Consider the following 115,507-nt stretch of genomic DNA (forward strand, 5'->3'; position numbering starts at 1 on the left):
GGATGGGTAGAGGAGAGGATGGGTAGAGGGAGGATGGGTAGAGGAGGGGGTGGGTAGAGGAGGGGGTGGGTAGAGGAGAGGATGGGTAGAGGGAGGATGGGTAGAGGAGGGGATGGGTAGAGGAGGGGATGGGTAGAGGAGAGGATGGGTAGAGGAGGAGGTGGGTAGAGGAGGGGGTGGGTAGAGGAGAGGATGGGTAGAGGGAGGATGGGTAGAGGAGGGGATGGGTAGAGGAGGGCATGGGTAGAGGAGGGGATGGGTAGAGGGAGGATGGGTAGAGGAGGGGATGGGTAGAGGAGAGGATGGGTAGAGGGAGGATGGGTAGAGGAGAGGATGGGTAGAGGGAGGATGGGTAGAGGAGAGGATGGGTAGAGGGAGGATGGGTAGAGGAGGGGATGGGTAGAGGAGGGGATGGGTAGAGGGAGGATGGGTAGAGGGACGATGGGTAGAGGAGAGGATGGGTAGAGGAGAGGATGGGTAGAGGAGAGGATGGGTAGAGGGAGGATGGGTAGAGGAGAGGATGGGTAGAGGGAGGATGGTTAGAGGAGAGGATGGGTAGAGGAGAGGATGGGTAAAGGAGGGGATGGGTAGAGGAGAGGATGGGTAGAGGGAGGGGGTGGGTAGAGGAGAGGATGGGTAGAGGAGAGGATGGGTAGAGGAGGGGGTGGGTAGAGGGAGGATGGGTAGAGGGAGGATGGGTAGAGGAGAGGATGGGTAGAGGGAGGATGGGTAGAGGGAGGATGGGTAGAGGGAGGGGGTGGGTAGAGGGAGGGGGTGGGTAGAGGGAGGATGGTAGAGGAGAGGATGGGTAGAGGAGGGGATGGGTAGAGGGAGGATGGGTAGAGGAGAGGATGGGTAGAGGGAGGATGGTTAGAGGAGGGGGTGGGTAGAGGGAGGATGGGTAGAGGGAGGATGGGTAGAGGGAGGATGGGTAGAGGAGAGGATGGGTAGAGGGAGGGGGTGGGTAGAGGGAGGATGGGTAGAGGAGAGGATGGGTAGAGGAGGGGGTGGGTAGAGGGAGAATGGGTAGAGGGAGGATGGGTAGAGGAGAGGATGGGTAGAGGGAGGATGGGTAGAGGAGGGGGTGGGTAGAGGGAGGATGGGTAGAGGGAGGATGGGTAGAGGGAGGATGGGTAGAGGAGAGGATGGGTAGAGGAGAGGATGGGTAGAGGAGAGGATGGGTAGAGGAGAGGATGGGTAGAGGAGGGGATGGGTAGAGGGAGGATGGGTAGAGGAGAGGATGGGTAGAGGGAGGATGGGTAGAGGAGAGGATGGGTAGAGGAGAGGATGGGTAGAGGAGAGGATGGGTAGAGGAGAGGATGGGTAGAGGAGAGGATGGGTAGAGGAGGGGATGGGTAGAGGAGAGGATGGGTAGAGGGAGAGGATGGGTAGAGGGAGGGGGTGGGTAGAGGGAGGATGGGTAGAGGAGAGGATGGGTAGAGGGAGGATGGGTAGAGGAGAGGATGGTTAGAGGGAGGATGGGTAGAGGAGAGGATGGGTAGAGGGAGGATGGGTAGAGGCGAGGATGGGTAGAGGGAGGATGGGTAGAGGAGGGGGTGGGTAGAGGGAGGATAGGCAGAGGAGAGGATGGGTAGAGGGAGGATGGGTAGAGGAGGGGGTGGGTAGAGGGAGGATGGGTAGAGGAGGGGGTGGGTAGAGGGAGGATGGGTAGAGGGAGGATGGGTAGAGGAGGGGGTGGGTAGAGGGAGGGGATGGGTAGAGGGAGGGGATGGGTAGAGGGAGGATGGGTAGAGGAGAGGATGGGTAGAGGGAGAATGGTTAGAGGAGAGGATGGGTCGAGGAGAGGATGGGTAGCGGAGGGGATGGGTAGAGGAGAGGATGGGTAGAGGGAAGGATGGGTAGAGGAGGGGATGGGTAGAGGGAGGATGGGTAGAGGAGAGGATGGATAGACGAGAGGATGGGTAGAGGAGAGGATGGGCAGAGGGAGGATGGTTAGAGGAGAGGATGGGCAGAGGGAGGATGGGTAGAGGAGAGGATGGGTAGAGGAGAGGATGGGTAGAGGGAGGATGGGTAGAGGGAGGATGGGTAGAGGAGAGGATGGGTAGAGGAGGGGATGGGTAGAGGAGAGGATGGGTAGAGGAGAGGATGGGTAGAGGAGAGGATGGGTAGAGGGAGGATGGGTAGATGGGTAGAGGGAGGAGGGGAAGAGGAGAGGATGGGTAGAAGAGAGGATGGGTAGAGGGAGGATGGGTAGAGGAGGGGATAGGTAGAGGAGGGGATGGGTAGAGGGAGGATGGGTAGAGGGACGATGGGTAGAGGAGAGGATGGGTAGAAGAGAGGATGGGTAGAGGGAGGATGGGTAGAGGAGAGGATGGGTAGAGGGAGGATGGTTAGAGGAGAGGATGGGTAGAGGAGAGGATGGGTAGAGGAGGGGATGGGTAGAGGAGAGGATGGGAAGAGGGAGGATGGGTAGAAGAGAGGATGGGTAGAGGGAGGATGGGTAGAGGAGGGGATGGGTAGAGGAGAGGATGGGTAGAGGAGGACATGGGTAGAGTGCGGATGGGTAGAGGAGAGGATGGGTAAAGGAGAGGATGGGTAGAGGGAGGATGGGTAGAGGAGAGGATGGGTAGAGGGAGGATGGGTAGAGGGAGGATGGGTAGAGGAGAGGATGGGTAGAGGAGAGGATGGGTAGAGGGAGGGGGTGGGTAGAGGGAGGATGGGTAGAGGGAGGATGGGTAGAGGAGAGGATGGGTAGAGGAGGGGGTGGGTAGATGGAGGATGGGTAGAGGGAGGATGGCAGAGGAGGGGATGGGTAGAGGAGGGGTTTGGTAGAGGAGAGGATGGGTAAAGGAGAGGATGGGTAGAGGGAGTATGGGTAGAGGAGGGGGTGGGTAGAGGGAGGATGGGTAGAGGGAGGATGGGTATTGGACGGGGTGGGTAGAGGGAGGATGGGTAGAGGAAGGATGGGTAGAGGAGGGGGTGGGTAGAGGGAGGATGGGTAGAGGGAGGATGGTAGAGGAGAGGATGGGTAGAGGGCGGATGGTAGAGGAGGGGGTGGGTAGAGGGAGGATGGGTAGAGGGAGGATGGTAGAGGAGAGGATGGGTAGAGGGAGGATGGGTAGAGGAGGGGGTGGGTAGAGGGAGGATGGGTAGAGGAGGGGGTGGGTAGAGCGAGGGGGTGGGTAGAGGGAGGATGGGTAGAGGAGGGGGTGGGTAGAGGGAGTATGGGTAGAGGAGGGGGTGGGTAGATGGAGGATGGGTAGAGGGAGGATGGGTAGAGGACGGGGTGGGTAGAGGGAGGATGGGTAGAGGGAGGATGGGTAGAGGAGGGGGTGGGTAGAGGGAGGATGGGTAGAGGAGAGGATGGGTAGAGGAGAGGATTTGTAGAGGAGGGGATGGGTAGAGGGAGGATGGGTAGAGGAGAGGATGGGTAGAGGAGAGGATGGGTAGAGGAGAGGATGGGCAGAGGGAGGATGGGTAGAGGGAGGATGGTTAGAGGAGAGAATGGGTAGAGGAGGGGATGGGTAGAGGAGAGGATGGGTAGAGGAGAGGATGGTTAGAGGAGAGGATGGGTAGAGGAGAGGATGGGTAGAGGGAGGATGGGTAGATGGGTAGAGGGAGGAAGTGTAGAGGAGAGGATGGGTAGAGGAGGGGATGGGTAGAGGGAGGATGGGTAGAGGAGAGGATGGGTAGAGGAGAGGTTGGGTAGAGGAGGCGATGGGTAGAGGGAGGATGGTAGAGGAGGGGATGGGTAGAGGGAGGATGGTAGAGGAGGGGATGGTAGAGGGAGGATGGTAGAGGAGGGGATGGTAGAGGAGGGGAGTAGTGTCTGAGAGGTGTCTGTTTTGGAAATAGAACCACATCACAAATGAAATACAGGAGTGCTACTATTCAATTCAAATCATGTATTTCTCCCACAGGGCAGGACTGCAAATACGTCAAAATAACATTCAGTAACATAAACCAGCAGGAAGTTGTTTAGCAGAAAGGGGCTGCACACTGCAGTAATCTTTGTGGACGATGAATATGTTGAAATGAACCCCCCTGCAGTCCACTGAGACAGGACCAGACTGTGTACAGAATATAATCATGTACATTAAAGTGTTCCCCTACTTAGAGGACATTGTTGCTGATTGTCTATTGGCTGCTTGCTGCTGGTGAAAATGATAGTTTATGTGAAAAAGCCTTGTGTCCCATTTTACACTGACTGTGAGACTGAGCCATAACACCATAGAGAATCAGTGGTCAATTACATCGCTTTATAGCAGCAGTGATCTAACAGCTAGGTTACACACACACTTATAGAGGCTATCAGTGTTAGTGATTCACGTCCACTATCTAATGATTTTAACTGGGCGATCTCCATCTCGGAATGACCCGCTGTCTGGCTTCCACGCAGCTTTGGGTTTTTAGAAAAGAACTACAGAGATTCTATGTACTATTATGATCTTCTAGATGAGGAAGTACTGGTTGTTGTGATACAGTAGAGACCAGTATCTTCTTGTTGTGATACAGTAGAGACCAGTATCTTCTTGTTGTGATACAGTAGAGACCAGTATCTTCTTGTTGTGATACAGTAGAGACCAGTATCTTCTTGTTGTGATACAGTAGAGACCAGTATCTTCTTGTTGTGATACAGTAGAGACCAGTATCTTCTTGTTGTGATACAGTAGAGACCAGTACCTTCTTGATGAGGATGGTTGTTGTGATGTAGTAGAGACCAGTATCTTCTTGATGAGGATGGTTGTTGTGATACAGTAGAGACCAGTACCTTCTTGTTGAGGATGGTTGTTGTGATACAGTAGAGACCAGTATCTTCTTGTTGAGGATGGTTGTTGTGATGTAGTAGAGACCAGTATCTTCTTGTTGAGGATGGTTGTTGTGATACAGTAGAGACCAGTATCTTCTTGTTGTGATACAGTAGAGACCAGTATCTTCTTGTTGAGGATGGTTGTTGTGATGTAGTAGAGACCAGTACCTTCTTGATGAGGATGGTTGTTGTGATACAGTAGAGACCAGTATCCTCTTGATGACGATGGTTGTTGTGATGTAGTAGAGACCAGTACCTTCTTGTTGAGGATGGTTGTTGTGATACAGTAGAGACCAGTATCTTCTTGTTGTGATACAGTAGAGACCAGTATCTTCTTGATGAGGATGGTTGTTGTGATACAGTAGAGACCAGTATCTTCTTGATGACGATGGTTGTTGTGATACAGTAGAGACCAGTATCTTCTTGATGACGATGGTTGTTGTGATGTAGTAGAGACCAGTACCTTCTTGTTGAGGATGGTTGTTGTGATACAGTAGAGACCAGTATCTTCTTGTTGTGATACAGTAGAGACCAGTATCTTCTTGATGACGATGGTTGTTGTGATGTAGTAGAGACCAGTATCTTCTTGATGAGGATGGTTGTTGTGATGTAGTAGAGACCAGTATCTTCTTGATGACGATGGTTGTTGTGATGTAGTAGAGACCAGTATCTTCTTGTTGAGGATGGTTGTTGTGATACAGTAGAGACCAGTATCTTCTTGTTGTGATACAGTAGAGACCAGTATCTTCTTGATGACGATGGTTGTTGTGGTACAGTAGAGACCAGTACCTTCTTGTTGAGGATGGTTGTTGTGATACAGTAGAGACCAGTATCTTCTTGATGACGATGGTTGTTGTGATGTAGTAGAGACCAGTATCTTCTTGTTGAGGATGGTTGTTGTGGTACAGTAGAGACCAGTATCTTCTTGATGAGGATGGTTGTTGTGGTACAGTAGAGACCAGTATCTTCTTGTTGAGGATGGTTGTTGTGGTACAGTAGAGACCAGTATCTTCTTGATGAGGATGGTTGTTGTGATACAGTAGAGACCAGTATCTTCTTGATGAGGATGGTTGTTGTGATGTAGTAGAGACCAGTATCTTCTTGTTGAGGATGGTTGTTGTGGTACAGTAGAGACCAGTATCTTCTTGTTGAGGATGGTTGTTGTGATACAGTAGAGACCAGTGTTGGAAAGTAGTGAACTAAATTCACATCTTGGAAGTGTTTTCAGTAGTTCATTACATTGTCATGTTGTGGTGTAGATAACTACTGGAATTATAAAACTTTTCTTTACACAAATAAAATATGGGTGAAGTAGGCAAGAACGTCCTTTCTTTTTCGGCACCAGACCTGCCTAATTCACCAGACCTGCCTAATTCACCAGACCTGCCTGATTCACCAGACCTGCCTAATTCACCAGACCTGTGGGTCGTGGATGGGTATTCCAGCATGACAATGACCCAAAACACACGGCCAAGGAAACAAAGGAGTGGCTCAAGAAGAAGCACATTAAGGTCCTGGAGTGGCCTAGCCAGTCTCCAGACCTTAATCCCATAGAAAATCTGTGGAGGGAGCTGAAGGTTCGAGTTGCCAAACGTCAGCCTCGAAACCTTAATGACTTGGAGAAGATCTGCAAAGAGGAGTGGGCCAAATCCCTCCTGAGATGTGTGCCAACCTGGTGGCCAACTACAAGAAATGTCTGACCTCTGTGATTGCCAACAAGGGTTTTGCCACCAAGTACTAAGTAATGTTTTGCAGAGGGGTCAAATATGTATTTCCCTCATTAAAATGTAAATCATTTTATAACATTTTTGACATGCGTTTTTATGGATTTTTTTGTTGTTATTCTGTCTCTCACTGTTCAAATAAACCTACCATTAAAATTATAGACTGATAATTTCTTTGTCAGTTGGCAAACGTACAAAATCAGCAGGGGATCAAATACTTTTTTCCCCTCACTGTAGTTTATCTTCCCCACCACTGACAGAGACAGATATTTTTATTTTATTTGAACCTTTATTTAACTAGGCAAGTCAGTTAAGAACAAATTCTTATTTACCATGACGGCCTACACCGGCCAAACATCACATTCCTTCACCTCTCTGGTACAGAACTCTCCACTCCTATTCTCATCACAGTCCTTCACTTCTCTGGTACAGAACTCTCCACTCCCATTCACATCACAGTCCTTCACCTCTCTGGTACAGAACTCTCCACTCCCATCACAGTCCACCTCTCTGGTACAGAACTCTCCACTCCCATTCACATTACCTGAATAAAAGGCACAATGAGACTATGAGGCTAAGAGAGAGAGGGAGAGAGAGAGTCTGTTTTTGGAAATGTAAACATATGTTTGCCACACCAATAAAGCCCCAATGAATTGAGAGAGTGAGCAATAGCGAGAGATAGAGATGCCATAGTCTCCAGTCTCTCTTTCTCTCTCTCCCTCTCTCTCTCCCTCTTTATCCTCCCTCCCTCTCTATTGTAACTCCCCAGATGTAACACAGTCATCTACCTTCATTATTAACTCATGAATTAACTCTGCAAGGTGGCCAAATTAAGCCATCAAAGTTTGGGATTCAGGAAGTAATTAATAAAGACACAGGTGTGTCCCAAATGGAATCCTATTTTTTTTTTGACCAGAGCCCTATGGGGTAGTACGCTATAGAGCCCTATGGGTCCTGGGCCCGGTCAAAAGTAGTGCACTACCTAGGGAATAGGTTGCCATTTGGGACAAAGTCAGAGGCTCTGTTCATTAAAGAACTCTGGTGAAATCAATATTACATTTTCCCAGCCCGTAAGTTTCTCCATTTGTGTTCTTCAAATGAGCGAGAGAGAGAGAGAGACAAAGAGACAGAGACAGAGAGACAGAGAGAGAGAGAGAGAGAGAGAGAGAGACAGAGAGAGACAGAGACAGAGACAGAGACAAAGAGACAGAGAGAGAGAGACAGAGAGAAATTGCTCTGTGATTAGAATAGGTATCTTTTTGTTCATGACCTGTTGCCACCAGAAAAGGGCAAGTAGTGAAGAACAAACACCATTGTAAATACAACCCATATTTATGTTTATTTATTTTCCCTTTTGAACTTTAACCATTTGCACATAATATGACATTTGAAATGTCTTTATTCTTTTGGAACTTTTGTGAGTGTAATGTTTAATGTTCATTTTTATTATTTATTCCACTTTTGTTTATTATCTACAGTTGAAGTCGGAAGTTTACATACACCTTAGCCAAATCCATTTAAACTCATTTTTTCCCAACTTTAGGTCAGTTAGGATCACCACTTTATTTTAAGAATGTGAAATGTCAGAATAATAGTAGAAATTATTATTTCTTTCAGCTTTTATTTCTTTCATCACATTCCCAGTGGGTCAGAAGTTTACATACACTCAATTAGTATTTGGTAGCATTTCCTTTAAATTGTTTAACTTGGGTCAGACATTTCGGGTAGCCTTCCACAAGCTTCCCACAATAAGTTGGGTGAATTTTGGCCCATTCCTCCTGACAGAGCTGGTGTAACTGAGTCAGGTTTGTAGGCCTCCTTGCTTGCACACGCTTTTTCAGTTCTGCCCACAAATTTTCTATAGGATTGAGGTCAGGGCTTTGTGATGGCCACTCCAATACCTTGACTTTGTAGTCCTTAAGCCATTTTGCCACAAATTTGGAAGTATGCTTGAGATGTCCATTTGGAAAACCCATTTGCGACAAAGCTTTAACTTCCTGACTGATGTCTTGAGATGTTGCTTCCATATATCCACATAATGTTCCTGCCTCATAATGTCATCTATTTTGTGAAGTGCACCAGTCCCTCCTGTAGCAAAGCACCCCCACAACATGATGCTGCCACCCCCGTGCTTCACAGTTGGGATGGTGTTCTCCGGCTTGCAAGCCTCCCCCTTTTTCCTCCAAACATAACGATTGTCATTATGGCCAAACAGTTCTATTTTTGTTTCATCAGACGAGAGGACATTTCTCCAAAAGTACGATCTTTGTCCCCATGTGCAGTTGCAAACCGTAGTCTGGCATTTTTATGGCGGTTTTGGAGCAGTGGCTTCTTCCTTGCTGAGCGGCCTTTCAGGTTATGTCGATATAGGACTCGTTTTACTGTGGATATAGATACTTTTGTACCTGTTTCCTCCAGCATCTTCACAAGGTCCTTTGCTGTTGTTCTGGGATTGATTTGAACTTTTCGCACCAAAGTGCGTTCATCTCTAGGAGACACAGATGAATGTGGTACCTTCAGGCATTTGGAAATTGCTCCCAAGGATGAACCAGACTTGTGGAGGTCTACATTTCTTTTCTGAGGACTTGGCTGATTTCTTTTGATTTTCCCATGATGTCAAGTAAGAGGCACTGAGTTTGAAGGTAGGCCTTGAAATACATCCACAAGTACACCTCCAATTGACTCAAATGATGTCAATTAGCCTATCAGAAGATTCTAAAGCCATGACATCATTTTCTGGAATTTTCCAAGCTGTTTAAAGGCACAGTCAACTTAGTGTATGTAAACTTCTGACCCACTGGAATTGTGATACAGTGAATTATAAGTGAAATAATCTGTCTGTAAACAATTGTTGGAAAAATTACTTGTGTCATGCACAAAGTAGATGTCCTAACTGACTTGCCAAAACTATAGTTTGTTAACAAGAAATGTGTGGAGTGGTTGAAAAACGAGTTTTAATGACTCCAACCTAAGTGTATGTAAACTTCCGACTACAACTGTACTTCACTTGCTTTGGCAATGTTAACATATGTTTCCTATGCCAATAAAGCCCTTAAATTGAATTGAGAGAGAAAGCGAGAGAGAGAAATGAAGTATGTGTGTTTCTATATTTCTTCTTGCTTAATCAGAATCAGGTGTCTGGAAGCAGACTGTGTTGACACTGGCTAGTGTGATACAGTAAGCCAGTATGGACCCTACTCTCTCTTCTGGTATGTCCTCATTTACAAATAGTCAGCCTCTTTCTTCATTCATCTTTCCTCAATTCCTTGCATCCTCTCCTTTCCTCCTTCTCACAACTCATTGGAGAAGAGATGGGAGGAGGAGATAGAGGGGATGTAGGGATGCCACAGACTTCAATGCAACGTCTATTTCACGTCTGTGTGTGGCCAGTTCCCAGCCACCACCACCTACCATCACAATGGGATTTTAGTCTGAAAATACTTCCTAACACAGAGGTTTTAAAACCAGTTGGCAGAAAAGCTGAAAACCTGACAGATGGACCGACAACACTTTGAGGGATCTAAATTCTCTCATTTCACGCTTCAGCTTTTAATGATGAGAGTCAACAGAATTACATTAGTCACTGTAGAAACAACGGTGCAATCATTATCTTGTTGTTTCTTTCTCCCCCTCTCTCTCTCTCTCCCTCTCTCTCTCCCTCCCTGTCTCTTTCGTTCTTTCTCCCTCTCTTTAGAGAATGTGCAGCAACAGCTTGCAGAAACAGAACTAATGTGTTGCTGCTAACAACGAGGTGAAATTCTTCCCTTTAAGAAATAGCTCGTTCATCAAAGCCTCAGGCCCACTCTCAGGATTCCTCTGGGGAGCTAGTCGGAGTGTAGACACAAACACAAACACACAGTCTCTGTCGCTATACACACAGAGAGAGAGAGACGACAGGTGATTCAAAAGTGTCTTGTGTTTGTGTATCATCTATGTCTGCAACTGTTTTTAGTGCGAGGGGGAGAAATGTTTCTATGAATCCTTACATCTCTCATGGTGGGAGACCGGGGTTACCATCAGACATATTTCAAATAGCTTTTTTGTCAGCCTGCCAAAGTAAAAGGGCTGAGGGGGAAAACTCTTGACTACAAAGAGATATGAGTCTGTTGGGTTTTAGATTTAAATCTCTGGTGTTTTGGGAGAAAAGATAAAAGGAGATATTCTATCGATGCCCAGCAGTCGCTGTGGGGCGCATGTAAACAAATCATCTCTGAAATATAAATATGAAAGTGTAGTGTGTGAAGGCCTCGAAGCCTGAAAACCTTTCACTAATTGCCAAGAAGCACAACTTTTGTGGGCCTTAACTTTCTGTTACTCCTCTCTCCTCTTCATTCTCTTCTCTTCTCCTCTCCTATTTAGCTCATAAAATCATCCAACAGCTCAAATCAGAAGGATGTCTTAAGAATTGGTGACCTTTGCAAAGTGCTCTGGTGATTCCCTCTACACACAGTTCAGATTGTCTTTCTGCTCTACATACGGTTCAGATTGTCTTTCTGCTCTACATACGGTTCAGATTGTCTTTCTCCTCTACGTACGGTTCAGATTGTCTTTCGCCTCTATGTACAGTTCAGATTGTCTTTCTGCTCTACATACGGTTCAGATTGTCTTTCTCCTCTACGTACGGTTCAGATTGTCTTTCTCCTCTACGTACGGTTCAGATTGTCTTTCTCCTCTACGTACGGTTCAGATTGTCTTTCTCCTCTACGTACGGTTCAGATTGTCTTTCTGCTCTACATACGTTTCAGATTGTCTTTCTCCTCTACATACGGTTCAGATTGTCTTTCTCCTCTACGTACGGTTCAGATCATCTTTCTCCTCTACGTACGGTTCAGATCGTCTTTCTGCTCTACACACAGTTCAGATTGTCTTTCTGCTCTACGTACGGTTCAGATCGTCTTTCTGCTCTACACACAGTTCAGATTGTCTTTCTCCTCTACGTACGGTTCAGATTGTCTTTCTGCTCTACGTACGGTTCAGATTGTCTTTCTGCTCTACGTACGGTTCAGATTGTCTTTCTCCTCTACGTACGGTTCAGATTGTCTTTCTGCTCTACGTACGGTTCAGATCGTCTTTCTGCTCTACACACAGTTCAGATTGTCTTTCTCCTCTACGTACGGTTCAGATTGTCTTTCTGCTCTACGTACGGTTCAGATTGTCTTTCTGCTCTACGTACGGTTCAGATTGTCTTTCGCCTCTACGTACAGTTCAGATTGTCTTTCTGCTCTACATACGGTTCAGATTGTCTTTCTCCTCTACGTACGGTTCAGATTGTCTTTCTCCTCTACGTACGGTTCAGATTGTCTTTCTCCTCTACGTACGGTTCAGATTGTCTTTCTCCTCTACGTACGGTTCAGATTGTCTTTCTCCTCTACGTACGGTTCAGATTGTCTTTCTGCTCTACATACGTTTCAGATTGTCTTTCTCCTCTACATACGGTTCAGATTGTCTTTCTCCTCTACGTACGGTTCAGATCATCTTTCTCCTCTACGTACGGTTCAGATCGTCTTTCTGCTCTACACACAGTTCAGATTGTCTTTCTGCTCTACGTACGGTTCAGATCGTCTTTCTGCTCTACACACAGTTCAGATTGTCTTTCTCCTCTACGTACGGTTCAGATTGTCTTTCTGCTCTACGTACGGTTCAGATTGTCTTTCTGCTCTACGTACGGTTCAGATTGTCTTTCTCCTCTACGTACGGTTCAGATTGTCTTTCTGCTCTACGTACGGTTCAGATCGTCTTTCTGCTCTACACACAGTTCAGATTGTCTTTCTCCTCTACGTACGGTTCAGATTGTCTTTCTGCTCTACGTACGGTTCAGATTGTCTTTCTGCTCTACGTACGGTTCAGATTGTCTTTCGCCTCTACGTACAGTTCAGATTGTCTTTCTGCTCTACATACGGTTCAGATTGTCTTTCTCCTCTACGTACGGTTCAGATTGTCTTTCTCCTCTACGTACGGTTCAGATTGTCTTTCTCCTCTACGTACGGTTCAGATTGTCTTTCTCCTCTACGTACGGTTCAGATTGTCTTTCTGCTCTACGTACGTTTCAGATTGTCTTTCTCCTCTACATACGGTTCAGATTGTCTTTCTCGTCTACGTACGGTTCAGATCATCTTTCTCCTCTACGTACGGTTCAGATCGTCTTTCTGCTCTACACACAGTTCAGATTGTCTTTCTGCTCTACGTACGGTTCAGATCGTCTTTCTGCTCTACACACAGTTCAGATTGTCTTTCTCCTCTACGTACGGTTCAGATTGTCTTTCTGCTCTACGTACGGTTCAGATTGTCTTTCTGCTCTACGTACGGTTCAGATTGTCTTTCTCCTCTACGTACGGTTCAGATTGTCTTTCTCCTCTACGTACGGTTCAGATTGTCTTTCTCCTCTACACACGGTTCAGATTGTCTTTCTCCTCTACGTACGGTTCAGATTGTCTTTCTCCTCTACGTACGGTTCAGATTGTCTTTCTCCTCTACACACGGTTCAGATTGTCTTTCTCCTCTACACACGGTTCAGATTGTCTTTCTCCTCTACACACGGTTCAGATTGTCTTTCTCCTCTACACACGGTTCAGATTGGCTCACAAAGAAGGAGAGAAAGGTGAGAGAGAGAGGGGGAGGAGAGAGGGGAGAGAGGGGGGAGAGAGAGAGAGGGGAGAGAGTAGAGAGATAGTAGGGAGAGCATAAGTGAGATAATAGTCAATAAATAAAAATAGGGGAGGAGTAAGAAATAGATGAGAGGAACCAACAAGACAGAAAGGAAAAGGGGGAACAAAATACAGAAAGAGAATAAAAGAGAATAGAAAGAGATGCTGGAAGCCAAGTGTAATATCCCCTCTGGATCTCTCCAGTGTAAGCTGCTCTCTCATTGCTTGCAGGTGTAATAACATGGACTGATTCAGTGTGGGGGGGGGGGGGGGGGGGGGATTATGGAGCTTCGCAGAATGGATGTTTGCTAGACACCCTGCTAGACACGGGGAGGGAACAGCCTCCTTTACAGAGCAGATAAAGTCACCATGCTAGACACGGGGAGGGAACGGTCTCCTTTACAGAGCAGCTAGTCACCCTGCTAGGTACAGAGGGAGGGAACGGTCTCCTTTACAGAGCAGCTAGTCACCCTGCTAGACACGGGGAGGGAACAGTCTCCTTCACAGAGCAGCTAAAGTCACCCTGCTAGACACGGGGAGGGAACAGCCTCCTTTACAGAGCAGCTAAAGTCACCCTGCTAGACACGGGGAGGGAACAGCCTCCTTTACAGAGCAGCTAAAGTCACCCTGCTAGACACGGGGAGGGAACAGTCTCCTTCACAGAGCAGCTAAAGTCACCCTGCTAGACACGGGGAGGGAACAGTCTCCTTCACAGAGCAGCTCAAGTCACCCTGCTAGACACGGGGAGGGAACGGTCTCCTTTACAGAGCAGCTAAAGTCACCCTGCTAGACACGGGGAGGGAACAGTCTCCTTTACAGAGCAGCTAAAGTCACCCTGCTAGGCACGGGGAGGGAACATCTCCTTTACAGAGCAGCTAGTCACCCTGCTAGACACGGGGAGGGAACGGTCTCCTTTACAGAGCAGATAAAGTCACCCTGCTAGGTACGGGGAGGGAACGGTCTCCTTTACAGAGCAGATAGTCACCCTGCTAGGTACGGGGAGGGAACAGCCTCCTTTACAGAGCAGATAAAGTCACCCTGCTAGACACGGGGAGGGAACGGCCTCCTTTACAGAGCAGATAACGTCACCCTGCTAGGTACGGGGAGGGAACGGTCTCCTTTACAGAGCAGATAAAGTCACCCTGCTAGACACGGGGAGGGAACGGTCTCCTTTACACAGTAGATAACGTCACCCTGCTAGACACGGGGAGAAAACGGTCTCCTTTACAGAGCAGATAAAGTCACCCTGCTAGACACGGGGAGGGAACGTCTCCTTTACAGAGCACATGAAATCACCCTGCTAGACACGGGGAGGGAACGGCCTCCTTTACAGAGCAGATAAAGTCACCCTGCTAGGTACGGGGAGGGAACGGTCTCCTTTACAGAGCAGCTAGTCACCCTGCTAGACACGGGGAGGGAACGGTCTCCTTTACAGAGCAGATAGTCACCCTGCTAGGCACGGGGAGGGAACGGTCTCCTTTACAGAGCCGATAAAGTCACCCTGCTAGGCACGGGGAGGGAACGGTCTCCTTCACAGAGCAGCTAAAGTCACCCTGCTAGACACGGGGAGGGAACGGTCTCCTTTACAGAGCAGATAAAGTCACCCTGCTAGACACGGGGAGGGAACGGTCTCCTTTACAGAGCAGCTAGTCACCCTGCTAGGTACAGAGGGAGGGAACGGTCTCCTTTACAGAGCAGCTAAAGTCACCCTGCTAGGCACGGGGAGGGAACGGTCTCCTTTACAGAGCAGATAAAGTCACCCTGCTATGTACGGGGAGGGAACGGTCTCCTTTACAGAGCAGATAAAGTCACCCTGCTATGTACGGGGAGGGAACGTCTCCTTTACAGAGCAGATAACGTCACCCTGCTAGACACGGGGAGGGAACGTCTCCTTTACAGAGCAGATAACGTCACCCTGCTAGACACGGGGAGGGAACGGCCTCCTTTACAGAGCAGATAAAGTCACCCTGCTAGACACGGGGAGAAAACGGTCTCCTTTACAGAGCAGATAAAGTCACCCTGCTAGGCACGGGGACGGAACGGTCTCCTTTACAGAGCAGATAAAGTCACCCTGCTAGGCACGGGGAGGGAACGGTCTCCTTCACAGAGCAGCTAAAGTCACCCTGCTAGACACGGGGAGGGAACGGTCTCCTTTACAGAGCAGATAAAGTCACCCTGCTAGACACGGGGAGGGAACGGTCTCCTTTACAGAGCCGATAAAGTCACCCTGCTAGGCACGGGGAGGGAACGGTCTCCTTCACAGAGCAGCTAAAGTCACCCTGCTAGACACGGGGAGGGAACGGTCTCCTTTACAGAGCAGATAAAGTCACCCTGCTAGACACGGGGAGGGAACGGTCTCCTTTACAGAGCAGCTAGTCACCCTGCTAGGTACAGAGGGAGGGAACGGTCTCCTTTACAAAGCAGCTAAAGTCACCCTGCTAGGCACGGGGAGGGAACGGTCTCCTTTACAGAGCAGATAAAGTCACCCTGCTATGTACGGGGAGGGAACGGTCTCCTTTACAGAGCAGATAAAGTCACCCTGCTATGTACGGGGAGGGAACGTCTCCTTTACAGAGCAGATAACGTCACCCTGCTAGACACGGGGAGGGAACGTCTCCTTTACAGAGCAGATAACGTCACCCTGCTAGACACGGGGAGGGAACGGCCTCCTTTACAGAGCAGATAAAGTCACCCTGCTAGACACGGGGAGAAAACGGTCTCCTTTACAGAGCAAATAAAGTTACCCTGCTAGGCACGGGGAGGGAACGGTCTCCTTTACAGAGCAGATAAAGTCACCCTGCTAGGCACGGGGAGGGAACGGTCTCCTTCACAGAGCAGCTAAAGTCACCCTGCTAGACACGGGGAGGGAACGGTCTCCTTTACAGAGCAGATAAAGTCACCCTGCTAGACACGGGGAGGGAACGGTCTCCTTTACAGAGCAGATAAAGTCACCCTGCTAGGTACGGGGAGGGAACGGTCTCCTTTACAGAGCAGCTAGTCACCCTGCTAGGTACAGAGGGAGGGAATGGTCTCCTTTACAGAGCAGCTAAAGTCACCCTGCTAGGCACGGGGAGGGAACGGTCTCCTTTACAGAGCAGATAAAGTCACCCTGCTAGGTACAGAGGGAGGGAACGGTCTCCTTTACAGAGCAGCTAAAGTCACCCTGCTAAGTACGGGGAGGGAACGGTCTCCTTTACAGAGCAGATAATGTCACCCTGCTAGGCACGGGGAGGGAACGGTCTCCTTTACAGAGCAGCTAGTCACCCTGCTAGGTACAGAGGGAGGGAACGGTCTCCTTTACAGAGCAGATAATGTCACCCTGCTAGGCACGGGGAGGGGAGGAGGAGGACACCTGTGGCAGAGAATGAGAGTAGGAAAGGAGAGAGAGAGAAAGAGAGGAAGGAGAGAGAGAGAGAAGAAAGAGAGGAAGGAGAGAGAGAAAGAAAGAGAGGAAGGAGAGAGAAAGAAAGAGAGGAAGGAGAAAGAGAGAAAGAGAGGAAGGAGAAAGAGAGAAGAGAGGAAGGAGAGAGAGAAAGAGAGGAAGGAGAGAAAGAAAGAGAGGAGGAGAGAGTAAGAAAGAGAAGAAGGAGATAGTGAAAGAAAGAGAGGAAGGAGAGGGAGAGAAAGAGAGGAAGGAGAGAGAGAGAAAGAGAGGAAGGAGAGAGAGAAAGAGAGGAGGAGAGAGAGAGAAAGAAAGAGAGGAAGGAGAGAGAGAGAAAGAAAGAGAGGAAGGAGAGAGAGAGAAAGAGAGGAAGGAGAGAGAGAGAAAGAGAGGAAGGAGAGAGGGAGAAAGAGAGGAAGGAGAGAGGGAGAAAGAGAGGAAGGAGAGAGATAAAGAAAGAAAGGAGAGAGAGAGAGAGAAAGAAAGAGAGGAAGGAGAGAGAGAGAAAGAGAGGAAGGAGAGCGAGAGAGACAAGTAGAGGACCAGATCATTAGTTAGCGTAGCTTGTCAACATTCTTCAACATCACAGTCTCTCCAGTATGACTGGTAATCCTGAATGTATAGATTATTTTATTCCTGTGGATAACAAAAACCTGAGTTATAGATCACCTGGGACTTTCTCTCACCATCTCCTCAACTCATACACAACACCTTAACATACACACTGGTTCCCAGGTTCGTAAAACTCTCTCTCTCTAAGGAGACACCTTCAGCTTATACATAGCTCCTTAGCCCTCACTGTAGCGTCCATGTTCTTTAAAACTGAGAGAGATCATCCATCATACCATTCTATTATACCTGTAGGACCCACACAGTCACCAATTTACACTGCTTCCCAAATGGACCCATATTCCCTACGTAGTGCACTCCTTTAGAGCAGAGCGAGTTGTGCAATTTGGGACACATCCACTGTGTCCTAGTTTGTTGTATCCGGTTAATGTTTGCAGTAACTTTGGACTTGACAACGATGCTCCGGTCAAAGTTCAATGTACAGGAGAAAATCAGTTACAATATTCAGTGTTTCTTTTTGAAGTGCACAAAACTGAACTATCCCCTTTAAAAATCATGTCTCTGGGCTTTAGCTGGGTAATGATATTCCCTGTTATCAAGAGCTCGTTAAGAGGCTTGTTAGGCTCATTATGAACGCTCGTTAAGAGTACTCGTTATCACCGGCGGCTTGGTGAGTCAATGTGTTATCTCCTGAGTCCTGATAACCGACGGCACACACAGACAGACAAACTCACACAGTTCGACTGCAAGCTCATGAGGCACAAGACATTCACCAACAGCACAGGGGTCCTATTCCAAAACTGTACGTGCTGGTTGTAGACTGTAGAGAGGTGGTAATGTGGATGAGAGGATGGTTGTAGACTGTAGAGAGGTGGTAATGTGGATGAGAGGATGGTTGTAGACTGTAGAGAGGTGGTAATGTGGATGAGAGGATGGTTGTAGACTGTAGAGAGGTGGTAATGTGGATGAGAGGATGGTTGTAGACTGTAGAGAGGTGGTAATGTGGATGAGAGGATGGTTGTAGACTGTAGAGAGGTGGTAATGTGGATGAGAGGATGGTTGTAGACTGTAGAGAGGTGGTAATGTGGATGAGAGGATGGTTGTAGACTGTAGAGAGGAGGTAATGTGGATGAGAGGATGGTTGTAGACTGTAGAGAGGTGGTAATGTGGATGAGAAGATGGTTGTAGACTGTAGAGAGGTGGTAATGTGGATGAGAGGATGGTTGTAGACTTTAGAGAGGTGGTAATGTGGATGAGAGGATGGTTGTAGACTGTAGAGAGGTGGTAATGTGGATGAGAGGATGGTTGTAGACTGTAGAGAGGTGGTAATGTGGATGAGAGGATGGTTGTAGACTGTAGAGAGGTGGTAATGTGGATGAGAGGATGGTTGTAGACTGTAGAGAGGTGGTAATGTGGATGAGAGGATGGTTGTAGACTGTAGAGAGGTGGTAATGTGGATGAGAGGATGGTTGTAGACTGTAGAGAGGTGGTAATGTGGATGAGAGGATGGTTTGTAGACTGTAGAGAGGTGGTAATGTGGATGAGAGGATGGTTGTAGACTGTAGAGAGGTGGTAATGTGGATGAGAGGATGGTTGTAGACTGTAGAGAGGTGGTAATGTGGATGAGAGGATGGTTGTAGACTGTAGAGAGGTGGTAATGTGGATGAGAGGATGGTTGTAGACTGTAGAGAGGTGGTAATGTGGATGAGAGGATGGTTGTAGACTGTAGAGAGGTGGTAATGTGGATGAGAGGATGGTTGTAGACTGTAGAGAGGTGTTAATGTGGCTCAGTGGGTGAGAGGATGGTTGTAGACTGTAGAGGGGTGGTAATGTGGATGAGAGGATGGTTGTAGACTCTGTAGAGAGGTGGTAATGTGGATGAGAGGATGGTTGTAGACTGTAGAGAGGTGGTAATGTGGATGAGAGGATGGTTGTAGACTCTGTAGAGAGGTGGTAACGTGGCTCAGTGGGTGAGAGGATGGTTGTAGACTGTAGAGAGGTGGTAATGTGGCTCAGTGGGTGAGAGGATGGTTGTAGACTGTAGAGAGGTGGTAATGTGGCTCAGTGGGTGAGAGGATGGTTGTAGACTGTAGAGAGGTGGTAATGTGGCTCAGTGGGTTAGAACATGATGCAGCAACAAGACCATGACAGGGTTCAATTCCAGCATTCATCACAAACTCTAGCCATATTTAACATGTTGACTCAGTCAGTGTAACTTTAGTTGTTTGGTTAAAAGCATCTGTGGCATGTATGATCATATCATCATTATGTTATTAGGCTGTAACTATGGTGAAGAGTTCTTCCTGGTCAGTGCTGTGCTGTTTTGGAAAGTCACATCACATGACCTGGATTCTACCTTTATTTAGAGCTTTTTCCATTAAACTGTACCCTTTTATAGTTATGACAGATGGTCCAGCACCATCCTCAGACAATTGGTTTAATTTTGGTGTAAATCTCATTTGGGTGTAACTAAACAGAGGGAGATTCTGTTCTCAGACAGACAGCAGTAGGATGGACTAAACAGAGGGAGAGGCTGCTCTCAGACAGACAGCAGTAGGATGGACTAAACAGAGGGAGAGGCTGTTCTCAGACAGACAGCAGTAGGATGGACTAAACAGAGGGAGAGGCTGTTCTCAGACAGACAGCAGTAGGATGGACTAAACAGAGGGAGAGGCTGTTCTCAGACAGACAGCAGTAGGATGGACTAAACAGAGGGAGAGGCTGCTCTCAGACAGACAGCAGTAGGATGGACTAAACAGGGGGAGAGGCTGTTCTCAGACAGACAGACAGCAGTAGGATGGACTAAACAGAGGGAGAGGCTGTTCTCAGACAGACAGACAGCAGTAGGATGGACTAAACAGAGGGAGAGGCTGTTCTCAGACAGACAGCAGTAGGATGGACTAAACAGGGGGAGAGGCTGTTCTCAGACAGACAGACAGTAGTAGGATGGACTAAACAGAGGGAGAGGCTGTTCTCAGACAGACAGCAGTAGGATGGACTAAACAGAGGGAGAGGCTGTTCTCAGACAGACAGACAGCAGTAGGATGGACTAAACAGAGGGAGAGGCTGTTCTCAGACAGACAGCAGTAGGATGGACTAAACAGAGGGAGAGGCTGTTCTCAGACAGACAGACAGCAGTAGGATGGACTCAACAGAGGGAGAGGCTGTTCTCAGACAGACAGCAGTAGGATGGACTAAACAGAGGGAGAGGCTGTTCTCAGACAGACAGCAGTAGGATGGACTAAACAGAGGGAGAGGCTGCTCTCAGACAGACAGCAGTAGGATGGACTAAACAGAGGGAGAGGCTGTTCTCAGACAGACAGCAGTAGGATGGACTAAACAGAGGGAGAGGCTGTTCTCAGACAGACAGACAGCAGTAGGATGGACTAAACAGAGGGAGAGGCTGTTCTCAGACAGACAGCAGTAGGATGGACTAAACAGAGGGAGAGGCTGTTCTCAGACAGACAGCAGTAGGATGGACTAAACAGAGGGAGAGGCTGTTCTCAGACAGACAGCAGTAGGATGGACTAAACAGAGGGAGAGGCTGCTCTCAGACAGACAGCAGTAGGATGGACTAAACAGAGGGAGAGGCTGTTCTCAGACAGACAGCAGTATGATGGACTAAACAGAGGGAGAGGCTGTTCTCAGACAGACAGCAGTAGGATGGACTCAACAGAGGGAGAGGCTGTTCTCAGACAGACAGCAGTAGGATGGACTAAACAGAGGGAGAGGCTGTTCTCAGACAGACAGCAGTAGGATGGACTAAACAGAGGGAGAGGCTGTTCTCAGACAGACAGACAGCAGTAGGATGGACTAAACAGAGGGAGAGGCTGTTCTCAGACAGACAGCAGTAGGATGGACTAAACAGAGGGAGAGGCTGTTCTCAGACAGACAGCAGTAGGATGGACTAAACAGAGGGAGAGGCTGTTCTCAGACAGACAGACAGCAGTAGGATGGACTAAACAGAGGGAGAGGCTGCTCTCAGACAGACAGCAGTAGGATGGACTAAACAGAGGGAGAGGCTGTTCTCAGACAGACAGCAGTAGGATGGACTAAACAGAGGGAGTCACATCTCAGGTGTTGGTGGTGGTGGGGACTTTTTCCTAGCTGTCAAAAGCACTTATTTTGTTCAGAATCAATTGACTTCTGCAGACTCAGTGTTATTTCCCTTTACCCTTTTTAACGTTGAACTTTAATCAACTAAACTGACCCTCAACTTAGCTGAAGTGATCATTTATCAAGGAAGGTATTGGCCAAAGTACATTAGTTGCTGGCATTACATGATACAGTGTGATGCCAGATACCTTGTTAATGTCTTTCCATTACATGATAGTGTGATGTCAGATACCTTGTTAATGTCTTTCCATTACATGATACAGTGTGATGTCAGATACCTTGTTAATGTCTTTCCATTACATGATACAGTGCGATGTCAGATACCTTGTTAATGTCTTTCCATTACGGGATGCAGTGTGATGCCAGATACCTTGTTAATGTCTTTCCATTACATGATACAGTGTGATGTCAGATACCTTGTTAATGTCTTTCCATTACATGATACAGTGCGATGTCAGATACCTTGTTAATGTCTTTCCATTACGGGATGCAGTGTGATGCCAGATACCTTGTTAATGTCTTTCCATTACGGGACACAGCGTGATGCCAGATACCTTGTCATTGTACTAGATGTGATTTGATGCAGCTTGTTTTTTGGTCAAGGCAGAGGGCTGAGAGGCTTGCTGTATAGCAGTCTGCTGTATGGGAGTCTGCTGTATGGGAGTCTGCTGTATGGGAGTCTGCTGTATGGGAGTCTGCTGTATAGGAGTCTCGTCAGACAGGAAGAGGTAGTAGGAGGAGGAATGGCTCCTGCTGGGAGATTACATTCCCTCTGTGATGAATGAGCTGCTCTCTTTCCTCTCAGGACTCGGAGTGGTGTGTGTGTGTGAGTGTGTGACAGAGAGTATAGGGAGATAAACCGTGTGTGTATGAGAGAGGAGGAACTCTTCACAAAGCACCTATCATTTTTATCTAAAGTGTACTACAGGTTTATCATGGCATTTCTCTGCCAGCTTGCGTGACATCACACTGATGATGTCATCAGGATGGCTCCACAACAAGATTAACTGCTTTATTAAACCCAGTAGATTAATGGCCCCGTCACCCTAAAGCTACGTCCCAAATGGCACCCTATTCCCGATCTAGTGCACTACTTTGAACAGGGCCCTGGTCAAAAGTAGTGCACTAGATCGGGAATAGGGTGCCATTTGGAACAGAGACAAAGCACAGCAGGAAGTGGAAACATCTTCAGAGGGTGTAAGGAATGTCTTGACATGGTTGTTAGTCATCTCTACAAAGGGTTCTTTACATGTCCCCATACGGGAACTCTTTTTGATTCCAGTTAGAACCCTTATTGGTTTTAAGTAGAACCCTTTTGGGTTCCATGTAGAATCGTTTCCACAGAGGCTTCTACTTAAAACGATTCTACATGGAACCCTAAAAGGGTTCTACCTGGAACCAAAAAGGGTTCTTCAAAGGGGAGAGCAGAAGAACCCTTTAGGTTCTAGATAGAATAAAAGGTGCTAAGAATGTATCATGAAAGGAAGAGCGAGAGAGGAGAGAGAAAGTAAACCGCAAAAATACCAAGATCCAGATCTCAGGGAATTAGACCAAAGTTCTCAATTGGTACAAAATAGAGTACCGCACACACTACAATTACTTAGGTTTAAAAATAAGCTCAACTGGACACCTTAATGAGGCAGTGAATGAACTGAGAGAGAAAGCACACAGGGCATTCTACGCCATTAAACTCATTCTAATTGAAATACCTATTACAATTTGGCTAAAACTAATTGAATGTGTCATTGAACCAATTGCACTTTATGGCAGCAAAGTGTGGGGTCCACTTACAAAACAAGATTTCACCAAATGGGACAAACACCCCATTGAAACCCTGCATGCAGAGTTCTGTAAGATTCTCCTACATGTCCAGAGGAAAACTACAAACAATGCATGCAGGGCAGAATTAGGCCGACATCCACGAATAATAAAAACTCAAAAAAGAGCAATTAAGTTTTGGAAACATCTCAAATACAGTGACCCCCTCTCATATCATTACCAAGCCCTGCAATGCCAAGAGCTGAGCAAAGAAAAGAGTCCCCTCATCCAGCTGGTCCTGAGTTCATTAACCTGTTATTCTAACACACTGAAACCTCAGGACCCTCATCCAGCTGGTCCTGGGGCTGAGTTCACTAACCTGTTCTACTAACACACTGAAGCCTCAGGACCCTCATCCAGCTGGTCCTGGGGCTGAGTTCACTAACCTGTTATACTAACACACTGAAACCTCAGGACCCTCATCCAGCTGGTCCTGAGTTCATTAACCTGTTCTACTAACACACTGAAACCTCAGGACCCTCATCCAGCTGGTCCTGAGTTCATTAACCTGTTCTACTAACACACTGAAGCCTCAGGACCCTCATCCAGCTGGTCCTGGGGCTGAGTTCACTAACCTGCTCTACTAACACACTGAAGCCTCAGGACCCTCATCCAGCTGGTCCTGAGTTCACTAACCTGTTCTACTAACACACTGAAGCCTCAGGACCCTCATCCAGCTGGTCCTGGGGCTGAGTTCACTAACCTGTTATACTAACACATTGAAGCCTCAGCACCAGAACATCCAATCAATCAGAATAAACCAAATTACAACACAATCAAAACTACATGACCTATTGGGAAACACAAGCACAATGCAAAGCTATCTGGCTCTAAATCAACAGTACACGGTGGCTAACTATTTGACCATGGTTACTGATCAAAACCTTAGAAAAACCTTGACAAAGTACAGGCTCAGTGAGCACAGCCTTGCCATTGAGAAGGGTAGAGACAGGAAAACCTGGCTCCCTGTAGAGGAAAGGCTGTGCAACCACTGCACAACAGCAGAACCTGAGACGGAGCTGCATTTCCTGATAAAATGTATAAAAATATAAAACAATTAGTGTCATTTCCCCAAATTTGAAACTCGTATTCAAGGTTTCAAAGACCTCTCTGATGAGGATAGACTGCCCGTCCTGTTGGGGGAGGACGCAGAGAGCTGTGGCTTGGCAGCGCACTACATTGCTGCCTGCCATATGAGGGACAGTGTCTGACAGACCAACCTGCACATGTCCTCTATGTTATTGTTGAATGTATGGTTATTTTGACCCTTGGTTATTGATGTTACTGTTGTACCGTTGATAGTTTTGAATTTTATTATTTTAATATTGTAAATATCCAAAGTAAGCTTTGGCAAAATGTGCATTGTTACATCATGCCAATAAAGCAAATTGAATTGAAAGGAGAGAACAGAGGAGAGAGAGAACAAAGGAGAGAGAAGAGAGAGTAGAGAGTGCAGAGAGATAGAGGAGAGAGAAGAGAGAGATAGAAAGTCCCACTGAAGCATCAGGATCAGCATCTCATTTCCTGTGTATATAACTTGACCTCCTTTCATAGCCAGCCAGCCCCCCCCCCCCCCCCCCCCCCACACACACACACGTTTAAAGGGGCGGGACAGAGAGAGTGCAAGGAAAGAGGAAGAAAGAGAGGGACTGAGAGGCCCTCCAATTCCATGTGGAAGGTGCACAGCCAGTCACACAAACAGCCACAGCGCCAAAACTAAATTCCTAGCCTTCGCAGTGTGCCAAGTTAAATGTGAATGTAAAAAGAAGAGAAAGACAAGGCTGTTGGAAAGGACAGTGGAATACGAGACAGTGATGGAATAACTGTGGTCCCTCCCATTCTCTACAAGTACAGGGGCCAGCAGGCAGGTTGGTATCCTAGACAGTTGTGAGTGTGCACACAGGCTGTAGTCCTAGTAATGAAAACGAAGACATCGTTATGGTGCGTTGGATTGAGTTCTAGCCACATCAACTTCCAAGAAAGGAAGGATGGAAAAAATGGCGCTGTGAGAAGAGGGATCTGTGCTTCTCTTGGATAATGAAACCCAGATCAACAAGGACTAAGGACCTTGCTTCTGTTTGTTTTCACCTCTCCAACATACTGTATCCATGTTCCTTATTCAGTTGTTATCTCATCCTCCAGCTGTTTAGACATTCCAGGGAGAGAGAAAGAAGAGAGCTCTGGGGCTCGTTCATCTGAACCAGGGTGAATTAGCAGTGTCCTTAGAGACTGTCGTCGTGGCAACCACCTCTCTCCTCCCAAAATGATGTGATGAGGGTGAGGCTGGTGACGAGGTGTGTGTGTGTATTTTCTTAAACTACGGTGTTAGGAAGGTGTATGAAGGACTTAGATGTGTGTGTGTGAGAGAGCGAGTCATTGCTAGGGAAGGTAACTGCAGCTCTACTCTCAGAGAACATCACCCTGCTGTTATGGTAATGATACAAGCTGACATCATGGTGCCATCAACTAAATGGAACAGGATGAGGTTGGCATTGCTGTGGATGTTAGGGACATAACTAATTGGAACAGGATGAGATGGTATTGCTGTGGATGTTAGGGACATAACTAAATGGAACAGGATGAGATGGTATTGCTGTGGATGTTAGGGACATAACTAAATGGAACAGGATGAGATGGTATTGCTGTGGATGTTAGGGACATAACTAAATGGAACAGGATGAGATGGTATTGCTGTGGATGTTAGGGACATATCAACTAAATGGAACAGGATGAGATGGTATTGCTGTGGATGTTAGGGACATAACTAAATGGAACAGGATGAGATGGTATTGCTGTGGATGTTAGGGACATAACTAAATGGAACAGGATGAGATGGTATTGCTGTGGATGTTAGGGACATACTAAATGGAACGGATGAGATGGTATTGCTGTGGATGTTAGGGACATAACTAAATGGAACAGGATGAGATGGTATTGCTGTGGATGTTAGGGACATATCAACTAAATGGAACAGGATGAGATGGTATTGCTGTGGATGTTAGGGACATAACTAAATGGAACAGGATGAGATGGTATTGCTGTGGATGTTAGGGACATAACTAAATGGAACAGGATGAGATGGTATTGCTGTGGATGTTAGGGACATAACTAAATGGAACAGGATGAGATGGTATTGCTGTGGATGTTAGGGACATATCAACTAAATGGAACAGGATGAGATGGTATTGCTGTGGATGTTAGGGACATAACTAAATGGAACAGGATGAGATGGTATTGCTGTGGATGTTAGGGACATAACTAAATGGAACAGGATGAGATGGTATTGCTGTGGATGTTAGGGACATATCAACTAGCCACCTGTTTTGGGAACATGTGAGAAATCCTTTGGTCCTATGTTCCTCTGTAGTCTGTTGACGTGAATATCATCCACTTCCATATCACTTCTGACCCCTGGTGGTGAGAACTGTCCAGTGGAAACAGTTTGGAACCAATTTCTTTTGTTTATTTAGTTTTATTATAAGTTGTTTAACATAAAACACAAACATGTGAAGTGTTGATCCCATGTTTCTTGAGCTGAAAAAAGATTCCAGACAAAGCTTATTTCTCTCAAATGTTGTGCACATCCTTGTTAGTGAGCATATCTCCTTTGCCAAGATAATCTATCCACCTGACAGGTGTGGTATATCAAGAAGCTGATTAAACGGCATGATCATTACAGAGGTGCACCTTGTGCTGGGGACAGTAAGGCTACAACTACCTCTTTCCAAGAAGTCACACTAAATACACTACCACGTCTTTCAAACAGAGGTCACTAAATACACTCTTTCCATGAAGTCACACTAAATACATTACCACATCTTTCCAAGAGAGGTCGCAAAAGACTAGATCTACCAACAACCACTGAACCTCAATATTTTTACAGAACCATCCATTTGATAAATGAGAGATGTGACTTGGTTGATTTTTGTTCTACCTCAGGTAGGGTCATCTCAGTGTGTGGGCCTTGCTACCAGCCTAAAAGTAGTTTACAAACATCATCATGCAGTCTATCACAGTGCCATCTGTTTTGTCACCAAAGCCCCATACACTACCCACCATTGCGACCTGTACGCTCTCGTTAGTTGGCCCTCGCTTCATACTCGTCGCCAAACCCACTGGCTACAGGTCATCTACAAGTCTCTGCTAGGTAAAGCCCCGCCTTATCTCAGCTCACTGGTCACCATAGCAGCACCCACTCGTAGCATGCGCTCCAGCAGGTATATCTCACTGTCACCCCCAAAGCCAATTCCTCCTTTGGCCGCCTTTCCTTCCAGTACTCTGCTGCCAATGACTGGAACGAACTGCAAAAATCTCTGAAGCTGGAGACTCCCATCTCCCTCACTAGCTTTAAGCACCAGCTGTCAGAGCAGCTCACAGATCACTGCACATAGCCCATCTATCTACCTACCTCATCCCCATACTGTATTTATCTTGCTCCTTTGCACCCCAGTATCTCTACTTGCACATCCATCTTCTGCACATCTACCATTCCAGTGTTTAATTGCTATATTGTAATTACTTTGCCACCATGGCCTATTTATTGCCTTAACTTACCTCATTTGCACTCACTGTATATAGACTTTGTTTTCTTTTGTTCTACTGTAATTATTGACTGTATGTTTGTTTTACTCCATGTGTAACTGTGTTGTTGTATGTGTCAAACTGCTTTGCTTTATCTTGGCCAGGTCCCAGTTGTAAATGAGAACTTGTTCTCAACTGGCCTACCTGGTTAAATAAAGGTGAAATAAAACTAAATAAAAACTCAGCTGCTTCTTATCTTCACTGGTTGAATATAGAACTAAAATAACTAGAAGTAGCTTTACCACCAGCTGTGATGGTTTAAAAACATACAAACAGAACATATGGGCTATTATAAGTTTGTACAAATCTTCTAAAAACAGGGATAGCATTTCTTGTATAATAAAACCATTATCCAAAACCCATCTACAAAAACAGCAAAATATTCTTTATTGAAGAAAAATAAATCTAGTCATAGCAGAAGAACCACACATGACATGGCTCTGAGAAATCACAGGTGAAAAACAAATCAAATGAAACCGACTCAAATGGGGAACAAGAAACAACAGGCATGTACTGGTATATAATATATAGATATCTACAGTGCAGAATACGTCCAAATCAAGTAGTGTTGCAGAAAAATAAAATAATAAAACATTTCAGCTAACTTTCCCCATATTTCCAGGTTCTCCAGGAATCCTGGTTGGAAGATGCTCGATTTCTTCTTGTTCCCTCCAACCTGGATTTCTGGAGAATTTGGGAAAAAGTTACTGGAATTTTGCAACACTAAATCATACACAATTCCAACAGATACAGGAATGTTATGGTCAGGAGAAGGGACAAACAATAATGTGATTGATGATTTTGTAATGTTTCATAACCAAGGGAAACAAGGGTTTGGACCATGGAAATAAACAACACTCTAGATATGTAGAGTGTACCAATATGTATACTGAACAAAAATATAAAACGCAACATGTAAAGTATTGCTCCCATGAGCTGAAATAAAAGATCCCAGAAATGTTCCATACGCACAAAAAGCTTCTCTAATTTTGTGCACAAATTTGTTTACATCCCAGTTAGTGAGCATTTCTCATTTGCCAAGGTAATCCATTCAACTGACAGGTGTGGCCTATCAAGAAGTTGATTAAACAGCATGATCATTACACATGTGCACCTTGTGCTGGGGACAATAAAAGGCCACTGTAAAGTGTGCGGTTTATCACACAACACAATGCCACAGATGTCTCAAGTTGAGGGAGTGTGCAATTACCATGCTGACTGCAGGAATGTCCACCAGAGCTGTTGCCAGAGAATGTAATGATAATATCGCTACCATAATGTCATTGTGTTTACATGTTGCGTTTATATTTTTGTTCAGTTGTGTCACAATAGAGGAATATTTTACATTCAAACAGAAATTAGGAGAATGAATTAATGTTCGTCTTTCATCAAGGCCATTGGAGAAACAGGACAAGTGATCAAATAGAGAGGCGAAACAGAAAGGTGGGGGAGAAAAATAAGTGATATTAACAGGAAGTCACCAAGTGCCTGAATTTAAGCCTCAGTCAGATAAATAACAACGTGATATAGTGAAAGCCTCGTCTGTAATGCAGTAGCTGGAATCATACCGGCATAGTAGACTTTACAAATCAGGATTATAAATAACATACATTGTGTATACATTTACACATGTAAACATTCTCCACCCTACTCTGACCACCTGACAGGCCACGGCATATTTTGGTTTGATACAGCATGCGTGGACGACATCCTGTTACTCTTTTTGGTTTGACTTGTGCTGAGAGCTACAGTAAGTCCCAATGAACGCCAAGGAAACAGGAACTCACAGGACATAAGTCGTGAGAGCTGCTTGCATATTTGTTTTTCCTAGGGAGGTTTTTACCGCAGTCACAAAGTCAATTGTCTATATTATAAAAATGTTATTTTTGGTGTTAATTTAAGGCTAGGCATAAGGTTAGCAGTGTGGTTAAGGCTAGGCATAAGGTCAGCAGTGTGGTTAAGGCTAGGCAGGTCAGAGGTGGCTAGGCAGCGTGTGGTTAAGGCTAGGCATAAGGTCAGCAGTGTGGTTAAGGCTAGGCATAAGGTTAGCAGTGTGGTTAAGGCTAGGCAGGTAGCAGGCTAGCAGTGTGGTTAAGGCTAGGCATAAGGTTAGCAGTGTGGTTAAGGTTAGGCATAAGGTTAGCAGTGTGGTTAAGGTTAGGCATAAGGTTAGCAGTGTGGTTAAGGTTAGGCATAAGGTTAGCAGTGTGGTTAAGGTTAGGCATAAGGTTAGCAGTGTGGTTAAGGTTAGGCATAAGGTTAGCAGTGTGGTTAAGGTTAGGTTTAAAATAACATTTTAGGAAAATGAATTGAAGAAATGGGCAGGGTTTACGACTTCATGGCTGGGGTAACTAGTATCTCGCCCCAAAATCTCATAGGAAAAACTCATTTGCGAGCTTCTTAGCTTACACTTCTGGGGCGTGTTCATTAGGGTACACCATTGATAATAGCTTTGAAAACTTTTGTAACGTAAACCTAAATTGTTTGTTATTGGACCAGTACAGTTCAGAGAACACTCGGCACCATTAGGCTGTACCAGGTCTGCAGCCCTGTTATATTTTCTACAAAATGCCTCTATACCTTCCTTCCTTCCTAATTGTTCTGATTTGACATGGTCTGTTGACTGATGTGATGGAGAGAAAACAACCACATGACAGACCAGATAGAAATCAAGAAAGGACTGAAGGATGAATTCAACAGGATCTGTCTTCAGGGTAACCAGAGGAATACGGCCCTGTACACTGACCCAGGCAAACAGGATCTGTCTTCAGGGTAACCAGAGGAATATGGCCCTGTACACTGACCCAGGCAAACAGGATCTGTCTTCAGGGTAACCAGAGGAATACGGCCCTGTACACTGACCCAGGCAAACAGGATCTGTCTTCAGGGTAACCAGAGGAATACGGCCCTGTACAGTGACCCAGGCAAACAGGATCTGTCTTCAGGGTAACCAGAGGAATATGGCCCTGTACACTGACCCAGGCAAACAGGGGAGTCATTTCATTGGTTCCTTTTCGCCAGCAGAATCATGATAAACCGGGGAAAGATTGGTTTTGCTGCAAGCGTTGTACATAAAAACGGTTGAACAGATTCAGCATATTCAATAAAACAGCACCAACTCTTTTATTGTACACATCGGACAGTCTAACAGAAGTTGTTTTTGGAGACTGACTTCCGCCCTCTTTGAAGCAGAGGCCCTGCCCTCACTGTTTCCTGCCCACTTCCTGGTTACGTCAATAGAACCCCAGGGCCACGTTCAGCAGCCAAAATGTTGCAAATAGAAACACCAGAAATAGAGCCAACATGATTCCTTATTCTACAGGTCAGAGAGGCATGTTTGTTCTACATAGCATATTTCTATCTGAACGTTCCCAAACATTGCGTCTTGCTGAACGCGCACCCCCAGGGGGAATGGATCATTATCACTGTGGCAGATGAATTGTAAACAACAAGGCTGCGTTCAGCAGCGCACACTGTTGTGGAATGTTAAGATATGTTTTTTGTAGAACTAACATGCCTCTGACCTGCAGGATAAGGAATCAAAGCTCTCTTCATGATATTTATGTCTGCAACGCTCCACAACGTTTGGTTTGCATACTGAATGAGACAATGACCCGTCTACCCGGCACAACGCCCCTCTACGTACAGCCCGTCTTCCCGGCACAACGCCCCTCTACGTACAGCCCGTCTTCCCGGCACAACGCCCCTCTACGTACAGCCCGTCTTCCCGGCACAACGCCCCTCTACGTACAGCCCGTCTTCCCGGCACAACGCCCCTCTACGTACAGCCCGTCTTCCCGGCACAACGCCCCTCTACGTACAGCCCGTCTTCCCGGCACAACGCCCCTCTACGTACAGCCCGTCTTCCCGGCACAACGCCCCTCTACGTAAAGCCCGTCTTCCCGGCACAACGCCCCTCTACGTACAGCATATAGATATATTAATTGATGCAAGTCTTTCCTGACCTGGGCACAGTGTATATATTTATGTAACTTATTCAACATCCATTTCTTTCAACAGTAAAATACACCAAAACAAAATGGACTATAATTGCCACCCAATAAGAAGTTGTGCAGACAGTTGATTAATACATTAGTTGATAAATAAACACCTTATAAAACATACAGCTCTTTAGGCTAGATTGTCCTAGATGCAAATCAAATGTTAGTTACATCAACATTCCAACAATGGAAATTCTCTGACATAAATTGAAGGAAATCTTACACCCGTCTTCCTATAAACCTTTAAGGCAGCGGTGGAATAGAACATACTGGATTTGACCTTTGACATGGTTTTTTACCATCTGACAAGAACAGTAATTATTGTGGATAAATAAAACAGTATCTCTCTCTGATCTACTCAGAAACAGGCAGTAAACACAGTTACAAAACAAAAGCTTAAAAACATGAATGACCCACGAGTCAATCGCCTTGCTCACGGTTCTAGCTTTATCTTTGTTATAGTTTGTGGGGGAGGGGTGTTCGATATGAAAATAATAGTGGTCCTTGTGAAAATATGCTAAACCAGCCATTTCAGCTTGACAGTTCCTTTGTTAATGAAGATGGCTGGCTTATAAGGAGGACCTGAAGCAACGCTGAACAGGGTTGTTCCACAAACGTTTCTTTTGCGTCCCTTTGATATTTAAGTAACAACTGTCCACCAACACTGTATTTCAACAGCCTTCTATATTAAATTAAGTGCCCTTTAATATAGACCACAAAATCTGACTTTTAATATGAAAAGACTTGCTACAGTGCCATAAAGTAAGTATTTTGGCATTTCCCTTTGACTTCTAGCAAGATTTTAACCCACTTAAAGCTGCAATCAGCAGTAGAAACAATAAATTTAGTCCCCGCCCCTGTTTTGGTAAAAAGCTGAGGGACTGGGCTGAAGAAATGTAACCAGTCAACATCATAGACAGGGCTATGGATGCAAGGACAGCTGAACACAGTGGTGGGACAGTTGAACTAAGCTCATGGAAGGTATTTATCAGTTCAATTCTTCAAGAATCAACAATGAATGTAGCAATTGCTGACCTTTAACCCCAAAAGTTTTCACCACCATTGTAAAGCCCTAGTTATTTTGTTGCTTTGACAAAGCCATTTCTAGAGATTAATTCATTTAATGTGATTAGTGATTTATTTAAAGGTAAAAAACACACCTGTCCCTGATTTTAAGGTCAACCCTGTTAAATGAACTGAACTCTCGCTTTAATATGGTGATATGATTTTTCCAAAAGAAACATTGAATAGTCCAGTCAGTGTAAAAGCAGGTGAGCTGGTCCTGCTCTTTCTGTACATTCTCTGGTGTTGTGTGGTGGAAAAATGAGCGGGTTGAGCATAACACGGTACATGTTGCCCAGAAATATAGATATTTTTAAAGAAAGCTTGCCTTCAATTGCCCCTCCCTGTTGCATACAACAAGCTTCCATTCCCCTGTCACAGAGATTTATGGCTGATTTAAGATGAACTAATCAACCCCGTTACGGTCAACCCCGTTACGGTCAACCCCGTTACTTTATTTGGCACTTACTATAGTCACTGTTTTACAGCATTTTAAAAGGTCTTTGTGACGTCAGACACACGGTGTTAAAGTATTATCATAAAGGTCCATCCGTCAGATCTCTTCAGACTGGAAGAAGTTTGGTTTTTTAAGTTGAACATGTGCTCTTTTTATTTTATTTATGTTCCCAAGTTACATTATCCAACAGGGACGACCAAACATCTTTTTGGACATTTCTATCTAGCACGGCCCAGACCAGCTGAGCACTCATCCATTAGCCTGGTTCCAGATCAGTTTGTGCCAGTCTTGCCAACTCTTATGGTCATTTTCACAACAAACAATCAACAGATCTGGGATCAGGCTGCTCATTCACACAACCTCTGTCTCCAACCCCTCATAATACAGCATGGTACAGGCTCTTTGTGCCGTCAGACAGTGGGGAATCATGAAAGGTCCATCAGACTTCACCATCATAACACCATCTTGACCATTTAGAAAGCTCAGAGACACGTTGGTCTGCCATTGTACCGCCATCACAATCATGCCATCTTTATCTTGGGATTGAAAACCTGAAATGTTTATCCAAGATTCAACTCTGAAGATGGTAAACAAACACCAACAACCATGATAATAACATTAAAGCTGCCAATGTTCCACTGACCCTCCAAGAGTAATAATCCTACCCTCAAAACGGTGTCTGACCTTTAGAACGTAACAACCCTACCAAGTGTCACAAAACAGTGGCCACTGACCTCTCACAGAGTTACTATAACAACCAACATAACAAAATGGCTGCCTGTCGTGGTGTCTGGTCCAGGAAGTTAGCAACAGTTTAAGTCACCCGTCTTCCCTGGTTACTGACAGCTCAAATCAAAGACGGCCACAGACACCTGTTGTCCCCGGTTTCTGATAGCTCAAGTCAAAATGGACACCGGCTGGGTAGTTACTGACAGGTCAAGTTGGGGTCATTGAGCCAGGTCCAGATCTGGATCATCTCCTGCGGTGTCCGGCTATGCACCAGCATCAGACCCTTATAGGCACACGGGTTCCTCCTGTACTTCTCCTCAATGTCAAACGTCTTAAAGCCTTTATGTTTCTCCGGCCCCAGCCCCAGTTTCCTCAGACACATCCCTGTGTAAACGTCATCGATGGGGTAGAGCGGTACGTGCTGCGATGCCCCGTGCAGCCGCTTGGCCAGGTCCCCGGAGTACAGATACCCCCCTCCACCCGCATATGGCGGGTACTTGCCAACGAACAAACTCTCTGGAATGAAGTACTTAACCTTTTTATTCCTGTTTGGCCCTGCGTTGGTGATCACATCCCCTACAAACAGGTCCCTTGCCCGGGGCCCCGAGAGGCCCTTGAGGAAGGCCAGGATCCTCAACGTATTGACAAAGACGTCATCGTCCCCTTTAAAGATGAACTGAGCTCCAGGGCAGCGCGTGGTCATCCAGTCCAGGAAGAGCACCTCCTTGACGGTCAGGTTGAAGAACGAGTCCCGGTACTCCCACTGGGGTTAGAGTTAAAAAAATATATATATTACAAAAAAACTATATACAGATTTGAGTATTTTGTTCATTATTCCACTGTTTATCCAATCCCATTTTATATGTCAGCATACTTGAAGATAGTCTGATTATCCCTGTGTCCCAGAGTGTCACTCACCAATACTGCAACATTTGACAAGACATACAGTTGAAGTGGGAAGTTTACATACACTTAGGTTGGAGTCATTAAAACTCATTTTTCAACCACTCCACACATTTCTTGTTAACAAACTATAGTTTTGGCAAGTCAGTTAGGACATCTACTTTGTGCATGACACAAGTAATTTTTCCAACAATTGTTTACAGACAGATTATTTCACTTATAATTCACTGTATCACAATTCCAGTGGGTCAGGAGTTTACATACACTAAGTTGACTGTGCCTTTAAAAAGCTTGGAAAATTCCAGAAAATGATGTCATGGCTTTAGAAGCTTCTGATAGGCTAATTGACATCATTTGAGTCAATTGGAGGTGTACCTGTGGATGTATTTCAAGGCCTACCTTCAAACTCAGTGCCTCTTACTTGACATCATGGGAAAATCAAAAGAAATCAGCCAAGACCTCAGAAAAAGTTGTAGACCTCCACAAGTCTGGTTCAGCCTTGGGAGCAATTTCAAAATGCCTGAAGGTACCACGTTCATCTGTACCAACAATAGTACGCAAGTATAAATACCATGGGACCAGACAGCCGTCATACCTCTCAGGAAGGAGACGCATTGTCTCCTAGAGATGAACGTACTATGGTGAGAAAAGTGCAACTCAATCCCAGAACAGAAGCAAAGGACCTTGTGAAGATGCTTGAGGAAACCGGTACAAAAGTATCTATATCCACAGTAAAACGAGTCATAGATCGACAACCTGAAAGGCCGCTCAGCAAGGAAGAAGCCACTGCTCCAAAACCGCTATAAAAAAGCCTGACTACGGTTTGCAACTGCACATGGGGACAAAGATCGTACTTTTTGGAGAAATGTCCTCTGGTCTGATGAAACAAAAATAGAACTGTTTGTGGGTAGAACTGAAAAAGTGTGTGTGAGCAAGGAGGCCTACAAATGTGACTCAGTTACACCAGCTGTCAGGAGGAATGGGCCCAACTTATTGTGGGAAGCTTATGGAAGACTCCCCGAAGCGTCTGACCCAAGTTAAACAATTTAAAGGCAATGCTACCAAATACTAATTGAGTGTATGTAAACTTCTGACCGACTGGGAATGTGAAGAAATAAAAGCTGAAATAAATTCTTCTCTACTATTCTGACATTTCACATTCTTAAAATAAAGTGGTGATCCTAACTGACCTAAGACAGGGACTTTTTACTAAGATTAAATGTCAAGAATTGTGGAAAAACTGAGTTTAAATGTATTTGGCTAAGGTGTATGTAAACTTCTGACTTCCAACTGTATTACAGATCAAAACCAACATTGTGGACCACTCAGTGAGTTCAAAAGACATAATACATTACCACACAAATCCGATATTATATTTAAAAAACACCCCCCTTGTCGATTGATGAACCAGTGCGCTCAGAACATAATAAAATAAATGCCCATCAAAATCTGCCAGTTTCAGATAGAGATCTGTTTTGCACACAAAAAAGGGGGTTAAAAATGTAAAAACAACAAATATCTAACATTTCCTGAGCTTTCTTATAGCTCCTTGATATCAGACAGACCCTTCAAAACCTTGTTCGTTATGATTAGTCTGTCTTTTCTGGCATTTATGAATGTGTCATTCAATGCGTTTCTATGGGATTTGGTAGTAAAAGTACAAATACAATATTTTATCAAATCATTTTAAAAATATATATTTTTTATACCTAAAGGGGTCCTCAAATTAAAAAACAAATAGCTAAATGATCCATAGTATGACCATCTTAAAACAATTCCATATGTTATCTTATAAACCCCACCCCTCCCAATGTTTTAGGCTGTTTTCACATAAAGTCCTCTTTAAAGTAACCAATCCCAGTCCTCTTTAAAGTAACCAATCCCAGTCCTCTTTAAAGTAATAAATCATAAAAAAGGCTGAAGAAAAGCTAAAGCCTCCGTTGCCTTATTACTCACACTGCCCTTGTATGAGGATGCCACTGGGAAAGAAATTCCGCAAATTACATGTTAACAAGGCACACCTGTTAATTGAAATGTGTTCCTGCCTCATGAAACTGGAAAGCTGTCGAGGCAAAGGGTGGCCTCTGAAGAATCTCAAATATACTATGAGATGTTTAACACTTTTTTGGTTACTACATGATTCCGTAGGTGTTATTTCATAGTTTTGATGTCTTCACTATTATTCTACAATGTAGAAAATAGTAAAAATAAAGAAAATCCCTGGAATGAGTAGGTGTCCAAACTTTTGACTGGTACTGTATATTATTGACACCCGGAGGACGTTAACCTGTATATTATTGACACCCGGAGGACGTTAACCTGTATATTATTGATACCTGGAGGATGTCGCGGTGGTGAGCGTTCTCATAGCGCAGCATCTCTGACAGATCTGGGTGGTGGTCCGCGGCCGTGGTGTTGCCGAGCAGGAACACCGTGACAACCGTCCGGTTGGCGAGGACGCCGGCTCGACCCCACGACTGGCGGATGGCCTGGCGGCGGTCAAAGTGCGGAGCAAGGGATTTGACGGCCAGTAGGAGGAAGGGCGGCTCCCCTGTCCGGGTCGTTTGGCAGACGTGAGGCTGGTCCACCACTAGAGGGTACGACCGACAGCGCATGTAGAGCAGGAAGTCTTTAAAACGGGGAGGTAGGGAATTGTAGTCTTTCACGTGAGTGGTGACTCTGTAGTCCGGTTGGCAGGGGTCAGGGTTCAGCCCCGTGTCGTTGAGCCAATCAGGGACAGGTCTGACATCATCATCGCTAGTGTTGTTACTATTGGAGGCGGCGAGGATAGGGTTGTGTTGGAGGTCCAATCTCTGTTGCTGGCGGTTCCAGTAGGCCTGACTAGGAGCCAGTTTGGACCAGAAGCGCTTGGAGGGGACAAGGACCTTGAATGGAGGAAGGAAGGACGAAATTAATAAATAGTCCTAAACCGAGAACAACAATACATACATAAAAAAAGATTCAAAAAGACAATTGAACACAGATGATACAACACAATTCTACAATTAAAGCCCTGTGCAGTCTTTTTAAATCATAAGTACGTTTAATAAATCACTGTTTATTTCATGAAAGTAACTCCAAATTTATGTTTTATTATTTATTTCCCCCGAGCGTCCTTTTGCTATGGAACTGCTCAGTCTGATCGTGTGGGCGTGTTGACTCCAGAGATCCTACCCTGCAAATAAGAGATGACTGGTCATAGGTCAGAATAATCAGATTGTGATGTCATGCTGAGGGCCAAAAACTCCATCCCACCTAAACATGCAAAATAAATCCAAGCATTAATTAATTTTTTAAAAGCTCTTACACAAAGAGCATTATCATAATTTTCACAATTTCAGTGTCATTTCATCCTCCAAGTGAAACATGGTTATAGTGTGGAAATATTACTAAAACACAGACAAGTCAACAGGCCCCGTCGTATTCACAAAATGTAGAATCAGTTAAGTCTTTTAGATTAGTGGTTTTCAGACCTCACCTCAGGGACTCCCAGCCATTCCATCACAGGAGGTTGGTGGCACCTTAATTGGGGAGGACAGGCTCGTGGTAATGGCTGGAGCGGAATCAGTGGAATGGTTTTAAATACATGGTTTCCAGTGTTTGATGCCGTTCCATTTGCTCCATCCCAGCCATTATTATGAGCTGTCCTCCCCTCATCAGACCCCACTGCATTCCATGTATGCTTGTGTCTAGATATGACACTTACATGCAATTTCTGCTATCAGAATACATGGATCACATTGAAAATACGGGTGTAAACGCATAACTGGCTTTGTGGTCTGACTGTGTTCCGATCTGGCTGACCACTTCAGGAGGTTTTGGACGTTGTTACGTACGCCTGTTGGAGGGAACGCAACACCCTGCTACAGCTCAACTCCCCGTGGATTGAAACAGTATGGTGATCGTAGGTGCAGGGAAGGACGACAGAGGCAGAGAAAAATACTGTTTAACAGGGAATTTATTCTTCCTTCACACGGTAAGGTGGGGAAAAGGGGCTGGAAGGAACCAAGGAAAGAAAGTTAAAGCTAGAGTCCCCTCTCCTACCTGACCTGCCTTCCCACTTCTTACCTAACCTTAAGCACCACCTGGCGCGCTAACCAACATACAAATGGTGGTTCACCCAGGTCTCACCTAGTGTGCATAGACAGATTCAATACTACGGGTCACGTATGCCCGCAGGCCTCTTGCCTAAACGTTCCCACGGTGCGTCCCCCCGTGAACAAATGAAACAGAAAAATGACTAATACTTTAAGTGAACAATTTCAATAACCAAAAACACTATTGGCATACACATACCCCAGAAGGAGTGGCTACAAAATAATATCCACAAAACTTTTACTGACCGCCACAATCAACACAGGACATAAAAATAAGCTATTTTCCCCTGATGAAGGAACACTGGCTTATCAAGCTGGAGAAGGAGTTAGTAATGGCAGAGACAACTGTATCCCCTGATGAGAGGGAGGGGTCAGAGCTCAATCCGCCATGGGGCTGACCAATCAGCTGCTTAGAATCCAGGAAGCCATTTCCTGAAATGAACATACAAACCTACAACACAGAACCTGGGGAACGTAACAGACGTGAATCAGGCTACTGAAAGCACGTACAGTGGACACTGTTGGTAGAATGCATAGTGGAAATGGAAGATAGAGCAGGAAAAGGGGATTGGGACACACTGTAAACACATGATGTGTCCAGAACGCTGATCAGAATACTAAAGCTGCATGAACTGTCAAGTCTAGACGCCTCCAATCAACAGTTAATCATCAAGCCCTTGATTAGTGTGAATCAGGGGAGCTAGTTCAGTCATACAAAAACATAGTGAAACTTCTGGGGCTCCCCGAGGAGAGGTTTGAGAAGCACTGTTCTACATCACAATGAATATTGTTGTGTCCGCTCTTGTCCTGTCACCCCCCCCACCCGTTGTGGTGCCCCCTCCTCCCCATGTGGTGCCCCCTCCTCACCTTGTGGTGCCCCCTCCTCCCCTTGTCCTGTCCCCTCTCACCTTGTTGTGTCCCTTGTCCTGTCCTCCTCCTCCTCTGTGGAACACTAGGATGAAGATGAAGAGATTGACCGTCATCAACGTCACCAGAAATTTCAGCTTCCTCCTCAGGCCCGCCATGACCTCTAGCTACGACCTCTGATCTCTAGCCACCTAGAGGGAGGGAGAGGGGAGAGCGAGACGAGGGAGAGGGGAGAGCGAGACGAGGGAGAGGGGAGAGCGAGACGAGGGGAGAGGGGAGAGCGAGACGAGGGGAGAGCGAGACGAGGGAGAGGGGAGAGGGGAGAGCGAGACGAGGGGAGAGCGAGACGAGGGGAGAGCGAGACGAGGGAGAGGGGAGAGCGAGACGAGGGAGAGGGGAGAGCGAGACGAGGGAGAGCGAGACGAGGGAGAGGGGAGAGGGGAGAGCGAGACGAGGGAGAGCGAGACGAGGGAGAGGGGAGAGCGAGACGAGGGAGAGCGAGACGAGGGACACATTAAAGTTTGTTTATTTGTCATATACACAATGCAACAAAATGCTTAACACACACTAATTAGTGGTCAACTCTTCATTAAAACATTTAATAGGATGGAAGTCTCCCCTCAGTTAATATGACCAGTTAGTGTAAAAACACATGACTACAAACAGCCCACATTTCCTTCTACTTTAAGGCCTCACTTCAAGAGAACACGGGTCTAAGAATCAACGCTCCAGAATGTCTTTAACCATTTTCACAGACTGATTACCATTCAGCTGAAGTTGCTCATGCAGACTGCAAATCTACAACTTGTTTATTCAAATCTACAATTTATTCAAACTCTGCTTGACTCTAAGATGGAGACTTTTGGGACAGTGAACATTTGAAATATTTATTTTGAAATGGCCAGAAAGTCTTTCAGGACAGTTGGAAAGTTTATTTAGGGAAATTCAATGTTGCTAGGCAGCAAATCACTGATCATGTGCTTTATATTCCAGAGAGCCCTCATGATCCTAATCTGTGGTCCTGGTGTGACTGATGACAACTGCACAACCTAGGACAGATACTGGCTGTGCAGGTTTGGCTTCCAACCCTGCAAGACCACAGCTGATACAGCCAACCAAGGTGGAATCATAACCACAAGGATGTGGGGGCACACACACATACACCCCTCCCCCTAAACCTCCCCCTCTCCCCTAAACACCCCTCACTAATCTGGACCTCATCTCAGAGTGACTCAACAGGTTGAATAAGAGAGGATGGGATCCTGGAGATTTTGGCTTTTCAAAACAGAGTTATACCCTTATAGACCCACTCCCTTTTCACCGGGTTACTACATTTACTAGTTATTGTCTCTACTGACACCATCACCGGGTTACTACATTTACTAGTTATTGTCTCTACTGACACCATCACCGGGTTACTACATTTACTAGTTATTATCTCTACTGACACCATCACCGGGTTACTACATTTACTAGTTATTGTCTCTACTGACACCATCACCGGGTTACTACATTTACTAGTTATTATCTCTACTGACACCATCACCGGGTTACTACATTTACTAGTTATTGTCTCTACTGACACCATCACCGGGTTACTACATTTACTAGTTATTATCTCTACTGACACCATCACCGGGTTACTACATTTACTAGTTATTGTCTCTACTGACACCATCACCGGGTTACTACATTTACTAGTTATTGTCTCTACTGACACCATCACCGGGTTACTACATTTACTAGTTATTGTCTCTACTGACACCATCACCGGGTTACTACATTTACTAGTTATTGTCTGCACTGACACCAGTGAAATGCTCAAATGGGCTAATCATTTGCATTTATGCTGAGGCTAAATGTTTGCTTTGATTTTGTTGACATGAACATAGTGTTGTATTGAACTGCTGCTAAGACCTGGTCACCACCTGGTCGGCATCACAAAAAAGACAGAATTCCTGTTCTGACTAAATCAAATATTTACCTTCTTCTCTTGCTATTGGAGTTGGAATGAGCAGAACAACCCAGCTGAGCAAGGCTGAAAGCAGGCTCTCTCTCTCCCCCTCTAACCCTTCTCAGAGGCCTTCTCTCATTGAAACACAATGACCTCTAACCCACCATAATCCTCCCCCCTTCTCTTCTTTACCTCCTCTATTTCTGATTTCTTCCTCTCACTACTTCCAGGTGTCCTTTATCTTGCTTCCTCATCTATCCCTCATTCTACCCTTTCACTGTCTTGTGTTTCAGTTCTGCTGCCTCCTAGCAACAATTCTGCACCAGTGCCTTCAGGTCCCCCTGTGTCCTCTCATCCTCCCTCTCTTCTTCATTCTCTCCCTCTCAGCCATCCTCCCCTCACACCTATAGTACACAAGCAATCTTTATTGCATTGACTGCCTACTGTTCTTTTACCTGTGTAGGTGGAGTGTGTTTCAGGCAGTATGTGTGTGAGTGAGCATAACAGTTGGTTTTACCTGTGCAGCGGGTGGAGTCTCTCTCTGTGTGTAACGGGAGTAGGTCTTACCTGTGCGGCGGGTGGAGTGTGTCAGCCTTCACTGTCCTCTCAGTCTGGCCTCACAGCTCTTAACCCATACTGAGTCCCACCCCCTGGGGAACAGCAGCCAATGGGACACATAGGGGGGAGGGGTGTGGCAGCAACCTGTAGGAAAGAAAGACCAGCTGGGTGTCAACACCTCACGATAGAGACGACCAGGAACAGAAAGACCAGCTGGGTGTCAACACCTCACGATAGAGACGACCAGGAACAGAAAGACCAGCTGGGTGTCAACACCTCACGATAGAGATGACCAGGAAACAGTAGGAGACACACCGTGTTCACAACTAAGCTGTTCTCAAACACACACAGAACGAGATGGAGGCAAATATTATTCCCACCCAAGGCCTCAGACGAGTCTTGCCTTGTGGATTTGTTGCATCATTTCTTTCATTCTACCCCTGCTGAGGGCTTCCGTTATTGACAATCAGACATTCTGTGGACTCATTTCAGTGCCACCTAGACATGTTGCATGACGGTCCTGTTCTCATGCTCTACAAGCGGGGTACAGAGAACTGTGATAATCATTAACTTATTGGATTTCTGAGCAAACAAGAAGGATCAGTAAGAACAAAAAGCAGGCAGCAGCTCACACACTGTGGGACATGTGAAAAGTGACCCCAGGACAGTCCCGTGATCCTGTTACCCATGTTAATCCCTACTAGGCTTGGGAGGTATCCAGACTGTCATACCGACCTTGTGCCATAATGGGATATCCGGTAATACCGGCACTGAACAGTAGGGGGTGCTACTGTAATTCAAAGGTTAGCAATGCTAACAAGTGATGTAAAATCCCATAGAGAATGCTAACTAAATGGTAATGAGCGCATTGATTAGCAGGACAGACATCCCAGCTCAAAGTTATACAAGGAACTCAAAAATGCTACTCACAGATTGCTGCACACACACACAAAACAACTAGACAGGAAGGCTCTTGATCCAGGAGGGGATAATCTGCTGTTACCAAGCGAAACTTGATTTTGGAAGAAGCTAACCACTTAGCTAGATAGCTAACTAGCTACTAAATTAGCAATCCAAAATGCACAACTGCAGAGCATTTAGCACATTTTAGACAGTTAAACTAATCTAGCTGGCAAACATTAGCATTAAACATTAACGTAATGTAACTACATCACAACAGTGAGTGTCAAGGCTCCGGTCTCTCGTTGTGTGCTTGTAAACAAACACCACATGACGGGGGATTGGCACTAAGCTTCATAATGAAAAATAGTGATCCGTGAAATGAAGGACACAATCTTCTTTATCTCCTAAAGTATTTCACAAGCTGACTTCAGGTATTTACTTAAAAAGCACTCACAATTATAAAAATAATACTTTAAAAGAAATACTTAACATTATTGACGGTATTGGACAAATCTTTCCTTTGGCCATTTCCAAATACCCCGGTATTCCGCCCAGGCCTAAAGCCTACTATGTTTGTGTATATGTATAACCCTACTGTACGTGTGTATGTGTGTATAACCCTACTATACATGTGTATAAGTATGGTATGAAGAGATGAGCGAGGTCCACAAATGACGAAGGGTGACAGAGACGTAGGCCGAGGTCTAGGTTTGTGTCAGCACACCAAAATGTGTAGAGTGGACAACACTATTCACACTGTCAGACTGATGGCAGTGAGGCAGACACCCCCCCCCCCCTGAGATGTTTTGTGAATTTAGGCAAAGACCCATTTCCATTCTAGTCCCCACCTAGTTGTCCCCCCCATGCCCCCATCATGTCCATGGATTGTTAGCTAGCGGTGGCTAAAGTTAGCTGAAGTTGGTAATGACTGTTTAAAGAGAACTGAACCATGGATGACAGTTTCTCCTGGTTCATCTACTACCTTCAGGATGACGAACCATCTAACGTCAAGTTGTAAAATAGTCGACTAGTCCTTTCTGGAGACCCGAGACACATTACTGTAACGTAAACTTGAGCATTTCTTCCGTCTCGACTACTACCTCCGGAGGTTATGGGTGAGCCTTCCTCCAGTCACTCCCCTCAGAGCAGGGCAGCGGAAACAGAACGGTCTCATTGAGCACAACATTTCTACAGTAAAAATCTTAATAGCAGAGTAAAGGTTTTTGAAACAGCTGAAAATGTATAGATATGAGAGTTGTTTTATTGAGATTAACTGAAATTGCAGTAACAGCCTGTTACATTCTGACATTTTTGCAGTAGCTTAAAAAAAAAAATAAAAAAAAAAAAGAGTCACCTGTGTTTTGTCTGGCTGCAGTGAGCCGTGGAAAACAGCTGTCAACTCACACCGAATTACCCACGCTTTCAGTCAGAGCTTACTTTACCATATGTAATGACTTGCATGATATTGATAAAAATGAAGCCTGGTTTGTTCTAATGTTGTAAGGTAGGCCTACTGTAATTTATATTTGTATTTCTCTCTTTCCCTCTCTCGGCGGACCTGAGCCCTAGGACCATGCCTCAGGACTACCTGACATGACGACTCCTTGCTGTTCCCAGTCCACCTGGCCGTGCTGCTGCTCCAGTTTCAACTGTTCTGCCTGCGGCAATGGAACCCTGACCTGTTCACTGGACGTGCTACCTGTCCCAGACCTGCTGTTTTCAACTCTCTAGAGACAGCAGGAGCGGTAGAGATACTCTCAATGATCGGCTATGAAAAGCCAACTGACATTTACTCTTGAGGTGCTGACTTGTTACACCCTCGACAACTGTGAATATTATTATTTGACCATGCTGGTCATTTATGAACATTTGAACATCTTGGCCATGTTCTGTTATAATCTCCACCCGGCACAGCCAGAAGAGGACTGGCCACCCCTCATAGCCTGGTTCCTCTCCTGGTTTCTTTCTAGGTTTTGGCCGTGCTGCTGCTCCAGTTTCAACTGTTCTGCCTGCGGCTATGGAACCCTGACCTGTTCACCGGACGTGCTACCTGTCCCAGACCTGCTGTCCCAGACCTGCTGTCCCAGACCTGCTGGAACCCTGACCTGTTCACCGGACGTGCTACCTGTCCCAGACCTGCTGTTTTCAACTCTCTAGAGACAGCAGGAGCGGAAGAGATACTCTCAAAGATCGGCTATGAAAAAGCCGACACTTACTCTTGAGTTGCTGACTTGTTGCACCCTCGACAACTACTATGATTATTATTATTTGACCATGCTGGTCATTTATGAACATTTGAACATCTTGGCCATGTTCTGTTATAATCTCCACCCCGGCACAGCCAGAAGAGGACAGTTTCTTCCTAGGTTTTGGCCTTTCTAGGGAGTTTTTCCTAGCCACCGTACTTCTACACCTGCATTGCTTGCTGTTTGGGGTTTTAGGCTGGGTTTCTGTACAGCACTTTGACATATCAGCTGATGTAAGAAGGGCTATAAAAATAAATTTGATATGAGAGGGGGAGTTAATCATTCATTTTTGATCGGCTAACATTACTTGATGAAGACATTGTTCGCTGTAGTAACTGTGCTCTCGTCTTGAAGCTAAAAAGTAATGAGTGTAAACGTTAGCGACAGGAATATAAACCCTTTAATTGTTTGCACATGCTTGTGAATTGTTGCGTTATTCAAGAGTGTAATATGGTTGAGATGAAAAGTTGTTTGCATAGTGGAATAGTTTGTTGTTAGCATGCTTAGCTACTGGCTAGTTACCTACGTTACTGGGATATTTACATTACATTTTAAACTACAGTGCAAGAATGTCCGTTGCCAAGCTCCCAAACTCTCTCTCGGCAGTCCGTTGCTAATGTAAATTGAAATGTTGATGTAAATATTATGTACATTTGAATCTCATCACGGTGCCTCTGCTAGAACTCTGTTCAATTTGAATAAGCCCTAAATCAGTCTGAAGACTGGAGTCGCAGCCATAGACCTCATTAAACAATTATACAAGATAACAGCAGGAAGGAAGTCTAACTCAAACACACACCCTCATTACCTCTGACTATAATACTGCTCAGACTGTTGACTGATGAAGAATAAAAAATAAAAAAAGGGAGTAGTTTAAAATGCAAAATATCATTTTTCATAGTGTGCAATGCAAGTGGAGTCTAAGCAGAATGTCATGCTGAATGAAGCTTGTTAGGAGAGTTGTCCAGTCAGACAACGGGAGAATCTCAATTCGATACTCCTCGCGTCCTCTCTGCTCCTCAAAAACCCATTGGATGAGAAAGCCAGATGTCTCTCCCCTCTGACCTTCTCCTCCAATGGGTTTTGAGAAGGAAGCCAGGAGAGAGAGTATGAGAGGACGGGAGGAGTATGCAATTGAGATTCTCCCATTGTGCATCAGTCAAAAGTGGCTTCTTCTCTTCTCCATCTGGACTTATAGGAAATAATGTGACGGTCTAAGCAATATGGTGGACGTATCCTGGAAGTTAATCACGTGACGGTCTAAGCAATATGGTGGACGTATCCTGGAAGCTAATCACGTGACGGTCTAAGCAATATGGTGGACGTATCCTGGAAGTTAATCACGTGACGGTCTAAGCAATATGGTGGACGTATCCTGGAAGTTAACCAAAGGCAGGTGACAAATGTATGTCCACTATAAGCCTATAGAAACGCATTGGGCTTTTTTAGGACAGATTTTGGCGAGAGTGAAACTTCTCGGGTCGCCTCGTCTTCTCGGGTCGCCTCGTCCTCTCTGAGCTAGGAAAAACTGCTGCAATGGATTATGGTCATTGTATTGAATTAAAAAGTTTCTACACTGAACTAGGGTGAATATTTGCTTAATGAAAACAACTCCCTTCAGCCCAGCGTCCCACATCGTTCTTGACTTCTCTGGTGAATGAAATCAAGCGCTGGGCTCAACACAAACAACTAAATGGAATTCAAGTACGGAACCGATGTCAGTCAATGAGTTGTTTAATAACCCCTCCCCGCCAAAAGAGAGGTTGGTTAATCCCTCAGCACTACAAGACTAACTTACCAATAAACAACAGAAACGTGTTAGCTGACCTGACTGACCAATAAACAACAGAAACGTGTTAGCTGACCTGACTGACTGACCAATAAACAACAGAAACGTGTTAGCTGACCTGACTGACCAATAAACAACAGAAACGTGTTAGCTGACCTGACTGACCAATAAACAACAGAAACGTGTTAGCTGACCTGACTGACTGACCAATAAACAACAGAAACGTGTTAGCTGACCTGACTGACCAATAAACAACAGAAACGTGTTAGCTGACCTGACTGACCAATAAACAACAGAAACGTGTTAGCTGACCTGACTGACCAATAAACAACAGAAACGTGTTAGCTGACCTGACTGACCAATAAACAACAGAAACGTGTTAGCTGACCTGACTGACCAATAAACAACAGAAACGTGTTAGCTGACCTGACTGACCAATAAACAACAGAAACGTGTTAGCTGACCTGACTGACCAATAAACAACAGAAACGTGTTAGCTGACCTGACTGACCAATAAACAACAGAAACGTGTTAGCTGACCTGACTGACCAATAAACAACAGAAACGTGTTAGCTGACCTGACTGACCAATAAACAACAGAAACGTGTTAGCTGACCTGACTGACCAATAAACAACAGAAACGTGTTAGCTGACCTGACTGACCAATAAACAACAGAAACGTGTTAGCTGACCTGACTGACCAATAAACAACAGAAACGTGTTAGCTGACCTGACTGACCAATAAACAACAGAAACGTGTTAGCTGACCTGACTGACCAATAAACAACAGAAACGTGTTAGCTGACCTGACTGACCAATAAACAACAGAAACGTGTTAGCTGACCTGACTGACCAATAAACAACAGAAACGTGTTAGCTGACCTGACTGACCAATAAACAACAGAAACGTGTTAGCTGACCTGACTGACCAATAAACAACAGAAACGTGTTAGCTGACCTGACTGACCAATAAACAACAGAAACGTGTTAGCTGACCTGACTGACCAATAAACAACAGAAACGTGTTAGCTGACCTGACTGACCAATAAACAACAGAAACGTGTTAGCTGACCTGACTGACTGACTGACCAATAAACAACAGAAACATGTTAGCTGACCTGACTGACTGACTGACCAATAAACAACAGAAACATGTTAGCTGACCTGACTGACTGACTGACCAATAAACAACAGAAACATGTTAGCTGACCTGACTGACTGACTGACCAATAAACAACAGAAACATGTTAGCTGACCTGACTGACTGACTGACCAATAAACAACAGAAACATGTTAGCTGACCTGACTGACTGACTGACCAATAAACAACAGAAACATGTTAGCTGACCTGACTGACTGACTGACCAATAAACAACAGAAACATGTTAGCTGACCTGACCTGACTGACTGACCAATAAACAACAGAAACGTGTTAGCTGACCTGACTGACTGACTGACCAATAAACAACAGAAACATGTTAGCTGACCTGACTGACTGACTGACCAATAAACAACAGAAACATGTTAGCTGACCTGACTGACTGACTGACCAATAAACAACAGCAACATGTTAGCTGACCTGACTGACTGACTGACCAATAAACAACAGCAACATGTTAGCTGACCTGACTGACTGACCAATAAACAACAGAAACATGTTAGCTGACATGACTGACTGACCAATAAACAACAGAAACGTGTTAGCTGACCTGACTGACTGACCAATAAACAACAGAAACGTGTTAGCTGACCTGACTGACTGACCAATAAACAACAGAAACGTGTTAGCTGACCTGACTGACTGACCAATAAACAACAGAAACGTGTTAGCTGACCTGACTGACTGACCAATAAACAACAGAAACGTGTTAGCTGACCTGACTGACCAATAAACAACAGAAACGTGTTAGCTGACCTGACTGACCAATAAACAACAGAAACGTGTTAGCTGACCTGACTGACCAATAAACAACAGAAACGTGTTAGCTGACCTGACTGACCAATAAACAACAGAAACATGTTAGCTGACCTGACTGACTGACCAATAAACAACAGAAACGTGTTAGCTGACCTGACTGACCAATAAACAACAGAAACATGTTAGCTGACCTGACTGACCAATAAACAACAGAAACATGTTAGCTGACCTGACTGACTGACCAATAAACAACAGAAACATGTTAGCTGACCTGACTGACTGACCAATAAACAACAGAAACATGTTAGCTGACCTGACTGACTGACCAATAAACAACAGAAACGTGTTAGCTGACCTGACTGACTGACCAATAAACAACAGAAACGTGTTAGCTGACCTGACTGACCAATAAACAACAGAAACGTGTTAGCTGACCTGACTGACTGACCAATAAACAACAGAAACGTGTTAGCTGACCTGACTGACCAATAAACAACAGAAACATGTTAGCTGACCTGACTGACCAATAAACAACAGAAACGTGTTAGCTGACCTGACTGACCAATAAACAACAGAAACGTGTTAGCTGACCTGACTGACCAATAAACAACAGAAACATGTTAGCTGACCTGACTGACCAATAAACAACAGAAACATGTTAGCTGACCTGACTGACCAATAAACAACAGAAACATGTTAGCTGACCTGACTGACCAATAAACAACAGAAACGTGTTAGCTGACCTGACTGACCAATAAACAACAGAAACGTGTTAGCTGACCTGACTGACCAATAAACAACAGAAACATGTTAGCTGACCTGACTGACCAATAAACAACAGAAACATGTTAGCTGACCTGACTGACCAATAAACAACAGAAACATGTTAGCTGACCTGACTGACCAATAAACAACAGAAACATGTTAGCTGACCTGACTGACTGACCAATAAACAACAGAAACGTGTTAGCTGACCTGACTGACTGACCAATAAACAACAGAAACGTGTTAGCTGACCTGACTGACTGACCAATAAACAACAGAAACGTGTTAGCTGACCTGACTGACTGACCAATAAACAACAGAAACATGTTAGCTGACCTGACTGACTGACCAATAAACAACAGAAACATGTTAGCTGACCTGACTGACTGACCAATAAACAGAAACATGTTAGCTGACCTGACTGACTGACCAATAAACAGAAACATGTTAGCTGACCTGACTGACTGACCAATAAACAGAAACATGTTAGCTGACCTGACTGACTGACCAATAAACAGAAACATGTTAGCTGACCTGACTGACTGACCAATAAACAGAAACATGTTAGCTGACCTGACTGACTGACCAATAAACAGAAACATGTTAGCTGACCTGACTGACTGACCAATAAACAGAAACGTGTTAGCTGACCTGACTGACCAATAAACAACAGAAACATGTTAGCTGACATGACTGACTGACATGACTGACTGACATAAGAGAAAAGCTGCTGATGAACAAACATTTCTAAATGGCACTTGGTGTATTCTACTATTCTAACTGAGTTCCAAGGGTCGGGGGACCCGTTTATGGAAATTGATCCGTGGGCCTATAAAAGTTGCCCTCCCTGATTTAGAGGCTTTAAAATACAATACATACACTTAAATCAAGCGTTTTATGTTTCCAGAACTAAAAAAAAAAGTGATCTGTCAACAAATGTCCTCATCCTAGACGATCTGTTTAGTAGATGCAGCTGTGTGTCAACATTCCTAAATGATTAGAAAAGATAAGCACCAGGTCATTTCCTGATTTGTGGCGCTCATCTTATCCCTCATTGGGTGTTGAGGCATATAGCACAATGTTGTAATTGTTGACCTGCGAAGTGGACTCTTCTTGACATTGAGTCTTAAGTGTAATCATGGACACTCTTACTGACAGTTGTGGCTGCTTTGCATGATGAATTGTCTTTACCTTCTTGCCCTTTGTGCGGTTGTCTGGGCCCAATAATGTTTGTACCCTGTTTTGTGCTGCTACCATGTTGTGTTGCTGCTGCCATGATGCTGTGTTGTCATGTGTTGTTTCCAATGCTGTGTTGTCACCAATGCTGTGTTGTCACCAATGCTGTGTTGTGTCGTCTCGTCGTGATGTGTATTTTGTCCTATATTTTTAGCAGGCCTTTTGCCTTTTAGTAGGCCGTCATTGTAAATAAGTATTTGTTCTTAACTGACTTGGCGAGTTAAAGGTTAAATAGTAAATAAACACTAGTGTTGAGGTCGGAAAACATCTGACAAAACGTTGATATAAACTGTGTTAACGGGGACATTAAACAGAAATTCAAAAGATGACTACAAGATGATGCTGAAACATTGGAGATTAACCGAACAAATGACTGGCAGCTTATACAGTTGACCCTCTGTCGGGGTCCATTTTAACAGTCTACAGTTGGGGTCCATTTTAACAGTCTACAGTTGACCTCGTCGGTGCTCGCCGTGGGGTCTATTTTAACAGTCTACAGGCCCTCTGCGGGGTCTATTTTAACAGTCTACAGTTGACCCTCTGTCGGGGTCTATTTTAACAGTCTACAGTTGACTCTCTGTCGGGGTCTATTTTAACAGTCTACAGTTGACTCTGTTAGTCAGCACCTCTAACTATTTGGGGTCACACAAAGGACATATTGGTTTACAGAAATCCATACTTAGGTGTTGTTTACCTGGTCACTGTCTCCAGCTCTGTTGCATTTAAATCAAATCAAATGTATTTATATAGCCCTTCGTACATCAGCTGATATCTCAAAGTGCTGTACAGAAACCCAGCCTAAAACCCCAAACAGCAAGCAATGCATGTGAAAGAAGCACGGTGGCTAGGAAAAACTCCCTAGGAAAAACTCCCTAGAAAGGCCAAAAACCTAGGAAGAAACCTAGAGAGGAACCAGACTATGAGGGGTGGCCAGTCCTCTTCTGGCTGTGCAGGGTGGATATTATAACAGAACATGGTCAAGATGTTAAAATGTTCATAAATGACCAGCATGGTCAAATAATAATAATAATCATAGTAGTTGTCGAGGGTGCAACAAGCACCCTCGACAACAAGTTACAGAACAAACCCAATGGAAGTAAATATCCATGATAATGCCATATTTCACATTTCAGGGTCAAATCATCTGAAAGTAACTTTACTGAGCTAGAAAAATGTGAGGCAGGGGTGGTATACAGAAGATAACCCTATTTGGTAAAAGACCAAGTCTTTTTGGCATGAACAGCTCAAATAAGCAAAGAGAAACGACAGTCCATCATTACTTTAAGACATGAAGGTCAGTCAATCCAGATGAGTTCATTCACAGAACAATCTTTATACGAATAATAGTTTAAAAAATAAATAATAAAAAAATGTAATCCAGGTTATGAACATGTTACGGTAATGAGAACTCGTTATAACAAAATGTTAATGGTCTCGGAAAACGGTTTTTAAACATTACATCTGAACAGTTATGATTAATATGGACAATAATTTGATGGTATTTTATCCATTACAAAATAAAAGGTTTGTCTTTTAAAAAATGTACCAAGAGTAATACACACACACACACACGACATAATATTGTACAGACATGGTCCATTGTATTCCTAGAAACACAGACCACAACAAGCAGTCATACACTCCTGGAATGTGCTAGAAAACCTTTGGAATTCTGCCCATCAGCTCCGGGAAAGAGATCACGTGATATCCCAGAAATTATTTAATGTTAAATACTTAAATCAAATCGTTATGTCACAGCCGCCGTATACAACAGGTGTAGACCCTACAGTGAAATGCTTACTTACAAGCCCTTAACAGTTTTCTTAACTGCATTGTTGGTTAAGTAAAAAATATGTACAAAATATATACAATTATTAACAAATAAAACAGTTACATGGGCTCATAACTTATGTTAGTAAAGACGTAGTATACAATATAAAATGACATAAGGCTGAAGTTTCCTGATCATGAAATCTGACCAGGAAAGCTGACCAGGAAACACTCAAACTCAAATAGTCATCCCTTCAACAACTTCAGAGGCCAAAGATAGTGATGGGCACCTTGCAAGTTGATGCAACAGTGATCTCTAGGGGGCTATACACTGAGTGTACAAAACATTAGGAACACTCTTTCCATGACACACTGACCAGCTGACTCCAGGTGGAAGCTATGATCCCTTATTGATGTCACTTGTTAAATCCACTTCAATCAGTGTAGATGAAGGGGAGGAGACAGGTTAAAGAAGGATTTTAAAGCCTTGAGACAGTTGAGACATGGATTGTGTATGTGTGTAATTCAGAGGGTGAATGGACAAGACTAAAGATGTACTGTAATTTCCGGACTATTAAGCGCACCTGAATATAAGCCGCACCCACTGAATTAAAAAATATATATATTTTGAAAATAAAAAAGCCGCACATGTCTATAAGCCGCAGTTGCCTACCGGTACATTGAAACAAATTAACTTTACACAGGCTTTAACGAAACACGGCTTGTAACAAAAAATAAATTTGCAGTAAACAGTAGCCTACCAAGAAAGTCATTGGTCACCATCTTCCTCCTCCTGTGCACTGAAACCATCTCCTTCGGTGTCGGAGTTGAATAGCCTCAGAATTGCTTCATCCGATATTGGATCGTTTTCATTGTCACTCTCGTCACTTTCATCCGGAGGCAAATCCCCCGCTGAGCCCTCTTCAACAAGCAGCAGTCCAGCCTTTCGAAACCTGTTGATGATAGTGGATTTTTTGACAATGCTCCACGCTGTCAGGACCCACAAATTTGAAAGCGGGAAAAATCCATATATTAGCCGCGTCATTGTTTAAGCCGCGAAGTTCAAAGCCTGGGAAAAAAGTTGGAGTATAGTCTGGAATTTACATGATGTGCTTTTGAACAGGGTATGGTAGTAGGTGCCAGGCGCTCGCTCCGGTTTGTGTCAAGAACTGCAACGCTGCTGGATTTTTCACACAGTTCCCCATGTGTATCCAGAATGGTCCACCACCCAAAGGACATCCAGCCAACTTGACAGAACTGTGGGAAGCATTGGAGTCAATATGGGCCAGCATCCCTGTGGAACGCTTTCAACACCTTGTGGAGTCCTTTCCCCAACGAATTGAGGCTGTTATGGGAGGATGCGCAACTCAATATTAGGAAGGCGTTAATGTGTTGTACACTCAGTGCATGTGTTCTAGGGAACTGGGCCCTAGAGCCCTAGTCAAAAGTAGTGCACTATTTAGGGAATAGGATGCCATTTGGGACCAACCCTGGGATACACACAATACATCTATCACACTTCAGATATAGCTGACACTGTCTCCGCTCCAAAGGTGTGTGTGGCCTGATCTGCCAAGTAAGTGTTTGTGTGTGTGCCACAGTTTGTGCAACTTCTGTGCAGCATGTCTGGCCATTTTTAAAGGGTGTGTTGACTGCACTTCCTAATGTGTTTGTGTTTTCCAAAACACATCCTACTGCCTCAACCCAGCCCCAGAAGTAGTCAGAGTGAGTGAGTAGAAGGCCAGTCAAACACGACACTCAACAACCACTGGATAAAACCTGTTAGAAGACGTTGGTTGGACTAATGCAAAAATCACCTTTCAAATGAACATTTACAAGACATGTTACTGAAGGTTACTCTCCCACACCCTCTCTACCAGAACACACGGAAGCAGGATTTCCTAGCATCATCTCTCTCCTCACAGGTGTCTGTGTTTCAGGACTCTAGATGAGACACAGCTCATATATGTCGTCTCTAAGAACAATAAGGATGGTTGGTTCAAGTAGAACGGCCACCAAACGTCCTGTTCTAACCGTTCCTACTTCCTGTGTGTGTGTGTGTGTGTGTGTGTGTGTGTGTGTGTGTGTGTGTGTGTCTGCGTGTATAAAAGAGGAACGACATGGGGCTATAATGATGATGATGACATTGACCAGGCGTTTTAACACTTCCCTGTTCCTTTAGTCTGATATAATACAACTAAAACGGGTCACACTGTGTTCCTCATTAGGATACTCTACCTGACTGGTGCAGAAATCCAGTTTGATCCAGTTAGCATCCCTCTCAATCTAGTGCAGCATAGCCAAAGCCTTGTATGGATGGCAGTCAGATAGGAGCACACAGTGGTGGCTGGAGCTTGGCAATATATTAAATGTAATAAAAATTGTATTTGTCACGTGGTGAATCTAAAGGGTGTAGATATTACCGAGAAATGCTTTCCTTATGAGTCCTTCCCAAAAGAACAACAGGAGGAATAAAATACACAGGAATAAAGCCACATACAAGGAATACCATATATCATGAATCCCAGTATACAGGTATGATCTACAGGTTGGTTCAATACCCTCTAGAAAATGGTATTTTTATACAGTGGTAAATATCTGAAAAGTTCAACTAATTGGACTACTTAACTGTCAGTTCTGTCCTAGCGTGGTTGAGTGGAAAACCCATCAGCATGGAGAAATACCATTTAAAAACACGTATAATTCATTTGTTTCCCTTCTAGGGTCCATGCACTAGTCATAAAACTAACTCAGAAACATAGAACAGAGTAACATACCGCCACAGTCAAAATAAAGACAAATATACAAATCTGATATTTGGGCCATATCGCCCAGCCCCATTGGTGGTACTCATGTGGTTCTGAGTGGCGCTAGCAGCCAAAGGTCAAGGGTTCAATTCCCTCAGGTGATCACATAATAAAAATGGACACACTCACTACTCTATTTGAAGTATCTTTGGATTAAAAACGTCTGACCAAAGTCCTACTGTGGTGTTTTACACAGATACCTGCACCTCTACTGGACAACACTTCAGACACTAGGTCAGTAGTCTCTACAAAAGGAGGTGTGTGTGTGTCTGCTGGTTCTGGGACATAAAATCCCCCAACGTCCCCACAAGGATAGTAAAATAAGGAAAATTAACCCTCGTGCTGACATTTCCCAGGGGTTAGGTTTAAGAGTTAGGTTTAGGAGTTAGGTTAAGGGAAAATAGGATTTGGAATGGAAATATATTTGAGGTCCCCACGAGGATAGAAGAACATAACGCGTGTGTGTGTGAGAGAGACAGAACCGTGACAATATTCTCTCTGTCAGGTGTTAATTGCCTTTGCTTCATCATGTTGAATTCCTGAATTTGAGTCAGTTGACCATGGAAGTGCAGCCAGCTGCCCCGCCCTAAAAGGCACTATTCCAGCTGCATGAGGACACAAGGGCTGTTGGAACTACCTGTCCCCGGCTGCTGTCAGCCCGTCACTGACACACTGTGTCAGTCAGGGTGTCTCTTCAGCCCTAAACACACCAGACTACTACATCACCGCTACATATACCTGGGTCTGCCTTTGGAACGGAGATAAGAACATGCTGTCAGACCACTTCACAGCTAACTAGAAATGTTGCTAACGGAACTAGCAAATTGGGTCCTTTTCTATAGCATGACATGTTGCTACGTTGTGAAGGAGGGCAGTCAGAGAACTACTGGTTTGATCCCACTAAGGGAGACAGTTGAGGAAGTGAAGCTGTTAGCAGCACTATGACGTTGGTTTCACCTTCAGCGTATGTGGGTCTTCCCAGGTTATCCTTGTTTAGGAACCCTGGTTCACAGCTTGTGTTAGCTTCAGTCTTCCTCCCTCTACCTCTGTAGCAGATCAGTCTTCCTCCCTCTACCTCTGTAGCAGATCAGTCTGTCTCCGTCTCTACCTCTGTAGCAGATCAGTCTGTCTCCGTCTCTACCTCTGTAGCAGATCAGTCTGTCTCCGTCTCTACCTCTGTAGCAGATCAGTCTGTCTCCGTCTCTACCTCTGTAGCAGATCAGTCTGTCTCCGTCTCTACCTCTGTAGCAGATCAGTCTGTCTCCGTCTCTACCTCTGTAGCAGATCAGTCTGTCTCCGTCTCTACCTCTGTAGCAGATCAGTCTGTCTCCGTCTCTACCTCTGTAGCAGATCAGTCTGTCTCCGTCTCTACCTCTGTAGCAGATCAGTCTGTCTCCGTCTCTACCTCTGTAGCAGATCAGTCTGTCTCCGTCTCTACCTCTGTAGCAGATCAGTCTGTCTCCGTCTCTACCTCTGTAGCAGATCAGTCTGTCTCCGTCTCTACCTCTGTAGCAGATCAGTCTGTCTCCGTCTCTACCTCTGTAGCAGATCAGTCTGTCTCCGTCTCTACCTCTGTAGCAGATCAGTCTGTCTCTGTCTACCAGTATACACAGCACCCTTCATGCAGCACATCCACTCTAGTGGACTTACACTCTGGGTTTGTAACTAGGTACATATGTGTCAAGTCTATTCCAACCTGGATACTTATGCAAGACACTCCCCCAAACGACCAGGCCCTTCCAGTTGTAATGGTTGACTGAAACGTTACAAAATGACCTTGGTCCTAAAAATGGCACCAAAAGACAATGCTATATTATCTCTAAAAGGGATATTCCCCATTGAAACCTATACAGAAAATAAAAAACAGACAATTTGGGTGTTAAACTGTGGCAACGGGGTGCACATTTTAGGAGATGATATGTATAGAACTGTGCCTGTTTATACAACAACAACATTATCTTAGTTCTGTAGTCACTGCACCAAAGACACTCAGTCTACTACAGTAACGTCATTTCATGATTCTGAACTCTCGAAACTACTGCTGCTTATTGTGTGGGATGCAACATTCTGACGATAGAAATGTAGCCTATAGAGCCGTCTGTCTGGTCTCTCCTGTTGTTTATGTATAGAGCGGTTCTGTACGTTGGTTTTCTATGTGAGCGATCTGTGTCCTACTCGCTGCCCTCTGAACTGTCCATCTGGTGAGTGACTGTTGATAATCCACTCACTCTACAGCCGGTTTCGACAGTATTTTAGAAGCGTAGACTACTTATTGTAGGCAGGGAATTTCCACTACGGGTTTCATTATGCTCCTCCTCTTTATCGTACTTAGTAGAATAAACTTACAATACGCCCATGAAGTCAACGAGACTTCTGCGTATTAATTTAGGAAAATATTTGGCCATATGACTGATTTCCCCAGATAGCATATGTTTGAGTTGCAACCACAACGCACAAGCGAACTCCGGGTTTTCAACAGAAATGGACGGAGAGAGCAAAGACGTGCGTCAAGCGATCAGAAATACGTTTGACAAAAACTAAATGTTCAGACTGGATATTGGAGAAACTACATTAGTAAACTCTCAATATGGCTGATAAATCACATTAATAATCGTAAACAATCATAGCTACCTTGTCTTTGAATCCTAAACCCAGGTTCGTTCTCTCATCATGAAGTGAATTGTCTCCAAGTCGCCCCCCCAAAAAACGAACTCTCCTTCTCACTTCTTCATAAAACTGCAACCCTGTAGCGCATGGAGATGGCGCATCTGACATCCGTGCTGTAAAAGGTAGCGTTCAAACTTTCCGTAGACGTATCGTCCAATGATTAATAGGCTACAAGCCCGCCGTTGATTACTTCACATTTTAAGCGAAATGTTCACTAATACCTTGAGGACAAACGATGTTTATTCCAATTTCGAGTTTAGATTGTGTGATCGGAAGTTCCTTACCCTTCCTACTCGCACCAGTGACACAGATTTGCTGATTGACTGCTGGAAAACCAGACTCCTCCTAAATAAAGGTATGACGTTGCCTTTGTTCGGCCTATTTACCTCCTCAGGAGTTGGAAAAAAACTGTTTTTTTTTTATTCAAAAGGCAGTAAAACAAAAATGATGGAGTGAGTTTTAGTAAAAATACCTTGATGTAATAATTTGTTATAGGGACATATGTGGTAGGCTAATGCTGCATTCACACAGGTTATCGTCATAAACGACATTTTACATACACCTTGATCACACCGACAGTGTTGTTGCGCAAAATGGTATGCAGCGTCATCTGGATATGTGGGCAACAAAGGTTCAACATTCACCTTCTGCTACCATTTCTGTCAAGCTGTCTAGCACACAATTTGATGCATACGTTAGATAAATCCAATGTATGCACCTCACAGAAAGCACTGCAACTGCCTCTGCATTGCAACGCTGCAAGGCTAACACAGCGTTCCATTGGAAATGAATGTACTTCTGGTATACCAAAACGCAAGGACACTGTAGGTGTGATCGAGGCGTTAGTATTCACACTCCATAGCCGGCATCACAACAAAAAGAACGAAGCTACACACGAGCAACTTGTTCTGTGGTTTTACTACATGTACCTCACCGCAAAGTAATGCCCAGGTAGAACAAATCCAAAGCATGCAACACACTGGGATTTTAGAACAGCACCAAATAAAGTTGTAGGCCACCCCTCTCTTTCTCCTCCCCACCTCTTCCTCTCCCCTCTCTCTCCTCCCTCCCCTCTCTTTCTCCTCCCTCTCTCCTCCCTCCCCTCTCTTTCTCCTCCCTCCCCCCACCTCTCCCCCTCTCTCTCTTTCTCCTCTCTCTCCCCCCCACCTCTCCCCCCCTCTCTCTCTCCTCCTCCCCCCTCTCTCTCCTCCCTCCCCTCTTTCTCCTCCCTCTCCCCCCCACTTCTTCCCTCCCTCTCCCCCCCACCTCGCCCTCTCCCCCCCTCTCTCTCCTCCCTCCCCTCTCTTTCTCCGCCCACTCTCCCCCCTCTCTCTTTCTCACTCCCTCCCTCCTCCCTCTCTCTCTCCCCCTCTCTCACTCTCTCTCTCTCCCTTTCGCTCTCTTTTCACCCCTCCCCCCTTTCTCTCTCTCTCTCTCTCTCTCTCTCTCTGAACAGGGACATGTTGAAATTCACGTGGCTGTGCTCACTATGCTCAGTGTGCTACGATGACTATCTCTGTCATGCTAATGTGGTGGTGGGGGGAACATGTGGGTCGTGGCTCCCTATATAGTGCACTACCTTTGACCAGGTCACATAGGGCTCATGTCAAAAGTAGTGCACTAATTAGGGAATAGGGTGCCATAGGGCTCTGGTCAAAAGTAGTGCACTAATTAGGGAATAGGGTGCCATTTGAGAAGCAGTCATAACCCTCTGGTGTACTGCTATATGAAAAGTAAGTAGGTGTTATTTTCAGTTAGACAACACCTCTGTCAAAACCACACTGACTGATTGGAAGACCATATCTCTCTACTAGACAGTTTTGAATGTGTCTATAAAAAATACAATGCCTTTATTATCCCTGTGGGGAAATGTTGGTTGTGGCTCTGTGCACACATAAATACACATCATCTAACATATACAAGGACATACAGATGAAAAATACAGGTAGAAAACGTGCAGTCCTGTGTGTGTTTTATTCCAGGACCAGTAGCTATATTGTACATTGACAATAGCCTAAAGATTTACAGTGATACCAGCTCAATGACATGCTCATCCATCATGCAAATGTCCCTGATTAGTTCGGTGCCTCATTAACATCGAAATGACACTTTCAAGTCATTTAAAAAAAGACAAATGTAAATGTGGTGTTGCCGTGTGGTGTTGTAATTCTAAATGGCCAGACAGCTAGCAACAATGACAAGAAAGTGGCATGTGGGGAATCGTAAGTGGCTCGATTCAGCTAGTTTTATCATGTTCTTCATTTAACATTTATTTAACTAGGCAAGTCAGTTAAGAACAAATTCTTATTTACAATGACAGCCTAGGAACAGTGGGTTAACTGCCTTGTTCAGGGGCAGAACGACAGATTTTTACCTTCTCAGCTCAGGGATTCGATCTAGTAACCTTTCGGTTACTGGCCCAACGTTCTAACCACTAGACTAGCTGCAGCCCCATCTTGTTTTGAGGTGGTTTGATTAATGGCTAAAATTCGCTAGCTAGCTAACCAACAATTGTAACGATGTATTTGAGAGACAACAAGTGCTCATTGTGCAACTTGATTTATGTTTTCAATAAACATAGGAGACTAAATATAGTTGACATGTTGTCAGCAGTCTAAGCCAACCCCGTCTGGTTTGCCCCAAAGTTACACAGGCGGCGGTTTTGTTGCTAAACAACCAACCCTCTATGTGTGGCTGTTTGTATTAGTTGTGTATTTACAGTAGGCCTACGCCTACTCTCAGTACTCGTGTGTGTGTGTGTCGTGTGTGTGTGTGTGTGTGTGTGTGTGTGTGTGTGTGTGTGTGTGTGTGTGTGTGTGTGTGTGTGTGTGTGTGTGTGTGTGTGTGTGTGTTTTGAGGGAGTTTCTCCTTGAGGCAGATGGGTTTTTCCTTTAGGCAGATGGGTCTCTCTCTCTCTCTCTCTCTCATTCATCATGGGTAGTAGGCAGGCCCACAGCAGGGGGGGAACCCCCGCTCTGCTTCCCCAATCAGAGAGCACCTTCTGGGGGAAGAAGTCTGTGCTGAGGGCATACTCCCTTCTGGGTCTCTGAGCCACAGCTGCACAACACGAGTGCAACAACAGACCTTTCTTGTGAATTTTCACTACTGTCTTTCATTTCAGAGACAAATCTCTCCAAGGATTTTACGCTTTTCAATTTCAGTCAAGTTTTTAAGCACAGTTTTTTAAAGATATCCTTTTCAATTTCTCAAGGCCTTATATTAAACAACATATTTCGACAATATGCACAAACTCTAATTGTCTATTTAGTTATTTATTTACGCCAAGACTGTTGAACTATCATCTCATCCTGTGTTGTTTTCACAACAAAAACATTATCAGTTGCAAAATAGAAAGCAAATACTTTGGATAAAGCTCAAGACCACTCATGGTAAGGTCTGCCCCCGTCCCTCACGGTAAGGTCTGCCCCCGGCCCTCACGGTAAGGTCTGCCCCCGGCCCTCACGGTAAGGTCTGCCCCCGGCCCTCACGGTAAGGTCTGCCCCCGGCCCTCACGGTAAGGTCTGCCCCCGTCCCTCACGGTAAGGTCTGCCCCCGGCCCTCACGCTAAGGTCTGCCCCCGTCCCTCACGCTAAGGTCTGCCCCCGTCCCTCACGGTAAGGTCTGCCCCCGTCCCTCACGGTAAGGTCTGCCCCCGTCCCTCACGGTAAGGTCTGCCCCCGTCCCTCACGGTATGGTCTGCCCCCGTCCCTCACGGTAAGGTCTGCCCCCGTCCCTCACGGTAAGGTTTGCCCCCGTCCCTCACGGTAAGGTCTGCCCCCGTCCCTCACGGTAAGGTCTGCCCCCGTCCCTCACGGTAAGGTCTGCCCCCTTAAAATAAGTACAGTGTTTGGTATAGGCTTACTCTGTTGTGACATTTTGATAACTATGCCAATCTCTCTTGGACAAGATTACTTTTTATATATTCGGCTCTATTTACTCACAGATTTGCTACGTGAGGCTTATTTGATCGAATATAAAGTTGTTACAAATGCACTGATATAAGTGGACACATGGCATTTTAGCAACTTTTTAAAAGACTATCAGAGTGTCGGTTATCATAGAGATTGAGGACTCATAGATACAACCTGTTTTAACATGGACATTGCCATAGAGGGCTTCCACCATTTTAAAGTAGTCAACTGGGTGGAGATTCCTGAGTTGGGAGCAATCAACCAATGAAGAAAATGTACTACTTTAAAATTGGAGATGGCCTCTAATGACACTGCCCATGCTGTCAGACACTATAATGGCACAGATACAAAGATGAATCCGCCATCTCTATGGCCTGTCTACATGAACATCTGCCCTCACATTGGCTAGAATGATCCCACCTCTTCCCTTCCATCTTTGAGGACATGCATTTCCATTGTTAGAGCGGTCACTTGACCATCTTGTCAATATGATAGACAATCTTTGTGAACAATGACAAGAGGTTCAACACAGAACCACATCTTAAACCAAGCTAGGCTGCCTTATTTATACAAATAAAAGGGTTTAAAACAAGGATGATAAAAAAAACTGTCAATCGAAACACTCCCACACACAGGGGATAAACTTAACTTAGGCTGGAACTTAACTTAAAAGACTAAATAGCTGGGCTGATATCCAACCAATTGTCCTTTCGGGCTTTTCTGCAGTCATAAGTTCATGCCCGTGGGCTTCCGCCAAATGTCAGGCAAGCTCAGCATCTAGCCAAGAGCTTCTCCTGTGCTGAACTGAAACATCCCCTTATAAGCCCCAGGTGTGTTGCAGCCTAACAAGGCTGAGTGGCTTCAGGTGCGAGGTGTGGCACTGCAGCCTAACAAGGCTGAGTGGCTTCAGGTGTGGGGTGTGGCACTGCAACCTAACAAGGCTGAGTGGCTTCAGGTGTGGGGTGTGGCACTGCTGCCAAACAAGGCTGAGTGGCTTCAGGTGTGGGGTGTGGCACTGCAGCCAAACAAGGCTGAGTGGCTTCAGGTGTGGGGTGTGGCACTGCAGCCTAACAATGCTGAGCGCCTTCAGGTGTGAGGCGTGGCACTGCAGCCTAACAAGGCTGAGTGGCTTCAGGTGCGGGGCGAGGCACTGCAGCCTAGCTTGCTGCCGCCTAAATATGCTGGTTGTGGGCCGTGGCTGACGCCTCAAAGTGTCATTCCCCGTCCACACCACAGGGGGGCACAACACTAGGTGTTCCTCTAGTCCAGATGGGAGAGGGAAGTGTACAGTCGTGGCCAAAAGTTTTGAGAATTACACAAATATTAATTTTCACAAAGTCTGCTGCCTCAGTTTGTATGATAGCAATTTGCATATACCGTAAATTCTGGACTATAAGCCGCAACTTTTTTCCCACGCTTTGAACCTCGCGGCTTAAACAATGACGCGGCTAATATATGGATTATTCCCGCTTTAAAAAAAAATTCTTCCAAAAAAACACATTCTGTGACGTGCTCAGTTTTTTGCCGGCTTGAAGCTTTCATTAGACCAATGAAATTGCCGAACGGGTTAAGGTCAAACAGTGACGAGAGCGACAATGAAAACGATCCAATATCGGATGAAGCAATTCTGAGGCTATTCAACTCCGACACCGATGACTTCAGTGGTTTCAGTGCACAGGAGGAGGAAGATAGTGACCAATGACTTTCTTGGTAGGCTACTGTTTACTGCTAATTTTTTATTTTTGTTACAAGCCGTGTATCGTTAAAGCCTATTTATTTTTGTTACAAGCCGTGCTTCGTTAAAGCCTATTTATTTTTGTTACAAGCCGTGTTTCGTTAAAGCCTGTGTAAAGTTAAATTGTTTCAATGTACCGGTAGGCACCTGCGGCTTATAGACATGTGCGGCTTATTTATGTTCAAAATAATAAAACAAATTTAATTCAATGGGTGCGGCTTATATTCAGGTGCGCTCAATAGTCTGGAAATTACGGTACTCCAGAATGTTATGAAGAGTGATCAGATGAATTGCAATTAATTGCAAAGTTCCTCTTTGCCATGCAAATGAACTAAATCCCCCCCAAAAAAAATCCACTGCATTTCAGTCCTGCCACAAAAGGACCAGCTGACATCATGTCAGTGATTCTCTCGTTAATACAGGTGTGAGTGTTGACGAGGACAAGGCTGGAGATCACTCTGTCATGCTGATTGAGTTCGAATAACAGACTGGAAGCTTCAAAAGGAGGGTGGTGCTTGGAATCATTGTTCTTCCTCAGCCAACCATGGTTACCTGCAAGGAAAACGTACCATCATCATTGCTTTGCACAAAAAAGGATTCACAGGCAAGGATATTGCTTCCGGTAAGATTGCACGTTAATCAACCATTTATCAGATCATCTAGGACTTCAAGGAGAGTGGTTCAATTGTTGTGAAGAAGGCTTCAGGGCGCCCAAGAAAGTCCAGCAAGTGCCAGGACCGTCTCCTAAAGTTGATTCAGCTGCGGGATCGGGGCCCCACCAGTACAGAGCTTGCTCAGGAATGGCAGCAGGCAGTTGTGAGTGCATCTGCATGCACAGTGAGGCGAAGACTTTTGGAGGATGGCCTGGTGTCAAGAAGGGCAGCAAAGAAGCCACTTCTCTCCAGGAAAAACATCAGGGACAGACTGATATTCTGCAAAAGGTACAGGGATTGGACTGCTGAGGACTGGGGTAAAGTCATTTTCTCTGATGAATCTCCTTTCCGATTGTTTGGGGCATCCGGAAAAAAGCTTGTCCGGAGAAGACAAGATGAACGCTACCATCAGTCCTGTGTCATGCCAACAGTAAAGCATCCTGAGAGCATTCATATGTGGGGTTGCTTCTCAGCCAAGGGAGTGGGCTAACTCACAATTTTGCCTAAGAACACAGCCATGAATAAAGAATGGTACCAACACATCTTCCGAGAGCAACTTTTCCCAACCATCCAGGAACAATTTGGTGACGAACAATGCCTTTTCCAGCATGATGGAACACCTTGCCAAATGGGCAAAAATGATAACTAAGTGGCTCGGGGAACAAAACATCGATATTTTGGGTCCATGGCCAGGAAACTCCCCAGACCTTAATCCCATTGAGAACTTGTGGTCAATCCTCAAGAGGCGGGTGGACAAACAAAACCCCACAAATTCTGACAAACTCCAAGCATTGATTATGCAAGAATGGGCTGCCATCAGTCAGGATGTGGCCCAGAAGTTAATTGACAGCATGCTAGGGCGGATTGCAGAGGTCTTAAAAAAGAAGGGTCAACACTGCAAATATTGACTCTTTGCATCAACTTCATGTAATTGTCAATAAAAGCCTTTGGCACTTATGAAATGCTTGTAATTATACTTCAGTATTCCAGAGTAACATCTGCCAAAAATATCTAAAGACACTGAAGTAGCAAACTTTGTGGAAATTAATATTTGTGTCATTCTCAAAACTTCTTCCTGGGGTTTATTATGGATCCCCATTAGTTCCTGCCAAGGCAGCAGCTCCTCTTCCTGGGGTTTATTATGGATCCCCAGTAGTTCCTGCCAAGGCAGCAGCTACTCTTCCTGGGGTTTATTATGGATCCCCAGTAGTTCCTGCCAAGGCAGCAGCTACTCTTCCTGGGGTTTATTATGGATCCCCATTAGTTCCTGCCAAGGCAGCAGCTCCTCTTCCTGGGGTTTATTATGGATCCCCAGTAGTTCCTGCCAAGGCAGCAGCTACTCTTCCTGGGGTTTATTATGGATCCCCAGTAGTTCCTGCCAAGGCAGCAGCTACTCTTCCTGGGGTTTATTATGGATCCCCAGTAGTTCCTGCCAAGGCAGCAGCTACTCTTCCTGGGGTTTATTATGGATCCCCAGTAGTTCATGCCAAGGCAGCAGCTACTCTTCCTGGGTTTTATTATGGTTCCCCATGAGTTCCTGCCAAGGCAGCAGCTACTCTTCCTGGGGCCCAGCAACATTAAGGCAGTTATATACAATAAAAAATATTACATGACATTACATTTCATAACACTTTTCACAACACTTTACTTGTGTCCCACAGGCCACTACTCTACTACCACATATCTACAATACAAAATCCATATGTACGTGTGTGTCTGTGCCTGTGTGTGTATCACTTGTTCCATAAGGTGTATTTTTATCTGTTTTTTAAATCTGATTCTACTGCTTGCATCAGTTACCTGATGTGGAATAGAGTTCCATGTAGTCATGGCTCTATGTATTACTGTGCGCCTCCCATAGTCTGTTCTGGACTTGGGGATTGTGAAGAAACCTCTGGTGGCATGTCTTGTGGGCTATGCATGGGTGTCAGAGCTGCGTGCGAGTAGTTTAAACAGATACCAAGGTGCATTCAGCATGTCAACACTTCATCACAAGTAGTGATGAAGCCAATCTCTCCTCCACTCTGAGCCATGAGAGATTTACATGCATATTATTCATGTTCGCTCTCAGTGTATATTTAGTGGCCAGCCGTGCTGGCCTGTTCTGAGCCAATTGTAATTTTCTGAGGTCCCTCTTTGTGGCACCTGGAGTCCAGGTGTGACCAAACTATGGCTTGTAGGACCTGCCTTGTTGATAGAGTTGTTAAGAAGGCAGAGCAGGGCTTTATTATGGACAGACTTCTCCCCATCTTAGCTACTGTTGTATCAACATGTTTTGACCATGACAGTTTACAATCCAGGGTTACTCCAAGCAGTTTAGTCACCTCAACTTGCTCAATTTCCACATGATTTATTACAAGATTTAGTTGAGGTTTAGGGTTTAGTGAATGATTATATATTATACATATACAAGGATTTTAGTTTTTGGAATATTTAGGACTTTTATTCCTTGCCATCCATTCTGAAACTAACTGCAGCTCTTTGTTAAGTAATGCAGTGATTTCACCCGCTGTAGTAGCTGACGTGTATAGTGTTGAGTCATCCGCATACATAGACACACTGACTTTACTTAAAGCCAGTGGCTTGTCATTAGTAAAGATTTTAAAAAGTAAAGGGCCTAGACAGCTGCCCTGGGGAATTCCTGATTTTTCCTGGATTATGTTGGAGAGGCTTCCATTAAGAACACCCTCTGTGTTCTGTTAGACAGGTAACTCTTTATCCACAATATAGCAGGGGATGTAAAGCCATAACACATACGTTTTTCTAGCAGAACATTATGATCGATAATGTCAAAAGCCGCACTGAAGTCTAACAAAACAGCTCCCACAACCTTTTTATTATCAATTTATCTCAGCCAGTCATTTGTGTAAGTGCCTTCCTTGTTGAATGTCTTTCCCTATAAGAGTGCTGAAAGTCTGTTGTCAATTTGTTTACAGTAAAATAGCATTGTATCTGATCAAACACAATTCTTTCCCAAAGTTTACTAAGGGTTGGTAACAGGCTGATTGGTCGGCTATTTGAGCCAGTAAAGGGGGCTTTACTATTCTTTGGTAGCGGAATTACTTTTGCTTCCCTCCAGGCCTGAGGGCACACATTTTCTAGTAGGCTTAGATTGAATATATGGAAAATAGGAGTGGCAATATCATCCACTATTATCCTCAGTAATTTTCCATTCAAGTTGTCAGACCACGTGGCTTGTCATTGTTGATAGACAACAATCATTTATTCACTTCTTCCACACTCCACTTTACGGAATTCAAAAGTATAATACTTGTCTTCCATAATTTGATCAGTTATACTTGGATGTGTAGTGTCAGCGTTTGCTGCTGCCGTGTTATGCCTAAGTTTTCTAATCTTGTCAATGAAAAATAATTAAAGTAATTGGCAATATCAGTGGGTTTTGTGATGAATCTTTTTTACATCAACAACATAGGAATCACTACAAAACTTATTGTATGACCTCTTATTCACTATATTTGTAAGGATCAATGCTGGAGATGAGAAGAAGGTACAGGGAGTGAACATTTAATGAAACACGGACATGAAACAGAACAGGAACAGCGTCTGGACAGGGGAAAAATAACGACATCAATTCTGACACAGGGAACAAACTGAGGAGCAGACAGAAATAGGGGTGGTAATCAACAAAGTAATGTTGTCAAGGTGAGTCCAATATTGCCAGCTGCGCGTAATGATGGTGACAGGTGTGCGAATTGAAGGGAAGCCTGGCGCCCTCGAGCACCAGAGAGGGAGAGCGGGAGCAGGCGTGACAGTACCCCCTCCTCTAGGGGCGCCACCCAGCGTCCCACCTGGGTGAGCCTGACGGGCCGGCTGAGGCATGGGCGTGGACAAGCCGGCTGAGGCGTAGAAGCCAGACAAGCCGGCAGAGGCGTGGGAGCCTGGCGGGCCGGCAGAGGCGTGGGAGCCTGACGAGCCGGCTGAGGCGTTGGAGCCTTGATGGGCCGGCTGAAGCATGATGTGGGGTGGGCGCCTGCCAAGCCCACCGAGGCAAGAAGACCTCTCGAGCCAGCTAAGGCGTGGAAGCCCGACGAGCTAACTGAGGCATCCCCGGTTCCATCGGCGATGGCACCCGGACCCGACGTCACCAACCAAAAACAAAAACTCCCTGATGCTTCCTTTCGTGGTGTCAGCATTCTGTAAGGATCGACGCTGGAGACGAGAAGCTGGTACAGGGAGTGAACATTTAATGAAACATAACGACATCAATGCTGACACAGGGAACAAACTGAGGAGCAGACAGTAATAGGGGGGGTAATCAACAAAGTAATGGAGTCCAGGTGAGTCCAATATTGCGCAGCTGCACGTAATGATGGTGACAGGTGTGCGTAATGAAGGGCAGCCTGGCGCCCTCAAGTGCCAGAGAGGGAGAGTGGGGGTGGGCGTGACAATATTAAGCAGAGCCTTTGGTTTTCCTAGATATGGCTACTATATTGTGATCACTACATCTGATGGATTTGGATACTGCTTTAAAGCACATTTTTGCAGAATTAGTAAAGATGTGATCAATACATGTTGATGATTTAATTCCTGTGCTGTTTGTAACTACCCTGGTAGGTTGACTGAACCAGGTTGCAGGCACTGGTTACAGTTTGAAGCTTTTTCTTGTGTGCAGCTTGATGAAAGCCAGTCAATATTTAAATCACCCACAAAATATACCTCTCTGTTGATATCACATACATTTTCAAGCATTTCACACATGTTATCCAGATACTGACTGTTAGCACTTGGTGGTCTATTGCGTCTTCCCACAAGTATGGGCTTTAGGTGAGCCAGATGAACCTGAAGCCATATTACTTCAACAGTATTGAATAACATGAGATCCTCTCTAAACGTTACAGGAATGTGGTCCTGAATAAAAACAGTAACACCTCCACCATTGGTATTTCTGTATTTTCTGTAGATGTTATAACCAGGTATTGCTACCACTATATCAAAGGTATTCATCTAACTGAGTTTCAGAGATTGTCAAAATATGAATGTCATCTGTTACTAGCAAGTTATTGATTGTGGACAATTTTTTTGCACTTTTCTGGGATGCTTGATTGTTTTCATTGCTTTACTTGGAAGCTTAGCAGAAGTAGACATGCTCATGTTATTTATGTTAGTGCGGGGTGAGCTGCACACAGTGGACTTCCTATTAGGGCACACCGCCTCAGTGCTAACAGTATAACGCTGGTTCATAGGCACTTGATACTGTATACAATAGCTGTGGGATCAGCAGAGGCATTCAGGGCAGGTAGAGGGACATAATTTAGGTTACTTACATTGTGTCTACCAATGCCCCTGGGATAATGTACATTTGCTGAAGCATTATGACAACTCAGTGACACAATGATATGGAGTAACTGAGCTGGGCTTGGATCATTGATAAGTCATTGTCTCAACGCAGCCTTATAATGTTGTGAAAGGATCCAGGAATCCAAATTATTCGGGTTGATCCCATCCTCCTAAAATGTGTTTTGTTTCCAAAAGGTATCGAAATTGTCAACAAAAGTTACACCAATTAAGCTGCAATAATCACGTAGCCATGGTGAAGAGAAAGAATCATCCTGCTAAAGCGTTCAATGCGATTCAGAGATGGCACAGGGCCAGATATGATGGGTATTTTATTAGTTTCTAGCAGAGAATCAATCAGCTCTTTAAAATCCAGTTTTAACTGTTCAGAGCTGCCCTTCATAATGTCATTAAAACCCACATGGACTACAATAGAATCGATTTACATGTCCTGGCGTAGAACGTTTGGGAACAGCTTAGTAATGTAATTTACTCGAGCTCCGGGATAGGACAGTGTTTTTGCACCAGGAACAGTGACATTTCTTACCATGGAGCTGCCCAAAATCACGGCTGGTGAGAAGGACAAGAAAATCTGCCCACTCCCACACTTCACAGGATTCGAAGAACCCTTTAAGGACGGGCGAGCGGCAGGATAGCTTGAGCCCGTATCTCCCAGCGCCTGGTGCAGGCGTCCGACAGATGGAGAAGCCCCACTCAATCCAGAGCAGAGACAGAAGGTTGCCGACGTTGACTTTGAAATCATAGGGGAAGGAGTAGGCACAGCAGCCGCAGACACAGGTACCCCCATCAATGAAGGTGCAGGAAGATCAGGCTCCAGGGCAGCGAAACTATTCGTTGTTTGTATCTGGTCCGGGCCGCTCGTTGGGAGTGTAGCCTGCTTTGTGGGAGGCCGCTGTCTTCGGCTTCCACTGCTCGTGACATGCGACCATCGTTGATTAGCATGCTCTTCTTGCTGTGCTCCTTTGACTCCACTATCAGATGAGGGAGGAGAGGCAGGAGATGGCTCCCCTGGTGAACGAACTCTGGGCAACACTGGCCAGTTGGACAACGACAAACGGCAAGGAGGAGATGCATCCAACAAGCGCGAATGCTGTCCAGCCACTGGCGTAGAAAAGGTAAACATTCCACTCTGCGTTTTCCACAGTTTCTTAAGTAGACTGGTGACCTGCTTGATCAAGGAAGCCACTTAAATCCTATAATCCTCGGCAAACAAGCAATTGCAGCATTGGAACGCAGAGTGATCCAGTTTGTCCCAAAACAAAGCACAGTAGATACAGCTCCTACAGCGCTGGAACTCAGAGTGATCCAGTTTGTCCCAAAACAAAGCACAGTAGATACAGCTCCTACAGCGCTGGAACTCAGAGTGATCCAGTTTGTCCCAAAACAAAGCACAGTAGATACAGCACTGGAACCGTTCATTTACTTCTCCAGACAAAAAGGGCTCCATTGAAAAACTCATCTGGGACTAATTTCGTTAGCTTGATGGCTAGCAGCTTAACTAGCGGGGACGCTGTCCAGAAAGCGTCTGTTAAGTGGGATCCCGGGACTGTTAAAAGCTAACCATGTTGCGGAATCAATGCAAAAAAAAGTTCTGTATTTATATCTTACGAAGTTTTTTTTTTTTTTTTTTTTTCAACAACAAGAAAAACAACAAACCTAGTGTTTCCAGCATACCATGTTCAGCTGTGAACTCTGATGACGTGATCTCTGACGTGATCTGTACGTTTGTTTGGTTGAAGGAATCTAACAAGACGGGTCGGCGAGACAATGGGCCTCGTCCTGGGTGGACAAGGGTAGACGGAGTGCCAGGACTCAGGTGTGTGTGTGTGTGTGTGTGTGTGTGTGTGTGTGTGTGTGTGTGTGTGTGTGTGTGTGTGTGTGTGTGTGTGTGTGTGTGTGTGTGTGTGTGTGTGTGTGTGTGTGGACATAGGATACTGAGGGGTAAGCCTAATTGTGGCTGTGTGTACGTGGTCTGGAAGGATGATATGTGAACAGGGGCTGCTGATTGGGTAATTATGAGGTGTGTGTGTTGTGTGCGTGTGTGTGTGTGTGTGTGTGTGTGTGTGTGTGTGTGTGTGTGTGTGTGTGTGTGTGTGTGTGTGTGACACTGCATGTTGTTGGTGATTAGCTGACAGACAGAGAAAGAACCAGACACAGAGAGCAGCTGTGTGTGAACCTACCAGCTGCAGCCCAGCCCACCTCACACAAACACACACACACACACACACCCTTTGTGTCCGTTTTCCCCACGAAAGCCTCTTGGTCACGTTATGGCTTCACAGGAAACCTTGATCCTGGGACATTAAACAGAACCCCAGGGCCTGTATCAGTCTGACAGACATTAGGTTTATACAGTCAATAACTCTGGATCAAGTACTTCCCACGTCTCTTCATGAATACTTTTAAGTCATCTGATATACACACACAATTGTACATCGCTTGCAATGCCAGCATTGTGGGTTCGATTCCAGCAAGGACCACCCATATCGAAAATATATGCAGGAAAGTTGCTTTGTATAAAAGTGTCAGCTAAATGTTATATATTACACAATTAAGCATGCTTAAAAAAAGTTTTTAAAAGGGTTGTTTCCACACAAAATCAGATGTGATTAAATGGAGTGTATTTTGTGTGTGTTTGCAAATGGGGATTGCTAGGAGAATAAGTAACTATTGTGGCAACATGTGATAACTTGTTATGGAGTTTTTAGCTTCTGGGAAAACCGTCAAACTTTCAGTTTCAGAGAAGTACCCCTGACTACAAGGAAGTGACTCAGACGTTTAGAATGCTGATGATCCTCTCTTCAGTGGTAAACAGTAAGATTTTATGTTAACATTATAAATCACCTGATTGACTTTGTTTGAAGAAGTGAGATAGAGTTTCTATTTTTCTTAAATTGTTTAGTAAATGAAACTTGTATTAGGGCTGTTGTAGTGACCATATTAGTCATGAGTCAAGACAGCAGTAAAATTCCACGTCACTGTAATCTCCTGTTATGCACTCTGGACATGCTTTGGTAGAATCCAAATTGCTAACTACCATCAGGTCCTAATGGCCTGGTACACAGGGCTCTATTGTCCCTCCTTCAGGTCCTAATGGCCTTGTACTCAGGGCTCTATTGTCCCTCCATTATGTCCTAATGGCCTGGTACTCAGGGCTCTATTGTCCCTCCATCAGGTCCTAATGGCCTGGTACACAGGGCTCTATTGTCCCTCCTTCAGGTCCTAATGGCCTTGTACTCAGGGCTCTATTGTCCCTCCATTATGTCCTAATGGCCTGGTACTCAGGGCTCTATTGTCCCTCCATCAGGTCCTAATGGCCTGGTACACAGGGCTCTATTGTCCCTCCATCAGGTCCTAATGGCCTGGTACACAGGGCTCTATTGTCCCTCCATCAGGTCCTAATGGCCTGGTACTCAGGGCTCTATTGTCCCGTCATCAGGTCCTAATGACTTGGTACTCAGGGCTCTATTGTCCCTCCATCAGGTCCTAATGACCTGGTACTCAGGGCTCTATTGTCCCTGCATCAGGTCCTAATGGCCTGGTACTCAGGGCTCTATTGTCCCTCTATCAGGTCCTAATGGCCTGGTACTCAGGGCTCTATTGTCCCTCTATCAGGTCCTAATGGCCTGGTACTCAGGGCTCTATTGTTCCCCTGATCACTCTGACATCAATGCAAATGCATTCTAAAATCACATCAAACACTGATCATCAAAACATCAAAATCATTATTTTACAACTCACCTCGCTGTGATGATCAATTTGAAGAAAGAAGTTCAACAGCAGGTTGCAACTGAGTGTAAAACATGGTCATTGTGGATGTTGTTTTAAAGCCGAACACAACCAAATGGACAGTGCTTACTAAGATGATGATTCAGTCAGAACACCTCATGCGTATGTTACTATCGATGGTCACACTTGGTTTCCCAAATTAAGCGCTTGGTACAGTAGCTGCAGGAAAAGGATCGGAGACCCCATGGTACACAGAGTTTGGGAAGAATATCACCTGTCGCGCAGCAAGAACATGCTCCTCAAACAATGGTCCATGCGTGGAGTGTGTTCCTATATTTATTTCTTAGCAGATGCTCCGCTATAAAACCGAAGTAGCCTACCCATCATCGAAACACCAACCAGTGGGAAAGTGCAAGGTCTCCGCTTATATATTTTTTATTTAACTAGGCTAGTGTCGTGTCTTTGGGGGTACCATTAAACTGAAGATATGTTTATCAATTAGCTCCCTGTAATTATTATCACGCGATTAAACTGATTAATCGTTTAATTGTAATTAACTAGGAGGTCGGGGCACCAAGGAGAATATTCAGATTACAAAGCTATAATTTTCCTAATATAACTTTCCTGTACTATAATATTATATTCTATTATAGTATAGGTTGATTATCTTCTAAGTTTAAATGGTGGATTTACCTCTAGTCCAGTCTCATTCCAAAACGTCGTAAATTGTTGTATCTGCACGAACCCAGTCTTTACTAAAATCATCCATACATCAATTGTCTTAAAATCATTTATTTACTACACTAAGTAATTAACAGAAAAACATACAAACAGTAATTATCGTCAACAAAGGATTGGTATCGGAATGTGCCCTTGTGGGCTAAACAGGCTGGTCGGCCTGTTGAACAATGGGTCATAAATGGTCAGCTGAGAAGTTTACACAGAGTTCATTAACAATTGACAATTGAAGGCTCACTCATTCGGGAACAATTGCAATCAATATATATATTTACGCTCAGTGTGTCGTTCTGATTCTTGTTGGAGAGTAGTTCTGTTGGGGAGTTTTGTCCGCGTTCTCTCTCTCTCTCTCGGTTAGAATGGATCTTTCAGAGCGACCTTCATTAATGTCGTCATCGAATGGTTGCTTCGTTGGTCTTCGCGTTCAATGATATAATTTACTTAGCTGCAGACTAATAATTAATATCAAAGACTTGTTCTTATTCTGTCAGTATCGATAGTCTAAAAGTTAACCACGTGGTATGGTTCACTTTCAGTAGAGGAATTAGATGGTAGAACCTATTTGGCCAACGGAGTGTAGGCCTGGTCTGGAGAAATGTAAATCAGGGAGTGTTTTATAGTGCCCATCGAACAGGCTGGTCAAATGACACCTGGTCCTGTATATGTCCCTGGGGCGTGCCTATGACTGAGTTAGATTTGGTTACAGAAATACAATTCTATCACATTACATCAGTACATAGCATCTCAATCCAATTTGTAAGTCGCTCTGGATAAGAGCGTCTGCTAAATGACTTAAATGTAAATGTAAATGTCTTACAAAAGCTTTATCCTTATTAATACATTCCATACACCCATATGAGGCAAGTCTTCAACTGAGTCTATTATATAAACAGTTTTATGGTAATATGGCTATATTGTCTCTTCTGAGTATCACAAAATTGTACCAAAAGAGGCCAACGTCATGACATACCCCCCCTGGTGGTTTGGATCTTGTTTATCCTGCAAGTTACAAATCAACATAAAATCATGACCACGTGATGTCCCATTGGTAGATCATCGTTGCAGACCTCTCTGGTGGTTGAACTTGGTAGGCTCTCTGAAAGCGGAGCCGTCCACCACAAGGATGGGCAGTTGATGTCCGGTTGGTGATCGCCGTTGCGGTCTCCTCAATTGGTGTACCTTGGTAGGTTCCCTGGAAGCTGTAAAGTACCCCAGGAAGGGCCAGGGGATGTCCTGGTTGGTGATCGCCGTTGCGGTCCCCCCCTCTGGTGGTTTACCTTGGTAGGCTCTCTGACAGCGGGCATGCCGCCACAAGGATAGGCTGTGGGTGTCCGGATTTGGGGTCGCCGTTCCGGACCCGTCGTCCAGACTGGAAGATCTGGGCAGTAACTTAGGCAGATGTTAACAACGCACACACACTCATGAAATATATATAATTACATTCATTCCCCAATGAGCGGCGTTGTGGCACTAAGTGATGGTTGTATGGGGACTTTGTTTATGGCTCTATCACTTCCTAAGTGTCAAAGGAACTGAACCGAAAAGGAATGAAAGCATAAACAAAACAAAAATATACAAAATATAGTTCACACAAAAAAATCATCTAATTGGACTGTATTCTATATACGTCCAATGTTCTGGCAAAATGATTATCATGGCATTGTCTCTAATGCCATATCTAGGGTTTTCCTACTTGGTGTGTTGCTTAGGCGCTATCCTAAGTTGATAACTATATGATAAGTCTACAGCTGTAATGCACTAGTTTTGGGCAGTCTACAGGTATGACCTACGGACTTCTGGGAAGAAAACTGGTGAGTGCTGTAGAGTCAAAGGCCTAGAAGTAAATGTTCAACTTTACTAAGGCTGGTATATTGCTTGGGCCCTTAAGTGGTCCTAGCATAAATCCTAATTGGATGTTCCGTTGTGCATGTGCGTTTATGCTTACACAAGCGCGCATGTCAAGGGAAGAAAACCAAGTATCCGGGCAGATTACAAATTGTTCAGAATGAGTCTGATGTAGTCAGGTAATTTTCAGGTCAATGCCTGGAGGTCAGTCAGAATTGGTGTCAAGGGAGTCTGTAGTAGTTTTCTACAAGTCACTGTCTTCCACTATTGTAGTGGCGATAGGTATGAAGTCTATTTCATAGCTATGTTATCCACAGAGGAGCTAACCTCACGACGGAAGTACTCTTTAAGTATTGGACCAGTCATACGTGGTGTGATCATGGTTCATGACTTCTAATAATTTTACTCCTGAATGGAGGGTCCTATTTATTAGTGACATGTGTGTTAACCATTGGAAGAGGGCACTGGAGATTCCCCTCCACGTGTTGCACTCTGAGTGACTCCTATGTCGCTGTTGTCAATGGTAATTTGATTTGTTAAGTCTCTAACCTTCTTACTGATTGTAGCTGGTATTGGTACTGGTACTCAAGGGGACCAGTTATCCTACCGATTTATTCTGAAATATTATCTACCGGAACACATGATTGGAGCATTTTACTAGTTGTATTGTAGTTGAACCTACGCATGGCAAAGAATGATTATTGATGCCATTAGTTTTGGAGGTGGACAAGTCCACTGGACTTCCTTTACGACCAGTGTGGTACACCTCAGTACTATCTTAGATGTCTTCTAAGATAATCCCCGTCTAGGGACCTGTCTGCTCCTCACTGTTCTCATAGGAGAGTTTACAACTAGATTTGATTTATGCTCTTGCGGCCTCGTACGGTGTTGTCCGTAGCCTCGACCCCCCCCCACCGGCCTCGATGAGGCTCATCATGGGTCTGGGCTACTATTCCCCCCCTTTGTGCCTCGGGACCCCCCCACCAGCGGGTGGTGTTGGTGTCCGATGCGCAAATGAAAAGGTCGGACCCTATGTACGAGTTGTCAGCGGCCGCGTTTTTATGAGAGTGGCTGTAACCTTTCAACCAAATCTCCTGGTGCTTGTGCTTCAAAACGCTCAGTGGCTGTCGAGGCATGTCAGTCACCACCGCGTCCGCGTGTGGCAACCTCTTCATTACCTGTGAACTGAGACGAGGATATCGGTCTGTGATATCGCAAAGTGTTTCACAAGTGGGAGTCATCGGGTCAGTTGCTGGACTGACACCATTAGTGTCATTGTAAGGGGTGACAGTCCCCAACAAAGCGGAAGGTGTATCATCGGAAGCAGAGTATACTCTGCGCATCAATGTTTTTCTTGCTGGGACGGCCGCAGTGCTTGCGGAAGTGTCCAAAGGGAAAGAAAAGTTCATCTCAACTACCGTATTACATGACTGCAAGTAGGAGGGAAGTTGCTTATTCACAGAGACAGCTGGCTCGAAATCATGAAAAGAATGGTCAATCAGGTTGGCTGATGGAATGTGTTGAGATATCGTACTATCTCCGTGGATCGGATTTTGTACCAAGAGGTTTCTAAACGTCTTTTTCTCAAGGGGTGCTTTCGACAGATACCCCTCGTGAAGGACTGCGTTGCAGCTAGCGTTAGGGGAAGACGGTGTGGTCAGTGGAGAAGGCACTGTGGCCTGTGACCATACCTGGTTGGTTTTCCAATCCATCAATGGGAGTAACCGATCCATCAAGTCTGCTCCAAGTAGCAGGGTTACAGTTTCGAGGCTGGTAACATACACAGGGTGAACGAGTGATACGTCCTGGAAGTGTAGTTTCAGCATGACTCTCAATGTGAGAGGCGAGGTAGTCTGAGTGACCCCTCGAAGTTTAGTTTCGCATCGTTCCACTTTTAACCAACGTTTAGTTGGTTTCAAAGCCCTTTTGAGATCATCAAACAATGTTTGAGAGATGAGTGATATTGTCGCACCCGAATCAATTAGCGCATGACAAGCTAAGCAGTCCTCCAGGACTGTTTCCAGGTATGGCCGTTTAGATTCGTGGTTAGTGGACATATTCCCCACAAAGTGGAGTGGTCGTTCGCAACGACGTGATGTGCCATGTCTGTTCAAGATGGAAGCATATTGACTTTTCTGATTTTGAGTGGGCTTGGCTTTAACGAAGCGTTTGACCTTTTTCTTCGCAACTTTTGTATCAGAGTCTATGGACAGAGCCCGGGGGCTTGTTTCTTGATCAAGCGGGCCCTGGATAGGGTCTTGAATGAGAGCGGGAGAAATTTGAACTTTAACGTCCATGCTATGGGTGAACCTCTCTGGGCTAGGCGGGACGAATTCGTCCCACCTACGTAACAGCCACTTGAAGCCTGTGGCGCGATTTTCAAAACCTTAAAAATCCTATTACTTCAATTTCTCAAACATATGACTATTTTACAGCTATTTAAAGACAAGACTCTCGTTAATCTAACCACACTGTCCGATTTCAAAAAGGCTTTACAACGAAAGCAAAACATTAGATTATGTCAGCAGAGTACCAAGCCAGAAATAATCAGACACCCATTTTTCAAGCTAGCATATAATGTCACAAAAACCCAGAAGACAGCTAAATGCAGCACTGACCTTTGATGATCTTCATCAGATGACAACCCTAGGACATTATGTTATACAATACATGCATGTTTTGTTCAATCAAGTTCATATTTATATAAAAAACCAGCTTTTTACATTAGCATGTGACGTTCAGAACTAGCATACCCCCCGCAAACTTCCGGGGAATTCGCTAACATTTTACTAAATTACTCACGATAAACGTTCACAAAAAGCATAACAATTATTTTAAGAATTATAGATACAGACCTCCTCTATGCACTCGATATGTCCGATTTTAAAATAGCTTTTTGGTGAAAGCACATTTTGCAATATTCTAAGTACATAGCCCAGGCATCACGGGCTAGCTATTTAGACCCCCGGCAAGTTTAGCACTCACCATAATCATATTTACTATTATAAAAGTTTGATTACCTTTTGTTGTCTTCGTCAGAATGCACTCCCAGGACTGCTACTTCAATAACAAATGTTGGTTTGGTCCAAAATAATCCATCGTTATATCCGAATAGCGGCGTTTTGTTCGTGTGTTCCAGACACTATCCGAAATGGTAAAGAAGGGTCGTGCGCATGGCGCAATTCATGACAAAAAAATTCTAAATATTCCATTACCGTACTTCGAAGCATGTCAACCGCTGTTTAAAATCAATTTTTATGCCATTTTTCTCGTAGAAAAGCGATAATATTCCGACCGGGAATCTCCTTTTCGGCAAACAGAGGAAAAAATCACAAAGACGGGGGCGGTCAGGTCACGCGCCTAAGCCCAGAGTCCCTTGATCGGCCACTTGAGAAAGGCGATAATGTGTTTCAGCCTGGGGCTGGGATGACGACATTCAGGTTTTTCCCGGGCTCTGAGCGCCTATGGACGACGTAGGAAGTGTCACGTTAGAGCAGAGATCCTTAGTAAAAGATAGAGATGGAAAAGAAGTTCAAGAAATGGTCAGACAGGCCACTTCCTGTAAAGGAATCTCTCAGGTTTTGACCTGCCATTTGAGTTCTGTTATACTCACAGACACCATTCAAACAGTTTTAGAAACTTTAGGGTGTTTTCTATCCATATGTAATAAGTATATGCATATTCTAGTTACTGGGTAGGAGTGGTAACCAGATTAAATCGGGTATGTTTTTTATCCAGCCGTGTCAATACTGCCCCCTAGCCCTAACAGGTTAATTCCTGCGGACCTGGTGTCCGGTAATTCCCCGTCTAGTCCTTGTGACTTATCTTTTACCCTTTTATCAAATTGTTCTCGCTTAAGTTCTTCCCGTAGTGGGACTTCTGGAGAACATTGGTCTACGTTTTGATCGTCCTTCAACCCTTTGTTACCCTTGTGCTCTGACACTTTTGGTGGGTTGGGTGCAGGAACGTAGCGAACGGGTCGATTGTAGCGGTAGTCATGTTGATGGCTACGTATTTTACAGTTATTTCGACCGCGGAGGTTATTGGAATCAGGGTTTCGTGGTAGAAACTGTTGTTGTGCGTCATCTCTCGACGCTCCAATACCTGTTAATGCACCCTCTAACTGGAGTGAGTGCTCCTGGTTAAACTTCAAAAGTGAGTGGTCAGGGCTCTTAGCGTTGTGAACTTTTGATGCCTCAAAAGCTGTGCTTGCAAGCTCTCTGAGTTGTAAGATAGGCAAGCCAACGTGGGCTGCAGGGCCCAAGTAGGTAATGAAGGTGGGATACATGTTCGACAGAAACATTTGTTTGAATGGTAACAGCTCTTCCATTCCTGTTTCTGTGAGTAGGCCAAAGTAAGCTGAACGAAGCCTATGATAGAAAGCTTGTGGGTGTTCGTTCCGAGCTTGTTTGACGGTGTTAGCCAGTGAGCTATCGTGTTTGCGAGTCGCAGAACCACTGAATTCTAATTTCAAAGCTGTGGCAAGTTTAGCATAGTCATTTAGCACGTGTTGCTGTTGTAGACGAATGAACCTCGTCACGTGTCTATTCGACGTTCGCTTCAACAGGTAAACCCTGTCAGAACCCGTAGCGTTCGGGTAGCCACCCAACGCGTCCTCTATGTCAGCTAGGAACGTCTCAGTATCGTTTGGCTGACCTGGAACGGGGTCAAAGGTGGGGAAATTCTTGACGAGTTTGTCAAGGTATTCTGCGCCAAGCGGGCGGAGAGGGTTGGCTTCATCCTGTGGAGAGATTGGGGCCGAAAGGCCAAGAGAAGAAGCCAAGCCTTGTTGTTGTTGGCCAAGAGGCGCCATATTACTCAGTGCCGAAGGGCCAAGAGGAGAAGACTGAGGGACACATGAGGGAGGCAAGGTCTGAAACCTATTGTCTTCACTCCTGTGAGTACAGGGCTCCGGTTGCTTGGATGGGAAGTCGCGCTGTAGAGCGTGACCATTCTGGATTTCCTCCAGATGGTACCTAAGGGTGGAATTCTGCTGCATTGCAGAGTCCACTTGAGCGCTTAGAGTACTGATTTTGGACACGTGAGTGTCACACCTGCTCCTTTCGATCTCAAACTTATCTGTCATGGTTTGCAGATAGAGGTCTTGAGTACGGAGCGAGAGATTCAGTGATGAGATTTCCTCTGCTTGCTTAGAAGTCAATATTTCCAACCTCATCACCTGAGTTCTCTCATCATTCATTTGGTCAGCGACTTCAATAAGTTGTGCTGATTTATCATCCAACTTTGTCATTGTGTTCATTAACTGATCGTCTTTGGTTTGCAGCGCTTTGAGGAGCACCGTGTTATTTTGAGTAACATTCAACAAAACAGCATGCATGTTGTCAAGTTGAGCGCTCCTGTTTGTAGATAACTCTTCGGATTTATCTAGTTTGGCGTGGACATCATCGTATTTAGTTTTGGCTAAATCGAGTTGTTCCTGTAGAAAACGATTTTGTTGAAGAGCTTGTGCTTGTTCATCGTCATACGTTTTTGCAATTACATTTAATTGTTCAGTTTTCGAACGCAGTTCCATAGCTAGCAGAATTTTTCCCTTTTCTGCATTTGTCATTGGTTTCCCGGTTCTCTCCACCTGTCCCTTTATGTCTACCGTTACCTGCTCGTGCTTCAGCTGTGCACTGCGGTATTGGACAGATGGCAATCTCGGATGGCAAGACATCAGAGCTAGACTGGAGAGAACCTTTACGAGGCCTGCGCCCGATGGTTGATTTTGGAAAACATTGTTGTCTGCTTTTCCACTAATGGCATAATTAAGGTTGTTATCGCTGCTGAGGTCAGAGATCAATCCATTTACGGGTGGAGGTTCACTAATTAGCGGGCGAGTGGGGACCACCCCCTCTGATAGCCTGCACATTATTAGAACATTTGAAAGGAAAAAATGTTTTTCCTACTTTTCCAAAATTTTGGAATGTGGGGAGCTGCAAAGACGATTTTAATCTATTTATAGACGTTAATGAACCATCAGTACTGTACAGTACTGTGGAAGTTGGACGTGAATGAATTTGTAAAAGCAAATTGAATTAATCAATGCCAATGATTAGTCCTACCTGGGTAGGCTATCTGGCTATTAAACTTGAATTACCTGAGAGGTTGCTTCATCCAGGTTAATATGCAAAGTTTAAGTTGTCTCATTTAATTGGAAGAACCTAGAAAGGTATGTTCGACAATTTAACTTATTAAATTGAATGAGACGATAATCCATACAATCTCCATTGATTGGATATCATAAGTGTAAACCGTAGTTCAAATGTTGGGACCCTTCACCACTATACTTTCCCTTAATGGGTTTTACTGATTAATCTATTTATGATATATCAAACCTGTATAGGCTATCTGGGAATTAACTTTCAATTAACCTGAGAGCATTGCTTCATCTAAGTTAAGTTTGGAAAAAGATAATCATGTCTCATTGTAGACGCCCAATCAATTTTGGATATTATTTGAAAGATCCACTTGAAAAGGTAAATCTGGCAATTTCACTTGTTAGTTAAATTGAATGAGACGTGCTCCACGTTTGAATTTCCCCTAGAGATGTACTGGCAATTCTTCACCACCAGGGTGCAGAATGCTGAAATTTAAACGGAAGTACAAAGGTCGGACTTCCGTCGCGCTAGCGGAGAAATTTTAAACGTGTTACGGTGGAGGGTAAAATGTTCCCTCTCTGTTAGCTTACCCGTAATGCTAAGCTATTGCTACTTGGTTCAGGAGTATCCTTCCAAGCACCAAAATAGGAAAGGGTGGGTTTTCTAGTGACGTCTCACCTTAACCCCATTCAGCATATTCTGCTAGCGTTTATGCTGACCGGAGCGACACGGTACTTAACTACAAATACGCATACGGTCTGCCCACACTTTCTTAGTGCGGTAGGCAAATTATTCGGCTCGGTTCCCGGACAGTTAATTTCTAATTTCTAACCTTACTCTAGAAGTTAATATTTACCGACAGAAATAGTACCGTTTGGCCTAACGGACTAAATCTGGAATTTATCCCTCCCTGCTATCGACATAAGACCGGAGCTATTCTAAATAGCTTCTCTCAATGGAAAATGCACAATCACTTTGTTTACATAGCAGGCTGTTTGTACAATTCTGTTTGCACAATTGATATATAGAATTTCACAGCAAAGTCCAATTCTATCTTAGATTCCTCGCACGGGGGCTCCAATATGTCGTGTCTTTGGGGGTACCATTAAACTGAAGATATGTTTATCAATTAGCTCCCTGTAATTATTATCACGCGATTAAACTGATTAATCGTTTAATTGTAATTAACTAGGAGGTTAATTTAGACTACAAATGCTATGATCGTATGCTATCCATTTGTTTGTCTTTTTGTATGTTCTTTGTATGCCATTTTTTTAAATATTTGAGTTAACCAATGATATTAGGCCATACTTGGCCATGATTACAAACACCTGTGTGTCTCTTGACACTATATAAATGACTCATCTCGCAGTGTTTGATGATACCCTGATGAAGACAGCTTCGCTGTCGAAACGTTGGTTATTAAATTTTTGCATCTGAGCTCTTAGAGTGTGCGGCTTTCCTTTATTTTCTAGTGTTCTACTCCGCTAGCCAGCACCTCGCCTTTAAAGGTGTGCGTTTCTTTTTTCTAGAGTGTCTTTGGGGGTACCATTAAACTGAAGATATGTTTATCAATTAGCTCCCTGTAATTATTATCACGCGATTAAACTGATTAATCGTTTAATTGTAATTAACTAGGAGGTCGGGGCACCAAGGAGAATATTCAGATTACAAAGCTATAATTTTCCTAATATAACTTTCCTGTACTATAATATTATATTCTATTATAGTATAGGTCGATTATCTTCTAAGTTTAAATGGTGGATTTACCTCTAGTCCAGTCTCATTCCAAAACGTTGTAAATTGTTGTATCTGCACGAACCCAGTCTTTACTAAAATCATCCATACATCAATTGTCTTAAAATCATTTATTTACTACACTAAGTAATTGACAGAAAAACATACAAACAGTAATTATCGTCAACAAAGGATTGGTATCGGAATGTGCCCTTGTGGGCTAAACAGGCTGGTCGGCCTGTTGAACAATGGGTCATAAATGGTCAGCTGAGAAGTTTACACAGAGTTCATTAACAATTGACAATTGAAGGCTCACTCATTCGGGAACAATTGCAATCAATATATATATTTACGCTCAGTGTGTCGTTCTGATTCTTGTTGGAGAGTAGTTCTGTTGGGGAGTTTTGTCCGCGTTCTCTCTCTCTCTCGGTTAGAATGGATCTTTCAGAGCGACCTTCATTAATGTCGTCATCGAATGGTTGCTTCGTTGGTCTTCGCGTTCAATGATATCATTTACTTAGCTGCAGACTAATAATTAATATCAAAGACTTGTTCTTATTCTGTCAGTATCAATAGTCTAAAAGTTAACCACGTGGTATGGTTCACTTTCAGTAGAGGAATTAGATGGTAGAACCTATTTGGCCAATGGAGTGTAGGCCTGGTCTGGAGAAATGTAAATCAGGGAGTGTTTTATAGTGCCCATCGAACAGGCTGGTCAAATGACGCCTGGTCCTGTATATGTCCCTGGGGCGTGCCTATGACTGAGTTAGATTTGGTTACAGAAATACAATTCTATCACATTACATCAGTACATAGCATCTCAATGTCTTACAAAAGCTTTATCCTTATTAATACATTCCATACACCCATATGAGGCAAGTCTTAAACTGAGTCTATTATATAAACAGTTTTATGGTAATATGGCTATATTGCCTCTTCTGAGTATCACAAAATTGTACCAAAAGAGGCCAACGTCATGACACTAGTCAGTTAAGAACAAATTCTTAGTTTCAATGACAGTCTACCATTGAACAGTGGGTTAACTGTACAGGGGCAGAATGACAGATTTTTTACCTTGTCAGCTCAGGGGATTCGATCTTGCAACCTTTAGTTTACTGGCCCAACGCTCTAACCTCTAGGCTACCTGCTGGTTACTGGCCCAACGCTCTAACCACTAGGCTACCTGCTGGTTACTGGCCCAACGCTCTAACCACTAGGCTACCTGCTGGTTACTGGCCCAACACTCTAACCACTAGGCTACCTGCTGGTTACTGGCCCAACGCTCTAACCACTAGGCTACCTGCTGGTTACTGGCCCAACACTCTAACCACTAGGCTACCTGCTGGTTACTGGCCCAACGCTCTAACCCAGGCGTGTCAAACTCAAATACCCAGTGGGCCAAAATGTAAAACCTGAACAAAGTCGCGGGCCAACATTGAACAAATTAACCTTTTAATATGGACCCAAACAAGTTTTGCTTTAACATTGAATATGGAACAAGCATCGCTTATTACCATACAATATATAATTTAATAGTGGAGACATGCAAAATCGAATTTCAAATGAAAAAACACATCAATGGCATTCATTTGCAGCCTTCTGATTTAAATACCAAAATAAACTTTTTCCACTGGCTAATAATTTTACAAATAAAATGATAATAAATCAATCAACCATTCAAGCCCATGCCTTGTAGCAAGAAAAAGTGCACAAAGAAAACGTTAATTATTGCACACTGATCTAATCTGATGTTCCCAAGCCAGATACCTGGCATCTCTTCTTGGATGCTAGTTCATCAATGTCTGGGCTCAGGCTCTGAGCTGAAGAAATCCTCAGTATTGAGCGAAGGTGTTCATCAGTCAGACGTCTCCTGTGAGTTGTTTTGGTCATCTTCATCAAGGAGAAAAGTTGCTCGCATTGATAAGTGCTGCCGAACATGGAGAGCATCTGAGCAGCTTGGGTGCGGAGCTGAGGCATTGTGTCAGGGATGAACCATGGAAACTGTGCGGCGCCCACAGCATCATACTTTGACTTCAGCGTGTCGTTGCACTGGAGTTCAATCAGCTCCATTTGGATGTTGGTTGGTGCATTTTCCACATCAACTGCGAAGGGATTACTAAGCAGTTCAAACCTACATTTCTGGACATCGAAGTCGGCAAATCGCCGGCTAAACTCAGCGGCGAGAACACTGAGTTTTTCAGCAAACTGTGCGCATGGGAACACGGCGGTAGAGATCTGCGCTTTTATGGTTTGGCAGCAGGGAAAATGGCAAGGGTTTCCTTGCAGCATCTGATTCTCCCACAGGCACAGTTTAGTTTTAAAGGCCCTCACTGCAGCGTACATGTCTGTGATGATGCGCCCCGCCCCTGAAGCTGCAGGTTCAGCGCATCGAGATGGCTCGAGATGTCACAGAGAAAGGCCAGCTCACACAGAAACTTTTGCTCCCGGAGCTCTGCTGTATCCTTCCCTTTGGTTTCCAGGAATTGACATATTTCCTCACGCAGCTCGAAACATCTGTTCAGTACTTTTCCTCTGCTTAGCCATCTCACCTCTGTGTGATACGGCACGTCTGCGTATTCCGAACCACACTCCTCTAGAAAAAATTTAAACTTGCGGTGATTCAGACCTTTGGCTCTTATAAAGTTAACTACCTGTGTTACTGTGGTCATAACATGTTCCATCTTTAGGGCTTTGGCACACAGTGATTCCTGATGTATGATGCAGTGGTAAACAGTTAGCTCACCTGCACAGTTCTCTTCCCGCATCTTCTCCCGAACCATGCCCACCAGTCCACTCTTTTTACCGCACATCGCTGGCGCACCATCTGTCGTTAATCCAACGAGTTTATCCCACGGCAGCTTTATTTCAGTTACACATTTGGAAACCTCCTCAAAGATTTACTTTCCTGTGGTTGTGCCATGCATTGATTTGAATCCCAATAGCTCCTCCGTAACACACAGATTTGAGTCCACTCCACGGATGAAGACTGACAGCTGAGCAGTATCAGATGCGTCGCAGCTCTCATGCACAGCGAGGGAGAACGCAACGAAATCTTTTCCCTTTTCCATCAGCTGGTCATACAGACTGGTGGCAAGATCACATGTGCGATCAGCTACTGTGTTCCTGCTCAGGCTCACGTTTGAAAATGCTTTTTCTCTGGGCATACGAGGTCACAAACTTTCATCATGCACTTTTTCACGAACTCTCCCTCATTAAAGGGCCGGGCTGATTTTGCGATCTCTGCTGCCACTATATAACTAGCCTTTACAGCAGCCTCACTTTGTGATGTGGCTTTTTTGAACATATTCTGTTGTGAAACCAAACTTCTTTTCATCTCCTCTACTTTCTGGCTCCTTTGAGTCATGTCCAGGTCCTTGTATTTGTCATGGTGTTTCGTTTCATAGTGTCGTCTAATGTTGTACTCCTTACTTACAGCCACTTTGACTCCACAAACAAGACAAACAGGTTTGTCTTTTACATATGTAAACAGATATTCTGCCTCCCACTTGTCCAGAAAGCTCCTGTTTTCTGCCTTTCTTTTCGCCATTTTTGGGAAGGGATAGCGCTACAGTTGTAGCGTCTATGTTGCTATGACTACTGTCACAGAGGAGAGGGCGTTTCTGGGTCCTGTCCTGATTGGCGCGCGAAAACAACAGCAGAGCATTATGGGATTCGTAGTATTAGCGGTGAATGCGCTGAATAATACCGGCGGGCCAGCTCTAGTAGTAATTTGGTATTGTCTCGTGGGCCAAATATAATTACCCCACGGGCCAGAGTTTGACACCCATGCTCTAACCACTAGGCTACCTGCTGGTTACTGGCCCAACACTCTAACCACTAGGCTACCTGCTGGTTACTGCCCCAACGCTCTAACCACTAGGCTACCTGCTGGTTACTGGTCCAACGCTCTAACCACTAGGCTACCTGCTGGTTACTGGTCCAACGCTCTAACCACTAGGCTTCCTGCTGGTTACTGGTCCAACGCTCTAACCACTAGGCTACCTGCTGGTTACTGGCCCAACTCTCTAACCACTAGGCTACCTGCTGGTTACTGGTCCAACGCTCTAACCACTAGGCTTCCTGCTGGTTACTGGTCCAACGCTCTAACCACTAGGCTACCTGCTGGTTACTGGCCCAACACTCTAACCACTAGGCTACCTGCTGGTTACTGGTCCAACGCTCTAACCACTAGGCTACCTGCTGGTTACTGGCCCAATGCTCTAACCACTAGGCTACCTGCTGGTTACTGGTCCAACGCTCTAACCACTAGGCTACCTGCTGGTTACTGGTCCAATGCTCTAACCACTAGGCTACCTGCTGGTTACTGGCCCAACGCTCTAACCACTAGGCTACCTGCTGGTTACTGGTCCAACGCTCTAACCACTAGGCTACCTGCCGCGTTTGCTGATCGAGGGGATTCAGAGGACATGTATTTTCCCCCTGCCCTTGTTCCTCCCCATTTAATAATGGACCATTCTAAATCGAAACTAATTTTACACATTAGTAAAGACAAGGTACATTGAGAATAGTCTGAAGGGTTAAAATATGACCACTTGATGAGAGAACAGCTGTTGCAGCCTGAGAGGCAAGGAACAGAACACAATCTTTTTGTGTGTTCTACTTTCTCAAATCATCAACAGACTATATTCACATCATGCAGCCCATATATGTTCTGATTTCTAAGACATTCTAAGGTTTGTATCAGTCACATCTAAAGTTGCCAAATAACTCTAAATCTAGCATGTAGGACCAGTTTCAAATTATCACTTTTACACTAAACATAGACACTTCATATGCACACTCGCTCAAGAACGGAAAAATATAATTTCTATTTTATTCAGCTAAGTTCAATTATATTCTTCTTACTATAAAATCATATCAAATAAAATAAAATAATGGCATGGGACTTGAAATCATAACTTGTCAGCTAAACAAGCCTACAGCCTATGAGATGGAGCATTGCCAGATAACATACAGTAGGCCAACTCATATTCTGTTCTTGGTGTGGGCCCTTAGATTCTCTAAAAGTTCTACAGCTGCACCACTGAGAGCATCTTGACTGGCTGCACCACTGAGAGCATCTTGACTGGCTGCATCACCGCTTGGTACGGCAACTGCAAGGCAACCGACCCAGAAGGCGCTACAGAGGGTGGTGAACTCGGGCACCAGTACATCAAACTCTTAACAACTATTACCCCTTCTGAGATGTTGGTCAGATGGCTAGAAGCCGAACTGGTGAAACACATCTCTCTCTCTCTGAAGTGGTTGAATTTGTGTCTCATATGGAACTCAGAGTTCCTGCAGATCCTTTGTTGCCACCGGTAACATCACAAGGTCTCTGAATTCAGCATGAATACTCTGTCACCATGTGTGTGTTTATGGGGTGTGTTTAGAATAGGAATATCCACTCTGCCAGAAGAACAATAAAACTGCTGACCAGATAGGGAATATCCTCCCATAAAATTGGACATCCTTGACAGCCCTTTTTATTTATATCTGTCTGTCTTTGTTTATAGACCATTATTGGTCTGTGTGTGTGAAGGAAACGTACCTCTACCAAGGCGTCAAATCGGGTTATGACCCTAAAGGTCCAGCCATCTACATATCCTCTGTGGTGTGAGCAGGCAGGGTCATTCCTCCCATGATCTCACTGTTACCAGTTTATTGGGGTCTCCTTTGACTAACGCAGGGGCCAGTGAAGTGTTTCAGTTCCAGCTAAGGGTGGACATTCTATCTTGTAATTAGCTTTGTCAAACTATACAACTGTATATACACGGTATGCCTTTAATGATTTGCTCTAGCAGGAATCCACCCCCTCATCCTGATGTTGTAAGCACCATGCTTTACCAACTGAGCCAAACAGTTGGTGTCACCCACTGAAAAACCCAGGACTTCTGAGTTGAGAAATAACTGTCATTTAAAACGAATGATTCAAACGTTGTTTCTCAACAGTTTCTCTTACCAGAGTACAGCCAGACATGATGACCACCAGACCAAGGCAGACGTTTTTATTTCTTATGTTTTTTTTAAATATACATATATATTTTTATTGAATGTTTATTTAGACAGGAGGGTCACCATTGAGACCAGGGCGTCATTCTCAAGGGAGCCCTTTGAACATGAACACACAACTGAATAAAACATATTAGCACCCTCAACACAATAAACACAACCAGATTCATCAAATCAAACACAACTATCTGTCCCCCCCCCCCACCTCAGTGGAGACCCGCGGGACCTCCAGAACCAGCCAGTTCAGAGAGCGGGTCTGAAAATGGCTGAATCTCCAGTTAATACATGAGCTGAGGTAGTAGGGGGAGTCTCTGAAGAACCGTTTTGTATACAAAAAGTAGCCAATGCTGGGCCCTTCTGGTAGTCAGAGACTCCCAGCCAACAGAACTATACAAAATGCAGTGATGTGTATGGAAATTGTCCCCAGTGATAAAGCACAGTGCTGAGTGATAGACTGTCTGAATCTAAAGGTCTCATGTATGTAGATAATATCACCATAACTGGGTGAAGTGTTGCTTGAACGATCTTCCTTCTACTTTCTATAAAAGAAACCAATCCTAATTCTCTGCTATCTCTGTCCGTTTTTCACTGTGTGTTTTAAAAGACAGCTTGTCATCAAACCTCCCCCCAAAAAGTACTGTTAGGTTCTAATCTTTCAGAGGAAATAACTCACGGACACTAGAGAAGCTTAACCAAGTTTCATTCTTCCCAAAGGGTCGATACAGCTGTAATTCGGACACAGACATGGCTTCCCCGTGTTAGTATTCATACCCCACTCTAAGCAGGGAACTAAGTGATATGAGCCATCAATGGTTTCTCCCCTTATCAGTACTGTCCCAAATGATCATGTTCTCTGCACTCAGCCCCTCCCAAGCTGCATTATGGCACCCCTCATGTCTCATTTATAATTAATGTTCCTATACTCTGAGTATAACCATGTTCAAAGTTTACACAAGAATCCAATAGTACTTAGAATGGGGAACTTGCACAATTTGGGCCCTTCAATGGTCAAACACGCAAGTGCTCAGGGTCAATATTACTAGACCTAGAGAACAAAATACATTTGGTTGTATTAGCGTTTAGCACTAGTTTAAGATCAGTAAGCGATTTTTGAATTGAGTCAAAACCATGTTGAAGGTGATGAATGGGCTGCTGTACTGAGCGGCCATCGGAGTGAATAGCGTAGAGATGTATGTTACAGGTTAACAGATAGACCAATATTATCTATATCAATAGTGAAGAGAACAGCGACCAAAATCCACCCCTGCTGCATACCTTCCCTTATATTGAGGAAAGTACATTTTATACCGTCAGTAAGCACACATTGTGTCCTGTCCATTAGATAATTGTTGATTCCTGATCTAAGCTTATTTCAAACAACCTTTGAACAAGTAAGAAATGGTCAACTGTATCAAAAGCCTTTTGACAGGTCAATAAATAAGGCAGCACAATGATTTCTATCATCTAAACTTCATAGCACATCGTCTACGACCAGTGTAGCTGCTGAAACAGTGCTATGTCCAGGTCTAACAACACCAGTCTAACACCAGTCTAACACCAGACACAACACCAGTCTAACACCAGACACAACACCAGTCTAACACCAGACACAACACCAGACACAACACCAGTCTAACACCAATCTAACACCAGACACAACACCAGTCTAACACCAGACACAACACCAGTCTAACACCAGACACAACACCAGACACAACACCAGTTTAACACCAGTCTAACACCAGACACAACACGAGTCTAACACCAGAAGTTTAAAAAGTTCTAAACTGACATTTGGCCAGGGACTCTAGAACTTTGGCAAGGCAAGATAACTTGGAAATTTGACGGTATTTATCCAAGTCAGAAGGATCTCCTCCTTTGTGTAAGGGGAGGACTTGTGTCATTTTCCAGATCTTAGTGTCACGGTTGTCTTCGGTGAAGGAGGACCAAAACGCAGCAGGTAAGTGCAGGCTCATCTTGACGTTTATTTATTTTCAAAATGAATGCCAAAATAACAAACCACGAGAATGAACGAACAACCAACAGTCTGGCAAAGCATAGGCTCAACACAGAACAATCACCCACAAATAACAACCACAAACACACCCTCATATATGGGACTCTCAATCAAAGGCAGATAGACAACACCTGCCTTCAACTGAGAGTCCCAACCCCAATTAACCAAACATAGAAACAGACATACTAGACAAAATCATAGAATACCTGAAAACCAAACAGTGCCCAAAAACCCCGGAAAACTTAAACCAAATGCCCCTTCAACAAAACACACCACCCCGAACCACATAAAACGAATACCCTCTGCCACGTCCTGACCAAACTACAATACCAATTAACCTTATACGTGACACTTAGCGATAACCCCAGAAACAACTGTCAAGTTACAAATATAGGTCCCTCTAGTGGTGTGGGGGCTGTGCTTTGGTAAAGTGCGTGGGGTTATGTCCTGCCTGTTTGGCCCTGTCCGGGGGTATTATCGGATGGGGCCACAGTGTCTCCTGACCCCTCCTGTCTCAGCCTCCAGTATTTATGCTGCAGTAGTTTATGTGTCGGGGGGCTAGGGTCAGTGTGTTATATCTGGAGTATTTCTCCAGTGTCCTGTGTGAATTTAAGTTCTCTCTCTCTCTCTCTCTCTCTCTCTCTCTCTCTCTCTCTCTCTCTCTCTCTCTCTCTCTCTCTCTCTCTCTCTCTCTCTCTCGACCTGAGCCCTAGGACCATGCCTCAGGACTACCTGGCATGATGACTCCTTGCTGTACCCAATCCACCTGGCCATGCTGCTGCTCCAGTTTCAACTGTTCTGCCTGCGGCTATGGAACCCTGACCTGTTCACCGGACGTGCTACCTGTCCCAGACCTGCTGTTTTCAACTCTCTAGAGACAGCAGGAGCGGTAGAGATACTCTCAATGATCGGCTATGAAAAGCCAACTGACATTTACTCCTGAGGTGCTGACCTGTTGTACCCTCGACAACTACTGTGATTATTATTTGACCATGCTGGTCATTTATGAACATTTGAACATCTTGGCCATGTTCTGTTATAATCTCCACCTGGCACAGCCAGAAGAGGACTGGCTACCCCTCATAGCCTGGTTCCTCTCTAGGTTTCTTCCTAGGTTTTGGCCTTTCTAGGGAGTTTTTCCTAGCCACCATGCTTCTACACCTGCATTGCTTGCTGTTTGGGGTTTTAGGCTGGGTTTCTGTACAGCACTTTCTGACATCAGCTGATGTAAGAAGGGCTATATAAATACATTTGATTTGATTTGGTTAATGATTCTGCAATAAGTGGGGCAGAAAGCTGACAAGTGTCTTCACTGACATTTTCAACCTCTCCCTGACCCAGTCTGTAATACCTACATGTTTCAAGCAGACCACCATAGTCCCTGTGCCCAAGAACACTAAGGTAACCTGCTTAAATGACTACCAACCCGTAGCACTCATGTCTGTAGCCATGAAGTGTTTTGAAAGGCTGGTCATGGCTCACATCAACACCATTTTCCCAGAAACTCTAGACCCACTCCAATTTGCATACCGCACCAACAGATCCACAGATGATGCAGTCTCTATTGCACGCCACACTGCCCTTTCCCACCTGGACAAAAGGAACACCTATGTGAGAATACTATTCATTAACTACAGCTCAGTGTTCAACACCACAGTGACCTCAAAGCTCATCACTAAGCTAAGGACCCTGGGACTAAACATTTCCCTCTGCAACTGGATCCTGGACTTCCGCCACGCTGATCCTCAGCACAGGGGCCCCTCAGGGGTGTGTGCTCAGTCCCCTCCTGTACTCCCTGTTCACTCATGACTGCATGGCCAGGCACAACTCCAACACCATCATTAAGTTTGATGATGACACAACAGTGGTAGGCCTGATCACCGACAATGATGAGACAGCCTACAGGGAGGAGGTCAAGGGGGACAACAACCTCCCCCTCAACGTGATCAAGACAAAGGAGATGATTGTGGACTACAGGAAAAGGAGGACCGAGCACACCCCCATTCTCATCGACGGGGCTGTAGTGGAGCAAGTTGAGAGCTTCAAGTTCCTTGGCGTCCACATCGCCAACAAACTTACATGGTCGAAACACACCGAGACAGTCATGAAGAGGGCACAACTAAGTCTATTTCCCCTCAGGAGACTGAAAAGATTTGTCATGGGTCCTCAGATCCTCAAATGGTTTTACAGCTGCACCATCGAGAGCATCCTGACGGGTTGCATCACTGCCTGGTTTGGCAACTGCTCGGCCTCCGACCGCAAGGCACTACAGAGGGTAGTGCCTACGGCCCAGTACGTCACCGGGGCCAAGCCTCTTGCCATCCAGGACCTCTATACCAGGCGGTGTCAGAGGAAGGCCCTAAAAATTGTCAAAGACTCCAGCCACCCCAGTCATAGACTGTTCTCTCTGCTACCGCAAGGCAAGCGGTACCGGAGCGTCAAGTCTAGGTCCAAGAGGCTTCTAAACAGCTTCTACCCCCAAGCCATAAGACTCCTGAACAGCTAATCAAATAGCTACCTAGACTATTTGCATTGCCCCCCCCCCCCCCACGCTGCTGCTACTCTCTGTTATTATCTATGCATAGCCACTTTAATAACTCTACCTACATGTACATAATTACCTCAATTACCTTGACACCGGTGCCCCCGCACATTGACACATTGACTCTGTACCGGTTCCCCTGTATATAGCCCCGCTATTGTTATTTACTGCTGCTCTTTAATTATTTGTTATTCTTATCTCTTACTTTTTTCTTAAAACTGCATTGTTGGTTAAGGGCTTGTAAGTAAGCATTTCACTGTAAGGTCTACACCTGTTGTATTCGGCGCATGTGACAAATAACATTTGATTTGATGCAACATGACAACACAAGACTGAAGCAACACGACAACACAAGACTGAAGCAACACGACATCACAAGACTGAAGCAACACGACAACACAAGACTGAAGCAACACGGCATCACAAGACTGAAGCAACACGACATCACAAGACTGTGTCACAAGGAGACAGCGAAGAGGAACCATCGACGGATAGATAGACCCTTAACTCAGAACATTAAAACACTCTGACAGTTATTCAGTCACCATGTCTGGCCTATTCATTAACAAGGCTATAAGGAAGTGCTTTGTAACAATGCAATGAACTCTGAATTTCAGGGAAAATAATGCTTTACTCGGACCAAAGTCATCAGAGGGGTGCAGCGTTACGATATGTCACTACTCAGGGTAATGATGCAGGGTGTAACGGCTGTCTTCTGTAGAAATGGACCAAGGCGCAGCAGGTATGTGAATACTCATCTTTAATTAAAATAAAGGAGTAGAGCATCCACTTAACAATTCAAACAAAGTGACAACAGCTATAGTTCTGCAGGCTAGAAACGCAGTGCAAAAAACAACCACCCACAACCCCAAAGAAAAACACACACACCTATATAGGACTTCCAATCAAAGGCAACTATACACACCTGCCTTCAATTGGAAGTCCCAATCATCCACCCAACATTTAACCAATACAAACATGCCACGTCCTGACCCCAAAACTAAAACACTAGCTCCATCTGCTGGTCAGGACGTGACACAGGGTGAGATTCACAGTCTCTTGATTTGGGGGTGTGGACCGCACGGAGACGGCAAAGCATGTTTCAAAAACCGTTAAAGACAAAATAAATGTAACCTAAAACATTTATCAAAGACATTTATAGTAAAATATTATGAGGAATTGGAATGACATGACTTCAGTGCTAGACAAGCTCAACATGGATGGATGGGGTTGGAGAATAGCTCAACTCTACCACTGAAGACAGGTCAGGCTCATCATGGATGGATGGGGTTGGAGAATAGCTCAACTCTACCACTGAAGACAGGTCGGTCTCATCATGGATGGATGGGGTTGGAGAATAGCTCAACTCTACCACTGAAGATAGGTCAGGCTCATCATGGATGGATGGGGTTGGAGAATAGCTCAACTCTACCACTGAAGACAGGTCAGAAGTTGACTGGGAAGACAAAAAACAAGAACACAACACAGTTAGACAAAAGAGCTAAGAATGAGTTAGTCCAAGCAAGAACACATGTGTAATAATGTGATTGTGTTTGTGTACTGTATGATATTGACTCTACAGAGAACATTGACAGGGCTTCTCAGTTGCTTGGAGAGGAAACATTCAATGTGCCAGTGGCTGAGAGGGCACATGCGACGTAGCTTCAGTTCATATCAGGAGAGAGTTGACATTGGTAGTGGATTGGTAATCCCCTCTTAATCAGGGAACAGGAGGGGACTAAGCTGTAAATACAAAATAGCAGATACCTTCAATTACAGCAGTGCCATCGTAGGTTTGGGCAACATGTTTTAAACTCCGACATCTGAGAAATCACAGAGTCAACAACATGTTTTAAACTCCGACATCCCAGAAATCACAGAGTCAACAACATGTTTTAAACTCCGACATCCCAGAAATCACAGAGTCAACAACATGTTTTAAACTCCGACATCCCAGAAATCACAGAGTCAACAACATGTTTTAAACTCCGACATCTCAGAAATCACAGAGTCAACAACATGTTTTAAACTCCGACATTCCAGAAATCACAGAGTCAACAACATGTTTTAAACTCCGACATCCCAGAAATCATAGAGTAAACAACATGTTTTAAAGTCCATTATCCCAGAAATCACAGTCAACAACATGTTTTAAACTCCATTATCCCAGAAATCACAGAGTCAACAACATGTTTTAAACTCCGACATCCCAGAAATCATAGAGTCAACAACATGTTTTAAACTCCATTATCCCAGAAATCACAGAGTCAACAACATGTTTTAAACTCCGACATCTCAGAAATCACAGAGTCAAATACATCTCGCCCAATTGACACATCAAAGTATCCCAAGAAACGCTCCGGAATAAAGCCCTGATCGTCGACATACCTGACGATAACCAACAACTGCGAGCGACAGCTGATGTCTGTGGTGTTCATCCATTTGTCCAATGTGAAAGAAGGGGTCTGCATAAACCTCTCTGTTAATCTAATCAACCTCTCTGTTAATCTAACTTTTAATGGATGGTGTGATGGAAGCTATAACTTGATTTCGAACATCCCAGAGAAGACAATAGAGGCGTCCATATGCTCAGCAAGTAACGCATCGTAACGTGCAATTACTCTGCATGCTGCTTGTAGTTACCCTTGGTACTGGAACTTTCCCTCACATTGTGATCCCTTGCTTTGTCCCGCAAAGACCCACTCTTTATTGCAATGTTCCCCCTTAAAAGCCAACTTCTTACATGCCCCAAAAATGCAGAATCCCTGTTTCTTCTGACCTTCTCGTTGTATTGCGCCGTTTGAATCAGCTTGAACCTTCGTCCATTTACATGATCAATGCGACTTTTTCCCAAAAGCTTGAATCTGATGTGGGCCATGTCTGTCTGCTGTTAGTGTTTCTTGTTCTGTATTATGTTCTGTTCATTTGTTAAATATTCACTCCCTGTACTTGCTTCCCCGACTCTCAGTGCACATTCGTTACATAATCAGGTGAATATATTTCGTTTTACAGTTTTATCTAAAAGTAAACAGCAATAATGATCTAAATCTATCTAATTTACAACGCTTTGAGATTTCTTTACATAATGAATAGCGCTATAAACGTTGAAAAAGTATTTATTATTATTGAAAAATAACATTTTTTAATTGTTCATTATTTTAAATTTTTCAGAAATTCACTGAGTAGAATGGTTCTACCCTTCCTCCTCTGAGGACCCTCCACACACACACACACACACACACACACACACACACACACACACACACACACATCCTCCAGCCTGAGGAAACATTTGGTTATAGCCCTGATGCAGATGTAAAAAAGTCTGTTGATATTTGCATTGTAAAAGTCGTTTCATATACAGGTTGGATAATCAGTTGCCAGGGAGACAGTGTGTATAGTATAGGGACGCTGTCATACCGAAGTTGAGTAGTAGTTAGGGCGTCAGGGAAGGGGGTGGGGATGAAGTGTGTGTGTGTGTGTGTGTGTGTGTGTGTGTGTGTGTGTGTGTGTGTGTGTGTGTGTGTGTGTGTGTGTGTGTGTGTGTGTGTGTGTGTGTGTGTGTGTGTGTGTGTGTGTGTGTGTGTGTGTGTGTGTGTGGAGGGATCCTGTATTCCAGAATGATTGAAAGCTCTCTGTATACTGTAAACTGACCCCTCTCTGGTCGCCAGGTCTCTGCTGTCACACAGGGGTCGCTGGCCTTAACAGAGTCAGGACACAGAGGTCTCTGCTGTCACACAGGGGTCGCTGGCCTTAACAGAGTCAGGACACAGAGGTCTCTGCTGTCACACAGGGGTCGCTGGGCGTAGCAGAGTCAGGACACAGAGGTCTCTGCTGTCACACAGGGGTCGCTGGGCGTAGCAGAGTCAGGACACAGAGGTCTCTGCTGTCACACAGGGGTCGCTGGGCGTAGCAGAGTCAGGACACAGAGGTCTCTGCTGTCACACAGGGGTCGCTGGGCGTAGCAGAGTCAGGACACAGGGCCATTGTGTGTCCATCACCGGATACAGGCAAATGCACCTCAGATCAGGTATCCTGTTATTCAACACCCACACAAGCACGAACACACACACACACACACACACACACACACACACACACACACACACACACACACACACACACACACACACACACACACACACACACACACACACACACACACACACACACACACACACACACGCACACATCCAGGACCTCATACCAGGCACAATCAGAGGAAGGTTCAAAACATGTTCAAAACCTCCAGCCACCCGAGCTACAGACTGTTCTCTCTGCTACCGCATGGCCTGCAGTACCAGTACCCAGATTATCTATCCTGTTGTCTAGTCACTTTACCCCTACCTACAGTATACTGCTGTTACTGTATATTATCTATCCTTTACTCCTACCTACAGTATACTGCTGTTACTGTCTATTATCTATCCTTTACCCCTACCTACAGTATACTGCTGTTACTGTCTATTATCTATCCTTTACCCCTACCTACAGTATACTGCTGTTACTGTCTATTATCTATCCTGTTGTCTAGTCACTTTACCCTACCTACAGTATATTGCTGTTACTGTATATTATCTATCCTTTACCCCTACCTACAGTATACTGCTGTTACTGTCTATTATCTATCCTTTACCCCTACCTACAGTATACTGCTGTTACTGTCTATTATCTATCATTTACCCCTACCTACAGTATACTGCTGTTACTGTCTACTATCTATCCTTTACCCCTACCTACAGTATACCGCTGTTACTGTCTATTATCTATCCTTTACCCCTACCTACAGTATACTGCTGTTACTGTCTATTATCTATCCTGTTGTCTAATCACTTTACCCTACCTACAGTATATTGCTGTTACTGTCTATTATCTATCCTTTACCCCTACCTACAGTATACTGCTGTTACTGTCTATTATCTATCCTTTACCCCTACCTACATTATACTGCTGTTACTGTATATTATCTATCCTTTACCCCTACCTACAGTATACTGCTGTTACTGTCTATGTACTTCCTGTATATATCCATGTTATTACCTGGTACTTCCTGTATACATCCACGTTATTACCTGGTACTTCCTGTATATAGCCATGCTAATACCTGGTGCTTTCTGTATACATCCACGTTATTACCTGGCACTTCCTGTATACATCCACGTTATTACCTGGTACTTCCTGTATATAGCCATGTTATTATCTGGTACTTCCTGTATATAGCCATGTTATTATTACTTGTTATTCATTATACACCATGTATTTATTCCTTGTGTCACAATTTACATTTAAAAAAAATCTTTAATCTTTACTCTGCATTGTTGGAAAATAACCCTTCAGTAAACGTTTCACTGTTAGTCTTCATCTGTTGTATAGGAATCATATGACCAATAACATTAGATTGATTTGACACACACAACAAAAACTGCCAGAGGCAGTCGACTCATTAACTGGCCTGGTCAGGAGGGTTGACCGTTACCTAACCTTGAAACACAGGTGTGTGTGTGTGTGTGTGTGTGTGTGTGTGTGTGTGTGTGTGTGTGTGTGTGTGTGTGTGTGTGTGTGTGTGTGTGTGTGTGTGTGTGTGTGTGTGTGTGTGTGTGTGTGTGGTAGCCCTGGGAGCGGTTTTGTTTCATCAGCTGATCAACTGGTGGACTTGGAGCCAGTGGGAAGATACAGTCAATTAGATGATATCCTACATATGATTATATCACCACCACATCACCTATTCTCTCTCTCTCCTCCTTCCTTTCTCCTGCCCCCCTCTTCTCTCTCTCTCTCTCTCCTGCCTCCTCCTCTTTCTCCCCTCCCTTTCTCCCTGACCCCCTCCTCTCTCTCTCTCTCTCTCCCTTCCTCCCTGCCCCCTCCTCTCTCTCTCTCTCTCTCTCTCTCCCCCCCCCCCCCTTTCTCCCTGCCCCTCCTCTCTCTCTATCTCTCTCTCTCTCCCCCTTCCTCCCTGCCCCCTCCTCTCTCTCTCTCCCTTCCTCCCTGCCCTGCCCTGCCCTCTCCTCTCTCTGTCTCCCTTTCTCCCCCTCCTCTCTCTCCCGGGCCCCTCCTCTCTCTCTCTCCCTCCCTTTCTCCCTACCCCCCTCCTCTCTGTCTATTTGTCAACTTAAGGGCTTTTTTTGGCATGGGAAACATATGCTTGCATTGCCAAAGCAAGTGAAATAGATAAACATAAGTTCCAAAAGAATAAAACATGAACAGTAAACATTACACTCACAAAAGTTCCAAAAGAATAAAGAAATGTAAAATGTAATATTATGTCTATGTACAGTAACGATGTGCAAATAGTTAAAGTGCAAAAAGGAAAATAAATGAATACAAATATAGGTTGTATTTACAATGGTGTTTGTTCTTCACTAGTTACCCTTTTCTTGTGTCAACAAGTCACACATCTTAATGCTGTGATGGCACACTGTGGTATTTCACCCAGTATTTATGGGAGTTTATCAAAATTGGATTTGTTTTCAAATTCTTCATGGATCTGTGTAATCTGAGGGAAATATGTGTCTCTAATATGGTCATACATTTGGCAGGAGGTTAGGAAGTGCAGCTCAGTTTCCACCTCATTTTGTAGGCAGTGTACACATAGCCTGTCTTCTCTTGAGAGCCAGGTCTGCCTACGGTGACCTTTCTCAATAGCAAGGCTATGCTCACTGAGTCTGTACATAGTCAAAGCTTTCCTTAATTTTGGATCAGTCATAGTGGTCAGGAATTCTTTCCAATGTGTGAAGTAATTATATATTTGTTTTTTCATGATTTTGTTGGGTCTAATTGTGTTGCTGTCCTGGGGCTCTGTGGGGTGTGTTTGTGTTTGTGAACAGAGCCCCAGGACCAGCTTGCTTAGGGGGCTCTTCTCCAGGTTCATCTCTCTGTAGGTGATGACTCTGTGGGGTGTGTTTGTGAACAGAGCCCCAGGACCAGCTTGCTAAGGGGAGTCTTCTCCAGGTTCATCTCTATGTAGGTGATGACTCTGTGGGGTGTGTTTGTGAACAGAGCCCCAGGACCAGCTTGCTAAGGGGAGTCTTCTCCAGGTTCATCTCTCTGTAGGTGATGACTCTGTGGGGTGTGTTTGTGTTTGTGAACAGAGCCCCAGGACCAGCTTGCTTAGGGGGCTCTTCTCCAGGTTCATCTCTCTGTAGGTGATGACTCTGTGGGGTGTGTTTGTGAACAGAGCCCCAGGTCCAGCTTGCTAAGGGGACTCCTCTCCAGGTTCATCTCTCTGTAGGTGATGGCTTTGTTATGGAAAGTTTGGGAATTGCTTCCTTTTAGGTAGAATTTCTCTTTCTTTCTCTCTTTCATACTCATTCTCTCTCTCTCTCTCTTTCATACTCATTCTCTCTCTCTCTCTTTCATACTCATTCTCTCTCTTTCTCTCTTTCATACTCATTCTCTCTCTTTCTCTCTTTCATACTCATTCTCTCTCTTTCTCTCTTTCATACTCATTCTCTCTCTCTCTTTCATACTCATTCTCTCTCTCTCTCTTTCATACTCATTCTCTCTTTCATACTCATTCTCTCTTTCATACTCATTCTCTCTCTCATACTCATTCTCTCTCATACTCATTCTCTCTCTCATACTCATTCTCTCTCTTTCTCTCTTTCATACTCATTCTCTCTCTCTCTCTTTCATACTCATTCTCTCTTTCATACTCATTCTCTCTTTCATACTCATTCTCTCTTTCATACTCATTCTCTCTCTCTCTCTTTCATACTCATTCTCTCTCTCTCTCTTTCATACTCATTCTCTCTCTCTCTCTTTCATACTCATTCTCTCTTTCATACTCATTCTCTCTTTCATACTCATTCTCTCTCTCATACTCATTCTCATTCTCTCTCATACTCATTCTCTCTCTCATACTCATTCTCTCTCTTTCTCTCTTTCATACTCATTCTCTCTCTCTCTTTCATACTCATTCTCTCTCTCTCTCTTTCATACTCATTCTCTCTTTCATACTCATTCTCTCTTTCATACTCATTCTCTCTCTCATACTCATTCTCATTCTCTCTCATACTCATTCTCTCTTTCATACTCATTCTCTCTCTCTCTCTTTCATACTCATTCTCTCTTTCTCTCTTTCATACTCATTCTCTCTTCATACTCATTCTCTCTTCATACTCATTCTCTCTTTCATACTCATTCTCTCTCTCTCTCTTTCATACTCATTCTCTCTTTCTCTCTTTCATACTCATTCTCTCTTTCATACTCATTCTTTCTCTCTCTCTCTCTCTCTCTCTCTCTCTCTCTCTCTCTCTCTCTCTCTCTCTCTCTCTCTCTCTCTCTCTCTCTCTCTCATTAAGATAAGGCTGTCTGTTATTGAGGAAGGAATCCGCTTTACCATATTACCATTATCTACAATTAGATCAGAGAGAAACAACATAGATTTAATGACTGCAATGACAGAACGTCTCTCTCTTTCTCTCGGTTTCTCCCTTTCTCTGGTCTCTCTCTCTCTCTGTTTCTCCCTTTCTCTAGTCTCTCTCTCTCTCTGTTTCTCCCTTTCTCTGGTCTCTCTCTCTCTCTCTGTTTCTCCCTTTCTCTAGTCTCTCTCTCTCTCTGTTTCTCCCTTTCTCTAGTCTCTCTCTCTCTCTGTTTCTCCCTTTCTCTAGTCTCTCTCTCTCTCTGTTTCTCCCTTTCTCTGGTCTCTCTCTCTCTCTGTTTCTCCCTTTCTCTAGTCTCTCTCTCTCTCTCTGTTTCTCCCTTTCTCTGGTCTCTCTCTCTCTGTTTCTCCCTTTCTCTGGTCTCTCTCTCTCTGTTTCTCCCTTTCTCTAGTCTCTCTCTCTCTCTGTTTCTCCCTTTCTCTGGTCTCTCTCTCTCTCTGTTTCTCCCTTTCTCTAGTCTCTCTCTCTCTCTGTTTCTCCCTTTCTCTGGTCTCTCTCTCTCTCTGTTTCTCCCTTTCTCTGGTCTCTCTCTCTCTCTCTGTTTCTCCCTTTCTCTGGTCTCTCTCTCTCTCTGTTTCTCCCTTTCTCTGGTCTCTCTCTCTCTCTCTGTTTCTCCCTTTCTCTAGTCTCTCTCTCTCTCTGTTTCTCCCTTTCTCTAGTCTCTCTCTCTCTCTGTTTCTCCCTTTCTCTGGTCTCTCTCTCTCTCTGTTTCTCCCTTTCTCTGGTCTCTCTCTCTCTCTGTTTCTCCCTTTCTCTGGTCTCTCTCTCTCTCTCTGTTTCTCCCTTTCTCTGGTCTCTCTCTCTCTCTGTTTCTCCCTTTCTCTGGTCTCTCTCTCTCTCTGTTTCTCCCTTTCTCTGGTCTCTCTCTCTCTCTGTTTCTCCCTTTCTCTGGTCTCTCTCTCTCTCTCTGTTTCTCCCTTTCTCTGGTCTCTCTCTCTCTCTGTTTCTCCCTTTCTCTGGTCTCTCTCTCTCTCTCTGTTTCTCCCTTTCTCTAGTCTCTCTCTCTCTCTGTTTCTCCCTTTCTCTAGTCTCTCTCTCTCTCTGTTTCTCCCTTTCTCTGGTCTCTCTCTCTCTCTGTTTCTCCCTTTCTCTGGTCTCTCTCTCTCTCTCTGTTTCTCCCTTTCTCTGGTCTCTCTCTCTCTCTGTTTCTCCCTTTCTCTGGTCTCTCTCTCTCTCTGTTTCTCCCTTTCTCTGGTCTCTCTCTCTCTCTGTTTCTCCCTTTCTCTGGTCTCTCTCTCTCTCTCTGTTTCTCCCTTTCTCTGGTCTCTCTCTCTCAATTCAACTCAAAGAGGCTTTATTGGCATGGGAAATATGTTTTAAATTGCGACAGCAAGTAAAATGAACAATAGCTTAAAGTGAGAAGACACAAAACAACATCAACAAAAAACTATTTGAATTAAACAGTAAATATTGCACTGAAAAAGGTTTCAAAAAGATAAAGACATTTCAAGTGTTATATTATCAGCTATGTACAGTTGTTTTAGCAATGTGCAAATAGTTGTAGTACGAATAGTAGGGGAAGACAAACAGGTAAATATTGGTGGTATTTACAATGTTGTTTGTGTTACGCTGGTTGCAGTTTTCGCTATAGTCTCAATTCTGCTCTGCCTGCATTGTTTGGGGTTTTGTGTTGTACACAAAGTACATTTTTGCAGAATTCTGCATAGAGAGTCTCAATTGAGTGTTTGTCCCATTTTGTTAATTTTTGGTTGGTGAGTGGATCCCAGACCTCACAACCATAGAGGGGAATAGATTCTATAACGGTTTAAGTATTTTTAGCCAGATCTTAATTGGGATGTCGAATTTTATGTTCCTTTTGATGGCATAAAAAGCCCTTCTTGCCTTGTCTCTCAATTTGTTCACAGACTTGTGAAAATTACCTGTGGTGTTGATATTTAGGCCGAGGTATGTATCGTTTTTTGTGTGCTCTAGGACAATGTCTAGATATAATTTATATTTGTTGCCCTGGCTACTGGACCTTTTTTGGAACACCATTATTTCTGTTTTACTGAGATTCACTGCCAGGGCCCAGGTCTGACAGAATCTGTGCAAAATATCTAGGTGCTGCTATAGGCCCTCCTTGGTTGGGGACAGAAGCACCAGATTATCTGTAAACAGTAGACACTTTATTTCTGAGTCCAGTAGGGTGAGGCCAGCTGCTGCAAACTGTTGTAGTGCCCTCGTCAATTTATTGATTTATATGTTGAAGGGGGGGGGGGGGGGGCTCAAGCTTTATCCCTGTCTCACCTCACGGCCCTTAGGGAATATGTGTGTTTATTTTAACTGCACACTTGTTGTTTGTGTACATTGATTTCAAAAATGTATATGTTTTTTCCCCAACACCACTTTCCATCAATTTCTATATCAGACCCTCATGCCAAAGGTGGTCGCTCTGTTTCTAGCTCCTAAGCAACTTTTTTGTTACTGCACTGTTGGAGATAGGAACACAACTATTTCGCTACACCCACAATAACATCTGCTAAATGTTTGTATGCGACAAATAACATTTGATTTGATTAGAAATGTTGTCAAATGCTTTTTTTAAGTTCACAAAGCATGAGAAGAATGTTTTTGTTTTGTTTATTTGTTTGTTTGTCAATAAGGGTGTGCAGTGTGTATACGTGGTCTGTCGCATGGTATATTGGTAAGAAGACAATTTGACATATGCTTAGGACATTGTTTTCACTGAGGAAATGTACGAGTCTGCTGTTAATGATAATGCAGAGGATTTTCCCAAGGTTGTTGTTGACGCATACCCCACGGTAGTTATTGGTGTCAAATTTGTCTCCACTTTTGTGGATGGGGGGGGGGGGGATCAGTCCTTGGTTCCAAATATTGGGGAAGATGCCAGAGCTAAGGATGATATTAAAGAGTTTTAGTATAGCCAATTGGAATTTGTTTTCTATATGTTGGATTTGCATTGATCTTAGTGTATTTCTGAACTGTTTTAGTGTAACACCATAGTGAAGGAGGAGGCTGAAGTTTTCTGGGTCTCTGTGTTTTAGTTTTTGGTTGGATAGGTTCCTCAATTCCTTTCTTAGGGTTTTGCATTATTTGTCAAACCATTTGTCATTGTTATTAATTTTCTTATGTTGTCTGCTTGAAATGTTTAGATTAGATGGAGAAGCTGAATAGTCAATTACTGCTTTCACAATTCCAGTGAAACATTTTGTCCAGGAAGTTGTCTAAAAGGTATTGGATTTGTTGTTGCCCAACAGTTTTTTGGTAGGTTTCTACACTACTTTCCTGCCATCTCAAATCAAATCAAACCAAATTTTATTAGTGACATGCGCCGAATACAACAGGTGTAGACCTAACAGTGAAATGCTTACTTACAAGCCACTAACCAACAGTGCAGTTTCAAAAAATACTGATAAGAAAAAAGTGATAAAAGTAACAAGTAATTAAAGAGCAGCAGTAAAAAATAACAATATATACAGGGGGGTGCCGGTACACAGTCAATGTGCGAGGGCACCAGTTAGTTGAGGAAGCATGTATTGTAGGTAGAGTTAAAGTGACTATGCATAGATGACAACAGAGAGTGGCAGTGGTGTGGAGGGGGGGGGGGGGGGGGGGGGGGGCAATGCAAATAGTCTGGTAGCCATTTGATTAGCTGTTCAGGAGTCTTATGGCTTGGGGGTAGAAGCTGTTTAGAAGCCTCTTGGACCAAGACTTGGCGCTCTGGTTCCGCATGCCATGTGGTAGCAGAGAGAACAGTCTCTGACTAGGGTGGCTGGAGTCTTTGACAATTTTTAGGGCCCCAGTGATGTACTGGGCTGGTTGCACTACCTTCTTTGGTGCCTTGCGGTCGGAGGCTGAGAAGTTGCCAAACCAGGCAGTGATGCAACAAGTCAGGATGCTCTCGATGGTGCAGCTGTAAAGCCATTTGAGGATCTGAGGACCCATGACAAATCTTTTCAGTCTCCTGAGGGGGAATAGGTTTTGTTGTGCCCGCTTCACGACTGTCTTGGTGTGCTTGGACCATGTTAGTTTGTTGGTGATTTGGACACCAAGGAACTTGAAGCTCTCAACCTGCTCCACTACAGCCCCGTCGATGAGATTGGGGGCGTGCTCGGTCCTCTTTTTCCTGTAGTCCACAATCATCTCCTTAGTCTTGATCACGTTGAGGGAGAGGTTGTTGTCCTGGCACCACACGGCTAGGTCTCTGACCTCCTCCCTATAGGCTGTCTCATTGTTGTCGGTGATCAGGCCTACCACTGTTGTATCATCGGCAAACTTAATGATGGTGTTGGTGTCGTGCCTGGCCGTGCAGTCATGAGTGAACAGGGAGTACAAGAGGGGACTGAGCACGCACCCCCGAGGGGCCCCTGTGTTGAGGATCAGCGTGGCATATGTGTTGTTACCTACCCTTACCACCTGGGTGTCGGTCCGTCAGGAAGTCCAGGATCCAGTTGCAGAGGGAGGTGTTTAGTCCCAGGGTCCTTAGCTTATTGATGAGCTTTGAGGGCACTATGGTGTTGAACGCTGAGCTGTAAGTCAATGAACAGCATTCTCACATAGGTGTTCCTTTTGTCCAGGTGGGAAAGGGCAGTGTGGAGTGCAATAGAGAGTGCATCATCTGTGGATCTGTTGGGGCAGTATGCAAATTGGAGTGGGTCTAGTGTTTCTGGGATGATGGTGTTGATGTGAGCCATGACCAGCCTTTCAAAGCACTTCATGGCTACAGACATGAGTACTGCAGGTCTGTAGTCATTTAGGCAGGTTACCTTAGTGTTCTTGTGCACAGGCACCATGGTGGTCTGCTTAAAACATGTTGGTATTACAGACTCGGACAGGGAGAGGTTGAAAATGTCAGTGAAGACACTTGATAGTTGGTCAGCTCGTAGTACTCGTCCTGGTAGTCTGTCAGGCCCTGCGGCCTTGTGAATGTTGACCTGTCTAAAGGTCTTACTCACATCGGCTGCGGAGAGAGTGATCACACAGTCTTCCGGTATAGCTGCTGCTCTCATGCATGTTTCAGTGTTATTTGCTTTGAAGCGAGCATAGACGTAGTATAGCTCATCCGGTAGGCTCGTGTCACTGGGCAGCTTTCGGCTGTGCTTCCCTTTGTAGTCTGCCACATCCGACGAGCATCAGAGCCGGTGTAGTATGACTCGATCTTAGTCCTGTATAGATGCTTTGCCTGTTTGATGGTTCGTCGGAGGGCATAGCGAGATTTCTTATAAGCTTCCGGGTTAGAGTCCCGCTCCTTGAAAGCGGCATCTCTAGCCTTTAGCTCAGTGCATATGCTGCCTGTAATCCATGGCTTCTGGTTGGGATACGTACGTACGGTCACTGTGGGGACGACGTCATGAATGCACTTATTGATGAAGCCAATGACAGATGTGGTGTACTCCTCAATGCCATTGGAGGAATCCCGGAACATATTCTAGTCTGTGCTAGCAAACCAGTCCTGTAGCTTAGCATCTGCTTCCTCTGACCACTTTTTTATTGATCTAGTCACTGGTGCTTCCTGCTTTAATTTTTTCTTGTAAGCAGGAATCAGGAGTATGGAATTATGGTCAGATTTGCCAAATGGTGGGTGAGGGAGAGCTTTGTATGCATCTCTGTGTGTGGAGTATAGGTGGTCCAGAGGTATTTTCCCTCTGGTTGCACATTTAACATGCTGATAGAAATTTGGTAAACTGATTTAAGTTTCCCTGCATTAAAGTCGGAGCGCTGCCTCTGTGTGAGCGTTTTCTTGTTTGCTTATGGAGGAATACAGCTCATTCAATGCTATTTTAGTGCCAGCCTCTGACTGTGGTGGTATGTAAACAGCTACAAAGAATACAGATGAAAACTATCTCGGTAGGTAGTGTGGTCTACAGCTTATCATGAGAAACTCTACCTCAGGCGAGCAATAGCTCAATAATTCGTTAGATATCGTGCACCAGCTGTTGTTTAAAAAAATACATAGACCGCCGCCCCTTGTCTTACCAGACGCCGCTGTTCTAATCTGCCTGTACATCGTATAACCAGCCAGCTGTATGTTGATGTTGTCGTCGTTCAGCCACGACTCCGTGAAGCATAAGATGTTACAGTTTTTAATGTCCCGTTGGTAGGTTAATCTTCCCCTTAACTCGTCCATTTTATTGTCCAAAGATTCCACATTTACTAGCAGAATGGAGGGAAGTGGGGGTTTATTCGATTGCCTCCAACTTCTCAGAAGGCAGACCGCTCTCTGACCTCTCTTTCTCTGCATCCTCTTCATGCAGATCACTGGGGTCGGGGCCTGTTCCCGAGGGAGCGTATATCCTCCGCCTCGGGCTCATCAGAGTCGTGAAAGAAGAAAAAGGATTCTGCTAGTCTGGTGAGTAATCGCAGTCCTGATGTCTAGAAGTTATTTTCGGTCATAAGAGACGGTAGAGGCAACATTATGTATAAAATGAGTTAAAAAATGATGTCACAAACAACGCATATATACAAACAAAAACACAATCGGTTGCAGGGCATGTAAAACGTCTGCTTTCTGCTCCGGCGCCATCTTACATTTATAGCATTTCTTAATAGTATGCAGTTTGTGACCCATTTTTACACAGACTGAAATTCCCCCCGTGTCTCTGACGCATTAATCATTAATTCCCTGTTACAGAAAAACAACTTCCATTAATCATTCATTCCCTATTACAGAAAAATACTACTTCCATTGATCGTTAATTCCCTCTTGACCTTTAGTCCTCTGCTTTGTGTATTTATTTTAATTTAAAATATACTTACGCTGAGAATATTGGGTTCTTGTCCAGTTCTGGCATTTAGGTCCTCACAGACTAGTACTTGCCCCTGGGCCTGGAAATGATCTCCCCCTCTAGAGAGTTGTCATCATTAAAGTATGTGGATTCTAGTTGGGAGATATACAGTGCATTCGTGAAGTTTTCAGACCCCTTCCCTTTTTCCACATTCTGTTAGGTTACAGACTTATTTTCTTCATCAATCTACACACAATACAACATAATGACAAAGAGAAAACAGGTTTTTAGATTTCTTTAGCAAGTTTTATAAAAATAAAAATTAGATATACCTTATTTACATAAGTATTCAGACTCTTTCCTATGTGACTCGAAATTGAGCTCAGGTGTATCCTGTTTCCATTGATCATCCTTGAGATGTTTCTACAATGTTATTGGAGTCCACCTGTGGTAAATTCAATTGATTGGACATGATTTGGAAAGGTACACACCTGTCTATATAAGGCCCCACAGTTGACCGTGCATGTCAGAGCAAAAACCAAGCCATGAGGTCAAAGGAATTGTCCATAGAGCTCAGAGACAGGATTGTGTCAAGGTACAGATCTGGGGAAGGGTTCCAAAAAATGTCTGTAGCCTTGAAGGTCCCCAAGAACACAGTGGCCTCCATCATTCTGAAATGGAAGAAGTTTGGAACCACCAAGACTCTTCCTAGAGCTGGCCGCCCGGCCAAACTGAGTAATCTGGGGATAAGGGCCTTGGTCAGGGAGGTGACCAAGGACCTGATGGTCACTCTGACAGAGCTCCAGAGTTCCTCTGTGGAGATGGGAGAACCTTCCAGAAGGACAAAAATCTCTGCAGCACTCTACCAATCAGGCCTTTATGGTAGATTTGCCAGACGCAAGCCACTCCTCAGTCAAAGGCACATGACAGCCACTTGGAGTTTGCCAAAAGGCACCTAAAGACTCTCAGACCATGTGAAACAAGATTCTCTGGTCTGATGAAACCAAGATTGAACTCTTTGGCCAAAATGCTAAGCGTCACGTCTGGAGGAAACCTGGCACCATCCCTACGGTGACGCATGGTGGTGGCAGCATCATGCTGTTGGGATGTTTTTTAGTGGCAGGGACTGGGAGACTAGTCAGGATCGAGGGAAAGATGAACAGAGCAAAGTACAGAGAGAACCTTGATGAAAAGCTCAGGATGTCAGACTAGGGCAAAGGTTCACCTTCCAGCAGGACAACGACCCTAAGCACACAGACAAGACAATGCAGGGGTGGCTTCGGGAAAAGTCTCTGAATGTCCTTGAGAGGCCCAGCCAGAGCCCGGACTTGATACCCGATCAAACATCTCTGGAGAGACCTGAAAATAGCTGTTCAGCGACAATCCCCATCCAACCTGACAGAGCAGAGAGGATCTGCAGAGAAGAATGGGAGAAACTCCCCAAATACAGGTGTGCCAAGCTTGTCGCGTCATACCCAAGAAGACTCTATGCTGTAATTGCTGCCAAAGGTTCTTCAACAAATTATTAAACACTTATGTAAATTTGATATTTCAATTGTTAAAAAAAAAAACATTTGCGAAAATGTCTAAAAAATGGTTTTTGCTTTGTCATTATGGGTTATTGTGTACAGATTGATGAGGGGAAAAAACGATTTAATACATTTTAGAATAAGGCTGTAACGTAAAAAGTCAAAGGGTCGGAATATCTTCCAAATGCACTGTACGTATCACACAGGAGGACATTTTTCTCTTGTTGAGATAATTTCCTTTAGAATTTCTAGACAAATGTAAAATGTTCCTGTTTTGATTCATTTAATGGGGTGGGTTAAGTGTGATCTATTCACAATTAGCATACCCCCTTAGTCTCTTGCCTGTTTCACACCTGGTAGTTTGGTGGATGGGACTACCAGCTCTCTGTAACCTAGAGGGCAACCAGTGGATCCATGTCCTCTATGCCATGTTTCTTGCAGGATGATAATGTCTGTATTCATGATTTCTTTGGTGAAGTCTGGGTTCCTGCTCTTTAGGCCAAAAACAGATGACCTCAGACATTGTCGATTCCAGGATGAGCAATGGAGGCTGCTGAGGGGAGGACAGCTCATCATAATGGCTGGAATGGAGTCAATGGAATCAAACACATCCATGTGGTTGATACCATTCCATTGACTCCAGTCCAACCATTATTATGAGCCATCCTCCCCTCAGCAGCCTCCACTGAGGACGAGATAGTAAAAGCGTTGTGGTCCATACTGTTATTTGTGTGGTTTCGGTTTGGACCAATAGTTAGTAGAGCATGCTGATTATCTGGTACATATGCGCTCTCTCTCTCTCTGTCTCTCTCTCTCTGTCTCTGTCTCTGTGTGTGTGTCTCTCTGTTTTTTTGCTTGGTTGGTTTGTTGGGTGGGTGGTTGGTTTGTTAGGCGGGTGGGTGGTTGTTGTGGCTGGGGGTTTCCGCCCGTTGAAATACTGAGTAATTGACGTCTTGATCATCTCGCTCCCACACAGGAATATCCAAAATGTACTGAAACACTGTTTGATTAAACCCAGTGACATGGTTCTAATCCAACCTTCAGTTTCAACTTCTGTAATTAGTAACATACTGGCGTAACCTCCACCACAACTGATCAGTGGCACCTGCTGAACAATAGAAACTTGAAGAGGACCAAACATCCACCTGCTGAACAATAGAAAGTTGAAGAGGATCAAACATCCACCTGCTGAACAATAGAAACTTGAAGAGGACCAAACATCCACCTGCTGAACAATAGAAACTTGAAGAGGACCAAACATCCACCTGCTGAACAATAGAAAGTTGAAGAGGATCAAACATCCACCTGCTGAACAATAGAAACTTGAAGAGGACCAAACATCCACCTGCTGAACAATAGAAACATGAAGAGGACCAAACATCCACCTGCTGAACAATAGAAACTTGAAGAGGACCAAACATCCACCTGCTGAACAATAGAAACATGAAGAGGACCAAACATCCACCTGCTGAACAATAGAAACTTGAAGAGGACCAAACATCCACCTGCTGAACAATAGAAACATGAAGAGGACCAAACATCCACCTGCTGAACAATAGAAACTTGAAGAGGACCAAACATCCACCTGCTGAACAATAGAAACTTGAAGAGGACCAAACATCCACCTGCTGAACAATAGAAACATGAAGAGGACCAAACATCCACCTGCTGAACAATAGAAACTAGAATCCTGTTTCCTCTTCCCAGAGTCAATAGGACAGTTACATCAAGCTAATTGACATGGGGTATTATGTTGTTAAGAAACCTGTACTCTGTATGTACATTTTACCTCAACCCAGGTCAGGTTGACCTCTTCATGACCTTTACACATACAAGTATGTCTTGTCTTTGTTTGGAATGTGTATATACTATGTACATCCGTTTTTGTATTGCTAATGTTTTTAAATGTGCAGGATAAATTCCTGCTCGAGGACAAATAAAGTTATATTCTATTCTATGCGTTGTTTACTTTGTATAACAATAAAACATATACAGAAACAGGTCAACGTAACGCTGCTCTGATGCAGAACTCAGGCCCAGGACAGAACTGTGACCGGCTGTTGGTGTTCCATGGGTTTCCTGTTCTCACATAGTGCTGTTGAGGTCACTCACCTGTAAGTCATTGGTCAATTCAAGTTAAGCTCAATTCAATTCAAAGGTGCATATGGAAACATATGCTAACATTGCCAAAGCAGGTGAAATAAACTATCACAAAAAAACAGTTAACATTAAACACAAAAGTTTCAAAAGAGAAAGATGTTAGAAATGTTAAATTATTAACTATGTATGAAAACAAACACAAAATAAGTGTATCGGTCCGGACCTGTACAGGCCGTCGGTCTATACCCTCAACAAAATAATATATAAAATGGCCTATAAATGAAGATAAAATAGCCCACAGACCAATTCAACTACTCACACCTTACAGAACTAGCTAGCTCCACGCGGGCCCGCTCAGCCAGCTGGCTCCACTACGGCCCGCTCAGCCAGCTGGCTCCACTACGGCCCGCTCAGCCAGCTGGCTCCACTAGGGCCCGCTCAGCCAGCTGGCTCCACTAGGGCCCGCTCAGCCAGCTGGCTCCACTCGGGCCCGCTCAGCCAGCTGGCTCCACTCGGGCCCGCTCAGCCAGCTGGCTCCACTATGGCCCGCTCAGCCACAGCCAGCTGGCTCCACTAGGGAAAACTCAGCCAGCTGGCTCCACTAGGGCCCGCTCAGCCAGCTGGCTCCACTAGGGCCTGCTCCACTAGGGCCCGCTCAGCCAGCTGGCTCTACTATGGCCCGCTCAGCCAGCTGGCTCCACTAGGGAAAACTCAGCCAGCTGGCTCTACTATGGCCCGCTCAGCCAGCTGGCTCCACTAGGGCAAACTCAGCCAGCTGGCTCCATTAGGGCCCGCTCAGCCAGCTGGCTCCACTAGGGCCCGCTCAGCCAGCTGGCTCCACTAGCGCCCGCTCAGCCAGCTGGCTCCACTCGCGCCCGCTCAGCCAGCTGGCTCCACTCGGGCCCGCTCAGCCAGCTGGCTCCACTCGGGCCCGCTCAGCCAGCTGGCTCCACTACGGCCCGCTCAGCCAGCTGGCTCTACTATGGCCCGCTCAGCCAGCTGGCTCCACTAGGGCAAACTCTGTCAGCTGGCTCCACTACGGCCCGCTGAGCCAGCTGGCTCCACTAGGGCCCGCTCAGCCAGCTGGCTCTACTATGGCCCGCTCAGCCAGCTGGCTCTACTACGGCCCGCTCAGCCAGCTGGCTCCACTAGGGTCCGCTCAGCCAGCTGGCTCCACTAGGGCCCGCTCAGCCAGCTGTCTCCACTAGGGCCCGCTCAGCCAGCTGGCTCCACTAGGGCCCGCTCAGCCAGCTGGCTCCACTAGCGCCCGCTTAGCCAGCTGGCTCCACTAGGGCCCGCTCAGCCAGCTGGCTCCACTAGGGCCCGCTCAGCCAGCTGGCTCCACTAGCGCCCGCTCAGCCAGCTGGCTCCACTAGCGCCCGCTGAGCCAGCTGGCTCCACTAGGGCCCGCTGAGCCAGCTGGCTCTACTATGGCCCGCTCAGCCAGCTGGCTCCACTAGGGCCCGCTCCACTAGGGCCCGCTCAGCCAGCTGGCTCCACTATGGCCCGCTCAGCCAGCTGGCTCCACTAGGGAAAACTCAGCCAGCTGGCTCTACTATGGCCCGCTCAGCCAGCTGGCTCCACTAGGGCGAACTCAGCCAGCTGGTTCCATTAGGGCCCGCTCAGCCAGCTGGCTCCACTAGGGCCCGCTCAGCCAGCTGGCTCCACTAGCGCCCGCTCAGCCAGCTGGCTCCACTCGGGCCCGCTCAGCCAGCTGGCTCCACTCGGGCCCGCTCAGCCAGCTGGCTCCACTACGGCCCGCTCAGCCAGCTGGCTCCACAAGGGCCCGCTCAGCCAGCTGGCTCCACTAGGGCCCGCTCAGCCAGCTGGCTCCACTCGGGCCCGCTCAGCCAGCTGGCTCCACTCGGGCCCGCTCAGCCAGCTGGCTCCACTAGCGCCCGCTCAGCCAGCGGCTCCACTATGGCCCGCTCAGCCAGCTGGCTCCACTAGGGCCCGCTCAGCCAGCTGGCTCCACTAGCGCCCGCTACGCTAGCTGGCTCACATAGGGCCCGCTCAGCCAGCTGGCTCCACTAGCGCCCGCTTAGCCAGCTGGCTCCACTAGGGCAAACTCAGCCAGCTGGCTCCACTAGGGCCCGCTCAGCCAGCTGGCTCCACTAGCGCCCGCTCAGCCAGCTGGCTC

The 115,507-nt window shown here is 44.9% G+C and overlaps 2 protein-coding genes and 1 long non-coding RNA gene across 4 annotated transcripts; 1 reads left to right on the forward strand and 2 right to left on the reverse strand.

The window, feature by feature from the left end:
- Positions 1–31,576: 31,576 nt before the first annotated feature.
- Positions 31,577–58,648, reverse strand: LOC106600605 (N-acetyllactosaminide beta-1,3-N-acetylglucosaminyltransferase 2). Of its 2 annotated transcripts, XM_082978742.1 has the most exons (6): positions 58,300–58,648; positions 53,623–53,814; positions 42,244–42,378; positions 39,764–39,913; positions 37,095–37,643; positions 31,577–34,618 (listed from the first exon to the last, which is right to left on the reverse strand). In XM_082978742.1, the coding sequence occupies exons 4-6, from the start codon at positions 39,878–39,880 to the stop codon at positions 34,052–34,054; spliced, it is 1,233 nt and encodes a 410-aa protein (XP_082834868.1). In that variant the 5' UTR covers positions 39,881–39,913; positions 42,244–42,378; positions 53,623–53,814; positions 58,300–58,648; the 3' UTR covers positions 31,577–34,051. The 2 variants fall into 2 exon arrangements, with proteins under 2 accessions (XP_082834868.1, XP_082834867.1); XM_082978741.1 differs by lacking the exon at positions 53,623–53,814.
- On the forward strand, positions 58,573–95,391 carry LOC145881700 (uncharacterized). Its single transcript, XM_082978743.1, has 2 exons — positions 58,573–58,690; positions 89,117–95,391. Exon 2 carries the CDS (start codon positions 93,943–93,945, stop codon positions 94,633–94,635), a length of 693 nt encoding a protein of 230 aa, XP_082834869.1. The 5' UTR covers positions 58,573–58,690; positions 89,117–93,942; the 3' UTR covers positions 94,636–95,391.
- Positions 95,392–95,414: 23 nt separating this feature from the next.
- LOC106600614 (uncharacterized) lies at positions 95,415–97,199 on the reverse strand. Its single transcript, XR_001327858.3, has 3 exons — positions 97,060–97,199; positions 96,252–96,414; positions 95,415–96,127 (listed from the first exon to the last, which is right to left on the reverse strand). It is a non-coding gene; the product is annotated as an uncharacterized LOC106600614 (long non-coding RNA).
- Positions 97,200–115,507: the final 18,308 nt, after the last annotated feature.

Source organism: Salmo salar, chromosome 01 (genome assembly GCF_965601325.2).
Source record: "Salmo salar chromosome 01, fSalSal1, whole genome shotgun sequence".
Classification (NCBI taxonomy): Eukaryota; Metazoa; Chordata; class Actinopteri; order Salmoniformes; family Salmonidae; genus Salmo; species Salmo salar.

What these genes read in the sequence shown, in the direction of transcription:
- LOC145881700 (XM_082978743.1), top strand. Translation starts at nt 93,943, where the DNA reads ATGGCCAGGCACAACTCCAACACCATCATTAAGTTTGATGATGACACA.
- LOC106600605 (XM_082978741.1), bottom strand. Translation starts at nt 39,880, where the DNA reads ATGGCGGGCCTGAGGAGGAAGCTGAAATTTCTGGTGACGTTGATGACG. An exon ending in AGGACAAGGGACACAACAAG is followed by an intron (nt 37,644 to 39,763) that starts GTGAGAGGGGAC and finishes CCTCCATTCAAG; the next exon opens with GTCCTTGTCCCCTCCAAGCG. An exon ending in ACCACCGCGACATCCTCCAG is followed by an intron (nt 34,619 to 37,094) that starts GTATCAATAATA and finishes CTCTAACCCCAG; the next exon opens with TGGGAGTACCGGGACTCGTT.